We start from the raw sequence: 141,690 nt of genomic DNA on the forward strand, positions 1-141,690 counted from the left end.
CCAGGGCTGGAATTTTCAAAGTGCTAAGGTGCATTCATTTTCAACAAAGAATTCTAAAGTCTGTGAAAATGTACTTCAAGAAAAAGAGGTATTTTTTAAAAACAGAAACTGAAAATGTGTCACTAACAGCCCAGTACTAAAATAATAAAGGAATTCCCTGTAGGTAGGAAAAATAATTCCTGATAGAAGCACAGAGATTTGGGAGGCAGAGAGGAACAGGGAAGAGGGGGAAATGGGGGAAAATCTAAATGAGTATTAGCTGTCCATGGCTGCACTGTATGGTGGGGCCTAGCGCAGTGAGAGCCAGTGTGGCTGGAGGAGCGGTGTGGGAAGGCCAGGAGAAGGGGGATTGGGTGAGAGCTGAGGCCTTCGCATCATCAGGAAAATTAAATTTACGTTAGACTTTTAAAAGCCAAGATTGTTCGCACAATCCCTAGGAAAATCATAAACTAATGTTTTCTTTTTGTATTTAATTTTTAAAAGGTGGGTGTGTGCTCCACAATGGTACAGGAATGAGGATACACAGTTAAATCTCACAGCGTGACTGAAGGCCTTTGCTGCGTCTGACACTACCACAGGAGAGGGCGTAAGGACTGGAGGAAACCAACGCCGGTGCAGAGCAATTGAGTCCACGAGGCCCGAAGGCACAAGCGGACACGGGGGCACCACCGTGCGCGATCCACGGAGCTCTCCTCACGCAGCTGTAGAGGCGTGCTGTTGGTGACTCGCTGTCAGACACAGGAAGCGGGCACTGCAAAAGAGTGCTCTTATCATCACGAAGGCTGATTCAGCCACTGCAACTAGGCAGGAAGGGGGTTCTCTGGCTAGGAATGCCAGCCCTAATTTTACCGTCTTGAAACACACACAGATTGTACTGGCTGCAGCACGATACTTTCCTTGGGGTGCCAGGCTCACACGGGATTTCCTTGCTGGAGTCTCGGCTGTCAACACTGATTTCATCTTCTTTTGCTTGCTGCCTGCACGGACTTTGCATGGCTTCAGAACTGTACCAGGCTTACTGCTTTCCCGTGATACTTCTAGGGTTAGGTCTTGTTTTGTGTTCCTGTCAAACATTCTGAAATTACTGTAAGACCCAGTCACAACACTGTCAGATCCATTCCAACAACATGGAATTCGTCAGACACATGGTCCTTTTCACACAGTGCACAGTTTACTTCCAAGCTACTCGTGCACCTGTTACATTTCCACAGGTATTTTCCAGAATTTTTTTTTTTTTTTTTTTTTGAGATGGAGTCTCACCCTGTGGCCCAGGCTGGAGTGCAGGGGCGCAGTCTCGGCTCACCACAACCTCCACTCCCCAGGTTCAAGTGATTCTCCAGCCTCAGGCTCCCAAGTAGCTGGGATTACAGGCGTGTGCTACTGAGCCCAGCTAATTTTTGTTATTTTCAGTAGAGATGGGGTTTCTCAATGTTAGCCAGGCTGGTCTCAAACTCCTGACCTCAGGTGATCTGCCCACCTCGGCTTCCCAAAGTGCAGGGGATTACAGGCATGAGCCACCGTGCCCGGCCAAAGACCTGATTTTAATCTGCAAATCACCTGCATATAAATATGTTTCAAAATCACTATTAACAGGAATTGAGTTGATGTGATAAGTATGAGCATTGGCAGATGCTCTTTGTGGAGCAAAAGACTGGCACTCACAGTGCAGTAGCCGTGGTGGCATCTCTACACACTCCATCTTCCTCTTCAAGTTATATCCTTCTGGTCTTTCGTCCCTTTCACTGATTTTCCATAATTGTATTGTTTTATTATTGGTAGACAATACTGAGCAGAATTTTTCTCGGGTAACCACCTAGTTTTGTGGAACTTTTCTTCTCTTTCTGAAATTTTCAAGTGGTCAAACTCTGCCTCATGGTTCTGAAAGGTCCTGTAAACATGGTATTCCCTTCTGCTTAAGATGAGATTTTGTTCATCTGCTCCTGTTGAAGTATTATGACTCTGCCACCTGTATCTCCAGTTCCGACCAATTCTCCAGAATGAATAAATCCTACTATGGAAGAAAAAAACTAATGAAATAGTTACGGTCAATAGTTAGAGAAAAATTAATAAAATTCCACACCACTTGTGACATCATCTGCTACATCATCATCTATTGCTCCTTTCACCTGAGAAAACTCTACTGAGTGTCATCCCTCCTCCAGCTCCTACCGTGGGGAATAAAAAATACACATGTGGCCCCATTATCTTTCACCTTGTGAAGGGCTCTTCCTTCTCCGTGCAAAAATATCTGTACATACACCTAAGAAAGCTTGCAGCAGCAGGTAAACTACTTTCCCTGGCCTAAATGTTGGTTACATTCTGATTGTGAAAAATTTACTGAGGTATACACTCATAATGTGTGTACTTGGCTATGTGTTATACTTCAATAAAAGTTCATAGAAATTGTAACTAAAAACTTGCAAATATTTAAAAATGAATATACTTCTAGGTAACACATGGGTCACAGGAGAAACTGAGTACAAATCTCAAAATTCAAAGATAAAAATGTAATATAATCAAATATGTATACTGCAGGCAAAAGCGAACACAGAGGGAAAGTTATGACCCTATCGTGTAAATATTATAGAGGAAAGGTTGAAAATTAATCCTAAGCACCCACCTTAAAGAACAAATTAAATCCAGACAAAAAGGAAACGATAAAAATAATTAACAAAATAGGAAACAAATATAAAATGGACACAATCAAAAGAGCTAAAAATTAGTTTGTGAAAATACAGTCGTCCTTCAGTATATGAGGGGCAACTGGTTCCAGGACCCCATGTGTGCCAAAATCCAAGCATACTAAAGTTCCACAGTTGGCCTTGTAGAACCTGCGTACAGGAAAGGTCAGCCCTCCATCTGAGCAGGTTTTGTATCCCATGAATACTGTATTTTTGATCTGCATCTGACTGGAAAAATATCTACGTATACAAGGACACACACAATTCAAACCTGTGTTGTTCAAGAGTCCACAGTACTAATAAAAATCACTAACATTTGGCACAACTGGTCAAGAGAAAAGAGAATTCATAATACCCACTATTAAACAAGGGGCATCATTATGGAACTTACAGACGTGAAAAATATGAGTGGATTACAAGCACACTGATGACAAGAAATTTGAAAATTCCGATGAAATGCACTAATTCCTAGAAAAATACAATTTACTTAAACTGACTCAGGGAGAATCAGGAACTTTAAATAGTTCCATGTCTAATAAAGATATTAAATCCCTAGTTTAAAATCTTTGCACAGGCCGGGCGCGGTGGCTCAATCCTGTAATCCCAGCACTTTGGGAGGCCGAGACGGGCGGATCACGAGGTCAGGAGATCGAGACCATCCTGGCTAACCCGGTGAAACTCCGTCTCTACTAAAAAAATACAAAAAACTAGCCGGGCGAGGTGGCGGGCGCCTGTAGTCCCAGCTACTCGGGAGGCTGAGGCAGGAGAATGGCGTAAACCCGGGAGGCGGAGCTTGCAGTGAGCTGAGATCTGGCCACTGCACTCCAGCCTGGGCAACAGAGCGAGACTCCATCTCAAAAAAAAAAAAAAAAAAAAAAAAAATCTTTGCACAAAAAAACTTACTGGGCCTAAATAGTGTCACTCCTGAATTCTACCAAACATTTAAAGAAATAACCCCAATCTTACAAAAAACTTTTCCAGAGAAGAGAAAAATAAAAATAATTTACAACTTGTTTTATGAAACTAGAATAGACCTGATTTACCAAAATGTGAAAGGGGCATTACAAGAAAAAAAATTTACAGGTCCAGCTCTCATATGAACACAGGTGCAAAAAACCCCATGCAAAATAGTAGCAAACTGAATTTACTTACAGATACAAGCTATCTTATATCACTACAAGGTTGAATTTCTTCCTAGAATCTAATGTGGGTTTCAAATTTGAAAAATAAATGCAACTCACCACATTAACAAAATAAATGAGAATAATTAAATGATAATCTCAACAGCTATAGAATAAGCTAATAGTTACAGTCAATAACTATAGAAAAATTAACAAAATTCAATACCATTCATGATGATTAAAAAGCACCTTAGCAAAAACTTGATGCACATATGATACTCGATGAAATACTGAAAGTTTGACCTTGAAATCAGGAAAAGGACAGGGGCGTCAGCTAATGCCACTACTTCTATTCAGCACTGTACTGGAGGTCCCAGCCAATGCCATAAAAAAAAAAAAAGGAAGCACATAAGGATTACAAAGAGAAATCTAAAGCAGTCCTTATTCAAAGATAACATGTTTGCATATGTAAATGTTCTAGCAGAATCTACATATAAACCAACAGAGTTATCAAGTAAATTCTGCAAGGTCACTAGTGAAAGTTAAGAAAATCAACTGCATTTTTATATACTAGCAACAAGCACTTAAGAGGTAATTTTCTAAAAACTGTAATAGTAGCAGTCCAAATCATTAAATACCTAAGAAAAATACTAACACTGATGCACAAAGCCTCCCTAAAGAACAGTAAGTGCACAATAAAAATCCCAACAGGATTCTATGTGTGTGGAAATTGCCGAGTTGCCTCCAAAATATATGTGGACATAAGAAGATGAATGTAGGCCAACTGGTGTATCAGACAACCCCCAAATCTCAATGGCTTATTGTGGGGACACTTGTTTCTTGCCCACACAATAGTTCAAGACCAGGCTCAGTGGGTGGCCTTCCACACAGGCCCTGGGCCCAGGTCACCCTGCCCACAGCAGCTCTGTTCTCCTGAGCTTCTACGGTGACGGAAGGGCGGTGGAGGGCTGGCCAGGAGGCTGTTTTTATGGGTCAGGCCTGGAAGTGGCCTTCATTGCTCCTGCTTGCATTTCAGCATGGGAAGGTAGACGGGGAGAATGAGTACAGCCAGGTGCCCAGGAACAGAGGGAGCAGGTGTGGGGATGACTGCCCAGCCTGGCCCGGTCTGCCATCTGGTCACTGGTATCCAGGTCACTCCTCCCCTACACAGAAAGTCACTCCCCCAGAGTGGAGCACCCCCAACACCACTGTCACTGCCCAGCTCAGATGCTGGGGCAACTGGGTCCCGATTTGGCCTGCAGTCTACGAGCTAGAAAGACAACGAACGTGTCTGCATCCTTGCTGTGACCTGACGTCTAATGGGGGCACGGGGCAGGAAAACTAAGAAACACTCCCCACCGCACCAAGGGAGAAGGAAGAACACAGGTGCATGGCATGAGGTATTTGAGGATGGGTGCTGGGGGCTCCTTCCCCAGAGAGAGCCTGGGCTGGACTGCAGCTCTGCCTTCTGGGGAAGCTCTCTTGTCTGCTGTCTCCAAGCCCTGCTTCTGCCTGCTGGGGTTCCCATCAAGTGAAGTGAGGCGGCCGGGCGCTGTGGCTCAAGCCTGTAATCCCAGCACTTTGGGAGGCCGAGACGGGTGGATCACGAGGTCAGGAGATCGAGACCATCCTGGCTAACACGGTGAAACCCCGTCTCTACTAAAAAAATACAAAAAAATAGCCGGGCGCGGTGGCGGGCGCCTGTAGTCCCAACTACTCGGGAGGCTGAGGCAGGAGAATGGCGTGAACCCGGGAGGCGGAGCTTGCAGTGAGCTGAGATCGGGCCACTGCACTCCAGCCTGGGCGGCAGAGCGAGACTCCGTCTCAAAAAAAAAAAAAAAAAAAGTGAAGTGAGGCAGAAGTGCTGCCTCAACTTTCAAGGCTTTTACCCTCGAGACTTATCTCTTACCACTTGGAGTTTAAAAGCAACTGGCGTGTCCATGACTGTGGGGCATCCTCATCCTTCATCTCCTTACTATAGCTACTCCTTTCCACGTGTGTGTAAAAACTGGCACAGTCTAGCTTACACTCTCCCTCCTCAAGGAGGCAGATGCGGGGGGAGCACAGCCCCTGCTCTGCTCCGGGCTCACCGGAGTCTCCCTTGCCGGTGGCCCGGCCACCCACCACATCCCCAGGCACATCCTTCAGTCTGCCCTGCTCCCTGGCCATCCACCACCCAACCAATACGGTGGTGCCCTATTTTGTGCGTTCAGTCGTAACGGAGCATTTTAATGACAAACAAATCAATATATAAAGATATCTTAGGTGGTGACACAGAGTGCGAAGCAGAATAATCCAGCTCAAGGAACACAGCGTCAGAGGGTCACTTTTACACGGTGGTGTCTGTCACAATCAGGTCTGGGGAAGTTTACTCATAACATGTTTTGTTTTAAAGACAAAACAACATGAGAATAGAAATGATCAGAGGGTACTGCACTAAGCGAGGGTAAGAACTGCTTCGTGAAATTGATTTCACGGAAGTGCTCATGCACGGATGCACCCACGTGCAAATGCACACGCTGCCATAATATAAAGCGTCCCTTCTATTGCAGGTCAGGGTCAAAGAAGTCAGCATGACCCAGAGCTGTTGGTGATGTCTCCTGACATTCCGTAGACACCTTAAGGCTGCGGGGGATGGAGCCTGTGGCCATCTGAGAGGACATTCCAGTCAGAGGGAACAGGAAAGCCAGGCACTGAGGTGGAAGACCCTGGCTCCTGGAGAGGCTGTAGCCCACAGTTGCTGCCTGGGGACCACGAGGCTGCCAGAGGCCAGGCCACAGGGCCTACAGGCGTGGGGGACTTTGGCATTGACTCCTGGAAAGTTGGGATGCATTTACGCAGATCCCTCTGGCTGCAGGGTGAAGAGGCTCTAGGAAGCCAGAGTGAGAGGAGGAGGAACCAGAAGCTCCTATGGGGGGTGGAGCAACAGGGAAAGGAAGACCCGTATTTGGAAGAGACTACGGAAGAAAGAGCCCACACAGTCTGTGATGGTTTAGAGAAAAAGAAGCAGGAACAACTTCCACATTTTAAACAATTTTACTTACACACACACACACACACACTCAGACACACAGAAAGGAACACATGCCTTTTTAAACGCCCATCAAATATGAACAATTACCATGTATTAAACCACAGTGAAAATCCTGATAATTAAAAAACCCACATAGCCATATTCTCTCATCAGAATGCCATAGGACTAAAAATTAACGATGAAAATGACAGGGAGCTAAAATCTAACCACTTGGAAACTAAAGCATATCCTTTCAAATAATTCTTGAGTTAAAAAAATAAAAAGACAGATTAGAGTTTATTTAGAAAAGAGAGAAAAGTGGTACTCAAAATGATATAGAATAGCAGTGCACAGAAAGACACGGATGGTCTTAAATATATTTACTAGGAAACAAGAAAGTAAGTAAACGACCTGAACATTCCACCCAAGCTAGAGTAAGGCTAAGGGCTCACCAGCCTCCAGCCTGACCATGTGACAGGGCTTAGTGCGGGATCACTACGTGAGGAGCAGAAGCAGGCAGTCACTGAGCCTCTAAGCTGCCACACGTGTGGAGGAAAAGAAAGTATTTTCTGTTAAAAGTGTAAACATTTACATCTTTTGCCCTTGCTTTTTCATCACTTCAGGAATTTATGTCACAGAAATACTCTTACAAGCGTGGAGAGATACTGGTTAAAAATGTTCACTGGAAGGTTGTTCGAAACAGCGAAAAACCAAAAAAATCCAAAGGCTCACTGATAGGAAAATACTAAAATATAATGCAGTCATTTTAAGAGTGAGTGTGCCCAAAATATGATGTCAACTGAGAAGACACCTTTTTTTTTTTTTTTTTTTTTGAGACAGAGTCTTGCTCTGTCAGCCAGGCTGGAGTGCAGTGGCGTGATCTCGGCTTACCCGCAGCCTCTGTCTCCCAGGTTCACGCCATTTCTCCTGCCTCAGTTCACGCCATTCTCCTGCCTCAGCCTCTCGAGTAGCTGGGACTAGAGGCACCCGCCACCACACCCGGCTAATCTTTTGTACTTTTAGTAGAGACGGGGTGTCACCGTGTTAGCCAGGATGGTCTCAATCTCCTGACCTCATGATCCGCCTGCCTCAGCCTCCCAAAGTGCTGGGATTACAGGCGTGACCTACCGTGCCTGGCCGAGAAGACACCATTTTTACGAAAAGGTAAATCACAATAACACACATAGAACAGGTGTCAAACTCCTGGTCACTGTCATCTCTGGGAAACAGGATCTGGGGACTTACACATTTGCCATTATAATCTCCTGTACTGTATGAATGTTGTGTAACTTTGTATTATGTTTGTAATCAGAGAAAAACAACTATTATATTTAAATCATCAGACCAAATGCACATTTTGGAGATCAGGCAGAGAAAACACCAATCATTTGTTTATACCAATAACAAGTTAAACTGAGTATTTTATAGAGAGAACAAAAGGCATTGTTTTAAGTCTTCAGCAGTAATTGATTTTAAACTTACTTTACCAACAACACTCTTAATTATATATGACCCCTATACAAATCCAAACTCTATCACCCGCTTCAGGTGCTTGTATGGTGCTAAAGAAATCTATTTAACCCACTTTCATTTCTAGGAACACAGCACGATTCAACAACCTAGGAATAAGGTCAATCTACAGCTAAGACAGTTTTTAAAACGTAAGTTTTACAGAGCGAGACTCCGTCTCAAAAAAAAAAGAAAAAAAAAAAAAAGTAAGTTTTAAAAACTAAATCCTAACTGCATTTTGATCACTCAGATATCTTTGTTAACGTAGCAGAGTGACTGAAAATTTTAGACACCACAAATGACTAAAAATTAAATAACGAATTTAAAAGGAAATATGACTGTGATTAAGATGCAGATACTATAGATTTCAACTTACATGTTTTGAAAGTAAAACTGTACGACAAGGAGCTTTACAAATCAAGCATTCATTCTTTTTACCTGTAAGATAAAAATAGGCTTTATTATATTAGACTGACTACTGCTTTTAAGTATGTATACACGCAGACTTTACAATGTTTCTTCAAGAAATAAGCAGGATTATATCACAGGTTTTCATGTTCTGACAGGATGAGGCTGTGGGTTCTGGTACAGTTGGAAGGATTTATAGAACTAACATCCTTTTCCCCTCCTTTGCAAATATGCACAAAAACACTGACCATAAAGATCAACAACACTTAAGGCTAAGTCTATCCCAGGTATTTATCACAATAAAGCTTTTTAAAAATTAAAATTAAAAAAATTTTTTGAGACAAGGTCTTGCTCTGTTACCCAGGCTGATCTGCAAGTGGCATGATCACAGCTCACTACAGCCTTGACCCCTCCCCGGGCTCAACAGTCTTCCCCTCTCAGCCTCCCTGAGTAGCTAGGACCACAGACGTGTGCCACCACGGCCAGCTAATTTTTAATTTTTATTTTTTTTGTACAGACAAGGTCTCACCATGTTGTCCAGGCTGGGCTCGAACTCCTGGGCTAAAACAATCCTCCCACCTCAGCCTCCCAAGGTGCTGGGATTGCAGGCATGAGCCACTGTGCCTGGCCATAATTAGTTTTTTCTTTTTTTTTTTTTTTGAAACAAAGTTTCACTTTGTCACCCAGGTGGGAGTGTAATGATGGGATCTTGGCTCACTGCAACCTCCACCTCCTGGGTTCAAGCGATTCTCATGCCTCAGTCTCCCAAGTGACTGGGAGTATAGGTACCTACCAACACATTTGGCTAATTTTTTTTTTTTTTTTTTTTTTTTGAGACGGAGTCTCGCTGTGTCGCCCAGGCTGGAGTGCAGTGGCATGATCTCGGCTCACTGCAAGCTCCGCCTCCCAGGTTTTCACCATTCTCCTGCCTCAGCCTCCTGAGTAGCTGGGACTACAGGCGCCCGCCACCGCGACCGGCTAGTTTTTTGTATTTTTTTAGTAGAGACGGGGTTTCACCATGTTAGCCAGGATGGTCTCGATCTCCTGACCTCGTGATCCGCCCGTCTCGGCCTCCCAAAGTGCAGGGATTACAGGCTTGAGCCACCGCGCCCGGCCATTTGGCTAATTTTTGTATTTTTAGTAGAGACTGGGTTTTGCCATGTTGGCCACGCTCGCCTTGAACTCCTGACCTCAGGTGATCTGCCCACCTCGGTCTCTCAAAGAGCTGGGATTGTAGGCATGAGCCATCACGCCCAGCCCATGATTAGGCTTTATAGTGATCTCTTAATCTAAAATGTTTAACTATTCAAAATGAACCTCAAGCTTGATTTTCTCACTAGTCAGGTTGGAGCCCAGAGCGGACCAGGCACTATGAGCCTTCACGCTCCTGTCATTCCAGGGAGGACACCAGGCCCAAACCTGAACAAGCCTGGTGGATTTCTCCCTTCCTCTGGGTCAGCGCAGCTAGAACTACGAGAAAAACATCTCTTAAGTGAGAGGAGTGAGAGGTGGATTCACAGACTTGAGGATTCCAGTGCTGCTGAGTCAGCAACACTGCTGTGCAATCCTGCTTTTCCTGGGTGTTTTCTGCCCCATTCCCCACGGGGCTGTTCAAACCAGGGCCCTCATATCACCTACTGAGAAGAAGCCCTGGCTCATGACCTACCTCAATTTCTCTGCCCTCTCCTCTAGACTGACCCACCACAGAACAACCCACTTCACTCTACCTCCTTCCTTTCTGCCTTGGAGGGAGCATCTCTTCCAGTCCAAGCCCAGGCTTTCACTTGTGTATCCACACTCGCCTCAGTGTCCGCAGCTCCCAGCACACAGAACGGTGTCCTACTGTGGAATGAGGGGTCCCCTTCTAACAGCCTCCAGAACTGTCTCCTTTCCTCTCTTCTTCAAGTTGCCCTCATGCTAAAAACATCTACCCTTGACAGTAGGTCCCTTCCCTTCCAGCTCTTTAACTGCGAATTCTGGAGCAAGAAAATTCCTCTTCTGCACCATCACAGCCAGGAGTCATGCAGTAAAAGATTAACAGAGCTGACTCATAAAAATCTAAAAGCTCTTACAAGGGAGGAGGATTAACAGACAAGACAGAGAGGAAATCACGTGCAGCCAATAGACAAAGGGGTTGATGCCTGATCTACAAATAGTGCTCACAAGTCAATTAAAAGAAAACACCTCAATAAAAGGCTATGAGGAGACCTGAACAGACATAGAAAAAATGCAAACAGCCGACAAACACACAAAATGAAGGTCAAGGTCACCAGTAAGAGACACCAAAGAGGAAAGAACAACAGGTGCTCACGTGTCACTACAGGGAACAGAAACAGGCACATCCTTTGTGCCTGTTTGGGTCACATTTGGGTCAGTTTTCATGTGCACACCTGCAGCCTAGCCACTCCACCCCTAAGAATATATTCCAAGGAAAAAAAGTAAGAGAACAAGCGGTATCTCATAGCAAAATAGCAGAAAATATGTTATGGTATGATACCCAAAAGATACATCATGCAACCTTAAGAATGATGATACAGGCCGGGCGCGGTGGCTCACGCCTGTAATCCCAGCACTTTGGGAGGCTGAGGCGGACGGATCACGAGGTCAGGAGATCAAGACCATCCTGGCTAACACAGTGAAACCCCGTCTCTACTGAAAATACAAAAAATTAGCCGGGCGTGGTGGCGGCGCCTGTAGTCCCAGCTACTCAGGCGGCTGAGGCAGGAGAATGGCGTGAACCTGGGAGGCGGAGCTTGCAGTGAGCCGAGATCACGTCACTGCACTCCAGCCTGGGCAACACAGCCAGACTGTGTCTCAAAAAAAAAAAAAAAAAAAAAAGAATGATGATACAGACTTATTTTAACATGGAAGGAGGTCCATGTTTGAGAAATAAAAGCAGATAACTGAATGATAGACACACTGTATTGCTTTTAAAAATCTGCATCTATAGGAAAATCTTGGAAGGATATACGTCAGAGCTAAACAAGGGCTTCCCTCTGAGTGATGCACCACTGGACAGCTACGGAGCTACAGTAAGGGCTCTGCCCAGAGCCTTCATCCCTTTTCACCATTTTTTTGTGTGTCCTTTGATTTGGTGTGGTCCCAACATGCAGCATCAGTGGCTTTTTGGAGGAATGCACTCAGACTACCGGCTTTAAGAGCTAGACAAACTTGTCAATCTATACCTGCCTCAGGCCCTTAACCAGTCACCTGCCAACGCAGGCTTTGCTGACCTCGAAAGCTATGACACTCTGAGCCCTGTCTTCACACTTCCCAACACCACGAAGGTACGTGTGTCTCCATCATTCCTAACAATGTTATCTTCGAGGAATGTTATCTTGGGTCACCAGTGCCCTCCTCACTGGTCCAACGGACACTTTCAAACACCAATTCCTTGATTTCACTGGGATGTCCAGTTCATCAACATGTCTCTTCTTTACCTGACATCTTCCTTACCTCCTTCAACAAATGCTCTTTCCAACAAGATAGTCTCTTACAGTTTCCTTTGCCTTTGGGGCTCTCCACACTCCAGTATCTAGGATTATTATCCTGTGTTAATCACTCCCCAAATGTATTCCTGGCTGTCTTAGTTCTGGACCCACACGGGCAACTGCCTCTTGTCTTCCCCTGGGTGGCTCTCACAGGACACAGGCCGTGTCCAAACATGAGCTCAGGGGCCCTGCATCCCACCCTGCTACGTTCCCTCCCACTGGGCTCCTCTCCAGTGTTTTGTCTAGCAGCGAAACTCTGTCCCGTTCTCTAGCCCTTGTCTCCGACTCAAGTCTGCTGAATCTACCTAACTTCTCCTGAACCCATCACTTCTCCCCATCACCTCTCATGTGCTCAGCTGCAGTCTCTCCCACAGTTTCTATCTCCCTCCAATCTACTTTTCACCCGGCTGCCAGAGAGACTTTTGTTTTTAAATACACACCTGAAATCAACAACTCCACTCCTAGGTTACACACCCAACAGAAATGTGTACCTAAGATCACCAAACACAGGAGCGAGAAGATTCATAGCGGCACCATTTCTGCAGCCAAATCTGCAAACAACCCGGATGGCCATGGACAGTGGAAATGGTAAGTAACTTGGGGTGTATCCATACGATGGAATACCACACAACAATGAAAGTAGATGAACTACAGTTACATACAAATACAAAGACAACACTTCGGGAGGCCAAGGCGGGTGATCCTTAGAGAACAGGAATTGGAGACCATCCTGGGCACCAAAGGGAGCCCCATCTCTGTGAAAAATTTAAAAATCAGGGGTGCATGGCTGCACATGCTTGTAACCCCAGCCACCCCGGAGGCTGAGGCAGGAGGATCACTTGAGCCTGGGAGGCTGAGGCTGCAGTTAGCCAAGATCATGCACTGAACTCCAGCCTGGGCGACTGAGCAGAGCTCTGCCTTGAAAGAGAGAAAGTAAGGGAGAAAAAGGAAGAAAGAGGGGGAGCCACGGAAAGCAGCTTTGCTGTAGGGCTGGTTGTAGGGCCACATTCACCAAGGTCCCATGGGTCTAAGGCCAACTCCGAAGATGGAGGTTAGCACAGTGGGCGTCCCCTGGGCTGGCTGTGAGCCACCGGCACCCAGCTGGCTGCTTTCACCGGTAAGTTCACTTGGTAAAAGCTCATCGTGCTCTTGCTTTTGTTCTTGCATAAACATCACTTCAACACAAAATTTTCATAGAAAGAAAAACGCCTCCCTGACAATGCGATGTCCGCTTGACACCAGGGCCCAGCGCTGCCCGTGGAACAGGGCCAGAGTCCTCCACGAGCGTTAAGGCTGCCGTCCACCCGCCTTCTCCCCCAGGTCCTCCAGGCGGGACCCGCAGCCTGCAAGCCAGAGCCCCGGGATGACAGGACTCGCGGCCTGACCCCCGCCGTCACCCTCATCTGCTCCTCATGGCGGCCCTCCCCCCCCGCCCCCGTGGCCCCTTCCTGCCTGCGGCCCCTCACCCGCGCCCTCCTCCCCTGGTGTCTCCCTTGCCCCCATCTCCCCGGTATCCCCCTTCACCCCCTTGACCTCTCACATCCCCCCCGCCCCCTCCCCTAGCGTCCCCTTCCCCCATGCAGCCCCCCCGCCACCTCCGGGGTCCCCTCTCCCCCCACCCTCCCACAGCCCCTCCCTCCCCACCTCCCTCCCCAACGCTTCCCCGGTGTCCCCCTCTCCCCAGCGGCCCCTCATCACACTAGGGGAGCCCTCTCCCTGGTGGCCCCTCCTCCGAATCCCCCTATCTCCGCAGCCCCTCACCCCCCCATACCCCCTCCTTCTCCACGCGCCCTCTCTCCCCCGCGGCCCCTCCTCCCGAGTCCCCCTCCCCTCAGAGTTCCCCTGGCATCTCCCCTGGCATCCCCCTCCCCCCGCGGCCCCGCCCCCTCCCCTTCTCCACCCGCCCTGTCTCCTCCGCGGCCCCCCACGTGCCCCCATGGCCTTCCCACCCAAGCCCCCCACCCCCCGGAGTTCCCTGCCCCTGCCCGCCGCTCCCCTCCCCTCTCCAGCCTGCGTTCCGGACGCCCTGACCTTTGCCGAGGCAGGCATCACAGTACACGTGCCCGCAGTTGGTGAGGCTGAAGCACGACGTCCTCTGGGGCGGCTGGAAGCAGCGATTACAGAACACCCAGTTGGCCATGCCAGGCAGACGACCGCAGCGGCGAGGCCGGGCCCACGCGAGGCCCACGCAAGGCTGGGACCAGCCTCCACGCGCTGGGCCCGAGGGCGGGCAGCTCTGCGCCTGCGCAAACTCGACGGCAGCTCTGCGCACGCGCACTGGAGCTGGCGGCCTCGCGCCAACACCGCGGGTGGCCTTGCAGCACTCGTGAGGGCGCGTCTGACTCGTCTCCCGGGTCGTTTCGGCAGGAGTAGGCGGAGGCACGCACCGCGAGCACCGACGTCCCGTCCCTGTCTTTGCGGTCCTCAGGTGTTTTGTGGAAGCCCGGCCTGGGTGGCGGGCGCTGGGAACGGCGGCTGCGCTGAGGAGGCGTCGGGCGCTGGGAATGGCGGCGGCGCTGAGGAGGCGTCGGGAGCGACCGCAGTGGGGGAGGGGCAGGAGGAGCGCGGAGAGGGTTGGGGATGCGGGCCAGGCCCACCACGAGGGCCGGGAGCTGGGCCTGAGGCCAGGGCGGCCGGGGTAGTGTGCGGGGCAGGCCGGGGAGGAGTCGGGAGAGTGGGTGTGGGGGCCCTGGGAGCGGGATGGGAGGGAGGGAGGGAGAAGTGGGTGTGGGAGTTGGGGTGGGAGCAGGAGCGGGAGTGGGGATGTGGGAGTTGGGGTGGGTGTGGGGCCGTGAGGCGGTGGGGTTGGACGGCGGTGTGGGTGGGGCGGTGCGGGTTGGGGTGGGGTGGGGGTGGGGCGGTTGGGGTGGGGGCTGGGTCGCACTCTGCGCTTACGAGCTAGTGACCGGGTGGCTGCTGGTGCAGAGACCTCACCACGGGAGGCCTGAGCCTGCTTCCTCTGAAACAGAAGGGGTAGCCTGGGAAGGACCTTTGCTGCTTCCAGCTTCCAGCATGGGGAAGTGAGTTTTTATAAAATTGCCCTCCGCGTGGTTCTGAGAGTTTCCACTCTTGGGGACGCTGCAAAGCTCCGATGGAGAGGCTCAGGCACGTGCTTGTGCCGGGAGAGCACAGGGTGAGTGCTCTTCGTAGCTGCGGGCCAAGTGGCCCCTGCGCCCATACAGCTGTTTCCAGGGCCTCGTGTGAAAAAGTCTTGGTAATTTTATGTTGATTACATGTTAAAGTGATATTTTTGATATATTAGGTTAAATATATCACTAGCGTTGATTTTACCCTTTCAAAAAATCCTTTTCAATGTGGTGACTAGGAAACTTAGAATTACGTATGGGCTGGGTGCGGTGGCTCAGGCCTGTAATCCCAGCACTTTGGGAGGCCGAGGCGGGCGAATCACCTGAGGTCAGGAGTTCGAGACCAGCCTGGCCAACATGGTAAAACCTCCTCTCTACTAAAAATACAAAAATTAGCAGGCATGGTAGCAGGCGCCTGTAATCCCAGCTACTCAGGAGGCTGAGGCAGGAGAATCCCTTGAACCCAGGAGGCGGAGGTTGCAGTGAGCCGAAGTCACACCACTGCACTGCAGCCTGGGCAACAGAGTGAGACTTTGTCTCAACAACAACAAATTAGAATTATATATGTAGCCCACTTTTATTTCTGTTAGACAGTGCTGATCTCTACCAAGTTTAAAATAGCAAGACCAGCAACATGGCAAAACCACCTCTCTACAAAAATTAGCTGGGTGTGGTGGTGGGTGCCTGGGGTCCCAGCTACTCGGGAGTCTGAGGTGGGAGGATCACTCGGGCCCTGGAGTTCGAGGCTGCAGTGAGCCTTACGGCACCTGTGCAGCAGAGCGAGACTCTGTCTCAAAAATAAGTAAGAACAGGATGAGGTGCCTGATCTGTCAGATTCAGAAGCTGTATTATAAAAGCATTCTATCAGTGTTATAATGATATAACGTTAATTTCAATCTCTGGTATCTTTTAAATCATAAAAGTAATACACATTTATGCAGGTATTTTGATTTATTAACTCAAACGTTATGCAAATTATTTGTCCTTATTGATAATATTTTAAACGAGCTTCTTAGCTATAAAGAAGTCTTTCAGGTATTTCATTTGGAAAATTCCGACTGAGATAAGGATTAGTATTTGTGCAAAAGCCCACCATAAAACATTGCTATTTGTGTCTTCACTGGTCATCCGAAAATTTTCTTCACGGTCCTATGCGAAAAAGAAATAGACAGGTTTAGTGTCATAAAGTACTTAACTCATGATTTTGAGGGGAGGGTTGTTGTGGGCATTCAAGGTATTTAATATTACCCAATTAATACCTTACACCAATGTATCTGTGCAGTCTGCTTTTCTAAACCAGAATCCATTGCTTAGCCAAGTATAAGAGAGTAAAAATCAACCTTATAAAAGATGTTTTGTATTTTGGTGTAAAATATCAGGAATTTGACCTATTTGTATATTTTATTTGCTACCATCAGGCAAAGCGAACATTACCCAATAGTGGTAGATTTCATCATTTGAGTCCAGCTTTTATGCTAGGCATTAGACCAAGCACTTGCATGCCTTATTTGCTTATCACACCTGTCCTTATCTACCTGGTAAGGAAACTGAAGCTTAGAGATGACACAGATTACTGACGTGTAGATGAGATTTAAGCCCATATCTGACCAACATCCACTTAGTGTAGTGACTCAAAAAGCACCTAATGTCATAAGAATAAAATTGTGATTTGGAAAGAGCATACACGAGTCTCTACAAATATATAGGGTGCATTTGGAAGCATTCATTCTGCAAGCTCACACCCTGTGCTGCTGGGGACTTTGTTAGGCACAGGGCATAAAAAGATGAATGAACTGAAATTCTCTTTCCTAGAGGAGCTCATGGTCCAGCAGACAGAGTGAAGAAAAATTGCTCTCTCCAGTCCCTGTGAGTCCACACAGTTCTACCTCAGAGAGAAAGAGTGAAGAACAGGCAGTTCATTCTTTCCTTGGTCCAGGGGCTTTGCGTTGAGAAATGCGTTACTAGTAGCAAGAGATAAAATAAGCTGAATAGGCAGACTGACCCTTTGATAGTTTTGTTCTTTGACTATTTGCCCAATTTGTTCAATTAGATATTCAAGCTTGAAGGTAAGTTCATTAACTTTGTCCTTTGCTTGAGCAATGGCCGCATCAAGGTCGTGTTCTCCAACTCGAATATCTAAGTGGATCCTCTGTACAAACAGTAAAAAGGAAAAAATGGCATGTTTTTAAAAACAGGTCCACTCTTTTTCCTTACTTTCTCACTCTTGTATCCTCCCATTCCTCTGTCCTTCCTTTTTCTCCCTTCCCCCTTTTCATAAGCAGGGCGCTACTTCACTCTTCAGCTCCCTTTTTTCCCTCAGTGCCACTCTTCCTTGTTCTACTTGGTAGTCTTTCTTGTAATAATAATGCATTAAATGGTAAATTACTGACCTTACAGTATATTTATACCTTCCTGAACATCAAATTAACTATTAGGTAAATGACTTTGGTCTGGAGAAAATTTGATTAACACGTTCTGTGGGAAATTTTCTTTACATATAACTGAATTTCTTATGCTAAAGTACAAATTGTTTTCATCAGTTCTGAACACATTTAGAAAATAGCCAATCACCATCTACCATGTAAGAGTTTTATTTATTAGAATTCCATTATTAATTCACCCTTCAGCCTTCACTTGTTTTCAAGCCTGAATAATCACAGTTCTTTTAACCTTCCCTCACGGCTCTTATTTTTCAACCCTTTAATCAACTTCATGGCTCTCCTTTGAACCCCTTCCAAGCTCTCCAGCTCCCTCTTTGGTTGCTGCGATGAGATCTGGGCATAGGACTTTAATAAGTTTCTAGCCAGTTTGAGTGTAATGGATCTGCATACCAGTGTCATGCTTGAATAGTGCTGACGCTGTGTTCATCAACAAGGACATAGGAAGCATGTACTTACCAGCCTATTCCCTCCAAATGACACAAGCCTTGTAGAATTAGATTCTAAGCAAATGATGTGTTCACCAGGTGAATGTGAAGTAAAATAGAATGTCCCCTGCGGGCCATATAGCTTCGACAATATTACCTAGGATTAAGGATTTCCATAGATTGAGTTTATTATTTCCTAGTTTCCATTCTTAAAAATAAATCTCGTCTATATATTATCTAGTAAAAAATTGTGCCATTCCTAAACAAGAAATCAAATGGCTAATAAACATGAAAAATATTTAGCCTTGCTAGTAATTAAAAAATTCAAACTACAGTAAGATAGCCCTTGTTCATTGTCAGATTGACAAAGATTTAAAAGTATCCAGGGATAGTATGGAGAAAACACTCTCCCACTACTGTTGTCCCACAGAATATCCAAGAACTGTGGAACAACTACAAAAGGTGTAACTTGACACATAATGGGAGTACCGGATGGAAGAGAAACAGAGAAAAGAAAAGAAGAAATATTTGAAGCAATGAGGACTGAGAATTTTTCCCCAAATTAATATCAGATACCAAGCCATAGATTCAGGAAGCTCAGAGTATACCAAACAGGATTAATCCCCTCACCCCCTCATGAAATCCCCTCAACCCCAAAATGAAACCAAAAAGCTATACCTAGGAATATCATTAAAACTGCAGAGAAGCAAACACAAATAAGAAAATCTTGAGCAGCCAGAGGGGGGAAAAACCTTACAGAGCAGCAAACGTAAAAATTGCATCTGACCTCTCCTCAGAAGCTATGCAAACAAGAAGAGAGTAGAGTGAAATATTTAATGTATTGGGAATAAAAAATGACCAACCTAGAGTTTGGTATCCTGCAAAATTATCCTGCAAGAGATAAGAGGGAGTAAAGTGTTTCTCAAACAAATAAAAACTGAAGGAATTTTTGCTGGTAGATCTGCCTTGTAAGAAATGTTAAAAGAAGTTCTTCAGAAAGAAGGAAAATTATGTAGGTCAGAAACTCAAATCTGCATAAAGGATGAGCATTAGAAAAGTGGAGGTAAAATTAAAACTTTCTATTTTCTTATTATTTTTTTTCTTTGACGGAGTCTCGCTCTGTTGCCCAGCCTGGAGTGCAATGGCGCAATCTCGGTTCACTGCAAGCTCCGCCTCCCGGGTTCATGCCATTATCCTGCCTTAGCCTCCGGAGTAGCCAGGACTACAGGCACTCGCCACCACGCCCGGCTAATTTTTTGTATTTTTAGTAGAGACAGGGTTTCACCATGTTGGCCTGGATGGTCTCGATCTCTTGACCTCGTGATCTGCCTGTCTCGGCCTCCCAAAGTGCTGGGATTACAGGTGTGAGCCACCGCGCCCAGCCTCTATTTTCTTATTCTTTTTTTTTTTTTTTTTTTTGAGACGGAGTCTCGCTCTGTAGCCCAGGCTGGAGTGCAGTGGCCGGATCTCAGCTCACTGCAAGCTCCGCCTCCCGGGTTCACGCCATTCTCCTGCCTCAGCCTCCCGAGTAGCTGGGACTACAGGCGCCCGCCACCTCGCCCGGCTAGTTTTTTGTATTTCTTAGTAGAGATGGGGTTTCACCGTGTTAGCCAGGATGGTCTCTATCTCCTGACCTCGTGATCCACCTGTCTCGGCCTCCCAAAGTGCTGGGATTACAGGCTTGAGCCACCGCGCCCAGCCTATTTTCTTATTCTTAACTGACCTAAGAAATATCACTTTATTCAAGATAATGGCAACAATGTATCAAATGATCATAGTTTACATGTAAGTGAAATTAATGATAGCCATGATAAAATTAGGGGCAGCAAGGAAGAATAAGGAATACTTTGTTAATAAAAGGCACTTGAGGCTAGGCATGGTGGCTCACGCCTGTAATCCCAGCACTTTGAGAGGCAGAGGCAGGCAGATCACCTGAGGTCAGAAGTTCAAGACCAGCCTGGCCAACATGGTGAAACCCTGTCTCCACTGAAAAATACAAAAAAAAAAAAAAATTAGCCAGGCGTGGTGGCGGGTGCCTGTAATTCCAGCTACTCAGAGGGCTGAGGCAGGGAGAATTGCTTGAACCTGGGAGGCGGAGGTTACAGTGAGCTGAGTTCACGCCAGCCTGGGTGACAGAGTGAGACTTCATCTCAAAAAAAAAAAAAAAAGAGGCATTACCTGTGAAGTGGTAGCGTATAGTGTTATTTGAAATTAGACTTGGACTAGTTGTGAATGTATATGGCAAACTCTAGGGCAACTTCATATGCTAACAGATAGAATGGAATCACAGAAAATGCTCAATTAAAACCACAAAAGGCGTGAAAAAGAGGAGAAGAAAAAAATAGAACAAAGAATGAGGGCAACGAATAAAAAATGGTAACAAATATGGCAGATAATCCAGCTATATAAATCATCACCTTAAATGTTAATGATCTGTGTCTTTGACCTCAGTAGAGTGGCACCTGGTTGGTGGTGCCCATCTTATATCAGCCAGGGACAAAGCAACCCCTTGTTCATCCCAGCTTGGCTTTTGAACTGTACCCATACCTGGTTCATGCCTTGGACACATGGAAAAAAAATGTCAATGGTCTAAATACACCAGTTAAAAAATAGAGTGGATCAAAAAATGAGACCCAACTATATGTTGTCTATAAGAAAATCATTTGAAATGTAAAGACACATAGATTAAAAATGAAGGGCTAGAGAAAGATACACCATGCTAACCTTAATCAAAAGAAGGCTGGAGTAGCTGTATTAATTTCAGGCAGAGTAGACTTCAAAAGCAATGAAAATTATCAGGGATAATTACATAATGGAGCAGTACATAATGATACAGGGGTTAATTCTCTAAGAAGACAACAATCCTCAACGTGTATGCACCTGACAATAGAGCATGAAAATATGTGAAGTAAAGCCTGATAGAACTGCAAGGAAAAAATAGATGAACACTTTATTATAGTTGTTTTCAACCCCTTCTGTCAAAAATGGTCAGATCCTGTAGGCCAAAATCAGTAAGGACATCATTGAACTCAGTAGCACCATCAGTTGACTGGACGTAATTGACACCTATGATTACTTTATCTAATGATAGCAGAGGACACATTTTCCTCAAGTTTATATGGAACATTCACCAAGGTAGACCACATTCTGGGCCATATATCACACCTTAACGAATTTAAAATAATAGAAATCTTACAATGTATGTTCTCAGGCCACAATGGAATTAAACTGGAAATCAGTAACAGAGAGATAGCTGGAAAATTGCAAAATACTTGGAGATTAAACAGCACACTTACTAATTAACACATGGGTCAAAGAAGAAAAGACAAAATTAAACTACAACTTATCAAAATTTGTGGAATGCGACAAAAGCAGTGACTAGAGGGAAATTGAAAGCATTGAATCCATATACAGTTGGCTCTCTGTAATACCAGGCTTCACTCCTGGATTGAACCAGCCATGGATTGAAAATATTTGAAATATGTGTATATAACAAAAATAATACAAGTGAAGAACTACAGTGTAACAACTCTGCAGCATTTACATTGTATTAGATATAAGTAATCTAGACGTGATTTAAATTAATGCGAGGATATGCGCTAGTTACCTGCAAACTACACCATTTCATATAAGGGACTTGAGCATCTTCAGAATTTTATATCTTTGGAGAGTCCTGGAACCAATACCCCGCAAATACCAAGGGATGACTGTATTCAAAAGCAAGATCTAAAATTAATAATCTAAGCTTCTACCTAAGGAAACTAGAAAAAGAAGAGAAAATTAAGTGCAAAGTAAGCAGCAGAAGAAAAATAAAAACAGCAGAATCAATTAAAAACAAGAAATAGAAAAAAATCAACAAAACCAAAAGCTGATTCTTAGAAAAGGTTAAAAAGCTTCTAGCCAAGCTAAGAAAAAAATGAAGATGACACAAATTACAAATATCAGAAACAAAAGAAGGGGCATTGTTACAAATCCCATGGACATGAAAAGAATAATAAAGAAATACTGTGAACAACTCCATGCCCACAAATTTGATAACCTAGGTGAAACTGACCAATTCCTTGAAATATACAATCTAATAAAATACAAGAAGTAGACAATCTGAATAGGCCTATATCTAGTAAGAGGCTGAATCAATAGAAACTTCCCAAAGCAGAAAGCACCAGGCCCAGATGGGTTCAGTGGTGAATTCCACCAAACATTTAGGAAGAAATTGTGCCAATTCTCTACAATCTCTTCCAGAAGATAGACGCATAAGGAGTACTTCCTAATTCATGTTATGAGGCCAGCATTACCCTAATACCACAACCAGACGAAGACATTATAAGAAAACTACATATCATTATATCTCATGAATATAGATGCAAAAACCCTTAACAAAATATTAGCAAATGAAAATCCAACAATATATAAAAATTATATACCACAACCAAGTGGGTCTTATTACAGATATGCAATTAGCATTAGAAATCAATTAGTGTAATTCATCACATCAGTAGGTGAAAGAAGAAAAATCATACCATCATATCAATAGATGCAGAAAAAGCATTTAACAACAGCCAACACCCATTTATGATAAAAATGCATCAAACAAGGAACACAGGGGAACTTAATTTGATGAAGAACATCTACAAAAAAACCTATAGCTATTATACTTATTGGTCAGAAACTAGAAGCCTTTTCTTGGTGGACTGGAAGTCCTGGCTAATGCAGTAGAAGGAAATAAGGAGTTTGGGAAGGACGAAATAAACTTTGTTCACAGGTGACATGACTGTTTATGTGTAAAACCAAAAGAATTGACAAACTGCCAGAACTAGTAAGTGATTATAGTAAAGTTGCAGGGTACAAGATGAATATAAGAAAGTGAATCACTTTCCTGTATACTAACAATGAACAAGTGGAATGTGAAATAAAAAACACAGTATCATTTACATTAGCGCCCTCCCTCAAATTACTTATTTATAAATCTAACAATATGTGCAAGACCTATATGAGGAAAACAAAACTGGTGAAAGAAATGGAGAGAAGTCCATGTTCATAGATAAGAAGACTTCTTATTGTCAAAGTCTCAGTTCTTCCCAACTTGATCTATAAATTCAACAGAATCCCAGTAAAATCCTAAAACTATTTTGTGAATATTGATAAGCTGATTCTAATATTTATATGAAGAAACAAAAGACCCATAATAGCCAACACAATATTGAGGGAGAAGAATAAAAGAGGACTAAGACTACCCAACTTTAAGATTTACTATGAAGCTGCAGTAGTCAAGACAGTGTGATATTGGTGAAAGAATAGACAAACAGATCAATGGAACAGAATAGAGAGTTCAGATGTTGTTTCAGGCAATTTCAGTTTTCAAAGAATGAGTCTTCTATGTCTTTTTAAAAAACAGTGAATGGGTTTTAATGTGATAGTTTTGGCTCAACTAAAATTTGGCTCCGGGTTTAATGTGCTTTGGAGACATTTTCAGATTGGTCATTAAGGATTATTGGGAAAGTACAAAAGAGAATTGGGGTTTGATATAACGGAACAGGAAGTGGGCTAGAAGCGTAGATGTGGGTGTGTAGAGAAGAGGGGGTAGCTGTCTTGACAAGTGCTGGAGCTAGGAAAACAGTCCCAGTGGAATTATTGTCAGTGAGGTGCCAGATGTGCCAAGAGAAAACTATTGAACAGGTAAAAATCAAGCGTCCAAAAATCCAACTGGATTGGAGTCTTCGGCACAGCTCTCTGTCTCCACATAAGTGGGGGTGTCATAGTGTCTTCCTGAGCTTGGGTCAACCAGTTACCCAGTTTTATGAGAGTGGGAGTCCTGTCCTGCCTACTTCAAGCACCCTTTTCTTGCCAGCCTGTTCTGTTCTCCAAGTCTTTGGTCCACAACCATTCTGCTACCCCATGAGCACAGCTCCAGGACAACTAGGTTTGAGTTAGTGGACTGAGGAATTCATTGTCTTGAGCTTACATAGTGGGGAATGGATATCTCTGTTATATCCATTGTATATATGAGAAAACAGCATCAAAGCAGTCAAATAACCCTTCCAAGGTTTTAGCTTATATGTGACAATCCATGCTTGAGTTTGATTCTGACTCCAAAATCCATATTCTTTCCACATTACCTGGTGACTTTTGTACTCCTCTGCTAACTCCTAGTGAGTAAGAGGTATATAAGACCGGATAGTCCCTGAGGCTGCTGCATTGCTAGAGAACGCCCATGCCAACATGGGAGGAGGGAGGAGTTGGCTTATCTGACCCTTATGCTTGTGTGGGGCTGCAGCACCAGCAAAGTAGATGGGGCCTGGGTGGTGCAAAACCACAGGGGTGCTTTGGCCCTAAGGTCCCTTTTGCCTAGCAATATCAGCAGACCTCAAGATGGCAAATCTGGGGCTCCTCATTTTATTTTTTAAAAGCTTTTTATGTTACGAAGCCTGTCTCTGCTTCTCAACTAAACTATAGGCTCATTGAGGGCAGGCCCTTTCTATGTTTTTATGTCATGCTATCATTCAGTGCTATATGCATTAAAAATTGTTAATGCCAGTGTGTAAGTGCTTCTGTAGAGATTTTAAAACTGGGCTACATGATACCTGAATTTTTGGCAAATGAAAAATTTTAGTAACAAAAGTATAAAAGAATGTTTTACCTCACCATTGTAAGTTGTAATAGTCACAAACATTCCCAAACCAGGAGCAGATTCAAGGAACGTATGTCTGCCTGTGTCCCATTGCTGTATCTTGAAAGTCCCTGTTTCAAAAATATAAGACATTACAAAATGTAAGAAACAGTAATAATGTTTATTAGATGTTACTGCTAAATTAAATGAATTTATCTTTCTCAGTTTACCTAAATCGTAAAACACTCTTAGTCTGAAGAGCTATAACTTGGTGATTAGGTATCTAACAGAGTAGAGGACTCTGGAATATAGAGAAAGACTTGAGTTCTTCATTTCTCACGCTTGTTGACTAGGTAACTTGACAAATTATTTCACCACTCTAAGCCTCCATTTTCTATTCAGAAAAATAGGGGTAATATATATCCCTCTCAAATCTCAGTTGTGAGAACTGCCGAAAATAAGCATATGAAAGGTTTCCACCTAGAATGTAAACTCCATGTGAGCTGCCATTAAGAGAGAGAACTCTTGGACTTTTTCCAGTACCTCCCCAGTAGTACTCCCTGCTTTAACTTCTTCCTCCCATAACTTGGTCCCATACACTTCCAGCAGAATTCCTTGCTAAAACATCAGTATAGTCCTGTCAAATCTTTCATTTCATTGTCTTCAGAGGTTTCTGCTGAAGGCTGGATCTGAAGGAGTCTCTGACTTTCTCCCATTAGTATGTGGTAGCTATCATATGGCTTAAATTCCCTCATGTGCCCTTGAAAGGTACAATGGGAATGAAAACCCAGCTAACATTTGTTGGACCCATATTTTGTGCCAGGCACTGTGCTAAGCACTTAACTTGCATCACTCATGTATAGATTTATATAAGTATAATATATGCTTATAAAGTACAAATATTATAAAATTTTATAAAGGTGAGGGAAAAGGCACTACACTGAGTTTGAATCCTGACTACTACTTGCTAGCTATGTGGACAAATTAATTTTTCTATACTTTAGTTTCATTATATCTAAAATCATTATAAAAGTAGTATTTACGGCCGGGCGCGGTGGCTCAAGCCTGTAATCCCAGCACTTTGGGAGGCCGAGGCGGGTGGATCACGAGGTCAGGAGATCGAGACCATCCTGGCTAACATGGTGAAACCCCGTCTCTACTAAAAATACAAAAAACTAGCCGGGTGAGGTGGCGGGCGCCTGTAGTCCCAGCTACTCGGAGGCTGAGGCAGGAGAATGGCGTGAACCTGGGAGGCGGAGCTTGCAGTGAGCCGAGATCGCGCCACTGCACTCCAGCCTGGGTGACACAGCGCAAGACTCCGTCTCAAAAAAAAAAAAAAAAAAAAAAAAAAGTAGTATTTACCAGCCGAGCGTGGTGGCTCATGCCTGTAATCCCAGCACTTGGGGAGGCTGAAGCAGGCGGATCACTTGAGGCCAGGAGTTCGAGACCAGCTTGGCCAGCGTGGCGAAACCCCATCTCTACTAAAAATACAAAAACTAGCCGGTTGTGGTGGTGCATGCCTGTAATCTCAGCTACTCAGGAGGATGAGGCAGAAGAATTGCTTGAACCTGGGAGGCAGAGGCTGCAGTGAGCTAAGATTGTGCCACTGCACTCCAGCCTGGGCGACACAGCAAGACTCTGTCTCAAAAAAAAAAAAAGGTAGTATTTACCTATGTAGGGTTATTGTTGGGAAGATTCAGATGTTTGTAAATTGGTCCGTTAGAATGGTGCTTGATATAGCACTGAATAAATGTATTTTTTATATATATATACACATATAAATTATATATATATACAATTGTGCCTCAGTATCCATGAGGGATTGGTTCCAGGATGTCCTCAGGACACCAAAATCTACAGATACGCAAGTTCCTTATACAAGATGGCATTGTATTTGCATATAATCTATGCACATCCTCCCATATACTTTAAATAATCGCTAGATTACTTATAATGCTTAGTATGTAAATGCTGTGTAAGTAGTTGTTATACTGTATTGGGTTTTTATTTGCGTTTTTATTGTTGTATTGTTATTTCTTGTTATTTTTTCTCAAATATTTTCCATCTGAATTTGCCAATGCAGAATTTGTGGATATGGAGGGCCCACTGTATACACTCACACACTTTTTAGTAACCAAGGTGATTTTTTCCTTACCACCACATTATGCTGTCTCCTCATCTGGAGAAAGGAAATTCTGTGCAGAGACATTTGCAAAAGTCCTGAGGGCAGGAGGATGCTTGGAATTTTCAAGGAGCAGCAGAATGCCTGGAGTGAGGTTAGCAGGGAAAGAGTGGTAGGAGGTGGGGTTGAAAAGGTAGCAGGGGCCAGATCATAGAGTCCGTATGTCCATTCTAAGGATTTGGAGAAGCAGGTGGGTAGAGGAGTGACATGATGTGACTTTCCTTTTTAAGTTTCTTATTGTTGCTGTTATGTAGAGAAAAGGATGAAGAAGGGTCAAGAGTGGAAGCAGTGACACTATTGTAATCTAAGTAGCTTAGACTATGTGATAATAGTAGAGGTTGTAAAAAGTATTGGTTTCTGTATTATTGTCCCCATCTTACAGATTGGAAACTGGTTCTCAGATAAAGTCACATAACCAAGAAGTTGTAGAGGCAGAATTAGAACTAAGGCAGTCTGATTCCAAAGCCTGAAGCTGCTAGCTCCATTATCACAGTGCCTCCCTGAAAGGCAAGAGAGAGACAGTTCCCTGATAGGGGCTTGAGAAGGGAATGTGAGGCTGGAGATTGGCCACAGAGGGCATCCCATGGAATATGTACTCTCTGAGAGACAACTAGAGGGAACACTTCCAGGGATAAAAAAGCTGCAACTAACTTTCAAGCTCTGCCTGCACTTTAGAGTGACCTCAGTCTTAAGGCATCTTTCAAATAGTTCTGGCCCATCTCCCCTGCTCCCCGCATCCCAAAGTTTGTTAACTATATGTGTAATGTGTATTTAGTACTTTTTAGTATGATCCATTTAAAAAAGGTTTTAAAAAAGGTATCATTGATGGTTCTGGACAAGATGGGATAGGTCCGTTCCACCCTATTTCTCCTGCTGATTACAACTGAAAATCCTGGGCCAAATGTATAAAGCAACTACCAGAAGACTCTGAAAGGTGGAGGAAAGAAGATAGAGTGGCCAAGGACCTCAGGACTCATAGCACAACTCAGCAGTGGGTTATCTGTTTGTTTTCTTCCTCCTGTATATCCTGGTCTTGGTGCTGTGGCAGTCTACAACCTACAATTACAGACCAAAATTTTAGAAAGAACCTCATGTCTCTAGCCAAAAGATCTGGAATAGGATGCCCTGCAAGATGAAGCTTCTTTGAGTATACCTCCCTGTATTAGGCTGTTCTTGCATTACAATAAATAAATATCTGAGACTGGGTAATTTACAGAGAAAAAAGGTTTAATTGGCTCATGGTTCTGCAGGCTTTACAAGAAGCATGGTGCTGGCATCTCCTTGGCTTCTAGGGAGGCCTCAGGAAGCTAACAAGCATGGTGGAAGGTGAAGGAGGAGCAGACACATTATATGACAAAAGGAGGAGCATCAAGACCAATGAAAGTATCAATAAAAAATAAAAGAAAAAAAGAAGCAAGCACGAGAGAGTGTGGGGGGAGGTGCCACATACTTTTAATTAAGTCATCGGATCTTTTGTGAACTCAGTGTGAGAGCTCACTTATCACCAAGGAGATGACCCAAACCATTCATGAGGAATCCACCGTCATGATCCAAAGACCTTTCACCAGGCTCCATCTCCAGCACTGGGGATAAAATTCAACATGAGATTTGGATGGGGACAAATACCCAAACTATATTACTCCCCTCCTCCAGATGAACACCTTAAAGAAATTGCACCCCTCCCACTGGATGCTTCAGTATGGAGACTGGAAGGGAGCCCTGTCAACATGCCCAGCCAGCACTAAGTGAAGGACAATAAAGAGTCAGTGTCTCTACACTGGACAATTGGGGAGGATTTCAGAGAAGAGAGAACTGGAGAGAAAGATCTTTAATTCTGTGTATGAAGTCCTGAGCACACCTCTGAGCAGCTCATGCTTGAAACTGACCAGAATCAATAAAGCAAAAACTTTGAGAATTCAACTATGGTGTGGAATACTGCCTAGGTTTCAGATTAGTCGCTAGGTAGCACACAAACGGCAGATGGAATACTACTCGGCCATAAAAAGAATGAATTAAGGGCATTCGCAGCAACCTGGATGAGATTGGAGACTTACTCAGAGTGAAGTAACTCAAGAATGGAAAACCAAACACTGTATGTTCTTACTCATAAGTAGAAGCTAAGCTATGAGGATGCAAAGGCGTAAGAATGACACAATGGACTTTGGGGACTCGGGGAAAGGGTGGGAAGGGGGTGAGGGATAAGACTACAAATTGAGTGCAGTGTATCCTGCTCAGGTGATGGGTGCACCAAAATCTCACAAATCACCACTAAAGAACCTACTCATGTAACCAAACACCACCTGTTCCCCAATAACCTATGGAAAAAAAATTTTTAAAGAAATTATAACAATGCTTGGTATGCTTCCCAGTGTATGCAGAGGTAATATTTAAGATAATATGTTATATTATGTTATAAAGAATGGGAGAACAAAGAGACTTAAATGGTGTTAAGGTTTCTGTATTTTTCTTGAAATGGTAAAATATTGATACTACTAGACTGATAAATATGTGTACGATAATCTCAAGAGTAACCATGAATGAAAATTATAGAAAAAGATAAAGTGAACAACACTATAGGTAAAGCAAAATGGAGTAGTACAAAATGTTCAGGTAGCCCACAGGAAGGCAGGACATGGAAAACGTCAATAAAAAACGGGGAGATAATAAAAATAAAATAATAAAGTGGCAGACCTAAATCTTGATATCTGTAATTACATTACATGTAAGTGGTCTAAACAGATTAGACAAAGATTATCAAAATAGATTTTTAAATGACCCAATTATAATGCAGTATACAAGAAAATCACTTTGAATGTAGTGCTATAGGCAGGTTAAAAGTAAAAATATGAAAAAAGATGTACCACTTTGACATGGGTTTTTAAAACTCTTGAGTCTCTATATAAATATCAGCCAAAGTAGGCTTCAGAGGGCTGGGTGTGGTGGCTCATACCTATAATCTTAGTGCTTTGCGAGGCTGAGGCAGGAGCATTACTTGAGGCTGGGGGTTTAAGACCAGCCTGGGCAACATAGCAAAACCCTGTCTCTACAAAAAAAATTAAAAGTTGGCCAGGTGTGGTGGCATGCACCAGTAGTTCTAGCTACTCAGGAGGCTGAGGTGGGACGAGCCCTTGAGCCTAGGAGTTCAAGGTTAACAGTAAGCTATTATTGAACCACTGTACTCCAGCCTGGGCAACAGAGTGAGGCCCTACCTTAAAAAAAAAAAAAAAAAAAAAAAAAAAGTACACTTCAGAGCAAAGACAATTACCAGGAATAAAGAGAGACATTATACAATTAGAAAGGCATCAATTCACCAAGACATAACCACCCTAAATGCACCAAACAAGAGAGCTTCAAAACATGTGGCGTAAAACTCACAACTGAAAGGAGAAGTAGACACGTCCCTGTTTATAGTTGGTACTTCTGTACTCCTCTCTTGGTGCTTTATAGAACTAGACAGAAAATCAGCAAGGCTGTAGAAGAACTGATCAGCATCATCGACCAGCAGGAACTACTGGCCATTTATAGAACATTCTCCTGCACAGTAGAATACACATTTCTTTTAAAGTGCATTTGAAGCATTCAACAACACAGGCAACAAAGCCCTAAAGGTGATTAGGCACTTTTGCTGAAGCAGCTGAATGTTCCTGGAGAAAAGCACACAGCCAGGCTTTCCAAGTCACTTTCCAAATGTATTACCATCTAAAAACCACGGTTATGTGTGCTCACTATTCTCTAAAACAACTGGTTCATGTGTGTCTTTTCTCTTAGCCACTTCCAGTACCTTCCTGTCCCCACTCCCACTTCTCAGATGGTTACCCTGCGTCTTATGGAAATGGTAAGAGTCTCCACCTGCTGTTGCTTGATTGGCTCCCCTGGAGCACGTGTTGCTATTTAATTGCCATTTTACCAATATTTGGAGTGGAGTCTTCAAGAAGTGATTGGGTCATGAAGCCTCCACTCTCATGAAGGGATTAAAGCCATTGTGGGAATGGGGTTCTCATAAAAAGGATACGTTTGACCTACTTCTCTCTGTCTCATGCGCTGACTTGACTTTCCACCCATGGGCTGACCCTTGTCAGATGCTGGTGTCGTGCTCTTGGACTCTCCAGCCTCCAGAACTGTCAACCAAATAAACTTTATAAATTACCACGTCTGTGGTATTCTGTCAGAGCAGCAGAAAACAGAATAAGACACCATCTTTTCACCACCAAATGTCCTAACCCCACCACATTTACCCTTTCTGGCTCCCTCTTGTTGGGATGGGTGGGGGTTCCCTATTCTGTCAGTGGCCACCCCCTCTTATTTTCTAGGACTTTGCTCTTGTTGCTGCCCCCACTTGCCCATATGGAGCTAATCTTGTCAGCATACCCACATGTTCTGGTGCCCCCCTTGTCTGTATTCCGTAAGGTACTAGAGGGCAGATGTATTTTATTCCTGTTTCTTTGGCTGTCTAGAGCCTGATGGTAAGCCTAGGGTGGTGGTTGGCCCACCTTAGTAGGGGCTCAATACATCTTTGTGGAATGAATGGAAGTGTGTCCTACAGTACATGCTCAGCAAATTATTTTGAATGAGTGCCAGTTGCCCCCTCCCCCCATTAAAATGCCAGTGTTCGTGGCATACTGCTTTGAGTTACCAGAATGGAGGAGGAGAATTTCTGCTTGATTTTGCCAAGATCCTCCAGCCCTAAGCACATGCCCCCTCAGGTGTCATGCCCCATGGCTGCCACCAGATGGCAGAAGAGAAGCATTGCTCCTGGACAGAGTAAGCCTGGGAGAACACTCAGTGCAGTGTAGATGAGATAATCGTGTGACAGGATGTGTCTGTACAGATGAGATACTGTGTGTGTCATGTTTCTTACTGCGCGGTGAGAGAGCCTGCAGGGTTCACTGCTAGGAACTGGGATGGAGCTTACTAAGTGTGCTGTCTTGGACAAGACACCGAGCTGCTCAGTGTTTCCCCACCAGTAAAGCAAGGATAATCATGGCATCTCTCTTAGGGTATGAAGAATATGTGGGTTAATATTTTTGTGCTATTTAACACAGATTAGCACCTTACAAATGAAGTTCCATGTAAGTACTTGATACATAATTCTTTACATTATTATTAGGCTTTTAACTCAGTTTTTCTAGCGACACTCCCATTTAACACCACAACCCTGTAAAGTAGGTCTAATAATACCCAGTTTTGCAGAGGGGGGGCCTGAGGCCTGAAGAGGCTGAGATGACTTATCTGAAATTCAGATAATAAGTGGCAGCTCCAAGATTAAACTTTAGCAGGGCCGAGTCCCACATTCCGGGCATTGTCCACCAAAAACACCACCACTACTCCCTATAGACTTGGATGTGGGGTGTGCGTGTGTGCTGTAAACCAACTCCATGTGTGGTTCTTGCAGAGCCTCCAGGTGGAGGCCTTATTCCTCTTGGGTGTTCAGTAAACACTGGGCACCTACTGGGTGCCAGGAGCATCTGGATCCTGTGGGAGGGGAGCTGCCCCAGGGACACAGATGCTGTCCACCAGGCTGCACCTCTCCTGGCCTCCCTGGTACCCTGTGCCCATGCTTGATAAGGCGACCAGCCTTTCCTTGTGATCCCTGGTGTGGCTGCCCCGTTGGCTCCAGATGATGAGTCCTTGAGGCTGGCACTGTGGGTCATTTGGGTTGGTATTAGAAAAATAAAACATTCATTATAGGGAGTTTAGAAAGTAAAATCTTTAGAAGCTTTGGTATTTCATATTATCCTTTTAGCCTTTTTCCTGTAAGTACATTTTTATATTTTATAAAAAATGAGATTATACGGCACATACTATATGTAGCTTGATTTTTCCACATAATGTTTTGTGACTGTCTTTCTGTTTTAAATACTCTTATGTAAGCTAAATTCAGGCATATTCAGAGAGCTGAACAGAGACCCAATATTATCTTCCCAGTGCTGAGTATGGAGCTTGGCAGACACTGAGGGTCGTTCTGTGTTTGAGGAAAGGATGAGGCAATGGGAGGCCCTGCACATGGTGGTTAAAGGCAGAATTACCTGGTTGACCCTGGCTCTGGCTCCACCACTTCCAAGCTGTGTGATCTTGGGTGACTTTACAAAACCTCTCAGAAGTAAGACAAGGATAGTAGCAGGCCCTATGTGGGGGTGGTCATGGAGATTAATCAGTGTATTTTCTGAGAACACTGCCTGCCCATGGTCATCACTCAAAATGTGCTAACTACAATTAATTCATGTCTAACTGAGGCAGAATGGGGTATAAGTGACAGAAGAGGGATGATGTTTCCTTAATTTCTTCAATGCCTCCTTATTGCTCTTAGAATGAAATCCAGATTCACTAGAGAGCTCCTCAGGCCTCTAGGACCTGGTGCTTTTCTCTCGATCATACTGCCTGCTCCTATTCTGAGGGTAACAGGAACCTCGAGGAGGGTAAGTGACACTTAGACTGAGACTCCAAGAATGAGGGGAGACTTCCAGGCTGGGGGACGGGATCTGTAAATTCCCACTGTCAAGTGGTAGGAAAGATCGTCCAGTGGGTCCTGAAGTTGACTGCATGTTGGTGTCATCTGGGGACCTTTACATGCTGCTGATGCTCAGCTTCTGCCCCACATGCTCTGATTTAGTTGATGAGGTGGAGACCTGGGCATAGAAAGTAGTTGCTTTCAAGAGTAGCTATGAACGTGGTGATCTCTTCTAGAATGTCCCCGTTTCCCAGGAGGATCTTCTGTTTCCCTATAATGTTTCAAAGAGTCTCAGTAGAAGAAGCATGTTTTTGACAAAAAGATCATCAGAGTACAGCTCAGCACATTCTCACAGACGGAATCGCCCTGGTCCAGACATCATCAGCATCCTGGAAGTTGCCATGCCACCTATCACCACCCCCACGAAGGGAGCCACTACGCTGACTTCTAAAGACAGATTATTTTTGTCTGTTTCTGTGCTTTACATAAAAATATATGCTCTGTCTGGCTTCTTTTAATCGACACTTTGTGAGTGCCGTCTGTGTTGCTGTATGCCCATGTAGATCACTGTTTGCTGTTTAAGATTGTATTTTTGAATACACAACTATTCTTACACATTTGCCTATTGGTGGGCATGTAGGCAGTGTCCAGTTTTTGGCTATTTCACATCGTGCTGCCGTAAAGATTCTTGTGCATGTCTTGTGAACCACTGCATTTGTGTTGTACATTTCCTGTGTTTACCTGGTCATGGGATGTGCCCATGTTCAAATTCAGTAGATACAAAAATGGTGGGGCCTTGGCCCTTAAGGTCCCTTCCTGCTCTCTTAGCCACACCTGGCTTTGGCGTGCTTAACTGCAGCTTGTGGCCTTAGACGAGGCCTTGCGTGCTGGAGCCATACCCTGCACAGAGGACAGGGAGAGCCTGAGCTGAAGTCTGCGCCTCCCCAGCCTGAGCCAGTGCCAACGAATGGGATGCAAGTACAAATGCCCAGCTCCTTTGCCCGGAGGTGGAACAAGCTGTGGTATATCTTATCCAGATTTTATTTTTTTATTCTTATTTATTTTTTTTGAGACGGAGTCTCGCTCTGTTGCCCAGGCTGGAGTGCGGTGGCGCCATCTCGGCTCACTGCAAGCTCCACCTCCCGGGTTCACGCCATTCTCCTGCCTCAGCCTCCTGAGTAGCTGGGACTACAGGCGCCCACCACCATGCCCGGCTAACTTTGTATTTTTAGAGACAGGGTTTCACCATGTTAACCAGGATGGCCTTGATCTCCTGACCTCGTGATTTGTGTGCCTCGGCCACCCAAAGTGCCGGGATTACAGGCGTGAGCCACTACACCTGGCCCTTGTCCAGATTTTTAAAAAATGTTTTTAAAGGCCGGGCGCGGTGGCTCAAGCCTGTAATCCCAGCACTTTGGGAGGCCGAGACGGGTGGATCACGAGGTCAGGAGATCGAGACCATCCTGGCTAACACGGTGAAACCCCGTCTCTACTAAAAATACAAAAAAATAAGCCGGGCGAGGTGGCGGGCGCCTGTAGTCCCAGCTGCTCGGGAGGCTGAGGCAGGAGAATTGCGCGAACCCGGGAGGCGGAGCTTGCAGTGAGCGGAGATCTGGCCACTGCACTCCAGCCTGGGCGACAGAGCGAGACTCCGTCTCAAAAACAAAAAAAAAAACAAAAATGTTTTTAAAAAGTGTGGTAAAATATACGTAACAGAAAATGTACCATTTTAACCATTTTAAGTATACAATTTGGTGACATTAAGTATAGCCATATTGTTGTGTAACCATCACTACCATCCATTTCCAGAATGTTTTCATATTCCCGAGCAGAAAGTCTACCCACTTAAGCAATAACTCCCATCCCCCCGACTCCTGAGAGTCTCCGTCTATGGATTTGACTCCTCTAGGTACCTTACACGTAGTATCACACAGTATTTCTCTTTTTGTGTCTGGCTTATTTCACTTACCATAATATTTCCAAGGTTCATCTGTGTTGTGGCATGTAACAGAATTTCCATTGTATGGATGGACCACATTTGTTTATCCATACATTTATTGATGGACACTTTTTGGCTGCTGTGAGCATTGATATACAAGTATCTCAGTCCCAACTTTTAGTTCTTCTGGGTGTGGATCCAGAATTGCTGGATCTGTAGTTATCTCATGCTCCTGTGCTCCTCCAGGGCTTAGGATGAGTCTGGGGTTAACCTGAAATAATGCCCTTGCTTGGCTTCTTCCCTTCCCTTCTTCTGGGAGCATTTCCTTAGCAAATCACTTGCACTTGAATCCTTGGCTCAGGGTCTGCTTTGTAGAACACCCAACCCAAGACAGTCCAGAGAGGCAGTGAGGTCTCCCATGAAGACAAGAGTGGGGTCTGTTTGCCCCAGTGGGATGATGAATGATGACACCCATTTAACTTGCCCTCCTGTTCCCTGTCTAGTCTCTAAAACTTTTACTTTGAAAAATAAAACTATGGGTATTTTGCAGAATGCTTAAGATAGATCAGGGGACCCTTTGAAAGGGCACATCCGGGAGCAGATGTTTTTGCTTATTAGTTGTGAATTCTAAACATTTTCTTTTTATGAACAGTCTGCTGCATTATGATCACTATGCTTCATGGTGCTTCTCCCTTTTTAACAGTCCCTGCTTTTTATAAGGGACTAATGCTTTTTCTTTTTTCTTTTTTTTCTTCAAGTGCATCAAGGACTGGAAAGCAAGTGGCTTTAAGAGCTTTAAAACTAAAACTTGGCCAGACACGGTGGCTCACGCCTGTAATCCCAACACTTTGGGAGGCCAAGGTGGGCAGATCACCTGAGGTCGGGAGTTTGAGACCAGCCTGGCTAACATGATGAAACCCTGTCTCTCAAAAAATACAAAAATTAGCTGGGCGTGGTAACACGTGCCTGTAATCCCAGCTACTAGGGAGGCTGAGGCAGAAGAATCGCTTGAACCTGGGAGGTGGAGGCTGCAGTGAGCAAAGATTGCGTCACTGCACTCCAGCCTGGGTGACAGAGGGAGACTCCATCTCAAAATAATAAAGAAACAAAAAAACTGAAACTCACTAGGCAGGTGGGAAGAACGTACACAGTTACCCACCACCAGCGTCTTCCCTCCCTATTCTTCTCATCTCTACCCCTCAAACTTACCATCAAAGTTGCTTTATCTGTTTTTTTTTTTAAATTCAAGACAATCGAATTTATTGTTAAGGGATATTAATAAGAAGGACTAAGAGAAACAAGATAAAATATACAGAATATATTTGGCTNCTGTCGCCCAGGCTGGAGTGCAGTGGCCGGATCTCAGCTCACTGCAAGCTCCGCCTCCCGGGTTCACGCCATTCTCCTGCCTCAGCCTCCCGAGTAGCTGGGACTACAGGCGCCCGCCACCTCGCCCGGCTAGTTTTTTGTATTTTTTTTTAGTAGAGACGGGGTTTCACCGTGTCAGCCAGGATGGTCTCGATCTCCTGACCTCGTGATCCGCCCGTCTCGGCCTCCCAAAGTGCTGGGATTACAGGCTTGAGCCACCGCGCCCGGCCTGGGCAAGGATTTCTTACCCCAGGTTTGTCAGCTGGCACTGTTGGCAGGTGCGCAAGCCCCATATCATCCCCCTCTCAGTGTCCAGTTGGGGAATGCAGGCCTTTGTCTGCTTCTGGAGCAGCTTCTCTTTCTTTCAGAGAGAGCTTTGAGCCAGAGCCAGAGCCGCACCTGCGTCTCTAGTAGTTTTAGGCTACCCAGAGGCCAAGGTGAAGAGAGGGTGGGAACCCACACCGATGGAGCACCTGCAACATGTCAAGGGTGTGCCAAGTGCTCTGCTGCTCCAAGGCTCATGTTATCTTCAGTTTACAGAAAAGGAAACAGACTCACAGTCACCCGGCCATTAGGCATTAAGGTGGATGTCATGGCTTGTGTTTTTGTCCACAAAGTCTGTTTTCCATTCTACAGTGCTCTCGGCTACCTCCACTTGGGCAAGATGGAATACCAATCCCTTGCAGACTATTTTTAGTCCTAATGAGAAAAAACAAACTTTTAGGTAGATTTTGATGACTGGCTCTACGGTCATCTCTCTTGGACTAACTTTCTCTCTCTCTCTCTCTCTCTCTCTCTGACAGAGTCTCGCTCTGTCACTCAGGCTGGAGTGCAGTGGCACCATCTCGGCTCACTGCAGCCTCTACCTCCTGGGTTCAAGCAATTCTCCCACCTCAGCCTTCCAAGTAGGTGGGATTACAGTCGTCCGCCACCATGCCTGGCTAATTTTTGCATTTTTAGTAGAGATGGAAGTTTCACCATGTTGGCCAGGCTGGTCTCAAACTCCTGACCTCAGGTGATCCATCTGCCTGGGCGTCCCAAAATGCTGGGATTATAGGCGTGAGCCACTGCGCCTGACCTCAACATTCTTTTAAATAAAATTCATAACAGCTGAGTAGGAAACACCCCCTAAACCTCTTTCTGTTATTAAAACCAACATTGGTGATTTGTGTACCCCTGTAACTCCAGTAATATTTATGTTCTTAAAGTCTACTTTACACTCTTTTTGTTCTTATTTGCATGGTATGTCTTTTTCTATTCTTTTACTTTCAGACTTTCTGATATTTAAAGTTTTCTTTTGGAAACAGCATGTAGTTCTTTTATTTTTTGTTTTTTTAGTCTAGTCTGACAATCTTGGTCTTTTATTTGGAGTGTTTTGCCCATTTACACTTAATATAATGTAAAATATATTTAGGTTTAAGTCTACCATATTGCTATTTGTTTTTCATTTGTCTTATTTGTTCCTTGTTCCTTTATTCCTTTCTTGCCGTTCTTTGGATTAATCCAGTTTTTTTTTTTATTTTTCTCTATTAGCATATTAGTTATGCATTCTTTTAGTACAGTATTCTTTTATTGATTACCTTGGTAATAATATGCATCCTTGTTGCTCTGCCTTCTTCCTTAAATTAGCGTATTTACTACTTGCTGAACATTGCGAGAATCTTTCAGCTGTTTAACTCCGTTTACCTGCTTTCCTCCTTTGTGCTATTGTTGTCATATATTTTACTGCTACATGTGTTATAAACTTCACAAGTCAATATATGTATACTTTCATTTCCCTTCGACTTGAAGAGCTCCCTTCCGTATTTCGTGTAGTACAGATCTGATAGTGAAACAATCTCTGAGCTTTTGGTTGTGTGAAAACATTTTTATTTCATTTTCACTTTTGAAGGATATTTTCACTGAGTACAGAAATCTAGAAATCTAGCTTTGTATTTTTTCCTTTATTTTTAAAACTTTATTAGGTTTATTATGACCAGAACACAACACGAGATCTACCCTCTTAACAAAATTTCAAGTGTACATTACAGTATTGTTGACTGTAGGTTCAATGTTGTGTAACAGATCTCTAGAACTTATTTATCTTGCTTAACTGGAACTTTACACTCATTAATTAGTAATTCCTCATTTCTCCCTCCCCCCAGCCCATGAAAACTACCATTTCATTATTTGATTCTACAAATTTCATTGTTTTAGGTACCATGTGTAAGTGGAATATTGCAGTGTTTGTCCTTCTGTGACTGGCTTATTTTACTTAGCGTAGTATCCTCAAGGTTCATCCATGTTGCTTAAGATTGCACAATTTTCTTATTTCTTAAGGCTAAATAATATTCCATTGTATGAATATACCATATGCTCTTTACTTATTTGTCCATCATAGACATATAGGTTGTTTCTACATTTTGACTATTGTAAATAGTGCTGTTATGAACATGGGGTGCTAGTACCTCTTTGACATCTTGATTTAAATTGTTTTGGGTAAATACCCAGAAGTGGGGTTGCTAGATCATATGAGGTTCTAGTTTTAGATTTAGTGGGTTTTTTTGTTTGTTTGTTTCTTTGTTTTTTGAGACGGAGTCTCGCTGTGTCGCCCAGGCTGGAGTGCAGTGGTGCAATCTTAGCTTACTGCAACCTCCGCCTCTCGGGTTCAAGCAGTTCTCTGCCTCAGCCTCCCACCAGCATGCCCGGCTAACTTTTGTATTTTTAAATAGAGACAGGGTTTCACCATCTTGGCCAGGCTGGTCTTGAACTCCTGACTTCATGATCCACCCGCCTCGGCTTCCCAAAGTGCTGGGATTACAGGGATGAGCCACTGCACCCAGCCAGTTTTAGTGTTTTGAGGAACCTCCAGTCTGTTTTCCACAGCAGCTGCACCCACTTTGCCTTCCCACTGGCAGTGCACAAGTGTTCCAGTGTCTCCACGTTCTCACCAATACTTGGTTTTTTAAAAAAGCAATAGCCATCCTGACAGATATGAGGTGATATTTCGTTGCGGTTTTGATTTGCATTCCCCTCATGGCATTGAGCATTTTTTCATATGCTGGTCATTTGAATATCTTCTTTAGAGAAATGTCTATTTAAGTCCTTAGCCCACTTTCAAATTGGTTTATTCGGTTTTTTGCTATTGAGTTGTAGGCATTCCTTATATATTTTAGAGCATAGCCCCTTGTCAGGTAGACATATGGTTTGCGAATATTTTCTCCTGTCGCATGGGTTACCTTTTTACCATTTTGTTTCCTTTACCATGCAGAAGCTTTTGAGTCTGATGTAGTCTCATTTGTCAGTTTTTGCTTTTGTTGCCTGTGCTTTTGGTGTTATATCCATGAAATTATTGCCAAGACCAATGTCATGAAACTTTTCCCTCATGGTTTTTCTTTTCTTTTCTTTTTTTTTTTTTTTTTGAGACAGAGTCTCGCTTTGTCGCCCAGGCTGGAGTGCAGTGGCAGGATCTCTGCTCACTGCAAGCTCCGCCTCCTGGGTTCACGCCATTCTCCTGCCTCAGCCTCCCGAGTAGCTGGGACTACAGGCGCCCGCCACCTCGCCCGGCTAGTTTTTTTGTATTTTTTTAGTAGAGACGGGGTTTCACTGTGTTAGCCAGGATGGTCTCGATCTCCTGACCTCGTGATCCGCCCGTCTCGGCCTCCCAAAGTGCTGGGATTACAGGCGTGAGCCACCGCGCCCGGCCCCCTCATGGTTTTTCGTAGGAGTTTAACAGTTTCAGGTATTACTTTTAGGTCTTTAATCTATTTTTGGTTTATTTTTGTGTATGGTGTAAAATAAAGGTCCAATTTCATTATCTTGCATGTGGATATCCAGTCTTCCCAGCACCATTTATTAAAGAGACTCCTTTCTCCACTCTATTCTTGTCACCTTTGTCAAAGATCAGTTGACCATATATGTGTGGATTTATTTCTGGGCTCTTTATTCTGTTCCATTGGTTTGTCTTCACACTAATATTATACTGGGTTTTTTGTTGTTGTTGTTCGTTTTTTCTTTTTCTGAGACAGAGTCTCACTCCGTCGCCCAGGCTGAAGTGCAGTGGTGTGATCTCGGCTCACTGCAACCTCCACCTCCTGGGTTCAAGTGACTCTCCTGCCTCAGCTTCCCCAGTAGCTGGGACTACAGGCATCCATGCTCAGTTAATTTTTGTATTTTTAATAGAAAAGGGGTTTCACCGTGTTGGCCGGCTGGTCTTGAACTCCTGACCTCAAGTGATCTCCCCACCTCAACCTCCCAAAATGCTGGAAATGCTGGTATTACAGGCGTGAGACACCACGCCCGGCCCATAGTGTTTTGATTACTGTTGCTTTGTAGTGTATTTTGAAATCGAGTCTAGATTAAGAAAAAAAAGAGACAATTCAAATAAAACCAGAGTGAAAGAGTAGACATTAAAACTGATGCCATAGATATAAAAATGATCATGAGACTAGTATGAATAATCATATGCCAACAAACTGAATAACCTAAAAGAAAAGATAAACTCCTAAAATCACACAACCTATCTAGACTGAATCATGAAGAAGCAGAAAGTCTGAATAGCTCCTTAACTAATACGGAGATTGAGTCCATAATCCAGCACCTTCCAATAAAGAAAAGCCCAGGACCAGGTGGCTTCACTGGCAAATTCAACCAACATTTAAGGAAGAATCAACACCAATCCTCAGATTCTTTTCAAAAGTTGAAGAGGAGGGAACTATCCCAAACTCATTTTATGAGACCAGCACTACGCTGATGCCAAAGCTAGACAAAGACACTACAAGAAAAGAAAACTATAGGCCAGTATTCTTGATGAATATAGATGCAAAAGTCCTCAACAAAATACTGGTGAGCCAAATCAAAGGCACTTTAAAAGGATCATATCATACACCATAACCAAGTAGGGTTTATCCCTGGGGTAAAAAGATGGTTCAGCACACAGAAATCACTTAATATGGTACAGAATAAAAGATAAAAATCACATGATTATCTCAACAGATACAGAAGCAGCATTTAATGCAATTCAGCATCCTTTAATGATAAAAGTTACCAACAAACTAGAAATAGTAGGAAAGTACCTCAGCATACTAAAGACATTATATGAAAAGTCAACAGCTAACATCATACTCAATGGGGAAAACAAAAGCTTTTCCTTTATGATCAGAAAAAAGGCAAAGATACCTGCTTTTATCACTTTTATTCAACATAGTACTGAAAGTCCTAGCAAGACCATTTAAGCAAGAAAAAGAAAAGATATCCAAATAGGAAAGGAAAATAATATTGTCTCTGCAGATGACATGATCCTATACATAGAAAACCGTAAAGACTACATAAAAAACTGTGAGAACTGGCCGGGTGTGGTGGCTCACACCTGTAATCCCAGCACTTTGGGAGGCTGAAGCGGGCAGATCACGAAGTCAGGAGATCAAGACCATCCTGCCTAACACAGTGAAACCCCACCTCTACTAAAAAAAAATACACAAAATTAGTTGGGCGTGGTGGCGGTGCCTGTAGTTCCAGCTACTCAGGAGGCTGAGGCAGGAGAATGGCATGAACCCAGGAGGTGGAGCTTGCTGTGAGCCAAGATGGTGCCACTGCACTCCAGCCTGGGCGCCAGAGCGAGACTCCGTCTCAAAAAATAAATAAATAAAATAACTGTGAGAACTAATAAATGAATTCAGTAAAGTTGCAGGATACAAAATCAATGCAGAAAATGAGATGCATTTCTATACACTAACAATGAACTATTTGAAAAGACAATTAGGAAAACAGTCCCATTTACAAGTACACCAAAAAGTATAAAATACTTAGGAATAGACTTAACGAAGGATGTGATAGACTGGTATATGAAAATTATAGAACATTAATGAAAGAAGACGCAAATGAAAAGCCATCTCGGGTTCATGGATTGCAATACTTCATACTGTTAAAATGTCCATACTACCCAATGCAATCTATCAAATCAGTGCAATCCCTATCAAAATTTCAACAGACAGAAATAGAAAAACAATTCTAAAATTCATATGGAACCAAAAAAGACCACAAAGAGCCAAATTAATCTTGAGAGAGAACATAGTTGGAGTCATCACACTTCCTGATTTCAAAATCTATCACAAAGTCGTTTTTTCCCTTTCCGTTCAGCATCTTTGAAGATGCCATAACTTCTGTTCAAATGTTAACAAAATCATTTTTAAAATTGAAGAAACTGTGCCCTGAAACGATTGTGGTTTTCCCTTTGGTTATTTTTAATTTTTTTTCTCTTCGTATTTGGCTTTTGGTAGTGTGACAATGATGTACCTAGGTGTGATTGTCCTTATACTTATCCTCATTTGGGGTACTCTGAGCTCCTTGAATTTCTGGGTTGATGTCTTCCATCAATTTTCAAAAATTTTTGGCCATCATGTCTTTAAATATTGCCTTTTCTCCATTCTCTCTCACCTTTCTCTTTGGGGCTGCAATTGCGTGTATGTTAGACCATTTGTCTTCCTCACATATCTTACACTCCTTTCTGGTCTTTTCATTCTTTTTTCTGTTGAAATCTCTTCCAGTTCACTAATCTAATCCGCTTCACTAATCTTTCCTGGTCCTTTGTTGACTCTATTTAATGAGTTCTTCAGACATTGTATTTTTCAGTTCCAGAATGTCCACTTGGTTTTTTAAAAAGAGAGCCTAATTGTTGAAATTCTCCATCTTTTCATCTATCTTCTTCATCAATTTCCCTATTTTCTTTAACGTATTAATGGTAATTTTAAAGTCCGTCTCTGAATCATCTGTGTATCTCTTTCTATTGCCTGTTTAATATTTTGGCTTCAGGTCATTCAGGTTTTTTTTTTTGTTTTTTTTTTTTTTTGAGATGGAGTCTTGCTCTGTCACCCAGGCTGGAGTGCAGTGGCGCGATCTCTGCTCACTGCAAGCTCCACCGCCTCCCGGGTTCACGCCATTCTCCTGCCTCAGCCTCCCGAGAAGCTGGGACTACAGGTGCCCGCCACCACGCCCGGCTAATTTTTTGTATTTTTAGTAAAGACGGGGTTTCACCGTGTTTGCCAGGATGGTCTCGATCTTCTGACCTCGTGATCCGCCCACCTCGGCCTCCCAAAGTGCTGGAATTACAGGCGTGAACCACCGCGCCTGGCCCAGTTGTTTTTTTTTTTTAAAGCATGTCTCATAATTTGGGATTGGATGCTGTATACCATAGAGGGTTTTTTTTGGGGGGGGGCGGGGTATATTGTAGAGGGTTTGAATAATGCTATCCTCCTCCAAGGAGGGTTATTTCCTGCTAGAAAACAGGGCTGATCTTTTCCAGTTTTGTCCTTATTCCTAGAATGTAACCCATCCCTGGGATGTAGTCTTTATTTCTAGGGCCTGATCTTATGCCCAGAGTGTAGCCCTCGTCGGGTCCAGGGTGTTTTCTGAGATCCCTCCACCTTGTTGGGTCATGCTCCTTTCCCCCTAGGTCCATGTGGCTGACAAAACCTCTGCTTGATTCTTTAGCAGTTGCTGTTTCCTCCTGGTTGTTTTTGTTTGCCTATTTTGAGTCTCTCTCTACTTTTATGTAACTTAGGTATCAGCCAGTTATTTGAGGAAGATTTTTATCCAGATTATTAGGCTCCTTATTTTTGTTTCCTTCCTTTTCTGGATTTCCCTCCTCACTTCCCAGCCACTTTGGCAGTCCTGAATTCTGACCTCTCTTTCCTTAGCCCTTTCTCTTGAGATGTATTACCATAATATACAATTTGAAATTTTCCTGAGTGGAAAACACCAGGATGATTGTGGAGCTCACCTCGTGTCTTTTCCCTCTCCAAATATCATGGCCTCTTAAGTCCTGTCTGTGTTGGTTGTACTCAGTGCCTTCAAATAGGTGCTTTAGATGCCCATTGCTATTGGAATTCCCAGCCTTCAGAACTGTGAGAAATGTATTTCTTTTCTTTATAAATTACACAGTCTGTGGCATTCTGATATAGCAACACAATATGGATTGTGACAGATGGCCAACAGGCATCTCAGATTTAATTCATCCAGAAAAAAAAAATCCTGACCCCCCACCCTCCCACCCTGACCCCCAAACCATGGTCTGCAGTCTTCTCCATCTCTATAAATTCCTCTTTACTTGTCTCTTTGTAAACCCCATTTTCATTCTGTCAGAATGTCTTATAGGTTCTGCCTTCCAAATGCATTTGGTATCTGACCATAACTCCCCTCGCTGTAGCTCCCTTGATCCAAGCCCCGTTCCTCTTTCCTGGATGGTGGGAGGAGCTTCCCTGGATATCTCTGCTTCTGCAGCTGTGTGGCATTTAAAATGTGAATTATACTAAAAGCCTTCTCATCAGAGTCAAATTTGAAGTCTGTCTGTGACTGTTGACCACGGTGCCATGATGCTGACCTTCCAGCCCCACCTTTTATCCTCCAGCCAATCCAGCCTCACTGTCTTCTTCCTCAGACACAGTCCAAGTCTCCCCATCCCCATGCATCACAGCTTCAGGGTTACTATCCCAGTGAGTTCTTCTCCATCCATGCTGGGAGCCTCCTGTCCCCCTGTCTGAGATGTTTTATGACTTGCTCATTTTCTAGGTTACTGTTTTTCTCTGTCCTTGAACCCATAAACACCCTGAAGGCAAGATTCCATTATTTTGTTTCTTTCCGTTTGAATCCACAGAATCAAGAACAATGACTCATAGGTGAGCAATAGATATTTGCTGAATATATAAAGGAAGATGGGAAGAAAAGGAACAAGAGAGAGAGGGAGATGATCTTTAAAAGGAAAAGAGTGGAATAAACATAAGTGAAAATACAATCTTCAGTTGCCAAGAGAGCTTGAAATTAAGTCCTGGGCAACTGTCTGTTTCTGAGCATTGAGGAGGCCTGTGGCTTCACCAAGAAAAGGTTGTGCTGCACAAGTCTCATTCCTTTTTTTATTAGGGAATACTGACGGAGAGCTCAGAACACTGTGGATATCATGGAAATGGCACCGACAGGGAGAGCTCAGAACACTGTGGATATCATGGAAATGGCACTGACAGGGAAAGCTTAGGACACCATGGATATTATGGAAATGGCACCGACAGGGAGAGCTTAGAACGCCATGGATATCATGGAAATGGCACCTTAGAACACGTGAATATCATGGAAATGGCACCTTAGAACACGTGGATATCATGGAAATGGCACCGACAGGGAGAGCTCAGAACACTGTGGATATCATGGAAATGGCACCGACAGCGAGAGCTTAGAACGCTGTGGATGTCATGGAAATGGACTTCAGAAAGGCTTTTGTGTGTTGTTTTTCAGCCAAGTCAAGAAGTGAGATGCATCCACATCTGGCTGCATGCTTGTAATTAGAATCTGACTTTCTAATTCATCTCAATGTGCCTGGAAGTCTTAGAACCACAGTTCATCCTGCAATTTGTTCAGTTCTGATTAAAAGCACTCACTCCACATGTGCCAGGCACCGCAATAGGCTTTGGGGATACAAAGGTCAGTAGAAGAATTCATGCTCTCAAAGAGCTCATTCAGTCCTAATACACCTTCAAGCCAGAAGCGTCCCTGCTGACACAGAGCAAAATGACCACTTTTATGAGTGACATGAAACTGGGAAGGGGACCCAGGTGTCCTCTTGTCCCCATCCCCGTCCCCCTGGCACAGGGCCTGTGTCCCAGCGGCCTGCTGGTAGACCACAGTAGCCAAGGGAAAAGGCCAATCCCGACTCTTCCCCCGGCCAGCTTCGAACCACTCAATCTGTGGGAAATTGTGGCCCATTTTGAGGGCATCATATTTGGACTATGACTTACTTGTGGTTGTTTGTTTAATTGGTTTTGATGAGTTTGGTTTGCTTTTCTCTCCTCGTACTATTTGCCCATTTTCTGTCCTCGGTTTTTCCATGTCTGAGTAATAATCCTCTGTTGTCTTATGCGCATCCCCCATTTTTGCCAGAGCCTTCCACCCTCCTGCCTCGGTCTCCACAGCCTGCTCCCTCGGCCTCCTCTGGGCTGGCTGTCCTGGGTCAGTGGTGAGTTCTTCTTCCTTGGGTTACGTGCTTTGCGGCTTCTTTGCTGAATGCAGCCAGGGGCAGGGGCAGGGGCAGGGCCAGGGAGCTCGCCTGTCCTGCCCTACAGAGTCTCCAGCTCTCAGCTCTTAGCTTGGCCCAAACGAGATGCTTTCACGCATGCATGTTACAAAGTGGAGTGAAACCACTCACTTGGCAACTAAGGAGAGTTAGCCTGCAAAGAGAAATCTGGGACGAGTGGAATCTCTGACTTTAGTTATGATGGACTTTCAGGTGAAAAAAATGTGGATTTATTTTGAGTGGACCCAGATGGCAGAACGAGGATTATTGGATACAGTTGTGGAGATATAGTTCCCTGCACTATGGACAGCTGTGGGCTGTGCTCCCCAGCAAGGAAAAGGTGAGCAGCCACCCCAGAGCGCCAGTGCAGAGGCTCCCTTGGCACTAGGGTGTGGGGCAGGTGTGGGCTCCTCCATTGCAGGGCAGTGGGTGCAGAAGCACCAGACCCACAGGATGGCTACCAGGACCAGAATCTGTAACTCTTGGACTTTAAGGTCATACTGTTCTCTTTTAAAGAAAAGTTAAAACTGAGGCTTGATTTTTTTTTTTTTTTTTTTTTTTTTGAGACAGAGTCTCGTTCTGTCACTCAGGCTGGAGTGCAGTGGTGCGATCTCAGCTTACTACAACCTCTGCCTCCTGGGTTCAAGTGATTCTCCTGCCTCAGCCTCCCAAGTAGCCAGGACTACAGGTGCCCACCACTACATCTGGCTAATTTTTTTTTGTATTTTGAGTAGAGACGGGGTTTCACCATCTTGGTCAGGCTGGTCTTTAACCCCTGACCTCAAGTTGTGACCTGCCTCGGTCTCCCAAACTGCTGGGATTACAGGTGTGAACCACCATGCCTGACCCTGATGCACTTTCAGAGTTTTCCGTAACCGTGAGTTTTAAGTAGCTGAGCTCTAAACCTAAATAATTGCCCAAGGGTGATGGTTAAGGAGACCACAGAGTGGGAAGACCAGGTGAGGAGGAGCAGTCAGAGTCAGGGAAGAGCCCTGGCAGGAAATGAGGAGGAAGAGGGGACAGCAGCGTCTGAGGGAAGGACGACTCGAGGCTCCTGACTTGGGCAAGGGAGCCAGCCACCGTGGGCCCTGGGCTTCCAGCCAGATGGGACCTCTGTCACAGGATCCTTGGGGTGTCACATTTCTAGCTGGAAACCTCTGTGGCTAGTGGCACCCTTGCCTGAGTTTTGCTTGGGCCCACTGGGCTTGTTCTGCCCACTCACTCAGCCTGGCATGCTGCACTCAACTGACGCTACTGGCCTGGATCCCACGCCTGGCCAGAGCGAGTCAGGCATAGAGCCGTGAGGGGCGTGTGAGTGAGCATAGGGTCCAGCCACCGTGCAATCAGGCACGCCAGCAGCTGCAGCAGGGTGGGCAGCTCCAGGTGCTGGTGTGGGCACTGGCTCTCTGCAAGGCTGCAGCTGGACCAGGCACACTGCAAGCAGCTTCCACAGCTGGCACTGGAGAATGCAGTATGCCAGGAACCACAGGGCCCCAAAGAGGGAGTTCAACTCAGAAGGGGCGGGGCTCCTGCTTGTCCCTGGCCTGGGGGGCTGCAGCTCTTCTCTCCTTCTCTTCCCCCACAGCATGGCAAGCAAGGGGCATGTTTCAGCCCTGTTTGTGTTACACCAGCTCTTAGCCTTGCCAGATTCAACAGGTCCCAAGCTCTTGTCCTGTGAGCAGGAAGAATGAGGTATGCAGACAAGTGGAGGGTGAGCAAGAGGAAGACGAGCTTTATTGAGCGATACAACAGCTCAGAGGAGACCCGCAGGGGCAGCTCCTTTCCACAGCCAGGGTGTCCCAACCTGTGTTCAGCTCCTAGCACAGAGGAGACCATAGAGGTGGAAAGCTCCTCTCGGCAGGCGGGCCATCCTGTCATCTCTGCAGCTCTCAGCAGAGAGGAGGCCCTGGAGTGGGCTGTTGCTCTCTGCAGGCAGGTCCTCCTGTCATCTCCCCAGCTCTCAGCAGAGAGGAGGCCATGGAGTGGGTAGCTCCTCTGCATCTGGTTACCCTGATGTCTGCTCAGCTCTGGTTGATCCTGGGGCTTTTATGGGCCTTATAGGGGAGGAAGTGCACTCCGATTGGTCCATCGGCAGTCATGGGTAAAGGCACCACAAGTTCCCACTGTGGTCTGCAGGACTGGCAGCCCAGCCCCCAGCCTTCAGGACCTCCCTGGCCTGAAGGTGGGGGCCTCACCAGGGACCTGCCCCCTTCCACACAGGAACTTGTCTGCCTCCTGCTGCCATTCATGGTGCCCAGGCTGTAGGTGCCAAGGGGTGCCTGTAGGCCAGTGCCAAGCTACCCTCAGCACCCCCCTGGCTTCCCTCCTATTCTTGGCGCTCAAAGTCTGGAGGGGGCTGAGGCAGCAGGGGGCTGGTGTATCAGCACTGCCCTGAGCATGTGCACACATGGCCAGGCTGCAACAGTGCCCAGGCTCGCCCCGACTTTACTCTGAGATCAGAGTGGACACTGACAGTAGGGAGAAGCCAGGTAGCAGGAGCAGGCCCTTCCAAACCTGTGAAGGCCGGGGATGGGGCTTCCTGGGCCCCCAAGAGTGCAGAGGTGCCTGGATCCGAAGCCATGGTTTGGGCGGCTGCAGCGGTGCCCAGGAGAGTGGGGCTTCTGTCTGCCCCCGGCTTCCCACAAGAGCACAGGGATGCCTGGGTCTGCAGCCACGACTTGGGCAGCTGCATCTGTGCCCAGTGGGGTGGGACTCCTGCCTGCTCCATGGCGCAGGAGGCCTGGATCTGCAGCTGGGACTTGGGTGCGGCTCCCGCCTGCTCTGTGGAGCGGGAGGTCTGGGTCTTCAGCTGTGACTTCAGTGGCTGCAGCTGTGCCCAGGAGAGGGGGGCCCCCATCTGCTCCTGGCCTGAGAGCACAGGGATGCCTAAGTCTGCAGAGAGCTCCCACCCCAACTCGGAAGGGGCGGGGCTTCTGCTTGTCCCCGGCTCCTGCCAGTTCCATGGAGCATGCAGCCCTGGCTGCGCCTCCCTGCTGCAGCTGGCATGATGGCACCAGCTGCTCTAGATGGACCATGGTGCCATCACTGAGACCCAGCCTTGACATAGCTGTCAGGACACTCTCTAGCCACACTTGCCTTCCTACTGCCAATGCCTCCATGGCTCAGGTGGCTGCAGCTCCTTGAGATGTCCCAGTGGGTCCTGGGTGAGCCTATCCAGCTGATGGGCCATGAGGCAACAGGCAAGTGGACAGGACAGCACTGTCCCCCTTCCTCTTCCTCTGCCCCTTCAACTGCAGGCTGGAAAATTCACATGTTACTAGGAAAACAGCCAACTACCCAGGGCTATTTACCTCAGGGGCCAAACTTCCCCTGGGATGAGATTGCTGGGCTCAGAGAACATGTTGGGCAAACACAGTACTTTCTGTGAGCTGGGTTAGGTTCTAAAAGCCTTACAAAGAGTAACTTAATCATCAGCACAACCAAAGGAAATAGATGTTTGTTTGTTTTTTATCATTGCATTTCGCACATGAAACAGAGGGTAAGTCACTTGCCCAGTGGCACACAGCTCTCAGGTGACAGAGCTGGGATTTGGGTCCAGGCAGGCTCGTACAGACTCGACATCCCAAATTGGCTTCATCCACAGTGACAGAGCAGCAGCGAGGGCTCTAAGACCACCCAGCTCTCCTCCTGGGTATTTTTTCCATTCTACTCATCCCAAAACTTGATCTCACATTGCTCTGTCTCTTTCTCTGCCTCCATGCTTGATGCATTTACTTAATCTTTTGCAGGATGGGTCATTACTTTTTGCAATAGCACACTTAAAGGTAATGACCAAGATAAATTGAAAAGAATTCAACAGTATTCATTGTAAGATTGAATGGGATATAAAATATGTAATCAGCACTTATGAGGAATATCACTACATTCTCTTCCTCCTCCTGCCCGTCCTTTTGTTTTGTTTTTGTTTTTGTTTTTGTTTTGTTTTGTTTTGCATTAAAACCAGGGAATTTGATGTTGATTCTGGCCTGAATGTTAAGCACATTCTGGATTTTCTACACAGGTCTGACACCACAGGTACTTGTTTCTTTCTCAGAAGGCAGGTGAAGCTCAGCTGTGTGGGGCTGTGCTTGGTGTCAGTGTGGGAAACGTGTGGAAGTCAGCATGGTGTTAGCAGGTTTTACCAGCAGTTTGCTTGGAAAACAGTCTCCAATCTGCATTTGCACGCCCACCACGATGCCTTCTTCCCACGCCTCTGCAGACACCAGGAGGCCAGGGCACAGAGGATGTGCGACTTGTGCTCCTGCCTTGCTGCACAGTCTAAAGACCTCACATGCGTTTTAAATGTTCAACCACTATTAGAGTGAGAAACGGCATCCAAGATGCTTTTACTAAGGAACATTGACAACTGGAAAAACAAATCAAGCTTGGATTCCAGGGAACCGTGTCCATATTTCCTGTTTTATGAATTTTACCATTCACTCTTAAGGCTATTTTTATGTTAGGTTTGAATAACTTGATAAACTATCAAGAGAAAACCATGCAGCATTATGTTCACTGCCAAGTAACATGGACTTAGAGGATGGCATAATTCTGTGAAACCACTTCTGGAGTTCAGCATTTAACCGAGCACATTCTCTGGAGTTCAACATTTAACTGAATGCATTTTACTTACCTGTCACCATCGTGTCGCTTGGAATGTCTTCTATTAGGCATTTCTCCTCACGTTCCCCTGCGTGGAAATAAAAGGCAGTTGAAAGTGGAAAACCAAAACATAAAAGAAATGTTAACATTTGCATTTCTGTTGCTCAAGCCACTTCTGGTAATACTTCCTTTGAAATGGATCCGTTGCAGGTGCCACTGGCTAATGAATGTTTGTATTTCATTGGCTAATTTTGTAAAATTGATTTTTGTGAGAAGTGACATGTGGTGCTGACACTGGGCAGGTACTTGGAGCAAATCCCATGAACAAGATAAAAAGGCATAAGAATTTGGGGCCTTTCCTAGCTAATGACGCAGAGTTCCTTCTGATCTGCCACTTTGAAAAGATATTGAAGCATTCTGATGGAGTGAAGGAGAAGCTTCTAATGAAGATGGTGTCAGGAGGATGAGAAATGAGAGATGGGGAGGCAGGTGTAGGCAGGAGGGGAGGGAGGCTGGGTGCGGTGGAGAGGCTAGGTGTGGGGGGGAGGCTGGGTGTGAGGGGGGAGGCTGGGTGTAGGGGAGAGGCTGGTTGTGTAGAGGGTAGTCGGTGTGGGGGAGGATGCTGGGGGTGGAGGAGCTGGGTATGGTGGGGGAGGCTGGGTGTGTGGGGAGAGGCTGGGGGTGTGGGGAGAGGCTGGGGGTGTGGGGAGAGGCTGGGTGTGTTGGGTGAGGCTGGGGGTGTGGGGAGAGGCTGGGGGTGTCGGGGAAGACTGGGTGTAGAGGGGGATGCTGGGTATTGGGGAGGTGGTGTGGGGGGGATGCTGGGTGTGTGAGGGGAGGCTGGGTGTGTGGAAGTCTGGGTGTATGGGGGGAGTCTGGGTGTGTTGGAAGCTGGGTGTCTAGGGAAAAGCTGGGTGTGTGGGAGGGAGTCTGGGTGTGTGAAGGGAGGCTGGGTTCATGGGGGGAGGCTGGGTGTGTAGGGGGAGGCTGGGTGTCTAGGGGAAAACTGGGTGTGTGAGGGGAGGTTGGGTGTGTGGGAGGGAGTCTGGGTGTGTGAGGGGAGGCTGGGTGCATGAGGGGAGGCTGGGTGTATAGGGGGAGTCTGGGTGTCTAGGGGAAAGCTGGGTGTGTGAGGGGAGGCTGGGTGTGTGTGGGGAGTCTGGGTGGGTGGGGGGAGGCTGGGTGTCTAGGAGAAAGCTGGGTGTGTGGGAGGGAGTCTGGGTGTGTGAGGGGAGGCTGGGTGTGTGGGGGGAGGCTGGGTGGGTGGGGGGAGGCTGGGTGTCTGGGGAGAGTCTGGGTGTGTGGGGGGAGGCTGGGTGTCTGGGGAGAGGCTGGGTGTGTGGGGAGAGGCTGGGTATGTGGGGGGAAGCTGAATGTGTAGGGGGAGGCCGGGTGCCACGGGGAGGCTCAGTTGGGAGGAGTCTGGGTGTGAGGGTGAGGGTGGGAGGCTGGGTGTGGGGGAGGTGGGTGTGGACCTGTGGGTAGGAGGAAGGGAAGCTGGCTAAAATGGAACCACCTGGACTAGGAAGAGCGGGTGCCCTGAAGAGACTGTTTCCTCATTTTAAAAAGGAATGAAAATCACTTAGTGATCCATTGGGTCTTTTCAGCTGTGACATCCAGTGTTTTCTCTTTAAACCTTTTGTTTAAAAATGTTTGTAGACTCACCAAAAGTTACAAAAATAGTGCAGAGAGGTCCCGTGACTCATCCCTCAGCGCCCCCAGTGCAACATCTTATGTGACTAAGATCACTGCAGGACTGCGTCACGGGGACTTGGCATTTGACGGTGGCAGAAAACAGCTAGCTCGGCTGCAAAGCTCACGTGGTGCTCACATTTTTGCACACACTTGTTTTTTGTATGTGAGTGCACCATCATGAGAATGCTTCAGCGAGCCCTAATGAGCACTCTGGAAAGAAGTGGGAAGACGGAAAGAATGCATCGTGTGGTTTGGAGCAAGGGCTGGCAGCCGAGGGCCTGGGCTGTCTGACTACACTGCTTCTCAGGGACGTGAGTGTGGACAAGTCGACGGACCTCCAGGTCGTCACCCATAAGGCAGGGGCAGTGCTGCCCCTCAGCATTGTCTCAGGGATTAGACGACACAGGCAGTGTGGGCTTCTCAGCTCTGATCTGGTGCACAGCGGGCATTTGGTGAAGGGTGTAGCTGTTGCTTTTCTGGTGCCAGGTGGAGCTGTGGCTGGATTCCAAGCATGGCAAGGGCGACCAGGTACACACTTGCAGCTGTCTTCATCCACGACCTGCCCTTCCTCCTACCTAAACCCAGCTCTGGTTTCAGAGACCACCTTTTCCTTCCTCCTCAGAGACCTCTCTCCCTTCCCACTGGTCTGTGCCCTCTGCCTCAGTCTCCCCAACAACCAGTGTTTTCCTTTAGAGACATTCTGTAGCACAATATTGACAAGCCTAGACTCTGGGGCCACACTGTCTGGGTGTCCCTCCTCTGCCCCTTACCTCCTGTGCAATCCTGGGCAAGTAAGTTCCTTAGTTGTTGTCTGCCTCAGTTTCCTCATCTATACAACTGAGAGAATAAAGAGCCCACTTTATACGGTGGTTGTAAAGACCAAATGATACTCTCTGTGTAAAGTGCTAAGAACAGTCCCTGACACACAGTACACACTATGTAAGTGTTTGCCAGTGTTATTGCATAGCCTGACATCTTGAAGGGGTTGCTAGATAGGCTAGCTCAATTTCTCCACTTCCATGCACAGCTAAAAAAATCAAAACCGTCTATTCTAGAACATTTTAAGCACATGAAACTAGAGAATTGTGTGATGAGCCCCGAACTAGTTTTATTTAACCAACACACACACACACCACACACACACACTTTTAAAGTATGTCAGATCAGAGGCCGTTTTCACCTATCAGCACTTCAGTATGCATCACTAACTAGTGAGGACCTTGTTAAATGAAACAGTCACCATGCCATAACAAGGTTAGTAAGAATCCCTTCCTGTCATCCGACACCCAGTTCACAGTCATGTTTCCCTGATGGCCTTAAGAGGTCTTTTTCACAGTTGATTTACTTTGATCAGCATCTAAACAATCCACACATGACACTTGGTTGCTATGTCTGTTAACACTCTTATTTCATAGGGTCTGCCTTCCCCACACCAGTCTCTTTCTTAACCCACTAATTTGTTGGAGGCCCTGGGGCCCTTGCTCTGGGCGGTCGGCATCCCAGGTGTGGGTGAAAGTGTCCTCAGGTGCCGTTGGACTCAGCACACCTTCGCTGTGACTGCAAATCTCCAGGGGTTCTTGTTGAGCTCACATCCTGATCTGGAGGCTGGGACGGGGCCTGGGAACTGACGCTGCTGCTCCAGAGACTGTGCTGGGGAATGGCGAGGGGTCGGCTGGCTCTTCCTCCAGCATCCCAGATACTGGCGTGTGCAGCTAGAGTTGATGAGACTCAGGCTTGGACTTTAAGCTAGAGTCACTGGTGAGTGCCTCCTGGTGCCTCACAATGGAGGCCATGATGTCCAGTTGTCCTGCCTTGAGTGACCACAGCCCGCCAGGGGCTCAGTGCTGTCCCTGCTTGCCCCTTGTCAGGTTCCCTCAGCCTCTGCCTGGCAGTTTTGACATCCACTCTCTCTCGATTCCTCTTTCCTCAGTGGTTGCTACAGGAGAACTTCTCACCAACTAGCTGCTTGCCTTGAAGCAGTTTGCACAGGAAAGGCTGGCCACGGACTTGGTTCTTGCCCTAGAATTAGCAGTTTTCAAAGGAGTATGTTTGTTCCCTAACAGCTGCCATGTAACCAATGGAGATTCTTTAAAGTATCATGAATTCATGAGTGGTTGGGTACTTAATGCTTTTCTGATATATTGGAGTCATTATTCTTCTTAATACTTAAGTTGCCCAACCTTTGGCCAATGGTGGCCCTTTAGTTTCACTCCTGTGTCCTTTAGACAGAATAACATTTACTCTTTAGTATAAAAAGCATTCACGTGAGGGGCATTTGCTTCTGCAGATTGTTATTGCCCTGAGCTTTCTCAGAGGACAGATCTTGGAAAGGTTTTATTGTGGGCTTGTTTTTAAATTAAAAAATGAGCTCATACTGTCAGGTCCAATAGAAATGTAAGACTGAAGAGTTTTACTTAATTTCACTGAATATACATTTGTGTGTCTTGTATGCCAAAAATCTACTTACTGGCATTAATATAATTTATTTGCTTTATCCTTCAATATAGCTATACAGGCCGTACCTTGGAGACACTGCGGGTTCAGATCCAGACCACCAATAAAGCAAACATTGCAGTAAACCAAGTCACACAAATGTTTTTGTTTCCCAGTGCATATAAAAGTTATATTTACACTACAACTGTAGTCTATTAAAAGTGTGTAATAAGCACTGTGTCTACAAAAACAGTGTATGTACCTTAATTAACATACTTCATTGCTAAAAAATGCTAATGATCATCTGAGCCTTCAGGGAGTGGTAACCTTGTTGCTGGTGGAGGGTCTTGCCTTGATGTGGACGCTGCTCACTGATCAGGGTGGTGGCTGCTGAAGGTTGTGGTGGCCGAGGCAATGTCTTAAAATAAGACAACAGTGAAGTTTGTCACGTCAATGATGCTTCCCCAAAAGATTCCTCTGTAGCATGTGACACTTTAATAGCATTTTACCCATAGTAGAACGTCTTTCAAAATTGGAGCCAATCCTCTCAAACCCTGCTGCTGCTTTATCAATTAAGTTTATGGAATATTCTAAACCCTTGGTTTCATTTCAGTGTTCACAGCATCTTCACCAGGACTAGATTCCATCTCAGTAACCTGCTTTCTTTGTTCATCCATAAGAAGCAACCCCTCATCTGTTCAGCTTTCATCCTGAGATTGCAGTAATTCGGTCCCATCTTCAGGCCCCACTTCTAATTCTAGTTCTCTTGCTGTTTCCACCACATCTGCAGTGACTTCCTCCACTGAAGTCTTCAACTCCTCAAAGTTATCCTTGAGGGTTGAGATCAGCTTCTCCCAAACTCCTGTTCATGTTGACATTTTTATGTCCTCCCATGAATCATCAGTGTTTTGAATGGCATCTGGAATAGTGAATCCTTTCCAGAAGGTTTTCAATTTACTTGTCCAGATTCATGAGAGGAATCCCTATCTGTGGCAGCTGTAGCCTTACAAAATGTATTTCTCAAATAGTAAGACTTGATAATTGAAATTACTCCTTGATCCATGGGCTGCAGAATGGATGTTGTGTTAGCAGGCATGAAAACAACAGTGATCCCCTTATACATCTTCATCAGAGCTCTTGGGTGACCAGCTGTACTGTCAATATTGTCAATGCATAGTAATACTTTGAAATAATCTTTTTTTTTCTGAGCAGTAAGTCTCAAAAGTAGGCTTAAAATACTCAGTAAGCCATGCTGTAAACAGATGGCGGTCATCCAGGCCTTGTTGGTCCATGTATAGAGCATAAGTGGAATAGGTTTAGCATAATTATTAAGGGCCCTAAGATTTTCAGAATGGTCAATGAGGATTGGAGTCAACTTTAAGTCACCAGCTGCATTACCCTCTAATGAGAGAGTTAGCTTGTATTTTGAAGCTTTGAAGCCAGACACTGGCTTCTCTCTAGCTATGAAAGTTCTAGATGGCATCTTCTTCCAACAGAAGGCTGTTTTGTCTTCATTGAAAATCCACTGTTTGGTGTAGCCATGTTCATCAATGATCTGAGCTCCATCTTCTGGATAACTTGCTGCAGCTTCTCCATCAGCACCTGCTGCTTCACCTTGTTCTGTTTTTTTTTTTTTCCCCCCTTAAACCTCATGAACCAACCTCTGCTAGTTTCAAACTTTTCTTCTGCAGCTTCCTTACCTCTCTCAGGCTTCACAGAACTGAAGATAAAGCCTTGCTGTGGATTAGCCTTTAGCTTAAGGGAATGTTGTGTCCGGTTTGATCTTCTATCTAGACCACTCAAACTTTCTCCATATCAGCAATAAGGTTGTTTTGCTTTATCATTTGTGTATTTACTGGAGTGCCACTTTTAATGTCCTTCAAGAACTTTTCTTGGCAGGGCACAGTGGCTCATGCCTATAATCCCAACTCTTTGAGAGACTGAGGGAGGAGGATTGCTTGAGGCCAGGAGTTTGAGACCAGACCGAGCAACATAGCAAAACCTTGTCTCAACAAAGAACACATTAAAAAAAAAAAATAACTGGGCGCATGCCTGTAGTCCTAGCTAGTTTGGAGGCTGAGGCAGGAGGATCCCTTGAGCCCAGGAGTTCAAGGTTACAGCGAGCTATGATCATGCCACTGCACTCCAGCCTGAGTGACAGAGCAAAACACTGTCTCAAAAAATAACAATACTTTTTTCTTTGTATTCACAACTTGGCTGACTGTTTGGCACAAGAGGCCTAGCTTTCAGCCTATCTCAGCTTTATGTTAATAATTTCTAGCCTTTGATTTCAAGAGAGAGACAATGGCTCCTCCTTTCACTCAAACACTTAGAGGCCACTGTAGGGTTACTAGGTGGCCTAATTTCAATATTAGTGTTATCTCAGGAAATAGAGAGACTTGAGGAGAGAGAGGAAAATGAGGCAATGGACAGTCATTGGAGCAGTCAGACCACACACAGCATTTGCCATCTTATGTAGGTATAGTTGATGGCATCCTAAAACAGTTTCAACAGTAACAGCAAAGATCGCTGATCACAGATCGTCATAACAGATACAATAATGATAAAATACATTGACATACTGTGGCAGTTACCAAAATGTGACACAGAGACATGACGTGAGCATGTGCTGTTGGAAAACGGCGCTGACAGACTTGCTCAGTTCAAGGTTGCCTCAAACCTTCCATTTGTAAAAAACACAATATCTGCAAAGCCCAATGACGCAAAGTACAGTAAAGCGGGGGTGCCTGCAAGAGTTTCAAAAGAGCCACACCACCATTTGCTGTTATCAGAAAGACTATTAACTGCCATATAAGATTTCTTTGCCATTCTCTTTAGTCTTTTCCCAGGGATATATGCATAAAAACACAATTTAAAGTTATTGAAGTAATTACTTTATTTTCATATAAAATATATTTCATTTGTGTCAGTTTGTTTTCAATATTTACAGTTTAGTCATTTTGCCTTTTTAAATTTCACTTTATTTTTATTTTTAATTATGTAAAACATTTACATGGCTCAAAAATAAAATTATATGCAAGAAAAGAAAACAGATGAGACAAAATAAAAATGAAAATGGTAGATTTAAATCTGACGATATAAATTAAGTCCACTAGATATGAATGACATAGAGGCAGAGATTATCAGACCAGTAAAGAAGCAAGACCTAAATAAATATCATCTACAACAAATTGACTTTTAAAAAGATATTCCTTGCAAACTCTAATCCAAGAAGTTGGAGTGCCAATATTAGTGTCAGGCAAGGTAGACTTTTAAATAAAAGAAGATTACTGGAGATAAAGGAGCATTTCATAATGATAAATGGGAACTACCTTAAATATATATGTACCTTAATAATAAAGCTTCCAAATTCATGAAACTAAAATTGCCAGAATTGAAGGAGAAAGAGCTACATCTACATTTATAGTTGGAGATGTCAACAATTCTCTTAATAATAGAACAAATAAAGGGAAATCAGTAGGGATAGTGAAGACCTGAACAATGCCATCAACCAATGTGACCCAACTTGAGCAAACTAACATTAATGAAACACCACACTCGGGCATGACAAGATGCACAGGGAATATTTGCCAAGATTAGATCTTACTGGGAGCTATAAAATAGTATCGATAAATTTACAAGGGTTGAAATCATACAGAATATGTTCCTGACCATAATACTGAATTAGAAATCAGTAATAAAACATATGAGAAATTCCAAATATTTAGAAATTAAACACAGTTTTAAATCATGTATCAGAGAAGATGTCACAGGGAAGATAGGAAGTATTTTAATTGAATTGCAATGAAAATATATTTCATTTGTGGTATGCAGCTAAAACAATTTTTAAAGGGAAATTTATACCTTTAAATACCTATATTGAGTTTGTGACCAGCCTGGGCAACATAGTAAGACACTATCTCTATTTTAAAAATTTAAAAATTAGCCAGGCATGGTGACATCTCCCTGTAGTCCCAGCTACTTGGAAGGCTGAGACAGGAGAATCGCTTGAACCTGGGAGGCAGAGGTTGCAGTGAGCCGAGACCACACCACCGCACTCCAGCCTGGGCAACAGAGTGATACTCTGCCTCAAAAAAAAAAAAAAAAGCTTATATTAGAAAAGAAGAAAAGTTTAAAATCCGTGACCTAAACTTCTACCTTAATAAACTACAAAAAGAAAAGCAAATTAAACCCAAAGTAAGAAGGAAGGAAATACTAAAGATTGATGGAAGAAAAAGTAAAAGTAAAGTGTGGAAGTCACTGAAACAAAATGAACAAACACTAGAGAAAGCTAATGAAACCAAAACTGGTTCTTTGAAAGATCAATAAAATTGGTAAATCTGATCAGGGGAGAAGGAGAAAAACCACAAGTTACCAATATCAGAATGAAAGGGGATATCGTTATAAATTCTACAGATAATAAGAGGGTAATAAAGAAATGTTATGGGCCGGTGTAGCTCATGTCTGTAATCCCAGCATTTCGGGAGTCTAAGGAAGATGGATATCACTTGAGTTTAGGAGTTCGAGACCAGCCTGGACATCATAGTGAGACCTTGTTGCTACAAAACAATAAAAAATCAGCTGGGTGTGGTGGGGGGTACCTGTAGTCCCAGCTACTCAGGAGACTAAGGTGGGAGGATGGCTTGAACCCAGGAGGCTGAGACTGCAGTAAGCAGTGACTGTGCCACTGCACTCCAGCCTGACGACAGAGGGAGACCCTGTCTTAAAAGAATTTTGTGAATGAGTCATGCCAATACATTTGACAATTTAGATGAAATTGACAAATTCTTCAAAAGCGCAAATTACAAAAACTTTCACAAAAAAATTTTTAATAGCCTAATACAATCTAATAATCAAATAAATTTTATTTGTAATTAAAAACTCCTCCCACACAGAACATTCTAGGCTCAATGGCCTCACTAGTGAATTCTGTGAAATATTCTATAAAACGTTTATGAAAAAGTTAATATCCGTTTTTCACAAAGTCAGAGAAGAGAGCAGTTGGATTCATTTTATGAGGTCAGCATTATCCTGTACCAAAATTATACTATGACATTATAGAATCTGGTAATAAATGTATTTGGAACTGACAATTCCCTGTGCTTTTAAAGATTCTGTGGTTACAAATTTTCCCAGTTATTTGAATTTGGGTGTTTTTTCTTTTTAAGACGGAGTCTCACTCTGTTGCCCAGGCTGGGGTGCAATGGTGCAATCTCAGCTCACTGCCACCTCTGCTTCCTGGGTTCAAGCGATTTTCCTGCCTCAGCTTCCTGAGCAGCTGGGATTACAGGCACCTGCCACCACGCCCAACTGATTCTGTATTTTTAGTAGAGATGGGGTTTTACCATGTTGGCCAGGCTGGTCTCAAACTCCTGACCTCAAGCGATCCACCTGTCTCAGCCTCCCAAAGTGCTGGGATTACAGGCGTGAGCCACTGTGCCTGGCCAGTTATTTGAATTTGTGAACCTAAACTTCCAGCTTAGGATTTGTTTCCCTCAGCCCTGATGATCAGCTCTCACTTTAACACTGCTTTTCAACTTTTCTAATTTTGCTGTTATTTTTTTCTCCATCTTTGGGGAATTTATACTTTTGTTACTGGAGAGATTTTAAAATATTTGTATTACCATTCCTCAAATCTCAGACCATCCTTTTGGGATAATTTTCCTCCACCCTGAACTACATCCTTTAGAAATTTTTCAGTGTCATTATCTTGGTATTAAGGTTCTTCAGTTTCTGTTAATCTGAAAATGTCTGCATTTTGCCCTCATTCTTGAAAGATGTTGCTGAGTTCTCAGCCCTGGGTTGACAGTTAATTTCTCTCAACATTTCAAAAGTATTATCTAACTGCCTTCTGACTCCCTTTGGGCAGTTAGGAAGTAGCTGTCATTCAACAGGTGTTCCTTCGTAAGCAATCTGTACATTCCTTTGGATCCTTTGAAGCTTTTTTCTTTGTGTTTAGTGTTCACCAGTTTCAATATACTGTGCATGGGCAGCGACTGCTTTCGTTTCTCCTCTTTGGAATATATTGTGCTTTCTGTTTCTGGAGATAGCTTTTAATTTTAACCAGTGCTGTAAATTTGCACTATTTTCTCTTTAAACATTGTCTCTTCTCCACTCTCCCTATTATCTCCCTTAGAGTCTCTGATTTAAAACATTTTAGAACTTTCCATCTTGTCTTCCATATCTTTGTGAAATTTCCCATTTCCTGTCTCTCTGTGCTGCATTCTGCCTGATACCTTCAGCTAGATCTTCCAGTTCACTAATTCTTCGTTCAGCTATGCTAATTAGCTCTCCAACTCTCTGACTAAGGCTTCCTCATTTTATAATTTTTCCTTTCCAAATGTATCTGTTTCTAATCCCCCTTGTTGGTTGTTCATTTTTGTTCTATTTTATATTACATTTCTGACAAGTTAATTATCTGAGAGCTTGGGTGTCTGAATCTGTTCCCTTTTTTTTTTTTTCCCCCTGGCTTTCAATTATAGCGACTTGTTTTCTCGTTTATTTAATCTTCGTGTTGCGCTCGTTGCCTGATTTTGATGGTTGGGGCTCACACTAGGGACTGGGAAAGGTCCTGTGGAGAGAATCGCTCCTGTCCTTTCCTATATCACAGGGCATTGCTGGCCTCGAGGGTGCTTCTCTGTGTGGGGTGCCGGGTTCACCTTTTCACTCTTCTGCTGGCCAAGCTCACAGCAGCCCTCAGGAGCCCTGTCTCTCCCAGCTGCTCATGAGTTTGTTTCTTTGGCCTGACACCACCTCCTTCCTCTAGCCTCAATGTGTTTGTTTGCTTATTTTTAGAAGTGGGGGTAGAGAGTAGAGTCCTCCCTGCATCTTATGAAAGGGGCAGTGTCTCAGAGCTGGCTCCATCCCATTCCGCCATTCTGTGGGTGGAGGGTGTCCCCTGAGAGTGCCAAGGCAGGCGTCTGGTTTGTGCCATCCACACACCCTCTTCTGTAGCTCCAGTGGAGTATGGCGGGACTTCTCCATGTTCTACCCTTCGTCTTCCTCCCCCAGTGCCACAGACCCCTCAGCCCCAGTCCCCATGGCCCGTGTGTTGTTGCTGAGCACAGTGGGCCATTCCATGATCATCCTCCTGTGGCTTGGACACTGGACTGCCAACCACTTCTCGGCACGCTGGGCTGGGCCAACCCCCACCTCGTAGGCCCAGCAGCCCCCTGGAGCCCAGCATAGCCATGTCCCACTAATATGAGTGGCATGCAGTCTCAGTGCAGGTGTGGGGCCCCTCCTTCTGTCCCAGGTGCCCCCCGTCCACCTGTGGCAGCTCAGCGTACGGGGGGCTACAGACCACGAATGGGACCCTCAGGTGTGAACTTGCCCTCACTTGCTCACTGCCCCCCTGGCTCCCCATGCTAACCCAGTTGGGTCAAGGCCTTCCTGAAACTAGGATGGGGTCAACTGCTTTGGTGTCTCTGGGAGGCATGTTAAATGCAGGTCTGTAAGTATTCATGTTGCCTTTTCATCAAAACAAACCCAGACTCATCCATTTCTTACCATTCCCATGGTAAGAGGGAGGCCCACGCCTCCCTCTTTCGGGAGGATTGCAGGGGCTTCTCCTCTCCATTTTCCTGTCCATACCCACTACTCACTGCTTTCAAGATGGCGGCCACTGATGCGGTGCTGTTTCTGCACTCTGCGCCTTCCCGTGCTCCCCACCTCATTCAGGCGAGGGCAGCCACGTAGGTCCCGTCTGACCCACCCTCTGGCCAGGCAGCCCCCGTGGGATTCCTCACACAGCATTCCATTACCGGATGGCGCTCCCCATTGGTCTCCTTCAAATCTCAGTGCCTCAGAACAACACTGTCCATCCTGGTGGCATGGGGGCTCCAGAGACTTCTGTGATGGCACCTACGTCAACACATACCCTGGGGTCCCTGAGGCCGGGAGAGAGCACGATAGCCTCTCACCTGGGCAGTGAATGTTCCGGCCCCGAAGTGACGCCTGTCCCGCCCCAGGGCCCCCCAGCTCCATGCTCCAGGAGGGAAAAGTGACTCCTGTCCCACCCCAGGGCCCCCCAGCTCCATGCTCCAGGAGGGCCCCCAGCTCCATGCTCCAGGAGGGCCCCCAGCTCCATGCTCCAGGAGAGGGGCAGGTGGATGCGGGTGTTTGCAGGGGTCTCCACCGCATCCCCTTCCCCAGCCTTTCAGTGTTCCTACAGGACTTCACAGGCTCCACAGTAGTGCATGGTTCTGTGAGTCTGCTCTTACACTCTCTGCCCTTTGACTGGAGTGTTGTGTCCATCTGTCAAGGCTTCGATGCACCACCCCTTTGTGCTGCTCTGGTGTCTCTGAGTTTAGAGCTCCTGGCGAGGTTAACTCGGTCAGCATCTTCTCCTGGTCACGCCAGCCCCAGTGGCCCGGTGGCTCTGACTGTGGAGTTTGCCACGTGCTCTGACTCAGGAGCATCAGGGCTGGTGTTCTGTGTGTTTTGTGGGTTCCGGTTGTGGGTTCATGTTCCTGGGGACCCTCTGAGTTCCAAGTACACAGTGTGATCTTTACGCAGGATTTATGACCATTCCTTCAGGGGCCTCCTGGCATTATCAGTCCCGGGAACCTTAAGAAAAGTTTAAGTCCGGGGTTTTTCAGGTCTCCACGTAACCTCAGAACTCACTCGCCCGTGAGCTTGGGCTTACGTTCATTGTTTTCAAAGATGGTGGGCGGGGATGGCGTGCAGGGCGGTGGGAGCTGGTCCTGGGATCTGGTTCTAGAAGCAGCAGGGCTGGAGGGCCTTAGCTAGTTACAAGGAAGGGTCGTCTCCCAGGCCTCAGGGTGAGGGAAATGAGCCCCCACCTTCTAGTCACTGGGAGAGGACTGGAGGAGAAGCAGCCATCTCCCAGGCATTTCCATCCTCAAACCACACACAGCTCTGGCCCAGGCGCTAGGAGGGCCCTGGGGTTCCACCAGGAGAGTGGCACTGGTGGGGAGGGCCACGGCAGATCACAGTGAGCCCCTGGGGACATATTTGAGGTTGGGGCCTCTGAGCTCAGGTCCCAGGAGGTATCTGCTGGTGGCCTGATGGGCTGTGAGGGTCTTGGTGGTCAGTGGCCCCCCATGAGCAGCAGCAATGCAAGCTGCTCCCACAAAGGAGGGGCCAGAGTGACGGCTTCTGGGACCTCATCCGGATCTTGAGGAGCCCCTCCTCTGAGCTTCTGATCGTCCTGTGGGCAGGCGCCTGCCTTCTGGGTTTGTGGATGCACCTGACACGCCATTTGCTGTCTTCTGAAATCCTGTGGGCCAGGAGTGGCCTCTGTTGTGGGGAGACCTGTGGGTCTCAAGCTTCCCTCCCACACACACAGAGTATGTGCCTCATGGCCCAGATAGATCACCAGGCACCTTCTGAACGTGTGTCCCCCATTAGCACACACCAGGTGTCCCTGCACTGCACAGGGCCCAGAACAAGTGTGGGGACAGCCAGCACGACATTTGTTAGGAACAGAGATAGTCTTTATTCAAATGCAAAGAGATCCATAACATGAAAACACAGAAGTTCCCGAAACTGCCCCATTTATTCACTTCTCAAGTGGCCCCCGCTTGGATGCACCCTCGGCAGAGTGGGCTCAGCACAGCCTGCAGCACCAGGTCTGAGGTATCTGCAACCACGTGGGAGTCAGGCCCCTGGACAATGAAGGACGATCTCCTGGAGCAGCAATAACTTATAAGGAGACATAATTTAGAGTAGACGGAGCCTTGGGGATGACTTTATGCAGAAGGAGGAGGCTGAGAGCAGACGGGACATGGGGACCCAGAAGCAAGGATGGGAAAGGAGGCGGCTGTTTCCCAATGCCCCTGCCGGCCACCAGAGGGCCCTTCAGTGCAGAGGGGGTCGGCGCGGCCTCACCGCGGTCAGGAGCAGCGCGAACCCCCTGTGCCCTCGGCCGCCTACAGCACGAGCCTGCACAGGAACCCCCGACACCCCACGGCTCCGGGGGCCTCAGGGGCTGCGGGGCTCTGGTCTCAGACGCAGTTATCAGGGACGCACTCAGCCTCTTCTTCGAGCTCGGGGCAGGGGCTCCCGTTGTTGGCGGGCTGGACCCGGACGTAGCGAGTCCTGCTCTTGGCCCCCAGCCTCCCACAAGGGCCTCCGCACAGTCCCCAGGACGACCACAGGGAGACCTCGCAGTCCAGCGGCGTTTCTGGAACTGGACGAAGCACAGGAGAGACGGAGGTGAACGCTCGCGTGAAGAGGCGCTTCGTACCCACAGAAGCCCCGCCCACCACGTGTGCATTCATCAGAGGCCACGCCCACACTCCGGGGGCACCTGCGTTTCTCCGCACAGTCGCAGAGTGAGCGGCAACCTCGGACACAACCCAAGGACTGGAGTTGCGCGTTTCTATGGAAGAGCCGGAGCTGCCGCTCAAGTCTCTGTGGTGTTGGAACTCCCACATCGTGGCAGAGGAAGAGGCCCCGGGCACCTCCGTAGGAACCCCAGGAGAGGGCGGACACCCCTGCTGTAGAAAGCTGCTCTGTCCCAGCCTGGACCCAGCTGCTACATTTACCGGAATAACAGACAGGGGCAGCGGATTCGCTGTCTGTCTTGCGGGACCTGGACCCCCACGGGACTCAGACATTTCAGTATCCTTCTCGTTTCCCTGTGGCCCATCTGGTACCATAATTTTCTTTTTTTTTTTTTTTTTTTTTTTGAGACGGAGTCTCGCTCTGTCGCCCAGGCTGGAGTGCAGTGGCCGGATCTCAGCTCACTGCAAACTCCGCCTCCCGGGTTCACACCATTCTCCTGCCTCAGCCTCCCGTGTAGCTGGGACTACAGGCGCCCGCCACCTCGCCCGGCTAGTTTTTTGTATTTTTTAGTAGAGACGGGGTTTCACCGTGTTAGCCAGGATGGTCTCGATCTCCTGACCTCGTGATCCACCCGTCTCGGCCTCCCAAAGTGCTGGGATTACAGGCTTGAGCCACCGCGCCCGGCCATAATTTTCATAAATTTAAAAATCATCATTTGGTGTTATGGTTAAGTCACTTGGTAATTTCCATTTTTCCAAATCAAAGTGAAAACACCTCTTTTGCACCTCACAGGCCAAGCCAGACAGATGGACAGTGTTTCTCTGGCTGTGTGGCCCAGAGCGGGCAGCCCTGAAGGAGGCCAGGAGCCCCACCTCACTCTGCCGTGCTCTTGAGGACAGTCAGCAAGGGCTTGGCTCTCCTCACAAATCTGCGAGCACCCTGCTGCCAGCTTTGTGGCTACTGAAGGATGAAAGAGAGTGGAGAAGAGGGTTGGTGTGCAGGTGCAGTGCCTGGAATGGTCGGGCAGCCCTGGCCAGGCCCACACCTGGAGCAGCCCTCTCCAGAGAGGCAGGAACAGGGCTTGCAAAGACCTCGGGCGCTGAGGCTTCGCAAGGGCACTGGTGTAGACGCCAGAGAGCCAGGGCCCCGGGCAGCCCACCTGGGGAACACACAGAGCTGCTGGGAGATCCCAGCACTCCCCGGCTTCCTGAGTGAAACCAGGATGGTGGCAGCGCCCCTGCCCTCGCTGCGATGAGGAGTCAGTGAGCGCTTACAGTGTCTGTTCTGCAGCGAGGGCCGCACCGCAAGCGTCCTGTGAGGAGGAGGCCTGGGGACAGGCGTCCAGCGTGTGAGCAGGAAGCCAGAGCGGAGCCAGGCTGGCCTGGCGTGGACCTGGCAGAGCCTCCTCAGTGCCAGCCACCACATGCCAGTCCCAGCCTCTGCCCTTGGGAAGCCAAAAGTCACAGGAGAGACCCTTGTGGGCAGTGGTCTGTGCTCTGTCCCCACAGGGCCAGCACGGTGGGTGCTGGGGAGAGAGCCACGAGGGCACGAGGGAACAGAAGCAGGCCAGCATGCAGGCGGGTGCAGGAAGCACCAGAGGGGGCTGGTGGGAGTGGCTGTCCTTCTCAAAGCCACGATGCCTGCAGCGCCCTGGGATGGGGTATCATGCCTCACAGTGGCGCTTCCCAGGAACACTGGGGAGGGAAGGTGCTCGGCTTGATCCTGCTCAGGCGCTGTTTGGGTGGAACTCTCTAGACGGGTCTCCTTATCACCAGCTCCCCGCTGTGGTCCCCTGGCAGGCACAGCTGGCTCTATCCCCTTTCCACCCTCCTCTCCATGTCCTGCCTCCTGCTCAGAGCTCACAGCACACTCTCTCCCCACCGTTCCCCTGCAATGCTGCTTTATCCTTCTCCTGGCTGCTGACTTTATCCCTCTCCTGGCCCAGGGCACTGGCCACGTGCTCCCCTGCCCACTGAGGCCCAGTGCCCCCGAAGGTGGGGCAAACCGCACCTCTCTGGACCCTCTGCCCACGGAGTCTCTTCCTGCCAGACTAGCCGCACAGCACAGACAGTGCTGGCATGTTGCCTGTTGGGTAAGTGGCTTGGGCACATCTGCTTGGAATGCGGCATCCACTTGGACAAATGAGTGAGAAGCCCAAGCCGGAACTGGGCAGGGGCAGCACTGAGGCTGGCGCAGGGAAGCCTGGTTCATCCCAAATGAGGAGGAGGGACCCAGGACTGGGCACAGCCTCTGTCTGGGGAGTGGTTCCCGCCAGCCATGGGGAGCTCACCACCTCCTGTCTGACCTGACCTGGCCCTTGCCTCCAGGGACAGCTGACAGTAAGCTTGTAATTACTGCTGCTCCTCAAGACGACATCTGTCCCTACCACACGGCTTGGGAGGCAGGGGTGTGGGGGGCGGCCCCATACCTGCCTCAACTCCAGCCAGCAAGGTGTAGGATGATGGGGCCCATGGCCAGGTTGGTGGGCTCAGTTCCTCCTCGGTAAAGTCTGAAGTCCACTCTTGTCTGGGGCCTACCCTGACTCTCCCACACCCACATCAGGGGAGACCCAGAGACCCTGAGCCAACGGGCCCCAACCCATGACCCAGCGAGGTGCTCCGTGGGGACAGTGGCCGCCACTCAGCTAGGCGGGGAGGGAACTGCCACTCAGCCCCAGCGTTCCCAGCCTGCCCTGTCCAGCAGGTGCCTGGAAGAGCTAGGGGAACGCTTATCAGCACCTGTCCTGCCCCACACCAAGGCGCCTGTGAGTACAGCCCTGAGCTGTGTGGTGGCCGGGTCCTGAGACCCCCCACAGGTGCCCTGCAGCACAGCTGTCACCTGGTGGCCACACAGACAGGGCCATCCTAGCAAGCTTCCCTGTCAGCTGTGACACACAGGTCACCCGTGGTGCGTGTCTGACAGGACAGAGTCTCTCACGTACTGTCTGGAGCCTCCTTTCGTTCTTTCCCCTAAGCTGTGGCCCTGTAAGATGCTTTCAACTGCAAATAATGTGGAAGAGTTACATCTTCAGTGCTGGAACGAACAGAATCCTGAATCTTCTCAGTTAGCACCATCTTGCAGTACAGGCCAGGAATCCCTACTTGGAATTTCTCAGAGCCTTAGATTCGGGTTTGGTGGTGGCCCTGTGGCAGGGTTCAGGGCTGCTGTGTGTCCCGTGTGACCCATATGTCCTGTGGGGTGTGAGCCGCGGCTTCTCCCTCACGGGAGGAGGCCGTGGCAGACACTGAGTTTCCCTCTGAACCTCAGCGCCTCTGCCCGCTGGAGGGACGAGGTCCCTGGGCTCTGCCGTGGGCACTTTCCACCGCCAGCTCCCCCCTGCCACCTGCAGAATGGGAAGGAGGCCATTACCTGAGGCGCTGTCTACAATCTCATTGTCCCTGCTGGGCAGGACTGGGGCGGGAGGGACGAAGGCCCTGGGGCTCTGTCGCAGCCGCACCAGCGTCACCCTGGCGATGGGAGGCAGGGCCTTCAGCCGAGGATAGTAGAAGGAATTGGCTGGGTGGCTGGGAGAGGAGGACGTTATCTGGGGAAAAGGAAGAGGAGGTTGGCCTGGGGTCCAAGAAGCTGACTTCTGTTATAGGTATGGCCTTACTGGGGCCACTGCCCTGCGTCCAGCACACCCTCTGCACCACAGTGGGGGACAGGGTCCCATGTGCTCCTCTCAGCCGTCCCATGGAACAGGGGCTGGAAACCGAGGCCAGGAAGGGGCGGCCTCCTCAGGAGGCGCGTCCTGCTCTCCTCCCTGCGGTGCTGCGACTCTGGGTTGGGGGAGTATGGGGGGAGCTGCACCCCCTTGCTCACCGCTGGCGCTAGAAACAGCCTCTTCCACACAAAAGCCGCAAGCGGCTGTCCTGGGCTGGGAGGCTAGGGCGCAGCCAGGCCCCAGCCCCGTCCCCACCGCGGGGGCCACAGTGGCCCTTGCGCACGCGGGGCGCCCACTCACCTCGGTCACCGTGTCCTGCGGGATGGTGGCGAAGTTGGGGGAGGAGAAGGTGAAGCCGCTGTCCGTCCCGGCGTCGTAGGGGTACAGGTCCAGCGCCGCCTGTTCCCGCCAGCGGTCCCCGTCGCACAGGTCCAGGCTATCCACGCCCACGAACCAGTCCGGGCTGGGCACGATGCGCACCACGAACGAGACCTGCGGCGACGGCGGCTCAGCGCGCCCGGCCCCTGCCCCCTGGCCCCCGCCCCCGGCTAGCCCCGAGCTCACCAGCGAGTGCCTGCGCTGCACCTCCAGCTCCGCCGACGTCTGCCCGGTGCCGCTGGGGACTGCGGGCGCGGAGAACACCGCGTGCACGCTCTGCAGCGCCTCCCCCGCCGCCTCGATCTCCTTCATCAGCGCCCAGGCCTCGCCACGCTCCGCAAAGTCGCGCAGTCCGTTGCTCACGTACTGGTTCTTCCTCCACATGCTGTAGTCCGAGCTATGCGCGGCCCCTGCGGGACCACCCGGCCGCGCCGCAGGCCATGGTCAGAGACGGCGGTCGGGCTTGGATCCCAGCGGGCGCCCCAGGAAATCCCTCCCCGCCGCCCTCAGGGAACCATGGCCCCCGCCCCGTCACGTCGGACCGTGACACCCTGTGGCTGCCCCTGCCCCGACCCACCTGCAGCCCACTCTCCCCGTGACCGCCCCCTGCCCCCTCTGCATCCCCGGAGCCGCACACCGCAGGCGCTCAGCAATCACTCTTGCATTGGAGTCTCCCAGACGTGAGCGCGCCCCAAACTGGGAAGTGCCCGTGCAGCTGTTGGGGGCTCCGTTGCCGCAGCCCTCCTGGTCGAGCAGAAGGCGAGGAGCGGGCTGCACTTACCCAGCAGCGAAGACCACTGCGCGGGGGGGCGGAACATGGGGTACTGCTTGGGGAAGGCCGTCTGGCTCCACTTGCCCGTGAAGGTGATGCTGTATTTGGCCGGGGCTCTGGCGGAACAGACGGACTCTCCCCCACGAGGCAGGCCGGCGGCGCCGAGCGTGGCCAGGAGGAGAGCCCAGAGGGCCCTGCCCAGGGCGGCGGCCGGGCTGGGGTTTTCCATCACCTGGGAGCACAGAGGGGAGCGGCCGCGCGCTGGCACCGTCGTGGCAGCCTCGGGGTGGAGAGCCGAGAGGGCTGCGGCACTTTGGGCTCCGAGGACGGCCCCCAGCGCCCGCGCCCCCCTCCCTGCTCCGTAAAGCTCTCCTGCGGCGCTTCTGAGACCCCCATCCGCGGAGGGGATGGCGCGGGGTTAGATCGCCCGTGCGCCTGCGATCGACCAGGGGTAATGGGCAGGTTTTCAGTCCGAATCCCTGCAGCTTGCCGGGTCGGTCTGGGTGCGGCCTCTGGGAGGTGCCCTTGCCGTCGCAGGGAGCCGGGGCCTTGGCCGACTGGCTGCCCCCGGGACTAGACCCGCAAAGCTCGGTAGCAGCCAGTCCTGGGGGTCCCTCTGGAGGTGCCACAAGGTTCTGGGCCGCGGGGAAAGTGCAGGAGGCCCGGGCCCTCTCTGGGTGTCCTGGTGGCACGCAGTACTCACCCGGCAGGAGCGGCGGGAGCGCAGCGGGCAGCGGTCGGGTCCCAGCCAGAGCCCGGAGCTCCTATTTAAGCCCGAGACCGGCGCTCCGGGCCGGCCAATGAGGCTCCAGTTCCTCCCGTCCTCGATGCTGCACGGCCTGGCCTCCAGCGAGGGGCAGATAGGACGTGGGAGAAAGGACGAGAAGAGGCTCCGGGGGCTGCGGGGGCGGCGGGGGCTGCCGCTTTCCCAACTCGCCCTGCCCAGCGACCTTCCCCGGGCCTGGATCGTCCTCCCCTGGCCGCGCTGCCGCACCCCTTTCTTTGTCTGTCTGTCCTGTCCCTCCCCTCCCGTCCCCGTTCGCTCCCCTCCCCCTCCTCCCCTCCCCTCCCACACTCCTCCCCCCTCTCCTCTCTCCTCTCCCTCCCCGTTTCTCTCCCGTTCCATCAAGCGCCTTCCTAGTGCCTACCTGAGGGGAGTTCTGTGCCCCAAGCCGGGAAAGCCCAGGGCGTTGGGGCGGAGGGGCTCTTGTTTTCGCCTTCTCGAAATTAAAGCAAGCGTGCTACACCTTCCCGCGCAGGGTGTGACCTGGAGAGCCCTGTGCGTGGCCTGACTTCAGTCTACATGCTGGAGGTGGCTGGGGAAGCTCCTGGATCCTGTTGCAGGCATCCCTGGCCTTTGGGGCCCCGGCTTTAAGTCTCTTTCCTGGCATGGCCTAAAGCTGCACAGAGCAGCCTAGCTGTCTACACTGTGGCCAGAGGGCATTTGCAAGCCATCCCTCCTGGAGGGAGGTCAGAGTGGGCTGAGGGTCTGGGGTGGAACGCACAGAGAGTCAGGAAGAAGCCACACAAAGGGGGCCCCCTCCCCAGGGCCCCGCACAGGGCTGGGGCTGCAGGCGGGCAGTGTGTGCGGTGCAGAGCCCTCCCAGGGGCTCTAGGCTTCCCTGCTTTGGGACGAAGCTAACAGATGCTGAAGTTGATCCTCCTCCATGTCAGGAAAATATTTATAGGTCCCCAGTCATGGGATCTGGAAACTAGAGCGGAGGAAGGAGCCTGGGGATGGTCTTGCTCAATCCTTCCTCTGCTCATCGGAATCACCCAGAGGGCTTTTAATCTTAGACAAAACACTCTGATGTTTGGAACGCTGTTAATGTTTCACATATTCAAAAAGAGAGAAAAAATAAATAGAAGCAACTAGGACAGAATGCAAACAGAAACAAATGATCTAACCTGTATTTTAAGTGAAAACCACAGATAAGCCACTCAATGCAGTATTTAGACTCCAAGACCCCAGGACAAAGACAAATTCCACCTCCTTGCTTCTCAAATGTTTTGATCTGAGGACTCCTTCACACTCTTAAAAGTCACTGAGGGCCAAGTGCAGTGGCTCATGCCTGTAATCCCAGCACTTTGGGAGGCCCAGGCGGGAGGATCACTTGAGCCCAGAATTCGATACTGGCCTGGGCAACATAGGGAGACCTCATCTCTACAAAAAATACAAAAATTAGCTGGGTGTGGTGGAGTGTGCCTGTGGTCCCAGCTACTCAGGAGGCTGAGGTGGGAGGATCACCTGAGCCAGGGGAGGTCAAGCCTGCATGAACTGTGCCACTGCCCTCCAGCCTGGGCGACAGAGTGAGACTCATGCCTTTAATCCCCAACACTTTGGGATCTGCCAAGGCGGGCGGATCACTTGAGGTCAGGAGCTCGAGACCAGCCTGGCCAACATGGTGAAGCCCCATCTGTACTAAAAATACAAAAACTAGTTGGGTGTGGTGGTGCACGCCAGTAATCCTGGCTACTCGGGACGCTGAGGCAGGAGAATTTCTTGAACCTAGGAGGCAGGGGTTGTAGTGAGCCAAGATCGCACCACTGCAGTCTAGCCTGGGCAATAGAGCAAGACTCTGTCTCAAAAAGAAACAAAAAAACAAAAAACTCATTGAGGACACTGAAGAACTTTTGTTTGTGCGGGTTATACCTGTGCATACTTATCATTTCTAAATCATAACAGAAATGTTCAGAATACTTGTCAATTCACTTAAAAATAAGAAAATATTGCTATTACACATGAACATAAATAGCATAATGTTTCATGAAAAGCAATCATACTTTTAAAAATGAAAAACCTGACTGAGAAAAGGCATGGTTCTACGTTTGTGCAAATCTTTGTACTGTCTGGCTTAGTGGAGGCTGGATTCCCATATCCGCTCCAGCACTTCGTCTGCTGAGATGTGCTGTTAGTTGAAGTCTATGAAGAGAATCTAGCCTTGGCTGCGTATGTTACCAGCCTTGTCAGATGCCTGCTCTGGCCTGCAGCCCTCCAAAGCCACCGTGTGCCCATCAGAGCATGGGGGCGAAAGGTGCCCTCATGCAAAGGGCTTCGATTTCAGCCACCACCTGGAAGGATCTCAGGCCCTCCACGGGTCCCTGGTAACCGCTGCTCAGGGGCTGGACTCGAATCCACAGGCCTTTTTCCCAGAGCGGCGTGGGGCGGTGGTACTGCAGCTACTCTGCATCCCTGGACTAATCCCTCGCTTTCTGGGCAGCTTCCTCAGCGGAAAGGAGCTCAGGCTCCTTGGCGAAGCCGCTGGCTCCGGGTCTGAGGAGAGGAAGGAGGTGCCAGGCCTGGGGCATGTTCTTGTGTGGGAAGCCAGGGTGCCACTCCAGAGACTCACTGAGGCACAGTCCCCGTCTCAGTCCAGCTGTGGCCATGGCAGCAGCTTCCAGGCTCACCCAGTCTCACAGGAGGCCTAGGAGGCTGCGGAACAGCCCAGGGGCAGCAGGAGCTGTTCTCCCAGCCCAGCCCTCATGGCGTCTCAGTGAGCTCTGCGACCTGGGGTCTCCACTTGGTGGTGGGCCCAGGCCAGGGGGGTCTCCAGCTAAGATGTAGGGTGGTGGTGGGCTCAGGCCTGGGGGCTTTGGCTAGGAGGAAGGGTGGTGGTGGGCCCTGGCCTGGAGGTCTACAGCTAGAATGTGGGGTGTTGTGGACCCAGGCCTGGGTGAGGTGGTCTCTAGCTAGGATGTGGGTGGTGGTGGGCCCAGCCCTGAGTGGGGGTTCTCCAGCTAAGATGTGGGGTGGAAGTAGGCCCAGGCCTTGGGGGCTTCAGCTAGGATGTAGGGCAGTGGTGGGCCTAGGCCTGGGGGTCTCCAGCTAGGATGTGGGGTGGTGGTGGGCCAAGGCCTTGCGGAGGCTCCAGCTAGGATGTGGGGTGGTGGTGGACTGAGGCCTTGGGGGTGCTCCAGGCAGGGCCACAGCTGATTTGTCTGGGAAGAGACGGGGCTGGCTTGGAGGGCTGGAGTAGACGGCAGCCAAGAGGAACTTGCTTTGGCAGTGGGAGGCCCCTCTAAAAGCACACCTGCGAAGGCCCTGGGGCACCATGGGACATGGTACTGTTCTTTACTGTGCTCAGAGAGGGGGACATGGGAGAACTGGGGTCAGGTGGGCTTAATTTTCCGGATCCTGTGGCCCCTTGGGTTGGATCGGCTGGGGTCTCAGGCAGAGCTGTTTCTGCACTGAGGCAAGGACCACAGGCCAGTGACGGAGTGAGCTTGTGTGACTGCATGCTCTCAGTCTTGCTGGAAATCCCTCTGACTCTCGAAACCTCTTCTGTGAACCAGAAGTCTCTATCCTGCCTTCTGCTGAGGGTCACAGGATGAGTATCCACAGGTGTAACTCACACACCAGGACTTTGCAAGGCGTCCCCCAACCCACACAGAAGAGTTCCTCTGTGCTGGCAGGCATGAGCAGCCCCCCACATACACACACAGTACATTCATTCATTCACACAGTACATTCATTCATTCATTCACACAGCTCATTCATTCATTCACACAGTACATTCATTCATTCATTCACACAGTTCATTCATTCATTCATTAACCACATGGTGAGTATTCCTTGCATCTCAGAGATGGGGACAAAGAAGTGACCCCACTAGACCCAAGGTTGCAGGGGGCTGGGGTGGAGTGGATACATTTTGTAGACCGGATTCTTTTATTCAGTAAGGGTCCTCTGAGGACAGGGCCTTCCTGGAGGTCACTTGAGCCACTTGCCCCAGGGTGGTTTTCAGGGGAGTGTCGCTCAAGGCTGTGGCTGGAGCCAGTGGCTGCTGCCTGTCTGCAGCTCGGCAGAGCACCCTCTCTGTCCGCATCCAGCTCCACCTGGCTGCCCTGCCACTGCCCCAGCAGCAACCCCCTTATCCTTGACGCCCCCCTTGGTGCCTGCTGCGGTTGGGTAAGTGTAGACTGCAGTGTGAGTAATCGGCGGCCCACACTCCCAGGGTGTTGGCAATGTTTAAAAGTTGTCTGTTAACCAAAATGTGTTGCTAAGGTTGGACTTTTGGACAACCGCAGGTGCTGTGAAGCTCCCTTCCCAGTCGGGCATGGGGGGGTGGAGTCTGTGCTGCTTAAATTGGATCTGAGCAGACGGGTGTGGGGTTTCCGTGGGTTTGTTTGTGAGCCGCGTGGAGCAGACGGCACACAGGAATGCCTGGCGAGCCTCCCCTAACTGCCAGCCCTGCTGCGTTTCACCGCAGGCTGTGGCCCTGCCCCAGGCCCCAGAACCCAAAATCCCTGCAGGGGTGCTGGAGGCCCAGCTGAGAAGGGAGAGGCCTTCTTTACCTTTCTGCAAGCGTTCTGGCCTGGGGGCCCTCGGGGTCTGGCATGTCAACGGCTCTTTCAGGGCTTGCCCACGGCCCCTCCCTGGGGCGTGGCACAGGCACCCAGGCCTGGCCCAGCAGCGTGGAGCTCCCGGCCACATACGCTGACACCACACCAGCTGACTCAGACGCGAACTCCCCACCCATGGGAGGGGCCGTCTCCTCCAGAGCACCCAGACTCCAGGATCAGTTTCTGGCTCCCTCAAGGGACCCTGCTGTGCGTTTGAAAACCCTCCTGGAAAGTCCTGTGCTTGCAGGCCACACAGGCACACCAACACTTGCTTGTCTGTTCACTCACGGCCATGTACCGAGGGCCTCACTCTGGCCAGGCACCATGGGCTCTGCACACATTGAGGGCCTCGTTCCAGCCAGGCACCATGTTTGCTCTCTAAAGGCTGCTTCAGACTCAGGGATGAGGCCACATGGTCCAGTGGCTCTCCCTGCCCCACTCTCATCTCTCCCTCCTCTTCAGCACCCACTGACCTCCTCCCTGGCCGAGACACCCTGGCTGCTCACACCCCAGGGCCTTTGCATGTACAGCTCTCCCTACCTAAAAGATTGTTCCCGTGCTGCTTTCTTCCTGCCATATAGGCCTCAGGGAGAACAGCTGCAGGCCCCACCCCCCACCCCCAGAGGAGTGCCTGGTCACATCCTGTCACGCTAGGGTTTATTTTCAATCAGAGCTCCTACAGAGAACTAAGCCTACCGTAACCAGTGTGAGCAGACAGGGATTTACTATGGGGGCTAAGTGGCTTATAGAATTGTGAGGAGGGTTGAAGAGAGACTGTGGACTGAGTGCCCAAGGGTGACCTCCCACACTGCACAGCAGGACGGGGCTGTGGAGTGGGCATCTGGTGCCCCCCTGTGCAGGAACCCGCCACCCCACAGCAGATGGCCACACGCTCCTGCATCCCTCTTGCCCACATGCCTCCATTCTGCATACAGCTTTCTCTGAGCACTTCCGATTGATTGGCAGAGCCTGAATCAGGTTGGGGAATCCAGGGTCTTGGATTCAGCTTTGCAGCCTCTGCAGTCCAGGAGGACACCCAGAAGGAGGATGGGAATGGTGCCAGTGAGCTGAGCTGCAGCCCACACAGTGCTCATCCCCCTGCTCTTCTCTGACTTATTTAACTGACGTTTAGTGGGGACCTTGCCCAGCTGCTTCACCTCTGGAAGCGCTACTGCAGCCACCATGCCAGGCTCATGGGAGGGCCAGCAAACACAGCACTCACTCTTATCAGGTTTCACAGTGGCTCCTCCAGTCCCACCTTGCAAAGGAGGCCAGGTCATTGCTGGCGGCCACAGATCTGGGAGGAGAATCTGCTGCTACTATCCGGTTCTAAATACTGTTTTTTCTCCTCTGTGCAGCAGTCTACCTCCCTCGAATATGAGCCTATCCATTTTCAGTGGCACTTGCCATAGTACCTTTTTCTATCCACATTAAGATGTCAAGACTGTGGCAAAAAGGGCAGCATAAGGACCTCTGAGAACTCTCGTCTTCCTCCAATCTGTGAGAAAACTGGCAAAAATGTCAGAATACATTTTAAGTACTCTGGAAATTAACCAAAGGCATGCAGCAATCTATGTAGGGTTATTTTATTTTATCGATAAAATAGGCTGAATCTTGATAAGAATAGCATGCATTCCTACCCACCCCCTCCAGCTCTGTAGTAGCCTTAAAAATTAACAACCCACATTTGTGATAAAAACTAACAGCCTGGCAGCCACTGGCTGCCAAGATGGAGCTGGAGCTCTTTCAAAGCCTCATTTCCAGAAAGTCATTATTATTTGACCTATCTGGTGGTTCCCTAGGAGATACCACTTGTGAAGCTGTCTGTTTCTGACTTGATTCAGAGCTTACCCAGCATGAAAAGACTTTTCTCCCAGGGCTACTGTTGAAAACAATTATAGGCAATTGATCAGTTGATGAACTTTGCAGTTGCCCAAGGTGGTGGCTAACAGTTGGGCAAGTAATACACAAACAAACAACAAAAAAAGGAAAATCTGGGAAGTAAGATGTCTATGGGGAGCTTTGAAAAAATCCAACATATTTCTGGGAATCTAGAAGGCCACACATATTCCCAAGTCTGAGCTCTGGAAATACCTCAGAAGGCACTGAGCTCATACTTCTGACTGACCTTGAGGCTCTATGCAAGCAGGAAGTGAGGGCTAGTGCAGAGTTGTTAACTGCCCAACTGAGTGTTGAAAGCATTCTCTAACGCATAGAACCTCAAAACAAAAACTGGGAGATGACTGGTTCTGGGCCTTGAAGGAAATCTCTGTCTGGCCATTAACTGACTGCTAAGCTAACTGAGGAGAGACTTAGTGGCCACACATGGTAGATAATACAGATTTTGCACAATTAATTCAGAAAAGTTAATAATAAACTACAACAAACCCTGGGGGATGGAGAGATATCTGATTTCTGGAGTTGCCACATTATACTATTTAGAATGTTCATTTTTCTTTCCTTTTTTTTGAGACAGAGTCTTGCTCTGTCCCCCAGGCTAGAGTGCAGTGGTGCGATCTCGGCTAATTGCAAGCTCCACCTCCTGGGTTTACAACATTCTCCTGCCTCAGCCTCCTGAGTAGCTGGGACACAGGCACCTGCCACCACACCCAGCTAATTTTTTGTATTTTTAGTAGATATGGGGTTTCACCATGTTAGCCAGGATGGTCTCGATCTCCTGACCTCATGATCCGCCTGCCTCAGCCTACCAAAGTCTGGGATTACAGGCTTGAGCCACCATGCCTGGCCTAGAATGTTCATTTTTCAATAAAAAAATTGTGAGGCGTGGGAAAGCACAAGAAAGTATGACCTACACATGGGGAAGAAAGCAATCAATAGACACTGTCGTTGAGGAAGGCAAGATGCTGGATGTACCAGACAAATACTTTAAATTTATGGTCTTAAATATGTTCCAAGAACAAACAAAAACTTTTCTAAATAATTTAAAGTATAAGAGTGATGTTTCACCACATACAGAATATCAGTAAAGGACAGAAATTATAGAGAACCAAGTAGAAATTCTGGAGTTGAAAAGTACAATAACTGAATTTAAACTCTCACTAGAGGATTTCAACAGAAGATTTGAGCAGGTAGTGTAAAATGTAAATAAAAAAGTTAATAGGTAAATTGAAAGTATCCCGCCTGAGAAAAAAAGAATGAAGAAAACTGACCAGCGACTCAGAGACCTGTGTGATATCATCAAACATACAAACAAATGTAAATGCATAATTAAATTCCCAGAAAGAGAGGAGGGAGATAAAGGGGCAGAAAATTATTTGAAGAAATAATGACTGAAACTTCCCAAAGATAAAGAAAAACATTAATCTACACATCCAATAAGCTCAACCAATTCCAAGTAGGGAACATGCAAAGAGATAGCCACACTGAGACACATCATTATCAAATCTTCAAAGCCAAGGACAAAGAGAGAATCATGAAGGCAGCAGGAGAGAAGCAACTCATCTCATACAGGGGATCCTTAGTTAGGTTAACACCTGACTTTTTACTAGAAAACATGGAGGCCAGTAGGCAGTTGGATGACATATTAAACATGCTGGAAAAAAAAATACTGTCAACCAAGAAGTTTATATCTGAAAAAATTAAGGTGAAATTAAGACATTCTCAAGTAATCAAAACCAGAATTTATCATTAGGAAATCTGTCCTACAAGAAATGCTAATGTGAGTACCTTAGAGTGAAATGAAAGAACACAAGACAGTAACTCAAAACCACATAAAGAAACAAAGAGCACTGGTAAAGGCAATGACATGGTGACATAGAAAAGACATTCTAGGAAGATTCTGGGAAGATGGTGGAGCAATAAGCCCCAGAAATATGTTTCCCTGCCCAGACAACAATTGCACTGGCACAATCTGTCTGATGCAACAGTTTTGGAGCTCTGGGGTCTACTGAAGGATTGCAGCTTCCAGGAGTAGGTTTGGATGGCAAAATGCAGTTAATTTTGGCACAACAGCAGTCACCCATCCTCCCCACCAGCCCCACGGCAAACAGTTGTGCATATGTTTTTGTAGCAGTTTACAGAGAGCTTTCAGGAGTGAGGCTGGCAAGAAAAAAGGATGTTCTCCTTCAGATATTTTGGATTGGTGTCTTGATTGCTGATTGCTGTTCTGATCACAGGAGTGCAAAGAAGCAGGTGGCCATTGTTTCACCTCCCCCCATTATTGCAAGCTCTCCTGCACTGGATGAAATGACTTCATTTTTCTCCTTTTCCCTCTTTGGAAGCCAGACATTAAAGACTAGGACATTCAAAAGCAGCTGCATGTACGGGGAAAATTAGAAAGCGATTGGCATGCTCAGGCTCAGAAAAGACCTGAGAAGACCTTATGTTTGTACCTAACACTGACCCTTGGCACACAGAAAGCCTACAACAACAACAAAACAGTAACAAAAAGCAACAAACCTCAGGGAAGGGGGAAACCTGATTTTCAGAATTGTGATATTAGATTCAAATGTCCGATTTTCAAGAAAAATAATCACAAGCACACAAAGAAACAGGAAAGTATGGCCCATTTAAAGGAAAAAAGTCCACTGAAACTGTCCCTAAAAAGACCTGATTATATGTCTACTAGACAAAGACTTTAAAACAACTGTCTTAAAGATGCTCAAAGGACTAAAGGAAGACGTCAAGAAAGCCAACAAAAAAATGAATGATCAAAACGGAATATCCATAAAAAGATATAAAACCTGAAAAGAAACCAAAAAGAAATTCTGAAGGTGAAAAGTATAATCATGGAAATGAAAATTCACTAGAGGGATTAAAAAGCAGATTAGAGCAGGCAGAAGAAAGAATCAGTGGCCGGGCGCGGTGGCTCAAGCCTGTAATCCCAGCACTTTGGGAGGCCGAGGCAGGTGGATCACGAGGTCAGGAGATCGAGACTATCCTGGCTAACATGGTGAAACCCCGTCTCTACTAAAAATGCAAAAAATTAGCCGGGCACGGTGGCGGGCACCTGTAGTCCCAGCTACTTGGGAGGCTGAGGCGGGAGAATGGCGTGAACCCGGGAGGCGGAGCTTGCAGTGAGCCGAGATCACGCCACCGCACTCCAGCCTGGGAGACACAGTGAGACTCCGTCTCAAAAAAAAAAAAAAAAAAAAGAAGAAAGAATCAGTGAACCTGAAGATAGGACAATGGAAATTATTGTCTGAGGAACAGAAAGAAAAAATATTGAAGAAAAGTGAACAAAGCCTAAGAAACTTGTGGGATACCATAAAACAGGGCAACATATGCATTGTGGGAGAAGAGAGACTGAAAGGGTCAGGAGAACATTTTAAGAAATAATAGTTTAAAATTTCCCAAATCTAATGACAGACATGTATATAAACATCTAAGCTCAACAAACTCCAGGTAAGAGGAACTCAAAGAACCCACACCAAGATACATCAAACTTTTGGAAGACAGATAAAAAGACAGAATCTTGAAAGCAGCAAGAGGAATTACTCATCACATACAAGGGATTGTCACAAGATTATCAGCAGATATCAAAAACTTCGGAGGCCAGAAAACAGTGGGCTGATATATTCTGAGTGTTCAAGAAAAAAAAAACACTAAGGACTCTATATATAGCAAAACTGTCCATCAAAAGTGAGAGAGGGCTGGGTGTGGTGGCTCACTCCTGTAATCCCAGCTGAGGTCAGGAGTTTGAGACCAGCCTGGCCAACATGGTGAAAACCCATCTCTACTAAAAATACAAAAATTAGCTGGGCATGGTGGTGCACGCCTGTAATTCCAGTTACTCGGGAGGCTGAGGCAGGAGAATCGCTTAGAACCTGGGAGGTGGAGGTTGCAGTCAGCAGAGATTGCACCACTGCACTCCAGCCTGGGCAACAAGAGTGAAACTCCATCACAAAAAAAAAAAAAAAAGGGAGAGAGAGAGAGAAAATAAAACTTTAAACAATGAAAACAATGACGGCGGGAGTTCACTACCTCTAGGCCTGCCCTGCAAGAAATGCTTAAGGAAGTCCTATAGGGTGAAATGAAAAGACAATAGAGAGTAAGTTGAAGCTATATAAAGAAATAAAGATCTCAATAAAAGTAGATATGTGAGCAATGATAAAAGTTAGTATTATAGTAACATTGACTTGTAACCCCACTTTTTTGTTTTCTAAATGATTTAAGAGAATGCATTTTTTAAAGGCATGAGTCAAGAAGCTAGTGTTCCTGTCACTTTGGTTTGTAACTCCATGTTTTGTTTTGTTCATACTTTGAGTCTAATATATTTTTTTAAATTATTAATTTGTGTTTTGAGGCACACAGTGAATTAAGATGTAATTTTGTGACATCAGCAACTGAAAGAAGTGGAATAGAACTGTAAAGGAGCAGAATTTATTGAAATTAAGTGGGTATAAATTTAAATTAGAGTTATAACATTAGAATGTTAAATGTAATCCCCATGGTAACCACAAAGGAAATAGCTATATGATGTACACAAAGGGAAATGAGAAAAGAATTTAAATATTTCACTTAAAAAATAAACAACATAAAAACACATAGTAATGCAAAAAATGGAGGACAAAAAAGCTATAAGGCAAATAGAAAACAAGCAGCAAAATGACAGATGTAAATCCCTCATTATCAGTGATTATTTATCTATTTTGTTAGTTATTTTGAGACAGGTTCTCACTCTGTTGCCCAGACTAGAGTGCAGTGGCATGATCATGGCTCACTGCAGCCTCAACCTGTCGGGCTCAGGTGATTCTCCCACCTCAACCTCCCAAGTAGCTGAGACTACAGGTGCATACCACCACATCCAGCTAATTTTTTATATTTTTTGTAGAGACTGGGTTTCACCATGTTGCCCAGGCTGGTTTCAAACTCCTGAGCTTGAGTGATTCACCCACCTTAGCCTCCCAAAGTGCTGGGGTTGCAGGCATGAGCCATTGCAACTGGCCAGTAATTACTTTAAATGAAAATGAATTAAACTCTCTACTCAAAAGACAGAGATTGGCAGAATAAATAAAAACACATAATTCAACTCTATGCTGTCTACAGAAATCTTGATTTAAATTCAAAGACACAAATATACTGAAAGTGAAAGGGTGAAAAAAGGGATTCCAAGCAAACCAAAACCAAAAGAGAGCAGCAGAAAAATCCACTCTAAAATCCACATGCTCTGAAGGGACCCCAGGTAGCCAAAATAATCTTTAAAAGAAGAGGCCGGGCGCGGTGGCTCAAGCCTGTAATCCCAGCACTTTGGGAGGCCGAGACGGGCGGATCACGAGGTCAGAAGATCGAGACCATCCTGGCTAACACGGTGAAACCCCGTCTCTACTAAAAAAATACAAAAAACTAGCCGGGCGAGGTGGCGGGCGCCTGTAGTCCCGGCTACTCGGGAGGCTGAGGCAGGAGAATGGCGTAAAAACCCGGGAGGCGGAGCTTGCAGTGAGCTGAGATCCGGCCACTGCACTCCACCCTGGGTGACACAGCGAGACTCCGTCTCAAAAAAAAAAAAGAAAAAAAAAAAGAAGAACAAAGCTGGGGTACTTACACTTCCTGATTTCAAAATCTGCTACAAGGCTATAGTAATCAAAATCTAATAATCTAGTAAATTTACTACAAGGCTCCAGTAATCAAGAATAGAATAAGCTGGCCAGGCACGGTGGCTCATGCCTGTAATCCCAGCACTTTGGGAGGCCGAGGCGGGCAGATCACGAAGTCAGGAGTTTGCGACCAGTCTGGCCAACATAGTGAAACCCCGTCTCTACTAAAAGAAAAAAATACAAAAAATTAGCCAGGTGTGGTAATGTGCACCTGTAATCCCAGCTACTCAGGAGGCTGAGGCAGGAGAATCACTTGAACCTGGGAAGTGGAGGTTGCAGTGAGCTGAGATCTTGCCACTGCACTCCAGCCTGGATGACAATGCAAGACTCCATCTCAAAAAAATATATATATATATATAAAATAAACTATGCTCTATCTTTATGCCAGAAATAAACTCTCACATATATGGCCAGACAATTTTTGACAAAAGTGCCAAGACCATTCAATGGGATAAATAATAGTCTTATAGTCTTTTTTCTTTCTTCCTTTCTTTTTTCTTTTTGGCATAATCTCACTCTGTTGCTCAAGCTGGAGTTCAATGGCACTGCATTGAACTTACATTGGCTCACTGCAGCCTCCGTCTCCTGAGTTCAAGCGATTCTCCTCCCTCAGCCACCCCTGAGTTAGGATTACAGACGTGCACCACCACCCCTGGCTAATTTTTTTTGTATTTTTAGTACAGACTGAGTTTTGCCATGTTGGCCAGGCTGGTCTTGAACTCCTGACCTCAAGTGATCTGCCCACCTGGGCCTCCCAAAGTGCTGGGATTACAGGCGTAATCCACCATGCCCAGCCAGAATAGTCTTTTTGACAAATGGTGTTGGGAAAACTGGACATCCACATGCAAAAGAATGAAGTTGGTCAAGCCTGTAATCCCAGCACTTTGGGAGGCCGAGACGAGCGGATCACCTGACGTCGGGAGTTTGACACCAGCCTGGCCAACATGGTGAAACCCCGTCTCTACTAAAAATACAAAAATTAGCCAGGCGTGGTGGCACACACCTGTAATCCCAGATACTTGGCAGGCTGAGGCAGGAGAATCTCTTGAACCTGGGAGGCAGACGTTGCAGTGAGCCGAGATCACGTCACTGCACTCCAGCCTCGGCAACAGAGCGAGACTCCATCTCAAAAAAAAAAAAGAATGAGGTTAGATCTTTTGCCTTACACCGTATGTAAAAATTAACTCAAAACTGATCAAAGACCTAAATATAATGCCCTGAACTATAAACTTCCTAAAAGAAAACATAAGACAAAGCTGTACAACTTCAGATTTTACAATGATTTCTTGGGTATGACACCAAAAGCACAGGCAACAAAAGAAGAAAATAAAGTGGATGTCATGAAAATTAGAGTATTTGTGTATCAAAAGGCAACATCAACAGAATAAAGAGGCAACTCAAAAGATGGGAGAAAATCTTTTTTTTTTTTTTTTGAGATGGAGTCTCCCTCTGTCACCCAGGCTGGAGTGCAGTGATGCAATCTTGGTTCACTGCAACCTCCGCCTCCTGGGTTCAAGTGATTCTCCTGTCTCAGCCTCCTGAGTAGCTGGGGTTACAGGTGCATGCCGCCATGCCCGGCTAATTTTTTGTATTTTAGTAGAGACAGGGTTTCACCGTGTTACCCAGGCTGGTCTCAAACTCCTGAGCTCAGGTGATCCACCCGCCTCAGCCTCCCAAAGTGCTGGGATTACAGGTGTGAGCCACTGCACTCAGCTGATGGGAGAAAATATTTACAAACCATTTATCTGATAAGGCATTAATATCCAGAATATATTGAAAACTCCTAAAGCTCTAAGACAAAAAACTCAATTTAAAAATGGGCGGAGGATATGAATAGACATCTCTCCAAAGATGATCTACAATTGGTCAATAAGCAAAGGAAGAGATTCCCAACATCATTTATTATTGAGGATATGCAAATTAAAACTATACTAGGACATCACCTCACACCCATTAAGATGACTACTATCAAAAAAATCCAAAATAACAAGTATTGGCAAGGATGTGGAGAATCTGGAACCATTGTAAACTATTGATGGGAATATAAAATGGCACAGTGTCAATGAAAAACATGATGAGAGTTCCTCAAAAAATTAGAAATAGAATGTATGATTCCACATTGCACTTGTGGGTATATACCCAAAATAATGGAAATCAAGGTCTTGAAAATATATTTGTATACTCAAGTTCATAGTAGCATTATTCACAACAGCTAAAATGCAAAGTTAATTCAAGTGCCTACCAGTGAACAAATGGATAAGCAGAATATTGTTTAGCCTTAGAAGGAAAGGAAATTTCACCTTACAAAGAAAGGACATATGCTAAAATATGGATGACCCTTCAGGACATTATGCTAAGTAAAATAAGCAGTCACAAAACACAAAGATTGTGTGATTCCACTTAGATGAGGTACTTAGAATAGTCACATTCAGAGAGACAGACAGTAGATTGGTGGTTGCCAGGAGCTGGGGGGAGCAGAAATGGAGAGTTGTTGTTTAATGAGTGCACAGTTTCAGTTTCACAAGATGAAGTGTTATGGAGATGGGTGGGGTGAAGTTTATACATGATGAATGTATTTAATGCCACTCAACTGTACACTTTCAAATGGCTAAAATGGTAAATTTTGTGTTATGTGTATTTTCTTTTTGAGGCAGAGTCTTGCTCTGTTATTTCTTTTACTGTCTTTTGAGGTGTCTTTTTAGCGGATGTCCTAGGGATTACAATTAATATCTTAATTTATAACAACTGATCTCAGATTAATTATAATTTAATGTCAATGTCATACAAAAACTTTGCTCATATACAGCTCTGTTCCCTCCTCCTCCTTTGTGCTATCATTGTCATATAATTTAAATGTCTATACATCATTTGCCTACCAACACAGATGTCTAATTATCACTCTCTGCAGTTGTCTTTTAAGTCAGGTAGGAGAAAAAAGAGCTACACGCACAAACTTTAGTTTTTACACTGTCCTTTAAAAATATTTTCCGGCCGGGCGCGGTGGCTCAAGCCTGTAATCCCAGCACTTTGGGAGGCCGAGACGGGTGGATCACGAGGTCAGGAGATCGAGACCATCCTGGCTAACACGGTGAAACCCCGTCTCTACTAAAAAATACAAAAATTAGCCAGGCGAGGTGGCCGGCGCCTGTAGTCCCAGCTACTCGGGAGGCTGAGGCAGGAGAATGGCGGGAACCCGGGAGGCGGAGCTTGCAGTGAGCTGAGATCCGGCCACTGCACTCCAGCCCGGGCGACAGAGCGAGACTCCATCTCAAAAAAAAAAAAAAAAAAAAATTTCCCCAATTTTTTATTGTAATAAAATACACATAACAGGCTGGACACAGCGACACACGCCTGTAATCCCAGCACTTTGGGAGGCCAAGGCTAGTGGATCACCTGAGGTCAGGAGTTTGAGACCAGCCTGGCCAACACAATGAAATCCCGTCTCTACTAAAAAATAAAAAATAATTTTAAAAAAAGCCGGGCATTGTGGCCGGTGCCTGTAATCCCAGCTACTCAGGAGGCTGAGGCAGGAGAATTGCTTGAACCTGGGAGGAGGAGGTTGCAGTGAGCCAAGATCATGCCACTATACTCCAGCCTCGGCAACAAAGTGAGACTCCGTCTCAAAAAAAAGAAAGAAAGAAATGACAAATACATTGGAAATACGTTGAAATGAGACACTAGGAAATATCTATTTAACATCAAAGAAGGCCATATAGACACATAGGAACAAAAAAGACCTAAGACATGGAAAACAAATAGCAAATGGTATGCCTAAATTCTCCCTTATCAAGTTAGTATGTAGTGTCAACTAAATGTCAATTCAACACTCCAGTTAAAAAGCAGCAGATAGAAGGGCTGACTTTTAAAAACCATGATTCCATGCACATTCAAAGACACTCGGAAATAAAAGAGCAAAGATAGAATAGTAGGCAGAAGAGAGCTGGAGTGACTGTGACAATATGAAAGAAAATAGACCTTCAGACAAAAGTTGTTACAACAGACAAGGATATTTTATAGTGATAAAAGGGTACATCCATCAAGAAAATATCACCATTATCAATGTATGTGCACCTGACACAGAGCCCCAAGATACATGAAGCCAAAGCTGAAATGATGAAGGGCAAAATGGACAATTCAACAATAACAGCTGGAGACTTCCAGGTTTCAGTAGCCCATTTCCAATCATGGATAAAGCAACAGGACACAAAATCAAAAGTCACTAGAAGACGTCAACACGCTCTAACCCACCTAGACCTGGCAGACGTCTTTAGAACACTCTACCAACAACCGCAAACTGCCCATTATTCTCAAGTGCACATGGAATGTCTGAAAGAATAAACCCGATGTTGTCATAAAATAAATCTCAATAAATTTAAAATGATTGAAATCATGCAAAATATGTTCTCTTACCACAATTGAATGAAATTAGAAATAAATAACAGAAAGAAATTTGGGTAATTCAAAAATATGTTAAAATAAAACACTGAACTCCTTAGTATCCACTAGGGCAAAGAAGAACTCACAAGAAAATTTAGAAGATAGTTTGAGATAAATGGAAATGAAAACACCATACACTAAAACTTACAGATAAAGCTAAACAGTGCTTACAGGGAAATGTACAGCCGTGGATACTTACACTAAATAAAAAGAGATTTCAAATCAATAACCCAACCTTCCACCTAAAGAAACTAGAAAAAGACAGTACACTAAGTCAAAGCAAGCAGAAGGAAATAATAAATAGTAAAGCAGAGATAAATTACAGTAGAAAAATAATTTAAAAGATCAATTAAAACAGGCCGGGTATGGTGGCTCACACCTGTAATCCCAGGACTTTGGGAGGCTGAGGCAGGCAGATCGCTTGAGCTCAGGAGTTCAAGATTACCAGAGGCAAATGGTAAAACCCCATCACTACAAAAATAAAAAATAGCTGGGTGTGGTGGCACGCACCTGTGATCCCAGCTACCCGGGAGGCTTGAGCCCAGGAAGTCAAGGCTGCAGTGAGCCAAGATCATGCCACCACTGCACTCCAGCCCAGGCGACACAGTGAGACCCTGTCTCAAAAAAAAAAAAAAAAAAAAAAAAGAAAAGAAAAAAGAAAGAAAGAAAGAAAGAAAAAACAAAAGTTGGTTTTTGGAAGGTTGGGTGTGATGGCTCACGCCTATAATCTTAGCACTTTGGGAGGCCGAGGTGGGCGGATCACAAGGTCAGGAGACTGAGACCATCCTGGGTAACATGGTACAACCCCGTCTCTACTAAAAAATACAAAAAATTAGCCAGGCGTGGTGGCGGGCTCCTGTAGTCCCAGCTACTCGGGAGGTTGAGGCAGGAGAATGGTGTGAACCTAGGAGGTGGAGCTTGCAGTGAGCTGAGATTGTGCCACTGCGCTCCAGCCTGGGCAACAGAGCGAGACATCACCTCAAAAAAAAAAAAAAAAAAGTTGGTTTTTAAAAACACATCAAGAAAATTGAATAGCCAGACTAAGAAAAAAGAGAAGACTCAAATTTACTAAAATCAGGAATGAAATAGAAGACATTACTAATGACATTACAAAAATGAAAAGATTTATGAGGGACTCTTATGAACAATGTGCCAACCAATTAAATAATCTAAATGAAATGGACAAATTCCTGGAAAAACAGAAACTATTGAAACTGACTCATGAAGAAATAGAAAACCTGAATAGACCTAACACAAATGAAGAGATTGAAGTAGGGAGAAAAAAAAAAACTTCCCACAAAGAAAAGTCCAGGATGAGATGGCTTCCCTGGTGAATTTTACCAAATGTTTGAAGCATGATTAATAACAATCCTTCTTAAACTCTTCCAAAATGGAACACTTCCTCACTCATTCGGAGGCCGGTGTTACCCTGATACCAAGACTAGACAGAATCGTCACAAAAAAGTAAACTTTCCAGTATCTCTTATGAATGTAGCTGCAAAAATGTTCGACAAAATACCAGCGAACTTAATCCAGCAACATTTTCAAAAAGATTATGCACAATGAATGCAAAGTTGGTTCAATATGAATGATTAAGCAAGAAAATAAAATTAGAGGCAGCCAGGTTGACAAGGAAGAAGTAAAACTATTTCTATTTGCAGATGACATGATTTCATGCATACAAAATAATCAGAAATCCATGCAAAAAATATTGGAGCTGAGAAATGAGTTCTGCAAGGCTGCAAATGCAAGATCAATATTTTAAAAATCAGTTGCATTTCTAAAACAATGAACAATATGAAAATGAAATTAAGAAAATAATTCCATTTATAATCACATCAAAAAGAATAAACTTAGGAATAAATTCAACCAAAGAAGCACACAACTTGAACACTGAAAACTACAAAACATTGTTAGAAGAAATTAAACAATTAAATATGTGGAAAGACATCTTGTGTTCCTCAATTAGAAGAATTAATATTGTTAAGATAGCAATAGTCCCCATATTGGTCTACAGATTCAATCTAATCCCCATCAAAATTCTAACTGCTTTTTTTTTTTTTTTTTTTTTGCAGAAATGGAAAGTCCGATCCTAAAATTCATATGAAATTGCAAGAGGACTCAGATAGCCAAAACTACCCAATAAAAGAACTAAATTGGAAGATTTACACATCCCAATTTCAAAAATTACTACAAAACTATAGTAATCAAGACAATATGGTACTGGCTTAAGGCTAGGTATAGAGAAAATGGAACAGAATTTAAAGTACAGAAATAAACTCCTACTTTTATGGTGAACTGGTTTCAACAAGGGTGCCAAAGTCACTCACTGGAGGAGAGATCAGCTCTTCAGCAAATGGTGCTGAGACAACTGGACCTCCATTTGCAAAAGATGGTATTTGGACTCCTACCTCACACCATATACAAAAAAATTAACCATGGACAAAATTGATCAAAGACCTAAAAGTCATGAGTTTTGGCCCACAGGAGTAGATGGACAGGGTTGAGGGGCTGGTCTCCCAGCAAAGGTGCTGGAGGCTCCTTGATGTTCTTCCCTGACAGCTGAGCCTAGAGTGCACTCCTTGGGATGATGGCGCCCCTCCTCTCACACCTTGGCTCAGAACTCAGCACTGAAATCCACCAGGAAGGCCAGGGGCAGGAGAGAGCTCTGCCTAGTGGGAGTGCAAGGACAGAGGCCTCCTCGGGCTGTGTAGACCCTGCCTGGAGGGGACACCAGAGCCATAGGGCATAGGCCTCCCCTATACACATGCGTGTGAGGCAGCAGTTGGATCAGTGTGGAGAGAGGGTGGAGGAGGTGCCCACAAGTTACCAAGGTTTGCAGTGAGTTCCTGTCATTCTGCATTCAGGTACAGGGCTCCTAAGACAGCCAGCCCCTCCCCATGGGCCTGTGCACCCAGGCTGGTGGCCACAGACCACTTGTGTCCCTGTTTTCAGGGTTCTGATGGGATAGAAGAGACTCAGCCCATCAGAGGGTGTGGGTGCCCCTCATCTCTCCTCCTCAGCAAGGAGGGGCCAGAGGAAGCCCCACGCTAGTGTCAGGGGACAAGGATTCCAGCTCAGGCCCGTCCACGCTGTGTGACCCGGCATGGGCCATGCTCTCTCAAGGCCTCAGTTTCTCCCTCTGCAGAGTGTGGGATGGGGGCGACCTCACCAGATGGCTCCACATGCTTTAGCACAGAGATAATCCCTTTCCTCGTGACTGACAGACCAGCCAAGCGGCTCTACTGAGTGTGGGACTCTGTCCAAGCTCTGAGTCAACCCCAGGGCCGGCCTTGGCAGCCCTGTGCTGGCTGGCCAGGGTTGGCTGTGGATCCAGGGAAAGGGATTTGGAATTCAGGGATTTATGCTTTAAATTTCACATTTTCTTTTTCCCAATAGAGTTTCCCACTCTCAATCTCTGACATGATGGTAAAGCCCTTTGCTGTAGCTAAACTCAGTTGCCATTTTCGGATTGGCATTAGGTTGAGGAGGCTGAGTGCTCACAGGGAAGCCTCTTTCCAGCAGCATCCCTGGGCTGGAAAGGGCAGTGGGGGCAGCACAGGGCAGCAGAGGGTGGCTCAGGCTAAGCCAGAGGCGCCCGGGGCAAACCAAGAGGCACCTGCCTCCTTGTTTCTTAGCCTCTTAACACAGATGTTCGCAGCCTGGATTCTAGGAAGGCTCGGGGGTACAGCCATCCTGCTGGAAGCCTTTGCTCCTTTAGCCCAGGGAGCACTTGCCCCGGCCCCGCACACACCCCAGGGAGATGCTACCGGCCAAGGGGAGGCTTGCCCAGGCCACGGCCCAGCTTCAAGCCCTCACATTAGGCTGCCAGGGGCCCTCAGAGGCAGGGCTGAGTGGAAGGAGGTGCCAGGGAGGGGACAGAGCTCAATGTCTACTACAGAGGCTGATGTCCCTTCTCTGCTCCCACTTCATCTGGCACAGGGTAGGGCATGGGAGGGAGACACCTGAGTACCCACCAGGCCCACACACATATGTGGACATGCATGCATACCACACACACATGTGCACACACGTGTATATGGACGCATGCCCCTGACACAGCTACACCATGCCAGACACATGCCCCACACATGGGTGCACACACAGAGCACACGTGCTCACATGCCATGCACACGCCTGCATCTGAGAATGACCCTGCCTTTGATCTGGAGGATGCTTGTGGACCCTGCTGAGAGAGGGTGGATGTCACTGCAGGGACTCAGTGGGCACTGGAGGGTGCAACGTCCCCTGCCCTAGCCTCTACCCAGGCCCATCCTGTCCCCTGACCCACACACCCCTCATCACTGGGTGTCCCCGTCGCCAGGTATCCTCCTGGAGGAGTCCAGCAGGCCAGGCCTGGCCTCTCCCCATAGCCCCCCAGTCTCAGTGGGCCCCACCCTGGGGCTGGGGAGGAGGAGTAGGAGTGTGGGGGAGCTGGGTGGCGACTGAGTCCTTTCTCCAGGAGGGGAGATTGTGCGTCCCCACAGCCCTGTGTCACCAGAACCCCTCCCCAGCAACAGGGGCCACTCCCACAGGACCTGTCGCCAACCATGAGACAAGAACGTGGGTGGCGTGGGAAGGACATGGAGGAGGGTGGGAAGGAGGTGCAGGGGGTGTGGGAAGGATGTGGGGGGGCCGCGTAGGAAGGACGTGGGGTGCCGAGGGAAGGCCATGGGGGTGGTGTGGGAAGGCCATGGGGAGGCTATGGGAAGAACATGGGGGCTGCGAGGGCCCTGCTCCCTGCCCCTCTTCTTTGGATGAGGTTGCCATTATGTGGAACCCAGGGGGGTGCCCTGTGTCCCAGCAGCTGTTCCCACCTTCCCTGCGGCCACAAGCTTTGAAGGTGGCCTTGCCCGAGGCCCCACCGGACGTCTCCAGGGAGTTGCAGCCAGACTTTGGGCACAGCAGGCAGTGCCTATGGGGAGACAGACACCCTCCAGCCGGCCTCCCTCCACCCCCAGCCCCACGACAGCAAATGGGCTCCTCCAGGGTCTTCAGCGAGGTGTCCGGGCCTCTCCTGCCCAGGCCGTGTCATTGGGAGGTGGCCCAGTCAGGCTGGCAGAAAAAAGGACCAACAGGGCCCAACGGGCAGGTCCGGATAGAGGGACCACTTCAGAGGTGGTTCAAGGAGCTGAGCCCTAGGGTGGGAGGCCTGGGACCAGCCCCCGGGGGAGAGCGATGGCCCCAGGCCTGGAGGGCCGGAGGGAGCAGCTGGTACGCCCTGCAAGGGGAGTGGGAAGAAATCAAGAAGCGGGGCCCTGGTAGTGCAGGCTGCAGGCAGGGCTGTGGGGGCAGGGCGGCTTGCCCCGCGCAGCTTCTTCCTGGCCCGGGTGGCCTCCGTGCTCTTCTCTGGGCCAACTGCGCCGGAGGCCCCGGGAAGAGCCCCCCTCCCCGTTCTGGCCCTCAAGACCTACTCCCCAGCCTGGAAAGTCTGAGCTGGCCCTGCGCGGGCCGGGACACCCTCTCCAGCCTCGCTGGTGGCCTAGTTTCTGCCGGGCGCAGGGGGAATGTGGGTCAACGTTTGCAAGTCTGGCCCGGGGCCAGAGTCAGTGGAAGGAAAAACACTCAGCGGGGGCTGCCTGGCAGAGGCCTCACCTCACAGCCGGCGGTTCCAACCCCACAGCCGGCGGCTACACCCCACAGCCAGCAGAGGCCGCACCTCACAGCCAGCAGCTCCAATCCCACAGCCGGGGATTCCAACCCTACAGTCGGCGGCTCCAACCCCACAGCGGGCAGCCCCACCCCACAGCCAACAGAGCCTCACCCCACAGCCAGCAGAGGCCTCACCTCACAGCCGGCGACTCCAACCCCACAGCCGGCGGCTACACCCCACAGCCAGCAGAGGCCTCACCTCACAGCCAGCGACTCCAACCCCACAGCCGGCAACTCCAACCCCACAGCCAGCAACTCCAACCCCACAGCAGGCGCCTCCAACTCCACAGCCAGCGCCTCCAACCCCGCAGCCGGCACCTCCAACCCCACAGCCAGCAAAGGCCTCATCACCTCACAGCCGGCGCCTCTAGCCCCACAGCCAGCAGAGGCCTCACCTCACAGCCGATGGTTCCAATCTCACAGCCCGCGATTCCAATCCCACAACCGGCGGCCCCACCTCACAGCCGGCGGCTCCAACCCCACAGTCAGCAGAGGCCTCACCTCACAGCCGGCGCCTCCAACCCCACAGCCGGCAGCTCCACCTCACAGCCGGCGGCTCAGGGCCCAGGGCCACAGGGAGGGCGCCCCATGCAGCACCTCCTGCTGGGCTCTGCCCCTACCGCCGTCCTCTGGAGATGGCCCAAGGCTGGTGCCCGTGACTCAGTGGCCCACTCCCGCATCTCCTGCGGTCCCAGGGCAGGTCCCACTGGTGTGTGGCCGGCCTCGCAGGAACCACTTCACTCTCCACCATTCACTACTCCCACAGGCAACAGAAGCAGCCCCCGGGCCCCTCGGTGGGTGCACCAGCTTGGTGGCCCTGGCGGCCCCCTGCCCCTCAGAGGCCGGCCAGCCTCCAGCACCCTCCCTGAGTCCTCAGCCCCTTGGAGGCTGCCATGGCACCCGAACCCCCCCGGCTCCAGGCACAGCTCCAGAGGTTGGGTGGGTGGGGGCTGCATCCCGGGCTCCACATGTGGGTGGGCAGTGCCGCAGCCCCTCCTGAGTAGCCCTCAGCAAGCAGGGCTGCAGGGTGGGCTCCATGCAAAATCGCCATCACAGCCCCAGGGCCATCAGCAGGCAGAGGTGCAAAACGTGGTCATGGCCCGCAGCCCTGGGATGCCCCGCCCCAGGACCCCCCACCCTTGGAGAACCCCAGCCCCAGGATGCCCACACCTCAGCCTCCCAAGTAGTTGGGACTACAAGGATGCACTACCACACCCAGCCAATTTTTTTTTTTTATTTTTGTAGAGTGGTCTCATCGTGTTGCCCAGGCCAGTTTCGAACTCCTGGCCTCAAGCCATCCTTCTGCTCGACCTCCCATGGTGCTGGGATTGCAGGAGTGAGCCCCACGCCTGGCCATGTGCTTTGTTGAGTTGCTGACTTTGCCTTTGCTATGGGGATCTGGGTTGGGGTCCTGTGGCTCACGTGAGAATAGAGGATCATGGGGTAGTTCCTGGCACCCTCCCCCAAAGGAGGCTCACACAGGCCAGGACCGCCCCGTCTGACTGCCCCATCCCCGCCCCCGACATGCCCTTTGCCTTCTCCTCTGTGAACCACAAAGCACATTGACGGGGTGCCTGGTGCCCCCCTCAGTCAGGGCTCATGGGGGAGGCCCTTCTTTAACGTCTCTTACTGGGCACACCCGGAGGCCACATGTTCCAGGGTCAGAGAGACCAGGAGAAATCCCAGCTTCTTCACTCATGGCTGTGCATCTTCAAGAAGGTGACTGTGCCTCTCTGAACCTCAGCCTCCTCTATCTGACAGCACAAGGGTCTGCAAGTCTCTAGGGGCCAAGTGAGCTCCATGGGGACCTCTCATCTCTGCTGTGAAAGCAGCTAGGGGAAGTGCACGTGAGCTGTGTGGCCTCATACCGACCAAGACCCTGGGGGTCACACCAGGCAGCACTGAGAAGCAGAGCAGAGGCTGCCACGGTGACCAGGGTTGCTGCTGAGACGCAGGGCAGAGGCCGCCATGGTGACCAGGGTTGCTGCTGAGACGCAGGGCAGAGGCCGCCATGGTGACCAGGGTTGCTGCTGAGATGCAGGGCAGAGGCTGCCATGGTGACCACGGTTGCTGGCGAGACACAGGGCAGAGGCCGCTGCAGTGACCAGGGTTGCTGCTGAGACACAAGGCAGAGGCCGCCACGGTGACCAGGGTTGCTGGCGAGACGCAGGGCAGAGGCCGCCACGGTGACCAGGGTTGCTGCCTGCCTGTCACACACCCCACTTGGGCCTCTGGTTGTCTCCTCTCCTGCAGAAACCCCATGGGCAGGTGTGCAGCCAGCGCGGAGGGAAGACGTGTGTGCCAGCAGAGAGAGCACGAGGCCTGGAGTTCTCATCTGTGCCACCAGAAGCAGGGGACAGTGAAACGTCATCTACAATCACCAGGGAGACGGCTGCATCCCAGGCATCCCACACCAGCCCAGAAATGTCACCAGTAAGTGCAACAGCAGACACTAGAAGATATGTCATCCCTATGCATTATCCAGAGAAAGTACTGGAAGGAAGCCAGCCACTGCCCATGAGTCGGAGCAGAGGACACCCCCCTGACATCAAGGTGAGGCCAAGGGGAGAGGAAGCGGGGCTGAGTGGGGCCTGTGACGTCAGCACGTGCGGGTGGGCACACCGGGGAGGGGGGGACGATGACTGAGATAGAGGACATAAACCTCCATGAGCCAAACAACATGGGAGCTAAACTCAGAAAGCCAACTGGAAGGGGACGCGATGAAGGGACTTGAGGGTCACAGGAGCTCCCTCCATGTCTCTCTCTCCATAATTAGGTCTAGTAGCGACAGAAAAATGCAGACAGATCGATATGGATGGTCATGCTCACGTTCCTCACAGGAAACGGTGCTTCTGAACGTTCCTCACAGGAAACAGAGCTTCTAAACATTCCAGCTTCCGATAAGTCCATGTCTGTTGTGTATTGGCTGCAAAGAAAACCTCAAGGAACTAAAAAGTAGAATAATTTAAATGATCCTATTATCCAAATATTGTAAAATAAATAACGGAAAGTGCCACCTCTTCCCCCCAAAACTTAGAAACCAACACACTCCCAGGTAGCCCTTGGGTAAAACAGGATATTAAATCTGAATGTGCGCTCTCTGAAAAGCCAAGAAACCATAAATATTGATCCAGCGCTGAGGACTCAGCTAATGCAGCGTCCAGAGCCCCCAGCACAGCTCTTGTTTTTTAGAGGAAAAAATAAACGGGAGGGACTTTGTGCCATCCTAAGAAACTAAAATGAGAACAAGAAAGTGTATTTTAAAAAGTAGGGAGAATTATGAAGATAAAGCCAGAAATTAATGAAGTAGAAAACAAATAAGTAAAGAGGAGAAATGATTGTTTTTTTGAAATAAATAAAATAAAATCCCCTTGCCCAGCCCAAAAGCTGCATCAAGAAATGACTGCCTAGGCTGGGCACGGTGGCTCACGCCTATAATGCCCACACTTTGGGAAGCAGAGGTGGGCGGATCGCTTGAGGCCTGGAGTTTGAGACCATCCTGGCCAACACGGTGAAACCCTGTATTTGCAAAAATACACAAACTAGCCGAGCGTGGTGGTGTGCGCCTATAGTCCCAGCTACTCGGGAGGCTAAGGCAGAACAATTGCTTGAATCTGGGAGGCAGAGGCTGCAGTGAACTGACATCGTGACCCTGCACTCCAGCCTGGGTGATAAAGTGAGACTCTGTTTCCAAAAGAAAAAAAAAAAAACCACAAAAACGAAAACTAAATAAATAAGTGACTATATTTAGAATTTACATACATTGAAATAGAAAAACCCACACACGATTAGGAAGAAGGAGACCCCAGTATGGAAGAGGCTGGAGAAATGATGAGACAGCCCACTCGGCCGGGGCAGCTGCTTGGAAACCTGCAGTAGCAGCCCATGTTGTCCTGGGTGTGAAGTCCAGAATGACTCTGGACAAGCGGCACCACATGGAGATGAGCACAAGGAGCTGGAGAGGGCGACAGCTGAGCCAGGAAAGGAGGCTCCAGGAGCAGATGTCCGCAGCTGACGATGACCTCACCTTCCATGGAAAGAAAGTCATCCCAGGGTTACTTTAACCTTCCCAAGACATGAAAGGATGGAAAACTCTGTAACTCATCTCATGAAACCAGGATAATTTAATTCAAAAACCTGATGTGGAACAAAAAGAGAAAACCGTAGACAAATATCACTTTCAGAAGATGCAAAAAAATCTAACAGAATAGCAAATAGGACTCAATGCCGCGTCAGCGGATTCTACACAGGAGAACAGCAAATAGGACCCAACGCAGCTTCCATGGCATCATGTATGGCCAAGCAGATGAAGGCCAGGCTTACGAGGGCAGCCCAGCAATCAGAGACATCATTTCATTAGCCAATTAGCACAGAAAATTCAGAGAACCCCATCGACAGGTACTGAAAAGAAAATTGACCAAATTCAGCAATCGTTATGAATAAAAGCTCTATTTCTAGCAAAATAGAAAAAAGTGCAAAAGTCTGTGTCCACAATGGCCAAGATCGTTGTATGTGGAAACACAAATGTCACAAATCCAGGGTCGACTCGTGGGGCCTGCTGCTGTAACAATTGACCAGCATTTTCTAGGAGGTTCCGGCAAACTTAATAAGAAAACCAAATAAATGGCACAAACATCAGAAAAAATAAGACAATTTATTTTGTTGATGACATGATTGTAAACCTAGTTATGCCTCTGCCCCCTCATTTAAAAATTAAAAATCAGGCCAGGTGCGGTGACCCACGCCTGTAATCCCAACACTTTGGGAGGCCAAGGTCGGCGGATCACCTGAGGTCAGGAGTTCGAGACCAGCCTGACCAACATAGTGAAACCCTGTCTCTACTAAAAACACAAAATTAGCTGGGCATGGTGGTGCATGCCTGTAATCCCAGCTACTTGGGGGGCTGAGGCATGAGAATCGCTTGAACCCATGGGTGGAGGTTGCAGTGAGCCGAAATCGCACCACTGCACTGCAGCCTAGGCCAGAAGAGTGAAACTCCATCTCAAAAAAAATTAAAATTAAAAATCAGTAAAAAACATTTAATACAAGATGAATATACAAAAATCAGTAACTTCTCACTCCTCTAGCAATAATCACTTGGGAATTAAAGAAAAAAAAAGAGCCAAAATATTCCATTTGCCATGGCAACTGAGTAGTTGGGGTGAAGGTTAGGATGCTGTAAGGAGCAGCTCCTGGCATGGGGAACTCGATGGAGGCATCATTTCTCTCTCACATGGTGGCTGAGAACGGCTGGGTGGGCTGCTCTGTCACCACACATGGGGTCCCCCAATCATGCCTCTCCTCTAGCCTTCCAGGCATCTTTCCTGGCTGCAAGGTTCCAATGGGTGCAGAAATGCCCACGTCCACCTGGCAGGAGGGGCCTGGGCAGGGGCAGGAGGGTAGAGGCCATGTTTTCCAAGACCACATGTGAGACATGGCCCATGTTGCCACGTGCGTTCCGTGGTTAGCCCTTGGTCAGGGCCTGGCCTGGCTGGAAGATGGGCTTGCTGCGGCAGGGACAGGCAACACCATCGCAGGAGAAGGGGCCGGAGCTGGCAGGAACAGTGTCTCCAGGTGACAAAAGCCTCCGACAATTTTGCAAGAAAGGTGGGGGTGGGTGTGAGAGGACGCAGGGCCCCCACCGCTCAAGCAAGGAGAGCAGGGAGCAGAGCCACGGCGAAGGCCCAGCCGGGAGCCTCTCCTGCCAACCTGAAGCCCAGCCTCCAGGTTCCATGAAATCACCTCCAGTTATCCCAGGAGAAAGGTGCACGGCCTAGGAAAGAAAAAACAGGCAGCTCGGACCCAGGCTCCAATCCCGGCCACCAGTTACCAGACAGGGGCAGCCACATCGCGTCTGTGTGCCTCAGTTTCTACATCTGCGGCTGCAGTGATGGTTGTGCCCGCCCAGTGGGGCTGCTGTGAGTTAAGGGGTGAGAGACAGAGACGCTTCCCTGTCCACTGTCTCCAACACGTTCTTCCTGGTCACCCCTCACTGAACACCCCAGAGACCAGGCAGGAGCCATGGACAGTTGAGAAGGCATCCAGCCTGCAGAACAGAGTCCAGGACCCAGAGAAGCTTCAGGGGTGAGCAGGGTGGGTCGGGGCCGGGGTGTAAATGACAGGGGGAGCACGCGCAGGGAGGAGGGAGCTTCAGGACAGGAGGTGCAGGCTGAGTGAGGATGGCTGAGTGGCCCTTGTGTCAGAGCAGGGGAGGCTCAGCGGAGGCAGGGGCAGGCTTGGCCTCTGCGCTTCTGCCTCCAGGATGTTATGGATTTGGCAGGGAACGCGTAAACCATGAGCTCACCCCGCGGGAACGTGGTTTCCTCTGGCTGCCCCCACAACAGCTGTTCCCCATCAGCACCGGCCCCATCTCCCTAGCAGGAAGCCGGGCAGCCACTGCAGGCCAGGTATGGACGCCCCTCACACCCTCCCATCTGCGCAGACGTCACTGGACAGGGTGGTAAGGGGGAGGGGAGCAGCGAGGAGAGGGTGGGCTGAGGCCCCCCATGTCTCTGGCCCCCTCTGGTCCCTACCTTTGCTGTGACCATGTGGAGGAAGCCAGTTCCCGGAGGTGGGGCCAAGCCTTCAGGGTCCTCAGTGCCACCAACCAAGCCTGACCCCGACTGCTGACTGAGCCCCACGTGGTTCCTCTGCCCTGGACATGCACACCCCGGTGCCCTCCTGGCTCTGCTGCAGCAGACCTGTGTGCCAGGGCCTTCTAGACGGTTCTGGCCCCTCCTGTGTGGACTATTCCCACCATACCTGGTCTGGGCTGAGGCTTCCTGGCCCTTCCCCTCTCACCCTGATGAGCTTGGCCTGGGGGGCCCGTGAATGTGCCCTGCCCACGTGGCCCTCTGCGGTCACCCACAGCCAGCAGGACCCAGATTCCTTGCAGGCCAAATGCAGGTGCCCCAACTCCTCCAGCCCCTCCCCCCACAGTATGTGGCCAGTGACAAAGGGGATGAATTTGGCCCTGTGCCATGCTGGGGCCACATGCCTGCCCTGCCCGCCCTGAGTGTCCCGGTTGTGAGTCCCCAGCCCACTGGCTTCAGGCACTGCCAAGCCCCTTGCTCTCTTCCCTGAAGAGGGTGTGGGTTTCTCCAGGCCAGGCCTGTGGTCAGCAATGCAGGCAGGTGTTTGTGACCAGGGCATCTGTGCTATCAGACACGGGAATAGCCCCCAAACCACGCAGGGAGGGAGGAGGCCCTGAGAGAGAAGGTGCAGTTACACACATGTGACCACAGAGAAGGCTGCCTTCACCCCGTCTGCACCCTGGGAGCGCCTGCCGCACTGAGGACCCAGCGCAGTTTCTGGTTTTCTGGTGCTGCCTTCTTCTTTTTTTTTTTTTTTTGAGACGGGGTCTTGCTCTGTCGCCCAGGCTGGAGTGCAGTGGCATGATCTCGGCTCACTGCAAGCTCTACCTCCTGGGTTCAGGCCATTCTCCTGCCTCAGCCTCCCAAGTAGCTGGGACTACAGGCGCCCGCCACCACGCCTGGCTAATTTTTTGTATTTTTAGTAGAGACGGGGTTTCACTGTGTTAGCCAGGATGGTCTCGATCTCCTGACCTTGTGATCCACCAGCCTCAGCCTCCCAAAGTGCTGAGATTACAGTTGTGAGCCACCACGCCCAGCCGGTGCTGCCTTCTTGGGGCGTGGCCTCCACAGTGCTTCACCTGGCTCCCGCAAAACAGCTTTGTTGAGATGAAATTCACATGCACACAAGTCACCCTTTACGGTGTACAATTCAGTGGTTTTTAGTATATTCACGAAGTTGTGCAACCATTCCCACTCATCTCATTCCGGAACACGTTTATCATCTGCAGAAGACGTCCTGTGCCTGTTAGCAGCCACTCCCCGCCACGGTTTGAGTGCAGCCACAACAGAACGCCAGACAGCAGTTTATCAACAGAGACTTCCTGCCTCCCAGTCTGGAGGCCAAGGTCCCAGCAGGGCCATGTCGGGTTCTCCTCTTCCACGACGATCCCTCGCATGCGGCGTCCTCACCGGCTGGAGGGTGGGCCTGCCCCACAAGCCCTTTTCATAGTGGCTTTAGTCACAAGGGCTCTGCCTCGTGAGTGGATCAGACACCTCCCATCAGGCCCCACCTCCTGGCACTGCCCGGGGTCTAAGTTTCCGCCTGAGCTTTAGAGGATGCAAGCATTCCAACCACAGCACTGCATGGGAGGCCCAGTACTCCCCCTGTCACATACAAAATCGTATGAGTCAGCGTTCTCTAGAGGGACAGGACTCATAGGAGACATGAACAGGGGATGATCTTGGACTCCCTGCCCACCTTCCAGACACATGGGGGCAGGGCTGGGCCCCCACGGCTTTGCTGGGCTCTGCCCACTCAGGGCGTGGAGGTTGGAGTCTCCTGCCTGCCGCTCTCCCAGGCTGCGCTTGGTCACTGGTGGCCCTGCGGTCCTGGGGTCTCGGAGGCAGCCCCCACCCCCTTGCCTCGGCTCCACTGGGCATTGCCCCGCTGGGGATTCCGAGGCAGCTCCGCCCCAGTGATGAGCCTCTGGGCCTCAAGACTGTCAGCAACATCCTTTGAAATCTGGGTGGAGGCCACCGTCGCCTGCAGGGTCAGACCGTGTGGATGCCACCAAGCCCACCGCATGTGCCTTCAGGAGCAACAGGTGGAGCTGCGCCTGTGCCTGCCTGAGCCATGGCGGGGGCAGCCAAGGAGGGCTGGGCCAGGATCTGGGGAGACCCAGGCAGGCAGTGAGCTCTGTGGTCCCAAAGGTGCCCCAGAGGCCCATCCCTTGCCATGATTCTGCCCTCAGGGCCCTTATAAAAGGGCTGGAAGGAAAAACAGCTTGGCTGTTTTTCCTCCGAGTTCTGCCATGTGAGGCTGGATATGCCATCGGAGCTGCCCTCAGCAGACCCCAGCCTGCCGGTGCCTGGATTCTTGGACTCCCCAGCTGGAGAACTATAGGAAATAAATTTCTGTTGCTTATAAATTACCCAGTCTGAGGTGTTTTGTTACAGCAGTGGGGATGGACTAAGACCCTTCCTGTTTTCCCCCAGCTACGCCCGGGCAGCCGGGAGTCTACTCTGTGTCACTGTGGACCTGCTCATGCCAGACATTTGACATAAATGGTCTCATGTGATATGTGGCCGTCCACGTCTGACCTTCACTTAGCAAATGTTTGCGAGGTTCATCCACTTTGGAGCATGGGCCAGAGCTTCGTTCCTTTTTACGGGTGAAGAACAGTGTGGGGCCAGGCCACAATGTGCCCATCTGTCCCTCAGCCAATGGACATGTAGGCTGTGCCCACCTTGGGGCTATTGTGAATAATGCTACTAGGAACATCTGTGGATAAGCTTTCGTGTGGACACGTGTCTGATTCTCGGGGACGTGTTCCCAGGAGTGGGACTGCTGGGTCACATGGAATTCGGCTTCACACTTTGAAGAACAGAACAGCCGCGTGTGAGGTTCCCGTGTCTCTGCCGTGATACCTGTGATGCTTTCGGTTCCAGCCATCCCAGTGGGTGTGAGGTGCGGTCTCATGTGGTTTTTATTTGCATTTTCCTGGTGGCTAATGGTGTTAAGCAGCTTGTCATGAGCTCGTTGGCTGGTGGCATACATTATTTGAAAAAAACATCTATTCAAATTCTTTTGCCCTTTTTTTTTTTTTTTTTTGAGTTAGAGTCTCGCTGTGTCGCCCAGGCTGGAGTGCAGTGGCACGATCTCGGCTCACTGCAACCTCTGCCCCCCAGGTTCAAGCAATTCTCTTGCCTCTGCTTCCTGAGTAGCTGGGATTACAGGCGTGCACCACCGCACCCAGCTAATTTTTGTATTTGTAGTAGAGATGTGGTTTCACCGTGTTGGCCAGGCTGGTCTCAAACTCCTGACCTCAAATGAGCCACCCAGCTTGGCCTCCCAGAGTGCTGGGATTACAGGCGTGAGCCACCGTGCCCGGCCTCCTTTGCCCATTTTTAAACTCAGTTGTTTATCTTTGCATTGCTGAACTGTAAGAGTTCTTTAGCACATTGGTTTTTCACTACCTCACCCTGGAGCCGATGCACATCCCTTCTGCTCAGTCATTAGCCAGAAATGCAGAGAAATGCTACTGTATGACCCCATGACCTCAGCCTGATGTGCAGGAGTCCCCAGAACATTAGACGGGCCCCGACTGTCTGCAGGATACGGACCCGGGAGGGGGCTTTGCACTGTTGATCTGACCACAGCCCCTCACTGATTCAAAAACGTCCCCTTTAGCGTGTCTGTAATGCCAGTGTGTTCCCCGTTCATCTTGTTACTGGGACCGCCCCATGTACCAGCTGCACACAGGGCTGACCAGGTACAGCCTCCGGTGTGTGTTAAAGCCTGGTGGCAACAGTTCCCTTGTAGATCTTTTGTTCCAGAATTTCCTTAGTTTTCTTACTTATTTTTCCACGTTAACTTCACAATCGATGTACCTGGTTCCAGGGTTCTCTGGTGTTTTAATTGGCCCCCCCGTGGCAGCCGACCAGCATAGGGGATGGCGCCTCGTGATGCCCAGGACAGACTGGGCTTGTTGCTGGTCTGGTCCTCGATCAGGCCTCAGACCCTCTATAACAGGTATAGATCTGCCCGCTGTTTGCTCCTAGAAATTTACAATTTTTGTTGCTGTGAGAATGGTGCCTTCTCTTTCTTCGTCTCTCCTAACCGGAAGTGCTTGAATTTGAAAGATGCTGATTCTTGACTCTGAATTTTGTGCACAGCCACCCTCCTAAACTCACCTCTGCCTTCGAATCAATTTTCCAAATCTATGAGGAGTTGCAGCAGGCTGTGCTCAGGTGCAGAGCCTCCCTCCAGCCATGTGCGTGCAGCTCCTCCTGGGGCTCTTGGCTGTGAGGCCTGGCCTGTCCCTGTGGCCGAGGCTGTCCCCTCCCTGTGCCCTCGCCACACCCTCCCCGTAATGCTGCCCGGACTCTGCACAGGGCAGGGCCCTGGGGGCACATGGAGAGGAACTGGCTGTGGGTGGAGACAGCACCCAGCTGAGGGCCTGGGAAAGAGGCCATGCCCAGGGTTCCTGGACACAGGAGGTGGGGCTGGCTGAGGCTCGATGCCTGCGCTGGGCATGGAGGAGGCACCTTCGAGCTGGGGCCTCCTCGGAGCAGCTGCATCGGGGGGCAAACCCTGTCCCTCGGTTTCCGTGTTCACATCTTTACTAGAACTGCAGCTGGCACCCGTGGAGCTGTGGGCTTTGTCCAGGGAGAGCCGTGCCCAGCACCTGGGGGGCCCTGCAGGGGTGCTGGACTCAGGGTTAAAAACGAGGATCCTGGCCTCCTGCAACCCTGTCCCCAGAGGCCCCATTGGAGCCACCTGGCCCTCCCTGCCGCCAGCCCAAGCATCCAAGGCTTTTGCCAGCAGTGCCTGTGGCAGCCTCGAGGAGGGTGGAGGCCCAGGGAGGGGCATCATTTGGTGTTGATCAGGGGAGATGCCGGCGTCTCCACAGCCCCAGGGCCTCCAGGCTCGCCCGGGCTCCCTCACTCAGACGCCCCACCCACAAACACCTGCCCAGGTCCCACCAGGGGCCCCTCTCACCTCTGAAGCTGTGCAGGCCCTCGGCCAACAAACCAGGACCCTCAGCTTGGATGGGCAGGAAGGTCCAGGAGGGGCCCTTGAGATCTCCTTGCTTGGGCCTGGGGATTGGGGCCGCAGGAAGCCATGCTCCACCCCGATGCCCACCCCTAGCTCCCCTGGCTGCCTCCTGGCCTCTGTCTCCCTCCAGGCCCCCACCCTGACTAGGGAGTTGGGGGGGTAGGGGTGGAGCTTTGGGAGGAGACCACGCCCAGTCTGGTGGGGAGCAGAGTTTTGGGGAGGAGGCCACGCCCAGCATGGTGGGGGCGGAGCTTTTGGGAGGAGGCCACACCCAGCATTGGGTTTGCATTTCCAGGATGGGCTTCTCCTTCCTGGACTCCTCCCCTGGCACTGGGCTGGGGGCTGTCAGGATGACCCTGCCCTACCCAAGGCTGACCTGGGGCCATGAGCAGGAGGATGCCCCCCTCACTGCTCCTCATGAGTCCCTCTGTGCCCCCAGGGAGCCAGCGGGCAGCAACCGGACCCCAGCTGCCTCTCAGGGCACCCAGGACTGGAGAGGGCCCTGCCCAGGGTCTGCGGGTGCCACTCACTCACCCGGCTGCAGCCCCCAGCTGCCCTGGGCTGACCGTGGGCCTAGGCTGAGCTGACTGGACTGGGGGTTGTCAGCCCTTGGTTTGGCCCCACCACTGCTCTGCCAGGGCGGGGGAGGCTGGCAGCCCAGGTTGTGGGGCCAGAGGGCCATGCTGTGACAGACGAGAAGAGGGAGTGACCTGGAGGGCCCAGGGCAGGGACCAACAGCAAATGCCTCCCTAGGTGGTCTCTCCAGGACAGATGTGTCCCCTGTGGGAGGGCTGAGGCGCCCAGCAAGAGCAGCAGCTCCTCGGGGCACGGGGACCCAGTGGGCTGAATGGGACTCTTGGAATAGAAGGAGCCTCTCCAGACTCAGCTCTGCAGGTGGAACGGGGAGGCAGGACCTGAGGCTCCTCGTGGGGAGGCAGCCTTGCCCTGCGAGGTCTCTCTCAGGGGGCAGAAGAGCCAGGGTGCCCCGCCAGCAGCAGAGAACAAACCCCAGTTCAAGGCGAACCCCAGGTGTGGGGTGGGTGTAAAAGCAGGTGGCTTTGACCATGAGTGGACAGGTGAGGGGCAGACAGGTGTGAGCAGGTGAGGGGACAGGTGGGAGACACATGGAGGGTGGGGGAAGATGGGGACAGGAGAAGAGGCAGTGGGGGCAGATGTGGGGCAGTTGGAGGTAGGTGGGGGTGGATGGCGTCGGTTGGGGGTGGATGGGGTTAGGTCTGAGCAGGTGCGGGGTGGGTGGGGGGCACGTGGAGGGGGCTGGAGTTGGTGTGGGCAGGTGCAGGGCAGTGCCGGGGAGGCACTGTCAGGTGAGTGTGGGGCTGGGCAGAGGCTGACCTGGGATACCAGGGCTGCTGCTCAGAACCTGCTCTCTGGGTAGGCAGCCGGGCTCCATCAGGTGTGACCGCCCACTGCACAGAAGGGTGGAGGCTGGAGGCCCAGACACCTGCAGGGGCCGGGAGGGATGTGGGTGAGTCTGGCTCCTCCCACACCCTTCGTCCCACCAGCGTCCATAGCCCTGGCCCTGGCTGTCCCTGACGTCCCCTCTAGTGGGCACCCCCGGCTGGAGGCAGCTTGCGTCAGGGACCTGGAGAGTGAGTGGCAAGCCCACCACAGGGGGATCCTACAGACGCTGCTACCACTGACCAATGGCGCCGGTAGCTGGTTTAAAAAAGAAAGGGCAGCACAGAGGCCGCCCGGAAGAGCCGGTGTTTCCATGAGCCGCGCTTACAGACGGTGCCAGAGGGTCCGGCTGCCTGACCGTGCGCTGTGTTTACAGATGCGCCTAACCTTATATTGTTCAAGTCGCACGTCCTGCCTATCAGGGATGCTTTCGGACTCTACGTGGGAAGCCCTTGGCTGCTGTGTGAAGGTCGGGTCAGGGGGTGGCTGAGGCTGTCCAGGGGAGTGGTCAAGGGCTTGGGGAAGCAGAGGTAGACTCACCAGGTGCTGGTGCTCAGCGGGGCTGGGGAACACCAACTCGACCCACGCCCTGGCTGGGTCACCCCGTTCCTGCTGGGGCTTGATGCCAGGCAGAGCGGGTCAGGCCAGGAGAGGCCTGGGGCCAGCCTGGGGAGCAGAGCTGCTCAGCGGGGCAGAGGTCCTCCTCCGGGCACCGGGCTCAGGGCCCAGTGGCCAGATGGTTTTTCTTTGCTGCAGGGAGTGCCGGCTGTGGGGGGAGGCCTGGGAGGGCTTGTGCAGCTGGGCCTCTCTTGGGCTTCTCTGCTGTTGTTTTTTGCTGGAAAATCAATCCTGCAAGTCCAGCTGGGCTCTGGCTGAGCGCAGCTAGGGGTGGGGTGGTGGGTGCTTTCCGGCCTCTGCGGGGCAAGTTCTGGGCCCACAGTGGGGAGAGAAGGCAGGATGGGGTGCGGCCCCGAATAGCCTGGGTCCCCCTACTCTGTGCCCTGCTTGGGTCACCCCAGAAGGACTGTCCCCATCCTCCCAACTTCCTGCCCAGGCCCCCAGAGCTACCTGCAGCCTCCCCTTGCTCCCATGCCCAGGCAGAGGTCTACAGGAGACCAGAGCCAGGGTATTCATCAGCAGCCACAGGAGAGTTCCCCACCAAGGCGCAGTAGCCTGAGGTGCTGGGGCTGCCCGACCCTCCCCAGCTCCACCCCTCTTGCCTCTGAGCCCTACCCAAGGCCTGGAGAATCACTGCTTCCTCCTGCTCCAGGGGTTCCAGCAGAGCCGTTGGAGGGTGTGCCTGCCGCGTTCTTAGCCCTCTCTGCCGACCTTTCTTGAACGGACTCTGGCCACGGTGCCAACGCGTCAATGGCCTGTGCCTCTGCTGTCCGAGCTCAGGGGCCGTCCATGCCTCCGAGGCTGGCATACGGCAGCTCTTGTTTTACCCATGATGGGGAAGCCCAGGACCTGTGCCCTTGATCACACGTCCAGTTCACACAGACGCACACGCACATGCCTGCCTGGGGCACCACAGGCGCTCCTGTGAGGCCACCTGGCCAGTCCCAGGATTAGCTGCAGGCTTTGGCTGATTTTCTTGAGTCTTGTACACAGATGCTTGTCAGCAAATACCAGTGGCTTATCTCTTTCCTTCCAACATGCAAACCTTATTTCATGTTAGGTTTTGGCACAACCTCCAGTCTAATACCAACCTCGAGGGAAATAAACAGTGCTGCCCATTTCACAGGCCAGGAAACTGAGGCTGAGGGCCCCCCCAACCCCGCCGACATCCTGCTACCCCGCACCCTTGCTAGACGTTGTTTTTTGCTGGAAAATCAATGCTGCAAGTCTTGCTGGGCGGGGTGACTCCCCCGAGGTGGCACCAAGGGGAGGTTCGTTTCGAGGCTCAGAACACTTTTCTGACAGTTTTCTGTCCCTTACATCCCAGACTCAGTCACACTTCAGCGTCCCGGCTCCCTGGCTGCCAGCCTCACACCACGGACAGCCCTTGGAGGTGTTCTATTCCTGCCCTGACCCTTCTACTTGGAAACATGGAAACAGTGAGGCCAGCTGAGTGGGAGCCTCCAGGCCTGTGTCCAGAGCTAGTTCCCGGTGCCTGGCTGCCTCTCAGGGCGGGGCCTGTCTCCAGTTGGAGCTGGGAGGGCGGCCTACCCTGCCAGAGGCCAGCCCCACCCTCGGCTGCCGTGGGGGCTGACCAGGGCCCAGTGACCCAGCCCAGGGCTTGCCTGTGCAAAGGCTGGAGCCAGCGGTCAGCATGGAACTCCTGGTCTTCCCACTGACACCTCTGCAGCCCACACCGGCGATATCAGAAAACATCAGCTCCAGCCCGCAGCCCAGACACTTGAAGTCACCTTGGCTGCCCCTCCTCACACCCATGCCCACGTCGGCGAAACCAGGGCTGGCTCCTTAACTGTGTCCAGAACCCACCCTTCCCACCCGCCCAGGCCACCTCCCTTAGCCACCCAGGGGCTCCAGGATGAGCCCCAGACAGGTCAGAGATGGGCTGGGCGGCAGGGAGCAGAGGCCTGTCATGAGGCGGGGCTGCCCTCGGCGTGGGTCTCAAGACCGGGAGCCACTGCCCATACCCAAGAGACCTCTGTGGGCACTGGGGTGCAGAGCCAGGTAGGAGGGGGCACCCCTGCCAAAGGCAGCGGCCTCCCCTCTGCCTCTGCTTTAGATGGGGCCGGGAGCAAGGGGAGGCTGACACTTGGGGGCTGACGCTGCAGGGTCTGGACACTTGGGGTGGCAGGAGAACCCATCTGCACGCAGGGAAAGGCTCGGGATGGGGACGTCCCGAGGGGACCCGGGTTCCCCCAGCACCCGCTGCAGACCCTCCTCGCGCCACCTGGACCCGCCTGCAGGAGTTTGCCTGGAAACGCTCCTCTGAGGTTTCTGTGGTACTTTTTTCACTTGGAGATTCCGTATCAAAGTTAACGTACGCTTATAAACGAGCTGGGACTCTGCTGATGTGCACAGACCACACTCCCCAAAGAAGCTCTGAGAAACCAGGAGGCTGGGATTTCGAGAAGGACGCCAGTAAACTGTTTTCAGTATGAGCTGCGGGCTGATACTACCCCTGCGGGGGTGTCTCCTCCTGCGGCTGAACATCCAGCCCAGCTGTGGGCCAAGGTGAGGTGCGACCCCTTTTGGCTTTTTTGCACATTTCTGTAGGCTGGGTGACCCATGGTCTGGGGAACTTCCTCAGTCCTGACATCTGCTTTCCTTCCTCCTCCTGTGGCCCACAGTCTTCCCAGGTCACAGGCCGGCCTGCGGGAGGTATGCCAAGAAGGGAGGGGGTGGGCAGTGGGGAAGGCCCGGCCTGGCACACTGCTTCCCTCCCACAGGGGCACTTCGGGCAGGCCACCTCCAAGCCAGGACCCTACAGCATCCCACAGACCCAGTGGGCAGAGGCACAGGCCCGGTACACACAGAGACCACTGCCCAACCTGCCACTGCACTGTCTCTGAGTCTCTCTTAGGCTGCCTACTTCAGAGAGGCTGAGCTAGGCCCTGGAGGTCACCAGAGCCAGGACTGAGGCTCACCCGTGTCCTCATGAGAGAAAGCCACTAGAACAAATGCTAGGCAAACTGGCTCTTTCCGGGATTTTTATTTCTTTAAAATAATTCATACAAATGGTTACAGTCACAAACATGATTTTAACCAAAATATTGCTAGCCTACCACATCAGCAGGACGGCACTGGTGCAGGCGGGGACGCTGCCACCCTCCACATCCCCAGGACAGATGTCGATGGGCAGCGGGCACGCTGGGCACCGCCCAAGCTTTTCCTTTTGGAGCTGCTTCGTGATGCCGTCTTCATTTGGAACAAGGGGGGGGGTTCATGCCAAAATTAGGAAAAACAGCCTTTGTTTTGTTTTTCTAAATTATTCTAAAAATAAGACAAGCAGGTAGAAAAAACAATGCACTGTGTGGCATAAAAAGAAAAACGGGAAGGATTCATTGTCCTGAGAAGTTTGCCAACTGCCTCATTCTGGGGCACGTTCCAACATACAAAAAAAAAGAAAAAAAAAAAAACCAAAAAAAAAAAAAAAACCCTCAAATTGACTTCCGAATGCTCCTTCAGGTTTTCTTTTTGTTGACAGCTAAGCAAACAGATCCTTTGTAATGTTCTAAAAACTGTACACAGACAAGAACGTTCATGGGAGAATAACTACTGACTTCTTCTGCTTAACGAGGAACGCGAAGGACACGGGGCAGAGCGCCCACAGGACGGACGACAAGCGACACGAGGCCCAGCGCTGCCCCCTCCCGCCTCCTGACAGCCCGGACCAGTCTCTGCAGTGCCAGGGCCGCCACACAGGCACCTCCTCCATACACTCTGGTCCGAGGGTTTCCGGGCCCTCTGCCCAGGCGCTGAGGCTGGAGAGCTCCTCCCGGGCTACAACTGGTCACTGGCGTGGTCTCTATCTGCCTCGGGCTTGACGGTTTGGCCAGGAGAAGGGGCATGGGGTGGGTGGGCCACAGGGGGCAGGCCATGGGACAGGGACATGGCGCTGGGGACGATACCTTCCACAGCAGCTGGGATGCCAGTGGGGGCCACGCCCACCACGCCTGGAGGGTACCTGCTGGGAGAGGGTCCGTCTGTGAGGCCCCCCTACAGGCAGCCTGACCGGGCCCCACCTGCCCTCACAGCGTCTGCAGCACTGAGGGGGCGGCTCCAGGGGGACCAGCAGTCAGGGTGAGGATCCCGCCTCCACACGGATGCTCCCGCCTACGGGGGCTACTTCTCAGGGCAGGGGAGGGGAGCCCTGGTGTCTCCAGGCGACTTGAACATGAGGTCTTCGCCTCACCCAAAGCCCCCTCCTCCCACAGGCCCCGTGCCCACAGTAGTCCTGTGTGCACTGGGTCCTGAAGGCCACCCCAGCTCCTTCCAAGAGGCCCTGGTTCTCATAGGCCTTTTGGGTGAGGTGGGCCTTACCAGTTCCACCCAGATCCTCCAGGTCAGTCAGTGGAGACGCCGCCCCTCCCGCCAGGGGCTGTGCTGGGATCCAGGGGAAGCCTCGGGCCCTCCTGGTGGCTGTTCCGGGCCAGCGGGCCTGCTCACCTATAGGCGGCCCCGTTGAGCTCAGGGTGCACGACAGCAGGGTCCATGCTGGCCCAGTGGGTGGCTGCCGTCAGATGGTCCTTGTTGACACAGTTCTTCAGGCTGTCTGGGATCCGGCCTGGGAGACGCAGGAGGAATAGCTGTGGCTCTGAGGGGGCCCCAGGAGCGTGGCCCACTGGGTTGAAGACACGGGCTGTAGGGCTCTCGGCAGTGTGCTCCTCCCTCTCAGCCCCGGGGCTCCCAAGGCATGGCAGGTTCCTGTCTCTCAGGGCACCAGAACCCTCACAGTGTGGGGACCCCCAGCCCAGAGCATGTGCCCAGTTTGCTGAGGGACCTGTCTGCTCAGCCCAGCAACTTCCCAGCAGCTCTTGTGTGTAAGATGACGCCAGGGCTCAACCTGACTTTGGCCTTAGAGGTCCCGGGCCCTGAGCTGGCAGAACATGGGCCTGGCTGCCGGGCAGATGCGAGCCCATGAGCCAGGCCTGGGGCTGGCAGGAAGGGTCCCCCAGGCCCACCTGTGATGGCTCTGCGGATCTCCCGTGCCGCCTCCTCTCGCATCTCGATGGACGCCTGCTCGCTGTACCACGCAGCGTGGGGGGTGCAGATAAGATTGGGTGCATCCTTCAGGGGGCCCTGGCTAAAGCTGGGAACAGCACAGCATGGTCAGTGCAGCCCGAGTGCTGTGGCTGGGTGCGGGGGGGAAGTGGCTGGGCACTGGAACCCCTGTGGGGGGCCCTGCCTGGGACCCACAGACCCCACGGCCCCACTCCGCTCAGCAGGCAGGCTGAGCACAAGAGCTCAGCCCCAGGACCATCAGACACACCAGGGGCTCCTGACAGCAGCGGGTGTGGGAGCCCAAAGGATTTAATCTCCAAGCCCCTTGGGGGAGGAGCCCTGATGGGGGGACATGCTGGCCTGGCCCCTCCCGGCCGAAGGTCCTGTAGCCCCAGGAGCTGCAGGCTGGTACTGCCCCTGCGGGGTGTCTCCTCCTGTGGCTGACCATCCAACCCAGGGCTGCCTGGGGTCCCAGGGCGCTGCAGGGATTGCAGATCTGGACGTGATGCCATGACTCCACGGCCAGGGCCCGTGGGGACCACTCACGGACACTGGGGCCTCACTCTCTCCTGGCTGGTGGGGAGCCCTGCCCGAAGAGGGGCTGAGGAGGACGATCAGCCCTCACAGGACCGAGGTGAGGCAGGCCTGGAGCCCGTGGCTCCATCCTCACCCCACAGTGAGCAGCAAACTCCCCTGTGCCGGCCAGCGAGAGGCCTGAGTACAAGCAAGTGCCCGGCCTGGCGGAGGCGCCATCTGCAGGTCAAGGCCGGCAGGATGGTGGGCAGGGAAGAGCAGGGGGTGACACTGGCTGTGAGGGCACCTGAAGGGTTCCGACTCGTGCACGTCCAGGGCCGCACCGCGGATCCGGCCCTCCTTCAGGGCCTGGGCCAGTGCCTTCTCGTCCACCAGGCCGCCCCGGGCCGTGTTCACCAGGAAGGCCCCTTGTCTCATCTGGAAGACATGAGGACAGGCCAGGCCCAGTCAGGGTTCTGCGCAGGGCGAGCGGCCAGGGAAGCAAGGTGGTCACGCACGCTGCTGAGGAGGCCCAGCTCCCTGGCCCCTTCCCAGCCCAGGCCCACCCTGGGCTCACCAGGGTGCTAGGACTTAAGACCTCAGGCGTGCTGCACCGCGGCCCTGGCAAGCTGGCTGAGGTTTGGCCCTGTGCAGACCTGCACGGCCCCACACCTCCTAGAGAGCTCTACGTTCCTGCCCAAGCCCTGAGCTGAGGACTGGGTGGGGGCTCCTGGCTTGGTCCCCCTGTGGTACCCCTTTTCTGGGTCCCCTCCAGCCCAGCCTCCCCCAACAGGGCCTCGGCCCACGAGGTGGGACTCCCTGGGATGACAAAGCCCAGGGCCGTCTACTCTGAGGTGTGGTGTTTGACTCCAACTCCAGTGGGGCCTGCAGCAGAGCCTCTGGACAGGCTCACTTTTCATGCACTTTTGCAAAAGGCCCTTGCAGTGGCTCCCTGTCAGCTTCGTGGCCAGGGCTTTCCTGCAACGCCCCCATTTCATTCCGAGGAAGCCCATCCAGCCATCGCGCTTGGGTGGCAGCCGGGTGGGTCATGGTGGCTTTTCTTTGGTGAGTTGCTGCCCATTGCAGCCTCACACCCAAGGTCCTCAGGGATGGCAGGGCCCTGACCAGCATCCACGTGACACACCCTGTCCACTAGAAGGCTCCAAACCCACTGGCTCTGTGAACAAAGGAAGGGGAGGCGGGCACCTGGTTTCATCCTCCCTGTGGCTACAGGCTGCTGGGGCAGCTTGAGTGGGGTGGGTGGCCTCTGACACGTGTGTACACACACGCACATACAAGCTCAAACGGGCAGACACAGGCACCCACACACACTTGCCCACATACACACACATCACCGTGCACACACGACGACGACTCCCTGAAAGGCCAACAGCCAGCGGGAGGCAGCCATCCCCAGCTCCGCCCACCCGAGGGAAACACGGGCTGAGGCTGCGCTCCACGCTCCACTGAGGCAGAGGCCGACCTGAGCACAGCCCTCTCCAGCTGCAGATGTGAAACCTGAACCTGGCAGCACAGGACGGAAGTCAGAAGGACAGGCCCAATGCCCCCAGGTAGCTGCATCATCTCCACTGTGACAGTGGCAAGAGCTTCAGGGGAATTTAGGATTCAAAGGTATGTGGTTCTGTCTTGTCCAGAGAGTATTTCAGGCATCCTGGGTAGAACTCAGAACATGGAAAACGCCGTCTGGGCAGACAGGGCTTCCCCCAGCAGGGCCGGCACCGCTGCCATGTGGCTCACTGAAGGCAGGGTCTCGCCCAGGTGCAGGTGGCTGCTGGGAGGGACCTTCCTGACACCCCCACCTGTGCCTGCCCCGCAGAAGAAGAGCCCTGTGCCCCCGGCTCCACGCACCTGCTTGACGGTGAAGTCGTTGATGAGGTGGTGGTTGTGCTCGTTGAGGCCGCAGTGCAGGCTCACGCAGTCGCTGTGGAAAAGCAGGTCCTGCAGGGTGCTGACCCGCTGCAGCCCCAGCGCCCGCTCCACACCGTCCGACAGGTAAGGGTCGTAGAAGAGCACGTTGAAGCCGAAGGCCTTGGCCCGCAGCGCCACCGCCTGCCCCACGCGACCTGATGGTGTCAGGACACAGTGTGAGACCCTCGCTCACCCGTGGCTGGGAGGCTGGCCCTGAGAGCCAGGATCGGAGTGGCCCCTGTGCCTCAGTTTGACCATCTGCCAAGGAGGACGCCAGCTGTGGTCAAGCCAAGGTGCCGGTGCGAGGTGTCTCCACACGAGGTGTCTGCTCCCAACGCGCCCACTGCCAAGGCGGAGGCTGTGCACAGGGGTGGAAAGGGTGCACGAGCCCCTCGGCCCACACCAGCTGCCAGCCACGCCCCCCCTGCAGCCTGTCCACAGGACGTGACACGAACCACTCAGTGTCAAACGGACCGTCAGCAGGTCTCCACTCACCCCACACACGCCCTATGTGCCCAGGTCCCTCCACTGGCCTGCTTTCCGGTCCACCCATCGATGTCTCTGGCATCTCAGTTCCAGCCACGACTAGGTGGAGACGGCAAAGGGGGCGGGAGGGAACCTTCCAGACCAGGGAGGCCCCGCTGGGCTCATGTCCTGTCCCCTTCAAGTGGAGTGGCAGAGAAAGCCATCCCGGGCAGACGTGCCTGCCCCGACCCCAGCAGTCCAAGGCTGGCGTGGGCCCCAGCACAGGAGCCACGGAGCCAGAGCCACCATTTCTGGCTCCTCCCCGGGGAAGGGTTGGCAGGGTGCATGCACCCACCGTGAGCCAACAGCACGGCTGCAAGGGACACAGGACCCCAGAAGCCCAGACATGGCTGCAAGGGACACAGGACCCCAGAAGCCCAGACGCGGCTGCGAAGGACACAGGAACCCAGAAGCCCAGACGCGCTGCGAAGGACACAGGAACCCAGAAGCCCAGACGCGGCTGCAAGGGACACAGGACCCCAAGCCCGCCAATGTGGTGTCTCCTGCATCGCCTCAGAGGGAACCGCTGCACAGGAAGGAAGCAGGCTGGGCGCTGGGGCAGGTGGGAAGCGGGTGCAGTTTCAAAGGTGGCAGCCAGGGCAGGCCTCCCTGAGAAGACCAAGCTTGCTGGAGACATGAGGGGATGGGAAGGCAGCCGAAGAGCTGGAACAACACGTGTGAGGGGCCCACGGTGGCGGCGGCCTGAGGGCCAAGGAGGCCAGACCGCTAGGCAGACAGGGCAGCCAGACGTGGCCCAAACGCCCAGGGGACTCCCAGTCACTTGGGAACAGCCTGGGGGAGGCTGGGAGGCCAGTCAGAAGAGCTGAGGACCGTCTAAATACACTACATCCTAGAAAGGCAGGCGCTTGTTCTACCAGAAGGAACATGGCAGCTCCTTTCATCCCCAGGGACGAGGCTGCTGCAGGAGGCAACCGGTCCGGGGAGGAGGGCTCGGCAGGCCGAGGTGGGAGCAGCAGTTCCGAGGTCAGTCACGGCCGGAGTACCCGGGCAGCTCCCCAGATGCAGGAACAGCCCCCGTCTGTCAGCACCCCCTGCCAGGGATCCCACCGAACGGGCAGGAGAGGGAGGAAGGCAGGCAGATAGGCAGACACAGAGAAAGGCACCTCCCACAGCGCAGAAAGCAGAAAAGACGCTGTTTCCCACTCTGCTCAACAGAAAGCCCCAGGGAGTCCGGCTGCCCGTGGCGAAAACCAGCTAGAGGCGCAGGCCAGCGCCGGCCACACCTGACACAGGACAGCAGTGGCTGCTGGGGTGAGATGATTCTTCACTTTAGTCTCTGCCATTCTTTTCCATACGATGTCTGGCTTATGATAAGAAATTATGATGATGCAGGTGAAGAAGTAGGAAGATGTGGCTTCTAATTAGAATAAAACACTAGAAGAGGACAGACCTGCAGATGACCAAGGCTGGAATCAGCCAGCAAAAGCTCCTAAATAACTACTATAAACATGCTCAGAGATGACAGCAAGTGTTGATGTAAACAGCAGAAAAATGGAGGATTCTGGAAGACGAATGGCAACTCTATATAAAGAACCACATAGAAATTCCAGAACGAAAACATCCCTCTGAAATGGGACTCCCTGGACGAAGCTAACAGCAAGAAAAGGATCGGGAGCTTGAAGGCTGGGGCTCAAAGTCAGCAGATGGCATCCAAACAGAAGCAGAGAGAAAAGAATTTAAAAAACTTTTTTTAAAGAACAGGCCGTGGCGGCTCACGCCTGTAATCCCAGCACTCTGGGAGGCCGAGGTGGGTGGATTACGAGGTCAGGAGTTCGAGACCAGCCTGGCCACCATGGTGAAACCCTATCTCTACTAAAAATACAAAAAGTCAGCCAGGCGAGGTGGCGGGCGCCTGTAATACCAGCTACTCGGGAGGCTGAGGCAGGAGAATGGCGTGAACCCGGGAGGTGGAGATTGCAGTGATCCGAGATCGCGCCACCATACTTCAGCCTGAGCGACAGAGCGAGACTCTATCTTCTACCAAAAAAAAAAGGCAAAACACATTTTCAGACAAAAGCGGAGGGAATCGTTCACTGGTGAGCCACGTTTCTAACAGAGTCTGTAGGCTACAGGAACGTGATGCCCGACGACAGCCAGAATTGGGGGTGGGATAAACAAGGAGGCAGAAAGGGTGGATGTGTCGGTCAATATTCAAAAACAAAAATTACTGAAAAATTCCTTGAAACACTCATGACTGATAGCTTCTTGTATGGTTTACTGCAAAACAGACGTGGAAAATCGGCCTGATGTTGAAAGACTCATGACCAATAGCTTCTTGTATGGTTTTCCGCACAACAGACGTAGAAAATGGGCCCGAGGGCAGCAGCCCAAGGGTGAGAGGAGCCACCGCAGGCCTCTCACCGTCCTCGACGAGGCTCCACAGTTATGCCGGATGGCAGTGAGTTACGAAGGCATACCCTAATCTCTAAAGTAAAACTAAACACGATCACTAAGCAGTCAGTATAGATTAAAAAGCAACAACAGATGCGAGGAATCATTTAACACTTGATTAACATACAAGAAGGCCAGAAAGGAAAAACAAGGATGAACAGAAAACATGTAGCCAGACGACACTGAAATCCAAATGAGCAGCAATTACACTAAAAATAAATGAACGGAACACTCAAGAGGCAAAGACTGTCAGACTGAAAAAAGAAAGAGGAACCAACTATAAACTATTAATAACAGACACACTTTAAACACACACACAGAAGCCAGGCGCCATGGCTCACACCGGTAATCCCAGCACTTTGGGAGGCCAAGGCAGGGTGACCACTTGAGCCCAGGAGTTTAAGACCATCCTGGGCAACACAGCAAGACCTTGTCTCTACCAAAATAATAATAATAACAATAATAATAATAATAAATTTTTAAAAATTGCAGTGGCACACACCTATAGTCCTAACTACTTCGGAGGCTAAGGCAAGAGGATCTCTTGAGCCCCAGTGCTCAAGGCTGCAGTGAGTCATGACTGTACCACCACACTCCAGCCTGAGTGACAGAGCAAGACCATTCATCTGAATGATAAATATAAGAACAGAGATAAGCTGAAATTAAAAAGATGAAAAAAGACATACCACATAAACACTGATCAAAAGAGCTGGGATGGTTACCTCAACATCAGACCAATTAATTAGACCACAAAAAGATGAAAGCAAACGTCCTACTTAATGGTGAAATATCAAAAACTTTTTCTCCCACATCAAGACAGTAATACCTGCAAGTCACTGCTACTGACGATTGTAGCTAATGCAAAAAAGGCAAAAATAAAGAAATTAAAGAAATAAAAGGCACAGAGATCAGAAAGGAAAATGTAAATCTGTGTTTATCTGCAGGTGACACAGCAGTGTGTGCAAGAGAAAATTCAAGAGAATCTGTTTTTGGCAGAGGCAGGTCTCATTATGCCATCCAGGCTGGTCTCTAACTCCTGGCGATCCTCCGGCCTTGGCCTCATAACTCACTACAATAGCAGGCACAAGCCACTGCTCCCAGCCTAATATGGAGAATTTAGAAGGCTGTGGGATATGAGGTTGGTTTACAAAACTCAAGTGTATTTCTACCCACTAATAACCAAACATCAAGAAACAATTAGGCTGGGCACAGTGGCTCATGCCTGTAATCCCAATACTTTGGGAGGCCAAGGCGAGTGGATCACTTGAAGTCAGGAGTTTGAGCCTGGCCAACACGGCGAAACCCCGTCTCTACTAAAAATACAAAAATTAACCAGGTGTAGTGGCATGCGTCTGTAATCCCAGCTACTCAGGAGGCTGAGGTAGGAGAATCGTTTGAACCCAGGAAGCGGAGGTTGCAGTGAGCTGAAATCACACCACTGTACTCCAGCCTAGGCAACAGAGCAAGACTCCGTTTCAAAAAGAAAAAAAAAAGGCAGAGATTGCAGTGTGCTGAAATCACGCCACTGTACTCCAGCCTGGGTGACAGAGTGAGACCGTCTCAAAAAAACAAAGAAACAACAACAACAACAAAATTTGTAACAGCATTACAAATGCCAAATGCCTAACGATAAACTTAATGAACTACGTGGAAACCTTCTACTGATAACGACGAAACACTGTTAAGAAAAGTGAAAATAAATGGAGACATCGTATTTGTTTCCTGAAGATTCAATATTATTAGGAAGTCAGCGTTCCCAAAACTGATTTTAAGGACTCAACAAAATGAAAATTGACGAGCTGATTCCAGAATGGAAACGGAAATGCACAGCAAGACCTAAAACAGCCAAGACCCTTGTGAAGAACACGGTGGAAGATCTCAAGGCTCACAGCCGTGCAGACAGCGTAACACGGGAGAAAGGGAAGAAAAACAGGTCCACAGAACAGAAGAGTCCAGACAGACCCACTCACGTGTGGCCAACTGCCTTTCTGCAGAGGAGCCACGCCAACGGGAAGGAGGGTGCCTCGGCGCATCGTGCCGCAGGGACCTGCCATCCCGGGAAAGGGCGGGCCACGACCCCAGCCTCACACCACGCCTCAGTGGCAACCCAGAAGACCCTGGACCAAGAGGTAGAAGCTTCCAGAAGAAAACACAGAGAACCTGGATGACCCTGGGGTAAACAGAGATTCCTCAGGACACAAAAGGTATTCACCGAAAAAACGGGTGATACGCTGGGCTTCATAAAAACTGAAAACGTGTTCTTGTCAGAGAGATGTCAAGAAAGTGAAAAGTCAAGCCACGGCCTGAGATATTGGTAAATATGTAAAAACAAGCATTCTGAAATTATAAAAATATCCACAGTGCATGTCGATCTGACAAGAACCAGATGCAGACTACATGAGGGCTTCGTAACCAACATGGAAAAGAAGGTGCTCCCAGTGGCCGGGGTATAAAGAGGTGCTCGACTCCCTCAGTTATCAGGAAACTGTAGGTTAAAATAAAAATATCACAAAATTCCTGCTGGAAGGGCTAGAATTACACAGACTCCAACACGGAGTGCTGGCAAGGATATGCGGCTGCCGGAGCGTGACGTTGTGCACTTGCCTGAAGAACAGCAACTCCTTCCACGTGAAACGACGTCCTGCTCTGGGACTCAGAAACTCCACTCCTAGGTACAAACCCAAGAGGCATGAGCCGTCTATGTGCACAAAAAAGACAGGCAGAAATGTGTTCACAGAAGTTTTGTTTGTGATATTGGCCAAAAGCTTAGAAAATGCATCACCAAGAGTCTGGAGAAGCGAATCGTGCTGTGTTCACGTTATCAGAAACTGTGGGCCATGCGAAAACACAGATGAGACCCAGAGGCATCACCCCGACGGACGCGAGGCCGACACAGAAGGCTGCGTACCCGCGATCCCACCTCGGCAGAGCCGGGGAAGGCCCTCTGCTCTAGGAAGCGGGACCCAGGTCATTGCGGGGCCGCGGCGAGAGAAGGGGGCCCAAGGCAGCTGTGTGCAGAAGCCTGCTCTGTTGACGTGCTGGTGGGTTCTTTGTACAATGTTTTCCTGTGTGCACCTAAGATAGTGCATTTTTCAGAAGGAAGGAAGGCAGGAAGGAGGGAGGAAAGAAAAAAACAAGAAGCAGACGTAAGTCACAGCACCAGAGCCTCGCAGAGCAGAAGCAGCCACCGCCTCGTCACACCGAGTGGCAGCAACACCGTGAACCACAGACTGCCCAGGGCTTCCACCTTCCTGCAGTCACCACACGCGTGGATTCCACGCTAAGAACAACCCAGACACAGGGTGTGCCCAGCAGAGAGCAGATCGGGACAGGCACACCCTGGGAGAGCCTGAGTGGCTGGTGCCCAGCACGGGCCCCACCCAGAGCACGAGGCTCTTCCAGAGGGTGGGGATGGGGTTCAGCGACAAGAGCGAGGGGCAGGGGGGCGCAGGTGCCAGGTGGGTGGCCAGGCTGGGGTAGGGGGTCCCTGTCCACGAGGTAGAGGCTGCAGCGTCAGGGGACTTGTGCCCCTAAGGACAGAACTGCTCTCCTCAGCTACCGAGGCTGAGGGAGCTCTGACCTGGCCTGGGTCACCAAGAGTTCACCACAGGTAGGAAGGCCCGCGCCCAGAGCAAGGGAAGCAGCCCAGTCGCTCCAGGGACGCCTGCCTGAGAGCCCACAGGACGACCTGGGCCACTGCAGGGGAGAACGCCCATGGCAGACCCCCACAACCTGCCAGGTCCACCCTGCACTCCCCAGGACGCCAGGACCCACCCGCACTCCTCAGGCCAGGCCTGGGTGGGGGCTTTGGCAGGTGGGGTCCTCAAGGAAGGGGGTGGCCACAGCCCTGCTCTCTGAGGGCATCCTGACCTGAGTGCTCCAATCCCCACTCAGCACGGGGCCCTGGGAGGGGCCGGCTGGGCCCAGTTCCACACTCAGCCTGGGCAGGCGCCACCCTCAGGCCTCAGAGTGGCCACGGGGAGGGTGGGGCCTTCAGGGCCGGAACCACAGACCCCAACCCCAGGAGAGACAGGTTACAGGACTCTGGAGACCACACACCCACCTGCTCTTACCAGGGGAACTACAGACATCCCTGGCCACACACAGACACAGCCCACAATCCCCCACATCCCAGTCCCTCATACACCCCAGGTGAGGTGTCAGACCTGTGGCTGCGGGACAGGCGGCGCCCTGCAGGCAAGGCACACGAGGCCCCTCCCGCCCTGTGGGCTTGCTCTGGAGACAGCTGAGGCACTGCTCCTACACAAGGCCGGTGGACAGCCCATGGAGCTGAAGGTCCACAGAGCCCTGAGTCCCCGGCCCCTTCTGACCTCTGCCCCGACCTACCCACTCTCCCTCCTTCCCTCCTTCAACAAACCACACACAGGCCATGGCCCTGAGGCGGGAGGGGCCGCCCAGGCCTCAGAAGGGCAGAGGTATGAGGAATGGGCACCTCAGGGCTCCGGGATCCTCACAGGTTCCAGCCAGCCCTGGGGTCCTGGTGGGGGCACCAGCAAGGCCGTGAGAGATGTGTCCAGGAAGAAACAAGCACGTGTTCCATGCACATCCGTGAGCCAGCCTCTCCCACTAACCCAGGTGTGTCTGCCTCACCGAGACCACCCGAAACATCTGATTCCCCACACGCTGCCGGGACAAGGACAGCAGTCAGCAGGAGTGGGCTGCCTGGATGTTTGGGAAGCGGGGGGCCGGCCGGTCAAGGGGAATCCCTGGCACGGCAAGGTCCTCGCATCCCCATGGGGCCTCCTGGGGAATGGCGCAGGCAGCTCCTAGGAACCCACGATCTGGGGAGACAGGCACCTGGGCTAAGGTGTCCAGGGGGTCTTCAGAAAAGGGACACCACCCCCCACCCACCCTCTCTAAGAACTCTCTACGGGAGCACCTTCCTACCTCCCACCTCACACCTGGGCCCCTCCCAGATGCTCCCTCGTGACCTCACTTGGCCTCTCCCAGCTCCTCTCTCTCAAGACATGGCTCCACTCTAGGATCATACACACACGTGCGCGCGCACACACACGCGCGCACACACACGCTTGCTGCTCTGAGCTCAACCTGGGCCTGGCTGTGTGGGGCCTACTCACTGCTGCATGCTGGACCCAGGACAGTGCTGGGCCCAGGACAGGCGGCTGCAGAGCGAGTGGGTAAATGAAGAGCAAGGGGTTGCTGAGGGGCAAACCACTCCCCGGGCGCAGGGCCGGCTGCTGGTGACAGCGGAGGAAGCCCGCGGCTGCCCGAACCCCAGCCCCAGCAGGACCCACGCAGCCAGCCCCCGAGGCCTCAAGGGGTGAGTGCGTGCTAAACTGTGGTTGATGTGTGTGCCCACACGTATGCCCGTGTCTCTCTGCTTATGTGCCCATGACTGACATCGGTGTGTGTCCACGTGGTATCATGTGTATGCTGTGATATCCGTGTGATGCCCATGTGTGCCGTGTGATATCCGTGTGTGCCATGACATCTGCATGTCCCCGTGTGGCCCGTGTGTGCTGTGACATCCACATGTGATGTCTGTGCAGGCCTGAGACCCATGTGTGTGCTGTGTGAGGCTGTGGGTGCTATGACGTCTGTGTTGTCTGTGTGTACCTGTGTAAGGCCCATGTATGTGTTGTGATGTCCATGTGTGATGTCTGAGGCCCACACGTGTGCTGTGGCATGTGGGACATCAGTGCAGGCCTGTGTGAGGCCCACATGTGTGCTGTGACATCCGTGTATGATGTCTGTGTGTGCAGTGATGTCTGCGTGAGGCCCATGTGTGCTGTGGTGTTCTATGTGATATCTGTACAGGCAGTGTGTGCTATGACATCCATGCAGGCCGGTGTGAGACCCACGTGTGTATTGTGATATCTGTGTGAGGCTATGTGCTGTGACATCCATGTATTATGTGTGTGCCCTTGAGGTCCATGTGTGTGCTGTGACATCCATGTGTCATGTCTGTGTGTGCCCATGCGGTCATGTGTACTGTGTCATCTGTGAGGCCACGTGTGCTGTGGCACATGTGCCATCCGTGCAGGCCTGTATGTGTGCTGTGACGTCCGTGTGTGATGTCAGTGTGTGCCGTGCTGTCTGTGTGGGGCTCACACGTGTGCTGTGGTGTTGTGATATCTGTGAAGGCCAGTCTGAGACCCATGTGTGTGCTATGATGTCTGTGTGAGGCTGTGTGCGCTGTGACATCCGTGTGTGCCCGTGTAAGGCCCACATGTGTGCTGTGACGTCCGCGTGCGTAGGGCACACAGCCTGGGATTCCTGGGCCCTGGCGCCTGGGCTGCACTCAGTCCTGTCCTGGGTTGGCACCGATACCCGCAGCCCCACCCTGCCCTGGGCCTCTCCTTCTGGGCACGGCTGAAGAGCAGCAGCGCCAGACACAGGGAGGGGCACAGGCGCGGAGCTGTGGCTGACGCACCGAGTCCGATGATGCCCAAGGTCTCCCCACGGATCCTGGCGGCGCCGGACGCCACCTCGCGGATCTGCTCGACGCTCTGGACTCGCGTGCCCTCCCGCAATGCCTGGTGCAGCCAGGTGGCCCGCCGGTACAGGTTCAGGATGTGGCACAGCGTCGAGTCGGCCGTCTCCTCCACAGACGCCGCAGGCACGTTGCAGACGGCGATGCCTGTGGGGACAAGGACACGGCGGTCACCTCCAGGCCAGGCCCAGCCTCTGGGAGGACACCAGGGCTACTGTGGCTGGAGCAGGTTTGAAGCTTCCCGAGGAAAAAGCCAAAGGCCACGTCCCCAAGGCCACCCTGGGAGGCCACGAAATGAACGCACATCTCCCAGGCTCGGGGGCAACAGAGCACCTGGCCTGGCGCCTGTGCCCTGTGGCTGGAGCCCCACCTCCACTTTAGGTTCACATGGCAGCACACGCTCGGCAACTGCTCGGTGTGTGGTGGGGCCGGGGCGAGACGCTGCCCTGACCCCTCCCAACTCAGCATTGGGAGCCCAGGCAAAGACAAGCACATGTCTCCCCGCGTCACCTCGCTGCCCTGATTCCTCCAGGGGGACCCTGCGGGGAGGCTGCGGCCAGGTCAGAATCTGGGTGCTGGCCCCACCTGCACACCCCTACATGGACATCCGCACATGTCCTCAGGCCTCCCCCAGGCCAAGCCAGGCCCCCGCAGCCCCTTCCGCCCTCCATGCCCTACACCCCGCAGTCAGTAACACTGAAGCTGGAGCCATTCCTGGAAAGCAAATCCATCCCATTTCTCTCGAGTGTAACCCCTACTGCCCGCTCCCAGCCTTGTCCCAGAGGCAGGCCCTTCCCCGGCCAGGGCCCCTCCCTAAGCCTATTTATCCTCATCCCTGGCCTGTCCCTGGCCAGCGCCTCCCCTGCACGGCACTTCCCGCCCCATTCAGATGATTGCACTCCTGCGTCTGACTGGCCGTCCAACTGGCCGTCCATCTCTCTGGGGAGGAGGAAGGGACAGGAGGCCAGGACAGGGCTGCATTCATATGCCCGGAGGCTGGACAGGACCGGGTGGTTCTGCAAGGGGTTCCGAGGGTCAGCAGGGGGCCTGACGTGGGGCAGTGCGGGCAGGCGCTGCACAAGGCCAAGGGTGGGATCCCACATCGCCCCAGACACAACTCACTTGGACGTAAAAACGTTAAACAAGGGAGACTGAGGGAGAGCCAAGCCAAGCACCACACGAGATTGGAAGAAAGGCCTCCTGACTGTGGGGCGTCGGAGCGTGGGCCAGATCCCAGCGGCGCCCCAGACTGTCCCTGGCTGAAGAACAGAGCCCGGGCCTGGGAAACTCCACAGGCAACGGAGATGGTAAACAGCAGGGGTCGCTCAGAAAGCACTAGGCCTGTGCCCGACACCGCACAGCCAGGACTGCACCCAACACCGCACAGCCGGGCCTGCGCCTGACACCACAGCCGGCCTTTCCCAGGATGCCGTCACAGAGACAAAGGCGGGAGGGGGCTGGCACATGGCTTTGGCCCATGGGCACCGGCGGAAGCAGCAGTGAGCCGAGATCGCGCCACTGCACTCCAGCCTGGGCAACAGAGCAAGACTCCGTCTCAAAAAAAAAAAAACCAACAAAAACAACCCACAACAGACAGAGCCTGGCAGAAAACAAAGTGCGCTCCACGCAGGACGGCCAAGCACCGCCCTGAGTTTGTTCTAATGAGTGCGCATGGGTGCAGACACGTGGGCACGTTCCGTGTGCGTGTTCTGTGAGTGTTCCATGTGCTGAGTACATGAGCATAGGTGCAGACACGTCTGCGTGTTCTGTGTGCTGTGTGCGTGTTCCGTGTGCTAAGTGCACATGCACGGGTGCGGATGTGCGTGTCCTCTGAGTGTTCCATGTGCTGAGGGTACATGAACGGATGCAGATGCATGTGCACGTTCTGTGTGCTGAGTGTGCACATTCCGAGTACTTAGTGCACGTGCACGGGTGCAGATGTGTGTGTTCCGCGTGCTGACCGCACGTGCACGGGTGCAGATGTGTGTGCATGCTCTGTGTGTTGAGTGTACATGTTCTGTGTGCTGAGTGCACGTGCACGGGTGCAGATGTGCGTATTCTGTGTGTGTGTGTTCCACGTGCTGAGTGCATGTGTACTGGGTTGCGACACACCCCGCTGTTCCCGCTGTGTCTTGGGACAGAGACCTATGAGCCCTATTACAGCCACACTCTGACGCCCCTGCCCCTCACCCCCAGGGCCCCGGTACCCAAGCAAGGGGCACCAGCTAGACATGCATGCAGACCTGTGTGAAGTCGCAGCTGGATTTCCTACTGCCCAAAAGAGAGGAAGTGCCCCGAGGTGAGGCTCTGTGAGGAACAGAACCGCTGCAGCCTCACGCTGGCCCTAGATGGGACTGCACGCCACAGCCAGCTACACCAGGTGATGTGCAACGGGGTCCTTGGTGTGGCAGTGAAGCCTCCATGGATGAAGCAAGACGGGACGGAGCTCGCATGCATGGGCACAGGAAATAATTCGGAGCTGGCCTACCTAAATCCCCGGCCGACTTGATGTCAATGTTGTCAAAACCACTGCCGATCCGGACGATGATGCGGAGGGCTTTGAACTTCTCCAGGTCCTCCCTGGTGAGTGTGATGGTGTGGTACATCAGGGCCCCCACGGCCTCGTTCAGGACCTACAGCGAGGAGAAAACACACGGGCTGAGCCCGGCGCCTGCAGAGCCTCAGGCTTGGCCTTCGGGGGTGGGGCTGAGCCTGGCTGGGAAACTAGTCTGTGGCTCTCAGGCTCTGTTCCCCAAGCACCAGCCTGGACACTGGGGGAGGCCACATGAACACCTCCCCACCATGCGCTACCCCTCAACCCCTGCCCAGACATCCCGAGTCCCAGCAATTCCCGCCGCAGCGTCCTCAGCCATGTGTAGGCTGCAGGCTGGCACTGGTCAGAGTCACCTGCTTTCCAGTGTGGCAGCTGAGATGTTTCCTTTTGAGTGTGCGCCCCACCCTGAGACTCTGCCCAGCCTTGTGGAAGAAATGGGGTTGCACCAGGCAAGGACACAGGACGGGGGGTGCAGTCACACCCAGGAAGGATGCTGAGCAGGTGCGGCTGGGTGGGGGCGGCCTGGGCACCTGAGACCTGCAGGCCCAGGGGTGCGGGTAGAAAGTGGTAAGTCCCTGGGGCACACAAGCACGTGGGCAGAGACAGACAGGGGCCACCCAGCCACAAGGACACCACCACAGGAGCACACACTGCCCCCGTGTCGCCTGAGAACCCGCCCAGAAATGCTGCCCACAATGGGCACAGCATGGCTAGCAAGGCTTGGGTTTGAGCTATGTTCATAAGAGTCATGCTTGTAATTTCAGTTTCCATGACAAATTCTAGACCGGAACGAATTCTGACAAATGCAGACCCAGCACACAGCACAGCAGCCCAACCCTGGCGCCTCCACTCAGCCAGCACCAGGTGTTGCTGTGGTCACCGCCAACCCCGCCCTACCAAGGGCACCCAGTTACCCCCAGTCCAGGGAGGGCGGGGCAGCGTGGGGTGCAGAGGCACATAGGTGGAGGAAGTGCCCTAGGCAGAAGAACCACGCGCGGCACTGGGCACAGGGTGGGGGTGTGTGTGCACCACCTGTGCATCTACCCACACCTGAAAACACCCACCCACACACGTGCATCCACACTCGTGCATCCCACACTCACGCATCCCACACTCGTGCGTGACAACGCCCACCGTGGGTGCAGAGGGGCTCTATGCAAACAGCTACGGCTCAGGACACCAGGACGCGCAGGCCTCGTCCACATGGGCACGTCTGAGTCCCAGGAGACACCACTGAGCCTCCCGTGAAGACGTGACTCCCACCCGCCCCCTGCCAGCGGGGCCTCAGGTACTCCTGACCGACCAACACCACGGGCTCAGCACAGAGCTCACCGGGGCCTAGGCAGCGTCTTTCCCTCCCTTCCCGCCGTACATGGAGCCTGCCGATCCTGGGCGGCAGTGCCTGGGTTGCTGGACTGCAGGGTGTCCTATGGGAGCTGACTCTGCCCGGGCCCTGGGTAGAGCATCTGGTGTTGGGCAGGCACACGTTGGGGGGGGGGTGAGGGCAGCCCCCAGGAAGACGCTCACCACCCAGCTGCAACCCCTTCTCCTCCAGTGCCCAGACCTCCAGCTCGGCCAGAACAGATGGTTCCCTTTGAGGCTGGCACAGCCTCCCTTCCCTCCTGCCCACTGCAGGGGACCTAGAGGATGGGACCATGGGGGACCACACAGACCAGGGCCATGGCAGAGGCCGGGCAGCAGGGCAGGGGAGCCCCGGGTTGGCCTAGGCGTTCTCCAGGACAAAGGGAAAGTTGGAGCGGCTCGGCTGCAGGAGGCAGGGAGGCATCTGCCCAGATCGCAGAGGAATGGGTGTAGCACTTATCAGTTCACAGACAGGGCTGATGGCTGCCCCGGGCCCCCTGGGAAGGCTTTGAGGCTGCATACGTGCAGACCCCTGGTGCACCAGACACAGTGTGGACGGGGCGACCCCTGGTGCACCAGACCTGACCAGATGTAGTGTGGACTGGGAGAGGCCACAAGGAGGACAGCACGGGCAGAGGCCAGCAGTGGGCGACTGGTGCACGGCCGTGGGTAGCGGCGAGCGGTGCAGCCAGAAAGACCCCTGCGCTGTGTGGACTGGAGATGGGCGCCCACACCCCCAGGAGGTGCCTTGGGCAGCTTGGCAGAACCGCTGCAGCTAAGAGGGAGTCGCCTGCAGGTGAAGCTTCGTTGGCACCACTGTGGGCAGAGGCGCTGTGCACGCGAGTGGCGGGCAGAGGCGCAGTGCATGCGAGTGGCGGGCAGGAGGCGCAGTGCATGCGAGTGGCGGGCAGGAGGCGCAGTGCGTGCGAGTGGCGGGCAGGAGGCGCTGTGCGTGCGAGTGGCGGGCAGAGGCGCTGTGCATGCGAGTGGTGGGCAGAGGCGCTGTGGGAGATGGGCCACGGGGTAAGGGACAGGCCTGGCGCCAGACATGAGCCCGGGGGCCCGGCCTGGACAGCTGGACATGCAGGGGCTGCTCCCACGGTGTGCACACAGAGGCTCGGCATGGACAGGCTGGAGAGACCCGCACCACACGGGCTTGTGTGTACGCAGGCAACAGCTTGCTTTCACTCTGAGCATCGGCCATGGGCTTTGAAAAGTCGATTCTGAACTGTGGCACGTCACCTCCCGCACATTCGGATCAGACGGCGATCGATTCATGTGAATATGAAGAACATTCATGTGTGCGGCCTTAAGGTTGCTTCCCGCGTTGGCTCTTCCGCGATGAACATTTTTTTATCTCATCGAGATAAGTTCTGAGAAGACGAAACCTGCACCGGCCGAGGGCCTCCTTCGGGCTCAACCAGCTGCAGAGGCTGAAGACCCAGCTGAGCTGGGAAGTGCAAGCTGCCCCCTGACGAGGCTTTACTCACTTGCCCGGGCACGTTTCTTAATGCACTTTTTTCAGGACCTTGCCCTTTTCCTTACTGAATATATTTTTAACAACGTATTAGGTGGATGCGTTCTCACTACAGGAATCTCAACACGGCTCGGAGACCCCATGCCCCGACCGCAGCCACGTACCAGGTTGGCCTGTGCTCAGCTGCAGTGCCAGAGCCGCTAGCGTGTAAGCTTTACCACGTGGCGGCCACGTCATCCACAGGTCCACAGGCCAGAGTGCCACAGCGGCTCGTCAGCCTCGGGGTCTACCTTCCTGTCCCCCTCGTGGCTGCCACGTGGCTGCTCCACCCTGCCTACTGCCTCGGTCTCCCACGGAGGAAGTCTGCAGGAGGTGGGTACAGCCAGCTGTGCTCCTTTAGATCAGGACCCAGCAGCCTCCCAGAAGCCACCCCCAGCCAGTACCCACTGGTGTGTCCCCTCCACCGCCAGGGGCTCAGCCCCCCTCTGCTCAGTGCCCTCAACTCCAGTGCTCAGAGCAGGCCTGGGGAAAGCCGGGTGCCCAGGAAGCTCGGCTGCCACCGGGCTAGAAACAGACCCCAGGACACCAGGAGGCTGCTGGTGGCAGCCAGCTCTTGGGGGTCAGGAAGGGGCCTGCCAGGCCCAACTCCGGCCATGCAGTTCCGCCACCTGCTTCTCCTGTGCTCAGGACTCAGTGACATCGCACTTACCTTTCCAGACCTCGTGCACAGGTGTGGCTTACTCTGAAACTGCTGCTCACATCAGGTCACCATCAGGGCAGATGCTTCTCTACGACACGCAGCCACATGCAGGCCCAGGGTGGGGCTGGGCCGAAGACCGCGGGTTTCAGATTTCCAGAGAAACTGCCAAAGCACCATCGAGACTGGTATGGCCGTTTCTGTTCCATATGAAGGGACAGGCTCAGGCTCCCTCAACATGGCTGGTGCAGGGCTCGGTGCAGGCCAGGCCAGTGGTTACCGGCGGTGACTGCTGCACCCATGAGAACCTGGGAGGGGCACCCCGGTTCTCATACATCGCTCTGTCTATACCCAAACGCCACTGCCCTCATCCATTTTCCGCTGGAATTTTTCTGTTTCCTACTGATTGGGAGGAGTCTCTGAATACACAGACTTCTACATTTATTTATATTACAGACAGGATCTCGCTGGACTGCAGTGGTGTAATCATGACTCACTGCAGACTTGACCTCCTAGGCTGAGGCGATCCTCCGGCCTTGGCCTCTGGATACACTGGGATTACAGGCACGGCCCCTGCACCAGCTCCGATTATATCAGACATTCACCCTTAGGCTGGCACACAAATTGAAAATACCCAACCCCTATCTCTCGCCTGTTTTTATTTTTAAAATTTGTTTTACTATGTCTTTCTTTTTTTCCTTTTTTTTTTTTTTTAGACGGAGTCTCGCTCTGTTGCCCAGGCTGGAGTGCGGTGGCATAATCTTGGCTCGGTGCAACCTCTGCCTCTTGGATTGCAGAGATTCTCCTGCCTCAGCCTCCTAAGTATCTGGGACTATAGGCATGCACCACCACGCATGGCTAATTCTTGTATTTTCAGTAGAGACAGGGTTTCACCATGTTGCCCAGGCTGGTCTCGAACTCCTGACCTCAAGTGATCCGCCCGCCTCAGCCTCCTAAAGTGCTGGGATTATAGGCGTGAGCTGCTGCACCCGGCCTTGCAATGTTGTTATTTCTAATTGCCATTTAATCAAAGTGACCTTTTCCTCTCTAGCATCACATTTTCTACAGAAAGAGTTGTTATTTTCTGTGTTGTCATAACCTCAGTGAGTAAACACATTCTCTTGCAAATGTTCCTCTAACTGCTCTTCATTCAAACACGTGGCCGCTTCTGTGGGCAGTGAGCATCTGCGGTTGGGGGAGCTGCTGCCGTTCCCGAATGGCTACCCCAGGGGCCCCAGAATTCACCAACTCCCCAGTTCTCAGCCCACACACCTGAAAAGCCACTGCCCAAGTCCTTGCGTCCTGCTGGGTGGGGCTGTCTCTGCTCCTCTGTCCTGTCCACTCTTGGTGGTACCAACACTGCCCAACTGGATCTTCTAGACCTGAGAGTGGGTCCTGGGGTCTGGACATGCACTGCGGGGGCCGCAATGCACCCACGGCTCAGCTGGGCACTGGACAGTGTGCCTGGAAACAGGCCCCAGTATACGGCATGGGGTATCCGTCCTCTTGCTCCTAGAAGCGACTGTGACCCGGTATTAAGGTCAGAGCCCACGGCAGCCTGTCTCTGTGCCGGCTGCCAGCAAGAGACCAAGGGGCTTGTCCTGCACTCCATCACCATGACAACGCCAGCCTGTGTGTTTTTCCCGGTCACCATGACAACGCCAGCCTGTTTTTCCTGGTCACCATGACAACGCCAGCTTGTGTGTTTTTCCCGGATTTCTATCACTTCGTTTCCTGCACAGCCCCAGCACCTCTGTCCGGCGGGGCTTTCTGGCGGCCTCCCTACCCCCAAGGCCGGGAGATGCTTGTCTTGCAGGAGTGTGACTGTCCAGCTGGCTGCAGGTCGTTGCGGACCACTGCATCCTGTGCCCTCCCGGAGCTGCCCTCCGCTCCAGGCCCCGCAGCCCACACCGGACGCAGCCTCCGGGCCCCAGGCCTTCCTTTTTCTTGCTCAGCAGTTTGATCAGATGTGCAGTGCTGGGCTGAAAACCCTTCTCCTACGGCAATTCCAAAGCAGGCGGGGGGTGCTGTGCTGAGTCTTGTGTGCTCGTCGGTGACATCCCCCCACCCACGGTATCAATAAAATCCTAATCCTGAACCTTAACAGCGGTGTGCCTCCCAGGCCCCGACACTCTTTCTGTTCTTCCTATGACCGCACTGACGGTATCACATTCTCTCCCTCCACGGCACTCAGACAGCAGCGACATCCAAACAGCTATGCGGGAGGTTTCTGCCCCGGGAGGCACAAATTCCTGACTAACAGTGACGCATGACGCCAGCGCTCAGTTTCCTCCCACGTCAAAGCCTGCAGACAGGTGGCCCGCAGCCCCCTCCACAGCCACGAGGGTCCCTGCCTCCTGTCTTGTTGCTCCACGGTTCCCAACACGGCTCCACTCATGGTCCAAGGTGGCTACCCAGGCTCCGCCCATCACAGCTGGCTTCCGGCCAGCAGGGACAGGGAAGGGATGGCAGGGAGAGGCCCTGCTCCCCTCTGCGCTGGAGTTCAGTCCTTTGGCCACCCCTAGTGGCAAGAAAGCATGGGCAGCCAGCTCCTCCTGCAGGACCACACACTGTGAAACAGGGACTCGGCATCCAGGCGGCCCCCTCAGATTCCACACGGAGCCCCGGGAGGCTGTGGCTTCTCTTCCCATCTCCAGCTTCTGCCATTTCCCTGTGTCTTCAAACTTCCTGTTTTTATTAGATTTTCACTCATGTTTTAAATTTCAAGCTCTCCTAGTTTCTGGGGGCTCCTTTCTGCGGCGCCTGCTCTCCTTCTGCTTAGGGGCTGCTTCAGACCCCTCCGGGATGCCAGGACCGTTCCCAACACTCGTCTCTTCCAAGAATCCAGCTGCGTCCCCTGGGGTGGTTTTCTGTTTACCTTGTCCTCTCTCTGCCCTGGGCTGTGCAGTCTGGGTGGGGAGCAGGAAGTCTGTCTCACGCCAGGGCCCACGCCGGCCGCACCCCGACCACTGATTTGCATTTTAGATGAACCTGGCAAGGCAGTTTGGGATTACTGCAATTCTAGAAAAACATCTGTTTTGCCTTAGTTTTCCAGTTCGTTGGCAAAACTTGTTTCAGTGTTGCTTACAATATTGAAAGTTTTCGACGAGCCTCTTTTTCATTCCTACGTGTATACCTTTAATACAAACAGTTTCCCAACAAGAAAACTGTACCTAACCAAGGGCATTGTCAAAACCGAGCTGGTGCCACATGACTCCCTCAGGTGTGCACCACGGGCAGTTCACCCACAGCCCCTTGCACGCGTGTGGACACACCCATGTGATGTACCCACACGCTGATTCTGGACACTGGCCCGCCGGCAGATCCCCCACCTGCACCCCGGGCAACTGTTTCCGTCACGCTTACCCCGTCACCTGGGGATGAACAGATGATACAGCGTGCACCCCTTGAAACCAGCTTCTTCACTCACCACCGCGTTGCCGAGATCACCCAGGGTGTGGCAGGGACCCAGAGTTCACGCCTGTTGCTGAGGACACTAAGGGAGGTGGCCAGTGTTCACCCGGCCACTCACTCACTGAAGGGCAGCCTGGGGGATGGTCTTCTAGTTTGGGCTATGGTGAGTTAAGCTGCCAGGGAGCATGACGTGCAGGTCTGTGTGTGGACGCGCATTCCGAGTCTCCGGGATAAAGGGGTGTGGCCGCTGGGCGTGTGGATGCGGCACCTTCCGAGTCTCCGGGATAAAGGGGTGTGGCCGCTGGGCGTGTGGATGTACGTTCCGAGGCTCCGGGATAAAGGGGTGTGGCCGCTGGGCGTGTGGATGCAGCACGTTCCGAGTCTCCGGGATAAAGGAGCGTGGCCGCTGGGCGTGTGGATGCAGCACGTTCCGAGTCTCCGGGATAAAGGAGCGTGGCCGCTGGGCTGCATTACAAGCACACATCTAACCCCATGAGAAACCGTGAAGAATCTCCCAGAGCGAATGCCCCGGCAGAGCTCCCGGCAGACTACGCACATTTTTTTTTTTTTTTTTTTTTTGAGACGGAGTCTCGCGCCGTGTCACCCAGGCTGGAGTGCAGTGGCGCGATCTCGGCTCACTGCAAGCTCCGCCTCCCAGGTTCATGCCATTCTCCTGCCTCAGCCTCCGAGTAGCTGGGACTACAGGCGCCCGCCACCTCGCCCGGCTAGTTTTTTGTATTTTTAGTAGAGACGGGGTTTCACCATGTTAGCCAGGATGGTCTCGATCTCCTGACCTCGTGATCCACCCGCCTCGGCCTCCCAAAGTGCTGGGATTACAGGCTTGAGCCACCGCGCCCGGCCGACTACGCACATTTTTAACATCAGGTTGCCTTCTGTCCGTTTTGGAAATGCTTTTGCGGTCGTCATCATTTCCAGCCCCTTCCCTGTCTTGTTCTGAAGTTTCTGTGAGGGAGACTCTTCCTCATCTCGCCCTCTCCCGCGTTCCCGCGTTCCCTCCTGTCCACTGCTGCCCGGCCCGCTGGTAAACCCGCCCCTCAGTTCCCCTGTTCAGCTTCAGCATTTCTCAGATTCACATCTCATGTTCTCCCCTGACACTGCTACGCCCCGTTTCAGGGTCATCAGCTCTTCGTCGGGTGTCTGGCCCGGCCTCCCGGGGGCTGTGCTGGGGTGATTGGCCCGTGGGCAGCACAGGGAGCTCCTATGGGCCGGCGCCGCTTCCCTGGCTGGTGGGTTTTGTGCATCTCCTTGACTGCCTGGTTACCTCTGCTTGTGTCTGACGGACCCCGCGCCAGACGAGGATTTCTAGAAATGACCTGAGGCCTGGGCTGACGCTGTCTTCCTCTAAAGGGGCCGTCCCATTTCCTTCTGCACCTGGGGTCAGCAGTGTGGGGTCCCTGAAAATCCAGATTCAAGGTTTCTCAGACATCAGTAGGCTGAGTGCCAACCGTGTGGCGAGTCAGAACCCAGGTCACCCTCACTCCAGGTGTCACCTTTTGGGCCATGGATATCCCGGCAGGGTCCCGCACCCAGCAAAGCCAAATTCAGCCTCTCAGCCACTTCTTCCAGAACAGCCAACGCCCCAGGCCAGAGTTGGCGAGGCTCGCCCGTTTCTGCAGGCTCCGGGCCTCTCCGGGTTGCGACCTGGGCCTGGCCCTATCCCGTGAGCTCCTGCGGGCCCAGATTATTCATCTGTCTTCAGGAAAAAGCTGCTCTGAATCACGGAACCCTGGCTACGAGGAGCCGGACCGACCTAGCCCTCATCACGGAGGAGCCTGTGGAGCTCCTGAGCAAACATGAATCAGGAAAGCTGCCCAAAGGCTGCCCACTGCTGGACCACAGCCAGGTCGTGGGCAATGCCGAGACCGCTGCGCATCTGAGGCGGGGGAAAGCACCTCACTCCACCCCCGCCACAAAAGGACCTGCTCCCTGGGAAAAACTGAAAATGAATCAAGAAGCCACAGGGAAACCCCATGTCCACCTCCCGATGGGGCTCAGGGCAAACCCCATGTCCACCTCCCAGTGGAGAGCAGGAGAAACCCCGTGTCCACCTCCCGACGGGGCGCAGGGGAAACCCCGTGTCCACCTCCCGACGGGGCGCAGGGGAAACCCCGTGTCCACCTCCCGACAGGGTGCAGGGGAAACCCCGCGTCCACCTCCCAATGGCGCAGGGCGACTGGGACAGAGGCCGCTCCTGCCCCAGTGGCACACAGACCCGCTTTGGCCTGGGCTTGCTGTGCTCCCGTCCCTCCCCACTCCCCTCCAGCGTGTGGTTCTTCCAGCCCCACGCCATGGTGGTACCTTCTCGTGGATCTCCTGCGTGGACTGCGCGTCACAGAAGGCCACAGTGGCCACGTCCTTCAGGATGGGCATCTCCACTGTGCAGTCCCGGCCGTCCAGCAGCGCCACCAGGGGCCGCGGGTGCAGGGGCCCGTTCATGATTGGAGGTCGGACGCCTGCAAGACAGAGGCAAGTGCTCAGCTTCGCACCACTGCGGCCCTGCGGCCACAGCCCACTCCACGCCACCCACCGTGCACGGGTCAATGAGGGCTGACGCCCGGGGGTTTTCTATCCTATACGTTTTGTTATTTGTAAAAAGTAAATTAAAAATCCACGGGAAAGACAGACTCATGTGTGCTTCAGTTCACCGACTCGAGTGGACACAGACTGCAGACACCCACCACCATCCTCCTTGGGCGCCGGGCCTCCGAGACCCTCCCAGACCCTCCAAGGTCCCTCCGAGACCCCGAGACCCTCCCAGACCCTCTGCGACCTTCCCAGGCCCTCTGAGACCCTCCGAGGCACTTCGAGACCCTCCGAGACCCCCCAAGGAACCTCCAGACCCTCCTAGGGACTCCAAGACCCTCCCAGACCCTCTGAGACCCCCCCCAAGATCCTCCCAGGCCCTCCGAGACCCATCAAGATACCTCCAGACCCTCCCAGGCCCTCCCAGACCCTCCGAGACCCCAGGGCAGCTCCGTGAGGCAGGGGGCAGGAGGGACCCGGACACTGAAGAACACAGATGGCAGCACGGGCCTTTGGGAACACGATTGTCCCTTTCCTGCCTGGGCTACCGCGTGGCTGCCCGGAATCCCTGATGGGGTCACCAATGTTTCATGTGGGACGCCCCCCAAGCTCTGCCTGGCATCACTTCCATTTACAGATTTGAAGGGAAAAGAAACAGAGCAAGGAAAGAAAAGGGCTAAAACCTATTAAAGTCCACTCTGTACCCAACCTTCCCAGAACGAGATGATTGAAGATCATTAACACCCACTCCTTCTGCGTATGACACAACTAAGCTTCACTGAGGCCAAGTGGAGAAATAAGGGCTCTGAGGCGTCACAGAAGCATGGCAGCTTCCAGGTACCGCCCAATGGCCCCGTGCCGGGCAGGGAGCACCAGGCAGGGCTACCGTCAGGCCCATGGCAGCTGGGCAGAGGCAGAGCTGGGGCCAGGTCCCAGCCGGTCCACCCCTAAAGACTGGCCCCAGGAGACCAAGCAGCCTCCAGAACCGTTCGGCCAGCAGGAGGGGAGGTGCAGGACAGAACCAAGACACAGTGACCCAGCAGGCCCCCAGTGGCCGCGGCCATAAGCACGCTCAGCCCAGTCTCCCACCCCATCCACCCGCTGGTGAGTAGAGGCCGCCGAGCTGCCAGTATCCAGGAAGCAGGGAAATGCCTCTTGGAACCCACGGCAGAGAAAAGAAACGCTGGTGGACAGCCCAGGGATGCAGTGGGCCTGCAGGGGACGGGGCATGGGTCTCCACTGACCACCCCAAAGCCAAGGGCTCCCAGTACGGCTGGGCCCATGACCCTCCCACAAGGTCCTCGCGCCCCAGCGTCCTCGGAGGAGCCACTGGCCATTCCGCCCACTTGCCTTCAAGACAGGAAAGGCACCAGGACCGGCCCAGATCCCGAGCACGGGGTCTACACGGTCAAAACCGTGTCCTGGTTCACCTTTCCTTCATTCCCTCCGGACTGCAGCTGCCCACGAGCACCACAGGCAGCCGCCCAGCGACACTGCACACGGCCTCCCTCTGCACACGGCCTTCCTCCCCACTGTGCGTGGTGATTACTTCTCATGAGAGGAAAGGTTTATGTTGATGTTTCTGAGTGAGTGGACAGACATCTGCTCTCAGCGTCCTTGGATTTCACTTCTGACAAGGAAGGCGTGGACACGCAGGACCACTGCAGACCACTCGGCTGCATCGGAACTGCCTGGGGGGACTCCCGTGTGCTGGAGGAGTGGGAGCCGGGTCCCTCATCGGAACGGCCTGGGGGGACTCCCGGGTGCTGGGTGAGTGGGAACCGGGTCCCTCGTTGGAACTGCCTGTGGCGACTCCCGTGTGCTGGGTGAGTGGGAACAGTGTCCCCTGGTGGAACCGCCTGTGGGGACTCCCAGGTGCTGGGTAAGCGGGAACCGGGTCCCTCGTTGGAACTGCCTGTGGGGACTCCCGGGTGCTGGGTGAGTAGGAACCGTGTCCCCTGGTGGAACTGCATGGGGGGACCCCTGTGTGCTGGAGGAGTGGGAACCGGGTCCCTCATCGGAACGGCCTGGAGGGACTCCGGGTGCTGGGTGAGTAGGAACTGTGTCCCCTGGTGGAACTGCCTGGGGGGACTCCCGTGTGCTGGAGGAGTGGGAACCGGGTCCCTCATCGGAACGGCCTGGGGGCACTCCCGGGTGCTGGGTAAGTGGGAACCGGGTCCCTCGTCGGAACTGCCTGTGGGGACTCCTGGGTGCTGGGTGAGTGGGAACCGTGTCCCCTGGTGGAACCGCCTGTGGGGACTCCCGTGTGTGGATGAGTGGGAACTGGGTCCCTCATCGGAACGGCCTGGAGGGACTCCCGGGTGCTGGGTGAGTGGGAGCTGGGTTCCTCAGCAGAATGGTGGGGAGGGAGGAGCAGGTGGAGACACGAGGCCCCATCAGGTTCAGGCACCCAAGGTGCCTCCTCACATCACCCACGAGCTGCCCCCGACCACCGTGCCAGGATTCCCCTGGACAGCCCACCCATGCGGGCTTGGGGACACTCAGGAGGCTTCACATTCACACGGCCTGTGCTGAAGCAGGCTTTACAGCAACCCCCCAGCCCAAGGCTGTTTCCAGCTGCACGCACTTCCGGGCCAGAGAACATAGATCAACCACGAGGAACAGCTCCACCGGGGCCACGGCCCCGCTCTTGGGCAGCCGGGTGGACACCTGAGATTTCCAGGGTTCCATGTGGGGCTCTGCCCTCCTGCTGGCGGCCTCCACGTGGAGGCCCTCCGTGCCTCTCGGACACTATCCGACAGAAACAGACAGCAGACACCACGACAGGCCTGACCAGCTGTGCTCTGCCGCCAGGTGTGCAGGAAGCCCTCCCTCGAGGGACGCCCGTCCTCGCCCAGAGCACACTTGCGGCCAGGTGGCAGCAGTCAGGCCCGACGCCTGCACAGCCCAGGGCCCTCGACTTGATCCGAGGCAGTGCCTCCTCCACACGGTCGCAAAGAGACCGGCTGGCTTTGCCTGCCGCCGACGCCAGGAACTCCTACCAACCTGACATCTCTTAATATGGCCTCAGCTTCCACGACCATGAATTCGACTTTTCAAAGCTTTTTATCTTCAGGATCCCCAGGCAGAACCGCGTCCTGTCTCGGAGCCTCATCCCACGTCCTTAATTGTCTTGAGCCAAAGCGCTCAGGCTTCTGATCCACGGCAATCACTGAAGCCTGCGTCGGGGTCAAAGTCTTACTAAAAATCAAACACAAGAGACACATTAAAATGCCATCAAAGGTCCGACCAGAACTCACAGACTCCAGGGACCGCCTCAGAAGTGGACCTCACTGCATCTGCCACGCCCGGGGCTGCTGTCCGGGACCTACCTGGACTCGGGAGCCTGCTGCCAGGCAGGGGCCCCGGCTCCTGCCGCACACACGAGGGGCGCTCACCCCGAGGTCGCAGTGCCAGGCCCGAGGCCAGGCCCCAGTGGCCCCTAGGCTGACTCTTGGGAACAGCCCCCCAGGGCTGCGGCCACCCCCACAGGCTCTAGCCGCACCCAGATGTCCCCAGTGTTCAAAAACCAGGGGGTGGAGGACACAGGGTGTGTGCTGTGGGCAGGGAAACTGCGGAAGGGCTCTGCCTCCTGTTCTGGAAGCTTCTATCTCATGTCACCGATTCCCGGGCCTCTGTGACCAGGCAAGGACGTGGAACTTCCCAGGAGCCACCGGGAGAAGAGCTGCTGGCTTTCCAGCATCCGGCCTGGTACTGCCTGCCCTGGGCCACGCCAGCTCCACCTCCAACCCTTGGTGCATCCCAGCGACATTCCCTCGATTCTCCCAAAAGCACGGCTCAGCTCTTCCTGACGGCTACGACCAGGGCCTGGCGGGAAGCTGAGGGCATGAACCCTGATGGCTGAATGCACAGGGGCAGGGGGCACCTGAGGGGGCCAAGCCTTCCAGGAACGCAGCCCTGCAAGGTAGAGGGTGCTGGGAGTGCACACGATCGCCCAGCCCTCGGGAGGGTGTCACTGAGCCACCCACACCTGACCCCTGCTCTGGCATGAAGACACAGCACAGGCGCTGACCCCAACGTGCAGCTGACATCAGGCTAACCAGGACAGGAGACAGCCACCACCAGCCCAGCAGCATGGCAGGCATGGGCAGAGACGACTGCCTGCCAGGCCAGGAGGGGCCACTCAGCCAAGCCTAAGACCCTGGTGGTGCGCCATAAGGCCAACCCCTGCCAGAGGCCTCGCAGACAAATCTCCGCCCCTCAAATCCCTCTGCAGGATTCAAGCATACAGGCTGACAGCCTCCAGCTTCCAGAGACACCATCACAGGGGCTGAGGTGTAGCCCCACACACACAGCTCCCATCCAGGGTCCCCAACACCACTCCTCATGGCAGTGCTGTATGGGGCTCCCGATGGAGGACCCAAGAGCAACACTGCGGAGTGGGATCCCACTGCCTGCGTCTGGGCCCCCTATGACCTGCGCTGCAGCCTCCTGCCCTGAAGGCCAGATCCCCCCGTAGCACCCGGATCCTGCATAAAAACAGAAACTAATAGGACAGGAGAAAACCACCTGAATGTCACACTTCACCCACGAACCAGCCTGGCCAGGGGGCAAAGCACCACGCCACCCACGCCCAGTCAAACTCATCAACACCAGCCAGTACTCATCAATACTGCCCACAGCACCACGGCGCCGGCCGCTGCTCCTGGAGGCTCATCAACACCCCTCAATACCACTCAATGCTTATCAATACTGGCCAGTATGTACCCACACCTGTGTCTCTGAGGAGGAAGCAGGTGTGGGAAGGCCACCCCTGGCCCTCCTGAAAAGACTCTGCAGTGAGGAGGCCGTGAGCTCCCGAGCCGAGGAACCTGTGGCAGGACTCCTGTGGCCCTGCCAGGGCCCCGTGCCACAGGGACCTCCTGCGGCTCCTTGTTCCAAGGCTGCCCCAGTTCAGGACAGACACCTGAGGCCCAGCACCTGGTTCTCCTCCAGGGGCCTCTGTTTCAGAAACAGCCCTGGGGCAGGTCTGCCCACCATCTGCACCATCCTGGGGCCACAGTGCACCCACAAAGCAGCCCCCTGCTGGGCCACACCTGCCCCACTGACAGCCAGCGTCCGAGTCCTGGAGCCCCCACCCAGGGTGACGCCGGAGGCCCTGGGCACCTCACGCCAGGGAGCTGACCTCCTACAGCCCTCCTGGCTGGCCGGTCAGGGTCAAGGGCTCCAGCTCTGTACCTCCCCCACACGCTCCGAGGTGAAGGCACTCGGCTCCCAGAGGGGCCTGCGCTGTCCAAACCCAGGACCCACACTGCTTTTCCTCATCAAAAACTCACAGCCACACACGGCTCTCAGCACAGCAACACAAGGACAGTCTCCAGGTTCTCACCCTGCAGACGCTTAACCTTACGTCATAAGAAAGCACTCAACAGACCCACGAGGGAAGTGAGTGCAGCGCACGTGGGAAGCTTGCGGTAGCTTCCTATTTTCCTATAAAGCTAAGACTGTTCTAAAATAAAAATTCATTTTAAAGAAATTGGGGTGAGGTGAGGGCAGCAGCCCCCAGGTTCTCTGGAGCCATCAAGTCCTGGGGTGGGGGCTGCACGGTGGCGGCCCGATGACCCCAGAACCTCTTGGCCAC

General features: G+C 51.2%; 4 protein-coding genes, 2 long non-coding RNA genes and 1 other non-coding gene across 9 annotated transcripts in view; 2 read left to right on the forward strand and 5 right to left on the reverse strand.

Annotated features, from left to right (window-relative positions):
- RNF212 (ring finger protein 212) overlaps positions 1-14,455 on the reverse strand; it is a 59,074-nt gene extending 44,619 nt beyond the window's left edge. The window contains exons 1-2 of the mRNA XM_025385923.1: positions 14,255-14,455; positions 8,701-8,762 (exon numbers count right to left, since the gene is read on the reverse strand). Coding sequence (XP_025241708.1) covers positions 8,701-8,762; positions 14,255-14,363 — 171 coding nt within the window. The 5' untranslated portion in view covers positions 14,364-14,455. The remainder of the gene's footprint in view (positions 1-8,700; positions 8,763-14,254) is intronic.
- An 85-nt stretch (positions 14,456-14,540) lies between these two features.
- On the forward strand, positions 14,541-33,915 carry LOC112624865. The gene is made up of 3 exons (XR_003119484.1): positions 14,541-14,651; positions 33,272-33,380; positions 33,649-33,915. It is a non-coding gene; the product is annotated as an uncharacterized LOC112624865 (long non-coding RNA).
- LOC112624864 lies at positions 16,246-24,859 on the reverse strand. Its single transcript, XR_003119483.1, has 4 exons — positions 24,813-24,859; positions 18,207-18,332; positions 17,312-17,458; positions 16,246-16,458 (listed from the first exon to the last, which is right to left on the reverse strand). It is a non-coding gene; the product is annotated as an uncharacterized LOC112624864 (long non-coding RNA).
- LOC112625622 lies at positions 20,612-20,746 on the forward strand. Its single transcript, XR_003119703.1, has one exon. It is a non-coding gene; the product is annotated as a small nucleolar RNA SNORA48 (small nucleolar RNA).
- Positions 33,916-64,921: 31,006 nt separating the features above from the next.
- Positions 64,922-108,070, reverse strand: SPON2 (spondin 2). Of its 3 annotated transcripts, XM_025385760.1 has the most exons (8): positions 107,783-108,070; positions 77,309-77,402; positions 71,254-71,394; positions 70,560-70,782; positions 69,965-70,188; positions 69,701-69,892; positions 69,106-69,280; positions 64,922-65,638 (listed from the first exon to the last, which is right to left on the reverse strand). In XM_025385760.1, exons 4-8 carry the CDS (start codon positions 70,777-70,779, stop codon positions 65,454-65,456), a joined length of 996 nt encoding a protein of 331 aa, XP_025241545.1. In that variant the 5' UTR covers positions 70,780-70,782; positions 71,254-71,394; positions 77,309-77,402; positions 107,783-108,070; the 3' UTR covers positions 64,922-65,453. The 3 variants fall into 3 exon arrangements, with proteins under 3 accessions (XP_025241545.1, XP_025241544.1, XP_025241543.1); XM_025385759.1 differs by lacking the exons at positions 77,309-77,402; positions 107,783-108,070 and adding an exon at positions 71,768-71,899 and having other exon boundaries at positions 71,254-71,389; XM_025385758.1 differs by lacking the exons at positions 77,309-77,402; positions 107,783-108,070 and having other exon boundaries at positions 71,254-71,607.
- On the reverse strand, positions 99,913-100,533 carry LOC112624780 (collagen alpha-2(XI) chain). Its single transcript, XM_025385761.1, is given in 6 exon segments — positions 99,913-99,965; positions 99,968-100,043; positions 100,046-100,092; positions 100,095-100,337; positions 100,340-100,500; positions 100,502-100,533. Coding segments are annotated over 6 exon segments (612 nt in total).
- A 2,085-nt stretch (positions 108,071-110,155) lies between the features above and the next one.
- CTBP1 (C-terminal binding protein 1) overlaps positions 110,156-141,690 on the reverse strand; it is a 39,825-nt gene continuing 8,290 nt past the window's right edge. The window contains exons 2-9 of the mRNA XM_025385407.1: positions 135,864-136,018; positions 126,529-126,673; positions 123,981-124,187; positions 114,569-114,783; positions 112,857-113,137; positions 112,147-112,274; positions 111,632-111,749; positions 110,156-111,149 (exon numbers count right to left, since the gene is read on the reverse strand). Of these exons, the coding sequence (XP_025241192.1) occupies positions 110,966-111,149; positions 111,632-111,749; positions 112,147-112,274; positions 112,857-113,137; positions 114,569-114,783; positions 123,981-124,187; positions 126,529-126,673; positions 135,864-136,018 (1,433 nt within the window). The 3' untranslated portion in view covers positions 110,156-110,965. The remainder of the gene's footprint in view (positions 111,150-111,631; positions 111,750-112,146; positions 112,275-112,856; positions 113,138-114,568; positions 114,784-123,980; positions 124,188-126,528; positions 126,674-135,863; positions 136,019-141,690) is intronic.

This window comes from Theropithecus gelada, chromosome 5 (genome assembly GCF_003255815.1).
Source record: "Theropithecus gelada isolate Dixy chromosome 5, Tgel_1.0, whole genome shotgun sequence".
NCBI classification, from domain to species: Eukaryota; Metazoa; Chordata; class Mammalia; order Primates; family Cercopithecidae; genus Theropithecus; species Theropithecus gelada.

Coding starts and splice junctions, on each gene's coding strand:
- SPON2 (XM_025385760.1), bottom strand. CDS start 70,779: ATGGAAAACCCCAGCCCGGCCGCCGCCCTGGGCAGGGCCCTCTGGGCT. Junction 70,189..70,559: donor GCAGTGGTCTTCGCTGCTGG/GTAAGTGCAGCC, acceptor GTGGTCCCGCAG/GGGCCGCGCATAGCTCGGAC. Junction 69,281..69,700: donor CGCAGGACACGGTGACCGAG/GTGAGTGGGCGC, acceptor CCTTTTCCCCAG/ATAACGTCCTCCTCTCCCAG.